General features: G+C 40.2%; 3 protein-coding genes across 8 annotated transcripts; 2 read left to right on the top strand and 1 right to left on the bottom strand.

Annotated features, from left to right (window-relative positions):
* Positions 1–40,943: 40,943 nt before the first annotated feature.
* Positions 40,944–85,452, top strand: VRK2 (VRK serine/threonine kinase 2). Of its 6 annotated transcripts, none has more exons than XM_042827149.1 (14): positions 40,944–41,014; positions 41,235–41,376; positions 50,977–51,032; positions 51,571–51,640; positions 52,449–52,536; positions 52,660–52,768; positions 54,121–54,213; positions 62,974–63,106; positions 72,507–72,627; positions 75,514–75,572; positions 77,771–77,952; positions 81,541–81,714; positions 82,035–82,205; positions 84,928–85,452. In XM_042827149.1, exons 2-14 carry the CDS (start codon positions 41,241–41,243, stop codon positions 85,153–85,155), a joined length of 1,620 nt encoding a protein of 539 aa, XP_042683083.1. In that variant the 5' UTR covers positions 40,944–41,014; positions 41,235–41,240; the 3' UTR covers positions 85,156–85,452. The 6 variants fall into 6 exon arrangements, with proteins under 6 accessions (XP_042683083.1, XP_042683093.1, XP_042683102.1 ...); XM_042827159.1 differs by having other exon boundaries at positions 50,977–51,029; XM_042827168.1 differs by lacking the exon at positions 84,928–85,452 and adding an exon at positions 82,822–83,093.
* FANCL (FA complementation group L) lies at positions 84,599–109,330 on the bottom strand. Its single transcript, XM_042821653.1, has 14 exons — positions 109,257–109,330; positions 108,400–108,460; positions 107,226–107,282; positions 106,117–106,214; positions 100,639–100,735; positions 96,969–97,133; positions 96,077–96,145; positions 89,255–89,405; positions 87,805–87,888; positions 87,152–87,197; positions 86,980–87,061; positions 86,089–86,205; positions 85,705–85,776; positions 84,599–85,250 (listed from the first exon to the last, which is right to left on the bottom strand). The coding sequence occupies exons 1-14, from the start codon at positions 109,328–109,330 to the stop codon at positions 85,215–85,217; spliced, it is 1,209 nt and encodes a 402-aa protein (XP_042677587.1). The 3' UTR covers positions 84,599–85,214.
* A 1,043-nt stretch (positions 109,331–110,373) lies between these two features.
* LOC122161932 (tubulin beta chain-like) lies at positions 110,374–111,492 on the top strand. The gene is given in 4 exon segments (XM_042821767.1): positions 110,374–110,463; positions 110,683–110,894; positions 110,896–111,143; positions 111,146–111,492. Coding segments are annotated over 4 exon segments (897 nt in total).
* The last annotated feature ends 32,687 nt before the right edge of the window (positions 111,493–144,179 follow it).

Here is a 144,179-nt window from a genome sequence, read left to right on the forward strand (position 1 = left end):
AAGCAAAAGGAATGTTATGCTTGCCCTCAGGTGGGCAGTTCAAGTCAAGGAAATGAAAATCTCCCAGTTCCAGTTGAGCAAGTGAGATCTCCCAGTTCCATCTGAGAGCATGCATATCCACCAGGCCTTCAAAACTGGGCCAGTGCCTATCTGGTACACGTTCTGCTTCCTCAGATGGTCTTTGAAAAATCATCCGGTCTTTGAAAGGAACGCAAAACCGAGCATTCTGTAATTTCCTGGGTTTCTATATGACAAAGAGGCTGCTAAAGCAAATTAGGATCACGCTCTCAGTATATCTTTAGAATTATTTTGTTCTCAGCCTGAAAGCAGAATTTGACATTTGATAACCTTTGTAAGTCCAAAGAAGCGCTATTGACTTCACTGCAACTACTATAAATCTACACTCAGTGTGACAGTAGAACTGTGCCTCAGTTTGGTCATTATTCTATGAATTTATATGGTACAGAACAAATCTAGCAATTATTTGTGGTGTTTTTTTGAAATGCCTAGCTTCATGGCACAGTGTAAGTTTCATGAGTGGTCCCTGCCCTTGATCATTTCAAGCAGTGTTTGAAGTATTTGGATCTTAAAAATCTCACTGTCTTCAAGGAATAGAGCCATTCCTATGGCTGGGTGTGAACTTAGAGCTGTGCCATTTAAGAGGGCATTTCAGAAGGAATTCCGGAAACGTGAGCATGAACCTACTGTGTACATAGTGGAGAGGTGAAAACATCACAAAATTAAGGAAAATATAATGCCAGCAGAGCTCTTAGCATTTGGCTGCCTTTACTCTTCTTATTCTACCTATGCATGGTCTCCTTGAAAAAATAACTAGGTATATAGAAAATAAATGAAAGTATATAGAAAATAAATGAAAATACAACATTCATATTCAGGTGTGGCACAAAGACGATTGCATTAAATTTCCCTTTCACCACAGCTTGTTGGCAAGACATTAACCAGCTTGTGGTTATATGGGGCACAGCTCACACCTTGAAAAAAAGCAGTGCCCTGCTGCAACCATGGAATATCTTGGATATAATGTACATTCAGCTCATGTCACTATAATCCTAAAGGCATGCTATGCTCTGCGGATGATTGTTTAGGTCCAAATTGTCCAAAGAAAATTCAAGAGGCAAAGCATTTCTGAGAGAGGGCCAAACATGAACGGACATTTAGCTTCAAGCATCTCCACTGAAGCAGAGTTTAGGACTTTACAGTAGAGTTTTGCAGTGGAGGGGTTCTATTTGCCTCAGTGGAGTTATTCTTGAGTTACACTAGATTAGAATTAGTCCTCACAACAGGAGAAATGTATTCTACCAGGATGGTGATGGAAGCATTGATCCTAAACAAATAAAATGACCTTCTCCTTCAATTACTTTGGGCTTCACTAATTAAAATAATTTTGCTAATGAAAGCTGCAAAAATATTCACACAATTCTCATGCAGTCAGTCTGACCTTCTGCTGACGTTTCCGATGAAGGCAAATACTTTACTCACCAGAAAGTGAGTAGCTGTTCACGCTGCAGAGCCTCTTCTACAATGCAGGAAACCAGAAAACCTGAAATTAATAGTTCATTAGAGTAACTTCAGTATCTGTGGCAGGCACTGAGTTCTGTGCAAACATGCACGGTGACTATAGGGTGCTATCACATCTCCTGATCTCGTGGCTTCATTTTTTCTTACTGACCTATTGACCAAATCCACTGGTGTCATTTACAAACTACACCTGCATAACCTCTTCAAGCAGAGGTTGTTTTTGTTGAAACAGTGTTCCTAAGGATGAAATTCCTGACTTGGGCTGTCAAAACTCGGGCAGAATTCCTTTTGAAAGCAATCAGCGTCTTGAAGAAAGACTGTTGGAGCTGGGCCAGATCATTTTTGAGAGATATGTTAATATAAACACCAAAAAAAGCATGGTTTAATGATAGAAAAAGAGTAGTCGTGAGTCATCTCCCTGACTCTTTTATCAGGAATAGCAGAGACTGCAGTGATATTCTAAACAACAGCAAACGATATGGGGGGTTGACTTGGAAACACAGATGCCCAGCTAGTAGGGGAAGTATACTGATCATTACTAAATTCTCCGATTTTTCATTTCAAAATCAATTTTATACAGATATTTCACCCCAAACCCTGAAGAGGAACTGCCATACTAAAGAAATTACGTTATTTAACCAGCTTCTTCTGATACTCAGTTCCTACCCTGACTTTTCTTCTTTTCTTCTTAGACATGCCAACCTGCCATTTTCAATTGTGGTACAGTCTGAATTCTCAACTTATCCTTGTATTTTTCCAGAACAACAACAACCAGTGCTTAGCAGTGCACACAGTAGTTGTTCCTAGAAGTAAAAATAAGAAAGAGGACAATGCAGAGGAATGGAAATGAGCAAGTCTTTGTCAATACAAAAATAAATTCTGGTATCTGAAACATTTCATATGCTTGAAATGACATTTGAAGTGCTTCAAAAATACAGGCGTAGTTGGGGAAAGGATTGTAGGAAGGATGAGAACTGAATTTAAAATATTCTATCATCTCCTTTCACTTTTGGTTACCTTTCACATTAATCTGTATGTTCCAAACCTGTGGGTAGATTTAGCTGTATATTTATCATTACCAAGAATGAGAAATGTGTGCTAAATACCATGGTCCATTTTGAAAATCTCTCATTTTGTGCAGATTCAGCAGTCACCACATAATATTTTCAGGAATTGCCTCTAGAGAAGTTCAGACTCTTTATCTTGAGATCAGGAGTTAGGCTCATAAAACACAAACAACAAAAAAAAAGACTGAAAATTGTTAGGATTTTTTAAAGAATGTGTATAAATGTCCCTTTTATCAAAATGAAGAAAAAATTTCCAAAACTATCTGTGAGTTACTGGCCAAACTGCAGGACTGGCCAGCTCAGTATCCAGTCAGCTGCTATTGGCTTAGTCGATTACCAATTGCTGCAGGAAGACACTTCACTGTGAGCAGTCAAATGTCTACTAAAGTGTGCACTCGTAGTCACTTCCCAGCTCACATTAGATGATGCCTGGCATATGCTTAGAAGCAGATAGGTTATTTCCCTGCAATGATTTTCACTCCTGTCTTTAAATATTTGACATTAGGAATCTGGAAAGTCTTGTTAAATTTAAAAAATGTCACTCTTTAAGCTTCACTGATATCTTCTGGCAATTAATTATTTATTCTAAGAGTGCATTGTATACTCATTTTTATGAGGACAACCTTTCAATTCCATTATAAGCTCTTTTCGCTCATATTATAAGCACTGTACAGTTGCAAGTCAGAAGGGACAAATCCTCCAAGCTGAAGGACTGCAATATTAACTCGTCATTCCTGAACAAGCATTTTGCTCCGTGCAGTGCTGTGTGTGTTTTAACCTTATTTGTTACCTGCATGGCTGCATTGCGCGGATAACCACGCGACTGTGAACGAGGACTACAGCGTTTGAGGCACTCTGCAGAGCCTGATTCCAACCTGATTCCAACATGAAGACACAGGACCAATAAAGGAGCCTAGATCTACCGCCACTTACTGTTCCCAACTTCCCATGACCTTGTTCTCCCATTGCTGTGTGAATTTATATTGAGTCTCGCATCTCCCTCTGCAGATGCAGAGCACCTTGAGCCAGTGGAGCAGCAGTAACTCAGTCAATGTCCCTACAGGCCGGTGTATAAGGACCGCTGTACAAGGAAGCCTGAGGGCAGAGCACTGTGGGATCAGCGAACACAAAGGCTGTTTTTGTCCTTCCCCGTTCTCAGGAGCTCACTGAAAGCACAAAGGCTGATATTCCTGCTAGGCTGCCAGGCAAAGCAGTGCTGTTGCCTTTTCCTTCATCCTGCATCTCCCACAGGCAGGGCTCTCCTCTCCCGTGGCTAGGTGTGAGTGCTGAGCTGAGAAGGGGGGTTGTACCAGTGTTACTTACCTGTGTTCCATCCAGTGAAGCTTGCACATTGCTACCTACCTCGAAGCAGCTCTGTACAACTGCAGATTTCTGGCTTTCTGGCAGTTACAAAGGATTGTGCCAGGCTGTGTACTCCCTAAGCAAAGCCTTAATCTGTTTTCAGTCAGTTACTTTTTTCCTGGCAGCAGATATAAGGCCGCACAGTCAAATAATGAACTTGTCTTTCATTTGGATATAGTTTATTAATGACAAAAACGCTAATCCATTAATCAATTTAAAACAAGTTGGTAAATGAAAAAAATTCCCAGTCTCCTTTAGTAACAGGACCACATGCATCTTAAAAGGGGGCCATTATCTCCATGGGTTTCTCAGCTGAAGTTAAAAATCTAAAAATGATTTTCATTCATTTCTCATTAATATGCAAAAATATTCAAATTAGATAGTAATTAACCATCTACTCAGTAGAAAACCTTTTCATGATAATTTATGATAAACTCAGTAGCAGCTTTGATTGAGATTGATTTTTGGTGTTGAGAAGCTATCATGAATACAAAAAAGCACCTGAAAAAATATTTTTAAACACCTAACTTACCGCTCAGCTAATTATATGGCAACCATGTTCTCAGATTATTTCAAAGGAAGGCCTATAGGCAAGGCACTAATGCTGAATGAAACGGGCACAACATCCTTTTGAGTTTGTCCTACATTTCATCTTAAAGCTCAGCTTTCTTTACATCTTGCAGCCTAATTCATTTAGAATGTTAAATGTTTAGCGCTGCTTAATTCAGCAAACGGATATATTGGAACTGAGGCTTCGCTTGATAAGGCTTATGGGATTGCTTTCAAGATAAAACTGTTTTGAAAAATCAGAACACATTCAAGATAAACTTGTTTCACAATGCGATGTTCCTGGGAAAATCGCTCTGATTTGTAAACAAACTCCAGACTTATTTTTGTAGATGTCGAGGGGGGCTCGGAGGGTTGCAGGGTTAATATCATGGGCACGCTGCTCTATGGAGAATCCGGTTTTGTTCTTAGCTGCAAAGGCGAGCTTCAGGATTGGGGGACGTTGCAGCCCTAGCCACTTGGGACTGCTGCTCAGAGATGTTACTCTCTGGAGGTGGGAAAACCGGAGGGAAAGAAGCATCGACCTTGTGCTGCCAAAAGAGCTTTAAGGGGAGAAAAAACCCTGCTTGGTACCTCTTGCTACTAGTGGGAATTGCTGCGAGCACCCATGCCAAGGAGGCAGGACCATGGAGGAAAGAAAAAAACTGATACTCTTAAAGGCTTTTTCTCTGAACTGATCACAGGACTAATGCAATCAACAACTGATGATCTGGCAAGAAATAAGCTATACGGTGCTCATTCTGGGGATTTTGTGTTACGTGAAGTAAGGGAGAATAGGAATTTTGAAGCTGAACCTCTCAAATTATGTCATCGATGGGAGGGAGTGAAAGAGAAGGGGGGGAGAGCAGCTGTGGCATTGAACTCTGCTCCAGCTCCGACCCACAGCTGAAAGGCCCATTCACCAGGCTGCAATCAGGGCTAGGCTCAGGCTGTTCCTCACTGCAGGTAAAACTCTTTCAGTCATCAAGCCAAGACTTAAAGTAGGCACACCAACCCCTGGGCCACGTGCAGCCCAGCACAGCGTGCACTGCTGCCATCCCCTGCCACAGCCCCTCAGTGCCAACAGAACATCATGAACCCCACCTGGGCTGCAAGCAGAGCATGGGCACTATCTGACTCAATTGTGTCATTGTTTTTTGGCAGAAGGTACATTTGGGAAGAACTGCTTACAAGGATGAAGTACAGGAAGAGAAAAATGTCATCAGAAAATCCCTGATGAACACCTCGAGGACTTACTAAGAATTGCAGCCACTTCCATTGAAATGGATTGGTGCGTCAGTTTCACAAAAGCAAGTCACATATCCCACTAGTTTTACGCCCTTCTTTCTCTCTTTTGTATATGTTTTAATGAGGAAAAAAAAGCATTAAAAGCTAAAGTAAGCTCTGTTTTTTTATATACGTTAGCTGTATTATATATTTAATGAGAGCTGCTCCAAAAGTAATGCCTGCTGTTTTATTATGTTGGTCCACAGTATCAGAGACTGATGTTGATTGTACAGTTAAACCTTCCCAAAAATATTTCATTACATTTTGGTGCCCTGTGATAGGTGGCAGCAGGACTATGTGACAAATCGACACGAAACATTGACATGAAAGCGCATATAAAACAAAGGTGTGTCACTGAATTCCTCCATACAGAAAAAAATGGCACCCATGACATTCCTTGATGCTTGCTGCATATTTGTAGAGACCAAACAGTGGATGGGAGCTCAGTGAGATGATGGGTGGTGCATTTCAGCAGTGTGACAACAGGAACAGTGGGTCACCCCTACTGGTACAGATTTTTATGAGCAAAGCATGCAGGCTCTTGTCCATCTCTATGGACAAGACATGACTGTGCTGAAAAATATCATTCTGTAGCTGAGAATTTGCTCAATCAGACAGTGTTATTATGTTCTTTGTATCTGTTGCTGTTTCCTTGGAAATAAACAGGATGCATTACTTTTGGAACTATATACGTATATGCAGCCCAAGACAATTCCTCTTCCCTCAGTGTGGCCCAGGCAAACAAAACATTGGACACCCGTGACTTAAGATATGATTACCACAGAAAAATCTGGTTTCCTCAGAGATTTACAGCAGAACTATTAATGCCTCAGGCAAAACTAGGATCATTCTACTAGATTTTAGCCTAGAAAACAATAGAAACCCCACATACATAGCACATATTATTAATGCCTGGTGTTACAATTCATTTATCATTAAGTCACCTTCTAAAAAGGAATGCAGTTCAGTCATAAACATGTATTTGGTGGCATACGGGAAGAGTGTGACAGCCTTGAACAAATCCCCATTCATATTAATACAATTGCATCAACATTCACATACATTGACTCTTGGCTGAGCATTTACTGCCCCACTGCAACTCACAAAGTTTTTTCCTCATCACTGTGCTACGTAAATGTTCGAGTTAGTAAACAATTTCCAACTGTACTCCTTGGCTCTGTGTTAGTTTTCACACTGAAATGTATTCACCATCTATTGACCTAGTACCTATACTAACCAAGCCCTATTGAAGCCGGTTTCATTGTTCCTCATTATTTACCCTGCTCCAATTGCTTCCAGATGGTTCGGCAATACAACGACTCCATTCATTCCTCCCTGGAAGTCCCAGAGGGTGGCAGTGGACAACCTTCCCCAGGAGTCCTCCCTTCTGCAGTCCGAGAAGGGACCTCATTCATCCTGACCACATACATTCACAGCCATGACATGAGAATGTTCTCAAAGGGCAATAAAAAACTTCGCCAAGACATTTCTGATGATACCCAAGTTAGTATTTCTTCTTCAAGGAACATGATGGAAAACATCTCACACGTGATACGGTACGTTCAGGATGGCCAAAGTGATTTCAGTTTGCCCAGGTGTCATGTCATGGTAGGCCACAAAACGAAAGGCCATTTTAGGGAAGAAACATCATATACCTCAGGTGGCTATTGCATCAAAGAGAGGGGAGTCACTCACAAGATAGAGAAGGATTTCAAAAGGACTGATGCAATTGACAGTGTTTTCCGAGACAACAGAGAATAAAACAAGAAATTTGTTCCAAACTTCCACAGCCACTGCTTTTCAGACTATTACTTTTTGAGATTCAAATAAATAGAAGTTAGCTTAGACTCTGACAAAAGCAGAAATAACAACAATGCCCTAGGTACTTATCCATCCTTTATTTTATTCCTTTCATTGGAATATCTCAAAGGAGTTCGTAAGTATAAACTTCTCAAGCAGCCAAGTACCATTCTACTTATTGCACCCATGGGAAAACAGCGAAGGACGGGTTTGGTTGCGTGGCCAATAGATAAGTAGGAAGGTTTTGTCAGAATTAGAAACAGCTACTTACTGTTAACCCGGAGCCCTAAGCATTAGCCACTGGGTTTTCTTCGTGGTTGGGAAGAATAGATGCCAGTGAGAAGTTCGGGCAAGCGAGTCGAGAATCCAGCAGGCTCTGCTATGCGTGTGCTGTTCAGGCAGCTGGTAGGTTACGGTGAACTGCAAGAGCAAATAACATCATGCTTTAATGTAGTGCACTTTTTAATCTGACAGACAAAAGCGTAACAATATCCGATGGCTGGCAGTCGACTCCTGAAGAAGTCCAGCTGGAAATCAAGTGCCATCTCTCTGACCACTTTGCACCACTTGAATGAGAACAAAGCAGCTGGAAAGCTACCTAAGCCATCAAGTTAAAGCCATCACAGCTCTTTTGTTGCAAAAAGAATCCAGCTCAGAAAGGTTTTGCCTCCTCAGGAGTGCCAGAGCAACCCTTTTCAACAAAATGCTACACAGATTCCCGTGCTAAGTTTGCAACTTCAAAGAGGATTCAAAAAGAGGTGGGATAACGCATGGCCCAGCTGTGAAATTGGACAGCAGGGACACCACAGCAACTACACTGGGCACAATTCACCTGTTGTCAGCCTATTTACTTGTTTTCAGTGGGGGGAAAACCATAGCTTTGCCCTTGAGTTTTGTAGGCATAATTTCTTTTTGCTGCTTGGGGAAATGTGAAACTGTTAGCAACATTGCTTAGATAAATATATGATTCTGAGGAAGGAAAAACTGGGGACCTAAGGAACCTGGCTTTTTTTTTTCCTCCCTTATTATAAAGTCATTTTTCAAATCACCTTTCTGACACATTTGTCCATATTGATTAGCTGCTTTTAGAATGACATTGCCTGACCTGTCTAAATCCATCAATTGCTCTCCTGCTGATGTTTAATTCCCAGTCTACTTTCGCTTCTAATGGTATGGTATGAATATTATTCATAAAGCCTTTTTGCTGGAAAGATCAATAATCATGCACGTCTGAAGTTTGCATTCTGCATGGCATTCAAGTAGCCCTTTAACTGGCCACAGACTCTTCCATTTTCCTTTTATCACTGTGGACTGTAAATGTTTCATTAGTAGCATTTAGAGAGTACATACTTGATACTATATCCCCAGGAGTTTCAAGTGAGTTATTAGGAACTTGTTCAGCAGAAGGATTAATGCATATTCCCAGTAGTTTTCATTGCATTTCCATTCCGTGCGCCACAAACTCTACTGTTAAATATGTTTTGTCCACTTAAAAACTGTTTGGTAGGGAAGGCATGCCTTAATTGTTCCCAAGACATTGGGTAATGCTCTACTGATGGGCCTAAGGTTGAACTAATAGGCAAGTAAGATGCAGTTTAGCTTCAGCAGGTTTTAAAGTACTAATGAGGCACAATATACTGAAGTTAAGAACTTGTCAAGATGGGCACTTCAGATAAAAAGTTGAAAGAACCTTTTTTTTTCATTACAAACACACACACACACACAAACAAGCAAGAATTACCCCAGTGCTGAGAGTGATATGTTAAATATTTTCTCCATTAATAGACATTTCCCTCCCAAAACCTGAAGAATTCACATACAACTGCAGTGAAAGAATTCACTGCATTTTAGATAAAGCTGATGTTACTAACAGAATTTTTAGGAAAAACTATTCAAAACCAGAGCCCTGAACCGAGCAAAGCAGAAGATGGATCTGCCTGAACACCTGCAGGTAGCTGTGGTTGTACAATACAGCTTTCAGCCTGCGGGTTGGGAGAGCTGGATAGCCTGGATCCAGCTGTCCATACAGCTGCCTGCCTATATTTAGCGGGCGTTGCAAGATGGGAAATGGCAGAGCTTTAAAAGCACAAATACTGACTAGTCACCATTTTAACTTAACGTTTTCCTGGAAACCCTCTCAAGAGCAAGAAATGCAAGACTCTAGGTAGTTAGAAACTGCAGGATTGACTGGAACTTCATTGAATTTTAACTACTGCGTGCCGGGCTGCTGTGTTCAGTGACATAAAGTACTTTATTTTCACTTTATGACATACAAGTCTGAGCGCCCTGCTGCTGAGATGCATCAATCAAGTCAGAAGTTCAAATATACTATTATTTTGATGCTGGTGCAAGAGTGAAAATGATGCTTTAATTCACAGGCATTTGGTACCAAATGTCTTTGCAGTCATTAACAGACTTCTGCATATATTTTTGCAGAGCCATTGCTCCAGGGTTCACAAAGTAGAATGCAGCATGTCCAACAATGCTGTAGAATTTCTTCATTTTGCTTTATTTAAGGTCATAAAAATGTTTCTTGCATTGAAAAGTCAAACTCACTTTTAGAAAGATCATCTCAAGACAGACGTTTCGAAGAGTTAAAACTCAAGAGTTTTGTGGATGGTGATATTTCACAGGTGTTTGAAGAATGGTTATAAACTACCCAAAGCCATTTTTTATGAAGACCACTGGAGAGCTGCTGCATTGGGTAGAGCTACTGTAGGCTTTTTCTTAATGTGACTGCCTCTCTGGCCGTGGAGCACATGATAACTGTGGATAAAGAGAGTGAAAAGCTCAAACTGTTCCGATGCCAAGGGATGAACAAAGTTAAATTGATTAATAAGCACCTTGCCTTATCTCATGTTTACATCTGGAGTGGACATTTTCTTACACGGCTAACTTAGCTCACCACACGTCCTTGGTGCATGGGCTTTCTTAGCTGTGCTTTACAGATTTCACACAAGCCTGTACCAAGTGGTCTGTGCCAGAAGAATACTTCTCTCGATTCAGGGGAACTGTGGAGTGTAGCTACTTTTATTCCATGAGAGTTGTTCAGTACCATGTTAAATTACATCAGTCAGGCACTCTATTGAAATATTCACAAAGAAATTCCGTAATTGTAGAAGCATATGTACTTTTGGTTGTTTTTTTTTTCTTTTTGCAGTAAAAGAATTAAAATATGACTGAGCTGCTTGAATGTTAAAGAGACAAAATATGACCTGCAGGTAGGTACTCAATTTAGGAAAAAATAAATAAGTTTTAAGCTCCAAAGCTAAACTGTATGCTGGTTTCCAATGACTTGGCATGGAAATGAACATGTACTGAAAAGCCTGGGTCCTCAATACCCAAATCCTTCAGTTCCATGCTGTAACTCAAGTAAATGCTCAATTTCAGAGGAACGCGGGATCTTTCTGAATCTGCTGCTCTCCCATCACAAGAAAGAAGGACTCAGCCTCAGTAGTCTGCATTCCTGAAAAAGAAAATGTAGACTGCTTTGCTCACGGTATGGGAGCACAACAGGGAACAGTTATTCTTTTGCACCTGAAAACCACAGAAAGCATTTCTGCACACACTTTTGATACCTCTCCTGGCACTCTGCCACTCTTCCCTTGGACCAAGTAAGAGCAGCTGAGATTGTTGGAGAGGCACCAGGAGACAAAACCTAACAAGTGAAAAATTGCAGAATTTTGAGGTTATGAACTGGTTCTTACCTTCCTCAAAAGGAAAACTGAATCAGAAGTCTGAAGAAGCACAAATGAAGCTCCAGGATTGGATGCTGAATGTTATGTCTAGAAAGACTTGGTCTTTTACACGTACCACCAACACATCAAACATTTCCCTTCCAAACACAGATACACCTTGTTATTTTGCTTTTGTTGACCCTTCACAAGATGACCTCTTCTACAGCTTCTCATACTCTTAAGGCAGTTTGAAAGCACTGTTGTACTGTGCTTAACCCTGACCCAAAGGACAAAAATCACTATGCTGCAAGGAATGCTGCAGCATTTGTGGTGGTTAACACTTACTCCTTACTGCTAACTTTCTGTTTTCTGCCTATTGCATCATGGGGTTTTCTTGGATTCAGTATGAAGCAGCAAGGAAGAAGGGGCAGGGGAGGGAGAAAAAACAAACAAAATTGTTATGAAGGTTTGCTTCATGATGCTTCCTTAGCAAATGACAACGTAAGGATTCACCTAATGTTAATATAGAGATTTTCAGAGCAATAGACTTTTTTTTTTTTTTTTTATTAAGAAAGATATATCATGTTGCCAAGTAATTACATCAGCAAAGCAAATGTATGGCATTGTGCCCCTACAATTTCTCTTCTGGCTGCCCAGCATGCAGCTCAGCAAGCAAGGATACAGGCCACTGACTGCAGAAGATGTGATTTTATTTATTAATTGCAAAGCTCCAGGTTATAGAAATGCCATTCAGACTTGCTATGATGCTTCCCATATAAATAATTGATCATTTTATAGCTCAACACAGCTACTAGAAGAACATGCAACACACAGAAGATCAGGCATTTATTGATACTTAGTGCAGTATGTAGGGAACCAATAGAAGCCAGAAAAACTGTTCCTATGATTCCTTTCTTCACCCCCTATTTGGTTACACCATAGGCTGAATGTAAGTTAGGAACTGCAGGTTGTGATGAAGGATGCCCACAGAGCACATCATCTCCCATCTCACCCTTTGCAGGATTATCTGCTATTATTTGCTGTACTTTGCTCTTTCACCGCCAACAAATTTCTTGGAAATCTCTGAAAATCATTGTGTCCCTTTGAATGTGAAGCACTTCATTGTCCTCAACATGAATCAGGCACATCTGCAAACCTTAATGCTCCAGGTTTTATCTGATGTCGTTTGGTCAGCCCAAGCCAAGAATTTCCAATATGTCCCATGCTTTGCATCTTCACTGCAGAATCTTGGAGACAGAGAACCTGGCAGAAGAGTCACTGCAATACCCCTTCCTGCGATGAATGGCTCTGCTGCTGTATGTCCAACACAGCCTTAATCTAACTTCTATTGCTAGAACAGTGCCCCTCAGAGTGAGAAGATGTGATCTCTTTTTGAGAATGCTCCATCTAAACCAAGCAGATTGCTGCCAAACGTGCCAACAATCCTTCTTGCACCTAAAAAGCATGGGCATGTGCGTGCAGATGCTATGGAAGAGACTGACAACGTACTGACCTGAGCATGATAAACAGAGCTTCAAAGACTACAAGCATCATCAGCATCATAGTTGTCTGCCCTGTATTACACAGGGAATTTCAGCAGCTGCTGCAGTGAATTTCTCTCTTAATGTCTCTCTAATGTTCTATTGCATCTGAACACATCCAGTCCAAGACATAAGGCAAGTTCCCAAAACTGAAGAGAAGATGCTAACACTTAAAAAGCCAACATTACATTTTCTCCTAAATCGATGGCTGTGATCTAATAACATGGAATAACAATAAAAGTTAACTCTGGAAGTGTGAGCCATTTCCTGCTCATGTTCATGCTTTAGGGAAAGGCATAGAAACTTTTCACAAAGACTTCACCAGTATATGAAATGTGGAAATTTTCTTTTTGTGTATACAGGCAGTTGAAGGATTTTTTTTTCCAACTATGGCTGTACATGTTCCCAGTTTTCCCACAAAAACAGCATGAGTAGAACGAAGCTCTGGTAAAAATAGATAAACATTACTCTTATCTGCACCATGGATCAAATTTTACTTTTTCTCTTACATGTGAAGCTAGCTTGATGGCACTAAACTTTGCACCCCACTTCGGGTCCCTGCAAGGCACACCTGTATAGTAAACAGAACAACATGTTATGTCTGCCCACTGCTCTACTGCAGCATTTCAAGCTTCCTTTGGAAAAACAGCTTCAAAGCATTCCAATACAAATCTCTTCTAATGCCCATTCCATACTCGGTCTATCTGCTCACACTACTAACCAGAGTGCCAATTAGTGTCAGTTGCAATGGTGGATTCTGTACTACAGGCATTCTTTAGCAGGGAATTGGGCTAAAAGACAGTTGTCTCATTTCACACTGGAAATCAAAAGAGTCATCACGCAGTAATAACTTTTGGTCACTGCTAACCCAGACCTCATCAAACCAGTGACCTTGAAACAAGAAAGTCTGCGTCCCACTTCCCTTCCTTCCATTTCTCTAGACCGGCAATGCCAAGAGTTTTTAGGACTGGAAGGAATCCAAAAGTAATGGGTTTGTCATTGAACCCTGAGCCCTAAACTGGAAGCCAATGAGATCTATTATCGAAAAAATATCTATGTATTAAAAGCATTCAATTTTCAGCAACAGGCTATGAGCAGTGCAGTACCTACAAAACCCATAATCGCTGACCTCAGGACATCTCTCACCACTGGCTGAAAGCCATCCAAAATTTTCTTATGGCAACAGTCTTTGATGCGGTTCAATTTATATGCAGAACACTGAATATTTGGACTCGGTCCACTCTAACTGACCACTTAAGCTACTGGGTCCTTATTTATTTGAATTATTAGTTCAGATTAATTGAAGAGGTTTTATTACTGAGCCAGTGCTGCTCTACTACTCCCTTCACAATTTGAATAAAGTAGGGAGATTATTTGGAATAATGGAGATCAAATTTTGGTCTTTTATTTCTATTTTTAAATAGTTACATGTACTACAGTAACTGGATTATAATTTACCTGCTGATCTCCGATTTCCATTCTTATGTGATTTCTTTGGGAACAGCAGTTGCTCTCTTTTCATTTTCAGAAAACAAAGACTCAGAATTTAAAGTGAGATCTGTGTATAACAATATATACATATCTGTATGTGCTATAAAAACTACAGCACAAATATCTACATATGCTGTCAGTTTTAAACAAATTAATCCAAGACTCTGAAAATACCTAATATGTGAGCATCCTACATTTGGCCCAAGATATTTAAAATTACTAAGGCCGGCTTTTGCGTTACACATGAGAGGTTCTTCTGTTAAAAAAAAAAAAACAAATAGTAAATCTTTTTTTCTCGTGCCCAAAAAGTCCTATAAGAGACTTGTAAGGAAATGCAGTGTGGATTGCCGTGAACGGAGTAATAATCGTAAAATTAGAAACAAAAGAATGAGACAAAACAAAGCTCTTTTTTTTCTTTCTTTCTTTCTTGCTTGCTTGTTTTTTTTTTTATCGTTTTTTTTTTTTTTTTTAAGATTCTAAATCACACACAAAACATTTGTTCTGCTCCAGCTCTTTGTGAACTAATTGGCTCTCCTGGAGGGACAGGTAATTGTACTTGACTACACAAGCTGTCCTGAAGCTCCCTTGGAAAGCTCCAGTAAGCTTCCAGTGTTAGCAGCCATCAAGGATTTCACAGGTCAGGCATCGGATCGATACAGCTAAAAGCAGCAGGGACTGTAATGTCGACAGCAGGTTTCAGAAAACGCTGCAAGTGCCAGTTTGTTCCCCTTCATGCAGAAGCTCAAGACAGCTTAATTAACCCTTGGAAAATACAATTTATCCAGAGGCTCTGCGGGTCTGTGCTAGGCCTTATTGGTGAACTGATAGCAGAGATACTGTAGCTGGCAGCTCTGAATTCCCATTTCCCCCCTTAATGCCGTTTCAGTTAGGATGCAAACAAAACACGGTTTTAGGTGGCTGCGTTCTCCTTGTCCTGAAGAGCGTGCTACGGGAGGCCAGGGAGAGGCTGTTTTGTTAGAACTCACTGGCTATTTCAGCAGGAGCCGGGCCCAGCAGGTGCATTGATCACTCACGTCTCTGGCTGTGAGTGTGTGCATGCCCGAGAGTGTGCGGCGGAAAGAAAGAGAGAGCGAGCGAGAGTCAGCTCCCACAGGTCTAAATGCTTCTTTGCCCTCTTGTAAAGATGTTCCCTTGTTAGTTGTCTATTTTTACTATCTTTTAATACCGCGTGGCCACGAAAAGTACAGACAAGGTAATTTTCCACATCCCAAAGCATCCACATCTTAGAAGACAAAGAACTTGCCAGGAGTGACAGAGCAGGAAGAAGTTAGCTTGTCTGACGTGATATTCAAATGTGTGTCTCTGGTGTCAGGCCAGCCGGCTGAAGGGTTTTTCCTTCCACAGCTCTTTTCAAGCTCAGGAAATCTTCCAAGTAGACACGCACTGAGCAACCGAGGAAAAAATGTCCCTGCTACTGAGGCTTCACAATTCTACCACTTAAATATGCCTGGGATTTCAATATTTCAAATGTTACCTCCACTTATACTTCCATTAGTTGTGTCTTTAATTTGTATAATTTCAATTAATTCATGTAAACTCGTGTTCTTCACTTTATGTTTACTTTCATTAGTGAATGAAAACATAGCGTTTGTTCCAGAACAGTGAGCCTTCCTGGAGTAAGCAAGATAAGCACTGCTTTCTTTCCACAGGTTCATTACTTCTTCTGATAGTAAAAGCCACGCAGCAACCAGAATGAAGTAGAGGAAATCAGATTAGAAGGACTTCTATACACACACACACACAAACCATAATAAACACTTCCACACTTTCACACAAAGATTTGTGACATTTACACGACTTTGAATCCACATTTTCGACTTCAGTAACCATTAAAGGCTTAGGAACTTACGATGGAACAGAAAAAATGCTAAGCAAAAAGCAACCAGGAACCTAAATGAAAAGAAACAAACAAAAAAGACAAAGCCACAAAATGGGTTGGGTAATATCTGCGACTTTGGATTTAACAAGCTCACAAAAACAGCTCAGAAAAAGTTCTTGATAGGATTATTTCATACATCTGTGTCGTAGACCTCCTACCCAAGCAGTAGATATTAATTTGTCAAAAGAGCTAGCAGGAGATAGTCTGCCAGAGGTAGTGAAAGGATGCTGTGAAAGGACTGCAAGCAAAGGGTAATGCTAGATACTTGACACGTTTCAACCTGGTATATTGCTACCTAGTGGGGAGCCTGTGCTCTTTTGACGTTTGTATTAATGATGGGCAAGAAAAATAAAACAGTGCTTGAATGACAAATGCAGAAGCAGAAAGGGCTGGACTGTGCCCAACACATATGTGCAAATACAGAAGATACATTGCAATGAAGAAATTGCACTTACTGTACATGTAGAAGGCTAGTTTCACGCCAGAAAAACCACCAGTGGTATGAGATACACCACTGCACACTCTGCCAGGAGAAGACTTTGCAGATGAATGAAGACTCAATAAGGCAATAACAAGTAAAGTTTTATGACTGCTTACATCAGTGCTAAGTCAGCCTGCAGAATACGAGAAAGGGCCAAGAAAAGAACTGCTTCTGTCATGGTTTGTGAGCAGCTAGAAGGTAGGAATGCCACACGTAGCACTGCTGTACATCCGATTTGTATTATTAAACAAACCCTCCTATTTTAGAGAAACCTTTGCTTAACAGTTCAGACTACAACCAAAACATGCTTAAGATGATAGAACTTCATTAGTTATCCAGGATTTGTGAGATCAAGAGCAAGAAAAAAGCAGTGCTAAGCACATTGCCCCTATTCTTAAGAAAGGCCAGTGCAGAACTGAAGAATGGGCAAGATACCAGATGATGCCAAGGGCAAGATTTATTATTAGTGCTAGAATATCAATTACATAAATGAACGTTTTTGACACTGGAGTGTACGTGCATGCCCACAGACAGGCAATGAGGTATGCAGGTATGAAAAAAAGAGCTGAATTTTCCTCTTATCTGCCATAGGTCTCGTTACTCTCTCTTTTTCCTGTTACTGTCTTTTTCTGTACCTTTTGTTACATTTATTTAACTGTGGTGGGTTTTCTTTCCCCTCTCCATTATTTACCCTCGTAAGGACTCAAATTCTGTCAGAACCAAGCATAACCTGACCAGCTGGTATGCATGTGGGGACAACTGTAAAATTTGTAGCTAAAGCCAGAACGTGCTGTTTTTCTGAACAAATTAAATATTGCAACACAGAACATTAGAAGAAGCATACACATCGAGACCATTTTCTTCAGGAAATGCAAATGGTTTTGGAGGACATGCAGTGAAGTGCTGTTAATGACAGATTCAGAATACAGTGGGTAAAGATCTTTTAGAAGAGCTTGCTCTGACATGTTCTAAGCAACACTATACTGCTGTAAGAGCCAAATAAATGTAAGTCTGATTTAGCTTGATGATTCCATTTTAATAATATCAACGAAGAGCTTTTACATGCCTCAGAGTATGAGATCATCCTCTTAATTATTGGGGAGAGCAGGCTCACCAAGGTTGTGTGCCTATTTCTGTTCAAAGGTTGGCACTTTAAGTGCTTTAAAATCTGCATGCTTGCTAAAATTGCCTCCATATTTGGTGTGCCCTGCGAGGATCCGAGGTAAGGTTAGCGTCATAAGCTCAAATTCATGTCTGCCTGTGCTTTTCAAGATAGGGCCTGAAAAAAAACAACTTTTCCTAAGTGAACAAATTCTGATAAACTTTGTTTTTCTGTTCTTGCACACCCATAGCTGATCAAACTATACTTTTGACAGTGCATGAGGTTGTTAGCATTCAACATTTGGCACACCAAATAGGTAAATGCAGAAATTTCTGATCCTAAGAGATTATAGAACATACCAGGAATCAGAAAGAAGAATGCCTTCCCACTTATTAGCCAACTTTGATGTCAGGTAGTACTTGGTAGTTCCAGAGGATACATAATAATAACTTCCTCTACCTTATGCCCAGTGGAATTTTCAATTGACCCTCAAAAAACCAAACCAAACCAAAACAAAACAATCTGAATACCAAATAGTTTTTGTTAAATCTCCCCTAGAAGTGCTGCAGTAGATTGCTGAACACACCTCCTGGCACTGTACCTAACTGTTGGACTCAAAGGCAGCATGTTAAGGTTTCCTGGGAGTCCATAGCCTGAAACTTTTCAGTCATGAGAAGCAAAAGGAAGAAACGTAGTTACAGCATATCAAAGTCTCCAGTAAGGGACTCCAATCTCCTGCTTCCGTTCAGAATGTGCCTAATATATTCTGAAGAGTATATTATCCACTTTTGATCACATTACAAGGAAGCTGGATGCTATTTTCCTTAGAGTCCTCAAGGTAGTTTAGCATACCCATGCTTGCTACAGGTTCAGGATTTGACTCTGCAGATCTGTACAACTCATTTTACTCTAGAGCAGTGCAAAAGTCTATGGAAAGCCAGGACACAACACTGCAGAAGCCTGTCTTGCAAACACGAGCAGAAGTCATGCTCCTGTATCAGCAGACAGCTGAAACTGCAGATGTCCAAAGGATGTTGCTAAGAGTAAGCTGGAGGTCAGAACTGTTGCTCCAGGCTGATGCAGAGGGAGTGAGAAGGGGAAGCAGGTGGTGTAAAGGCAGTCCCTACAGACCCAAGGAACTGACAGAGGCAGAAGTACACTTGACACTAAGCAGTGAGCAGCATGCTGCCTGGCACCAAGAAGTTCTTAGTTTCCTTCACTTATATATGTTTAATGTAGCATTTACCTTACCAAGAGGTATGAATAGGTAGAACCAATAGGTATGTTTGCTCCAAGCCCAAACAGATCAATCTGACAGTTTCTCTGTCAGATTCAACAAGATTGCTCAGTGACCAGGGTAAAAATTGGGATACCAGGTGTCATCCGAAAAAGATCACCACAGTTGTGAATACCAGCTGTAACTGTTCCAAAGATGAGCTCATGCAGCAGCGAGGAGAGAGACGGGGCTAGGACAGAATGAGGATGAGATCAGGAGATTCAACCTAGTGCTCCAACTGGTGCTAGAAAGATGGAGAAAGAAACCTTGCTACCTCTGGAAAGAACAAGTACCTCCTGCAGCAGTTTAACACACTTAGGCTGAACACTCCAGACTTAATTTGCTTTTAAAATCTGGCCGATGTATACTCATGGTCAACCACATTCCCAAAAAATGTAATGGGCATTGATTTTAAAGATAACAAAGTGATTTTCACGCAGTAAACATAGCAGAACACAGTAACATAGTAGAAGAGGACTGGATGCAGAAACTTCAAAAATTGCACTGCTTAAATGCATAAGATTGGTACAGTAAAACAAAAGAACTTTGCCTTTCTCCTAGCGACACTGCTCTTAAAAGCAAGATGTAAACAGTGAGAATGCAGAAGAGGCATGTCATTGATGTTCCACTGTACTGGCATTCCACACCTTTCTATCACCATGGATGTGATACATAAACATTACTTAAATATGAAAAGTACTGAGCACTACTTTCTGTTAAGATACAGAAGCTCTCGCCAGGCACCACTTCAGTGCAACTGAATGGCTCAGGGAATCTCTGTCAGAAGGGTGAAGGAAGGAAGAATGATGACAACGGGATGAATGATGGTCAACACCTGTGTGATGACTAGAGAACCAAGGGACACCAAGACATTACCAGATAGATACAATAGCTCACAAAGGCAGAAGCTAGCTAGAGAATCATGTTGCTCTGTGCAGCTACATACAGGTGAAGTTAGTCCCAGTTTTCTCTTTAGTGGCATAGTTACTCCATTTTCTGAGATTTTTGTGGGCCACCCCTCAGAAAGCAGTGCTGGGAAACAAGCACATATACATATTCAAGAGGCTTTTGCTTTGATAGGAAGAACATAAGGACCGCAGAGTTAAAAGTGGACAGGCTTCAGTTTCTCTGTCAGCATGAGGACTGTGCTCACTACAGTACTGAATAAAGCTTCTTAGAACTGTGGGAGAAATATTTAGAGTACACTATTCACTGTGGCTCTCTACATATGCTGGGTGAGTATCCTGTGAAACAGCATGACTCTCCCTGCAGTTACAAAAACCGTAAAGCAACCCTCAACAACTGTTTAGACGAACCTGTTTTACATCCTGAAAGCCTGGAATCACTCCATTTAGTCAGCAGTGGGGTAAAAGATGAATTAGAAATAGCTTCCTGGTGTGTCTGGAAACACATCTGTATTTCATCACATAATGGAATAAACATGGCATAGTTCAAATTCAGGCATCTGTTATATAGATGATGTGTTCATTACAGGTACAAATTAGGAAGCTCTTTTGGGAAGATCAGCCTATTCTGAAGGTCACTGTCAGGTTAGATTTTACTCCAGTTTCTTTTTACAGAGCCTGTAACTAACACATCTCTACTCCATGATCAGCTTTTCTTCAGCTGAGTTTTTACTCATGTTTTGCCTTTTAATTCAAGATAAGCCCCAAACTTAGGCGTACTCATTGCTGTCCTTACAGCACTTAAAGCCTTGACAGTGTAACGTCATACCCAGCGAGAGCTGACACTTGCCCCTGCTGTCACTGCTTCTGCTGCAGAGGGGAGGCTCTGAATCCTGTGCTGCACATGGTGAGTCCCACTTCCCCTGCTGCTCTGCTTCAGCAACAGGAGGCTGCACTCTGCATTTCTGAGCAGCACCACAGCTGTCTTCAGTTGGCTCTGACATGGCAATAAATTGGCATTGCAACTGTACAGAACTGATGCTCAGCATGAGGAGGATCTGAGAACTTGTTCTGTTAAGAAGTGAAAGAGAAAGGAGTGTGGAGTGGACTAGAAAGGTAGAACTGAGGGGTAAGGTGCAGCTTTTGCAAGAAGAGGGGAGCGCAATGGGAAAGGAAAAGCAAGGGAAAAGCAAAGGGATCAATAGGAAGACCAGTAAAAATGCCAGAAGAAAAACTGAGATGAGCAGAAGAAAAGGAGATAGTGCTAAACAGATAAAACGGATTAATGAAAATCAACATGTAGATACAGGTGAGTTGGTTTGGTTCTCTGTGGCACCTCACGCTTCTGCCAAGTATCCGTTAGTTATTACATGAGACCAATTGCTGCATTCCACCAAAGCAGAGTAGAGATGTATTTGGATGCCATTAAAACCCCAGGAGCAACTTTGGTGCTGTGATCACATCAGTAAAAGCATGTGCTTGTACTCTCCTTTTAATGGCTTCCATTTTCAAAGCAGTAGAAGTTCTTAAACAGTTTTTTTTCCTTTGCTTTTTATGATAGTCCATAGTCTTAAGCTTGATACACACAAAAGACTCGCTGCTGTAAGTTAGTATTTGATGAATAAACTACAAAGAATTCGCTCTCTTTAGAAAACAGCAAAGTGACCTCATATGTGAGCATCATGATGTCACTTGGGACAGTCCATCACATGCTAACTTGTCGTGTATGGTAAGGTGGTAGGGTTTGGGTTTTTTTGTTGGCTTTTTTTGTTTTTAGGAAAAAAGAAAACAACTTGAAAGCATGCTGCATGCCAAGATGGTAACCAGCAGAACAGGAGAGTAACACACTGAACTCTGGGACTTTTCAACACTGTGTTTATTTTATCTGTTTGCGTTTCATGGCTCATTCAAATGTCAGCATGAAAATCACACATATAAACAAACCCCTCAAAGCATTTATGTTTTTTACTGTGCATTTTGAACAAGGTTTTTGATATTTTCATTTTACAATCAATTAATGAAAAACCACTCTGAGCCATAAAGAGAAGATAATGTCAGGTTGTGACAGATGTTTTGTATGCGTGGTGCATTTATTGCAGTGCATTCACTGAAAACCTGGAACGAGAAGCTTCAAATAATATTATTTTGTTTGTCCAGCATACCTTAAAAATATATTTGGGAGAAAAAACCGTTAGGAAAACCAAAGAAAAGTCATTCCAGTGGTTAAAAATCCACTGGATTTTTGTGTTATGTGTTTTTGTGTTACTCTGAAGTAACACAAGCCTCCAACATTCTTGTCCAAAAGAGTAGAAAGCCAGGCTCTTTCCTCATTTCTCTTCTTGTTCTCTTTTACAGTCTGCTCAAATCTGGAATGCAAGATACCTATTGCCATTTTTCCACTTAAGATACTTGGACTTTCTTGTCACCTGCTGTCTGGATTTCACTGTACATATGGGCTTTGCTGCAGTAAAAAGTTCATCATCTCAAAGCTGACAAAAGGCCTCATTTTTTTTTACCACCCGATCTGCTTTCCCATGAGAGGAAATGCGTGTGGGCATGTTTGGATGCATTCTCCAAGCTGCAAGCCTTTGGATGTGTAGAGAAGATCGTTGACGGACAGAGCTTCTTCTCCTTTAATTTATGTCTGCCAATGGCTAGAGAACTTAGAGTCAACCAACACCAACAACTGGCAACAAATTCAGATTTTAAACCGCCTCTGAGTCATAATCACAATAGGGAGCAGTGATTGCTGTGGCAGAACATGCTTCTATATCATAGCATGGATGTTCTAGGGCATTATTTACTTGGATACAGAAGAACTTAAGGTGCTTCTTGTGAACTGAACCTGAGGTGACAACAAAGTCAGGAAAAGCAAATTCTAAAAATGATATCTTTATTAATGAGCACTGTGACAGTGGTCAGGCCAGCTAGGTGACAGGTTGCATTACTATTTGCATCAGAACATCTACTGTACGTGCTAGAACTCCAGAAGTGGTTGAAACCTGATGCTAGGCATTGTTGCTAAACAGGAGTAGTTATACCTGGTGTATGTGGAAGCACCATATCAGCTTCTGTGTCCATATTTGCTGAAGAAACTCAACTTGGAATTAGCTGCATACTCCAATGACCACCTCAACACCAACATCAGGCTTAAATACAAAAAGCCACAGAGTCATATTTCATTTTGTTCTGTCCAGGTTCCCTTCGCAGGAAAGGAAGTCCAGTGAATTGAAGCAACCACAAAAGATAACCATAATCTGTTTTTCCTTAAACACCATCATGTCATTTATTGCTAGAAAAGCCACACAGAGCAAACATGCTTTCCTATGTCAGGTGATTCTCACAGTTCTGACAGAAGCCAAATAAGTATCACTAAAGAAAGCCATTACGCAGAGGCTAAGCTTTTACTTTACTTTTACTTTTACTAAGCTTTTACTTTAACAGAGTAACTATTGTTTGTGATATTGTCCCATAAAACTGTTTTATCCTTGACTGCAGGGTTTAATGGGGAAATGGATTTTGTACTTGTTAAAAATGACATCTGCCTAGTCCATAATGTTCCTTCTTCCTTCCTTAAATATATTTTTTAAAAGCTGTTTTATGCCAGCAAGTTTTCCTAACAGGATACACATGCTCCTCTTGCTCTAAGAAGAAAAATTTCAAAATCAAGTTACCCTTGAACTTTACCAAATGGCCCTACACAAAACATCTCAGACTAGCTGATGAAAAGAACGTAAATCTTTTAACATTTAGACACCTGCTTGAGTTCTGCCTTTTCTAACTGAAAATTATAATGACTTTTTCATCAGCTTGCCTCACACTTGCATTACAGCAACATTCAGCGTCAGCAACACAGTGTCACCTAGGGCAGCGTGGCTCTGAGAAGCAGAGAGATCAACTGAAAAATCAAATTCCTCTGAGGGTTGCAGTGCAGTCCCTCATGAAACTCATCAGGAATCACAAACAGCTGCATTAAGGCTGTCTGCACTAAGAGGTAAGCTCTTTCTGACAGCGAGTGCTCACTAAGGAAGAGTGAAAACAAGGGAGCAGGAGAGTTTCAGCAGGGCAAGGTAACTCTTCAGCCATGGACTCAAAGTGAAACTGAGCTTATGCACAGTCTTCCTGAGGCGTTCTATGGAGGTCATCATCAAAGCACATTAGAGGTGATCTGGGCAGTTACCAACTGTGCACTCTTATTTCAATCAGCAAGCTTGCATAAGAACTTCAATGAAATAAAAGCCTTGCAACAGGCAAATACAAAAACATCAGAGTGTCAGGGAATACTGCCCTGAGCGTGTCTGGAATTGTCTTAGTCTTCCTTGTGCCATAAAATGAGCCTGTAATAAAGCAGAACTGGAGACAAGAAGTGGTTCCCGATAAACAAAAAAAACGAACTTCACTCCTTTCTGCATTTAATTAAGAAAAAAAAAGAAAAAAAAAAACAAACAGAGATTTAAAAGTCTCCTTGAAACTGTACTGTAGAGCCAAGGAACAAAGTGCATCAGAGTGAGAGAATGACAAGATCACTGATAGCTTGAGGGAAAATTCGCAAACTCAGAAACAAAATATTGTGAAAATTAAGCAATTTAATTAATCTAAGTCTAGGGCACAAATACTTTCTGCAGGGCAGTGAAACTGCCTGAATTGATTTCTGTTTGGTTTACAAAGTTATATTGAACTACTGAGCACAACTGCTATGAAACCAGGAACAGTGCAAATATGCGTACCAGTAAGTTAGGACTAACACACTTGGGTCACTGAATGATGGCACCTACTTGCAAGTTCAGAATAGGATAAATTGTACAGAGTTGAGGAACAACTTCCATTTATTGGAACAGAAGCGTCAACCAGGAACACAAATATCATGTGGGCCACAAATATCGTGCAGACTGTCCCTTGACTAACAGAAAATACAGCTGAAAAGTGCAGAAACTTCAGAAAGGTGAAGGCTGTGAGAGCCACTGCGATCATCCGGTCAAATAATCCCAGGCTGTAACATTTTAATATGTAATTTCTACATCCAATCAAGTAAAGACCAAACCTGTGACCAGTCATATCTTGGTAGGATGGAAGAGCTAATGGCAATATACTCGTGAAAGAAAGATTACTTTCAAGCCTATAAGAAATTGACTGATTCAGTGGGAAGCCATTCATCTCATTTTGCCTTGAAACCAATGGTTTGAAGGAGGCTTAGAAGCATTGCCAAGATTCTGATGCCCAGAAATGTGTTGGATTTAAGCTGGTGGCAAAAATTGCCTGAAGGCCACCATCTTTGGGTTGTGGTGCCCCTTGCAGACATTCTGTGTTGCTCACTACATTCAGTCCTTCTATACCTTTATTACAGGGTAGACTCATCTTCTGTACGGGTAACATTCACCTTGGATGCATTATTGCTTTTTCACACATCTTGTGACAAATTTACAAAGAGCTTCTTTATAGATTTTCTGCCACATATTAGAATAGGGAATGTAACTCTATTTTCTTTATGCATATTGTCTCTCATTTGGATTCAGATGCCCTTCACTCCGTAAGCGGAGGGTCAGCTCTTTCACAGGGAAAAAGTGCAAGACTGTTCTTCCCAATCTGAATGGGATGTTATTTATATGGTGATACTGCTGCCAGTTGGCTCTTCTAGCATTTACGGTGCTTTCATAAAAGTGCAAATATAGTTCAATATGACTTTATAAAGCCATGTTGCATACAATTGTCATCCAGTGAAAGACACTACCTTTTCCCTATGATGCTCCATTCCTAGGATGTCAGCTTCAGTTACTAGCACCCTTCCTAGCGTTAACTCCATGATGTGCTGAACTGATCCACATTGATGGAAAGGATAAATAGAATATTTACTGATTCACCATGTGTGCACACCAGCAGTGGTGTAATGGGAAGGAAAGGGAAAATATTTTTTTCCTTGCTCCAGCTCCACGGAGAAAACGACAGGAAAGACTGAGACAGAACACTAGAGCTTAATTATCTCTTGATTAACTTATTGTTGCCATCTAGTCATAGGTGGCAGCAGAATAATGAAGTAAAAAAAAAAACAGTTGCCACATGCCCCTCAGTGGTCATGTAAAACAATTGTTTCATTATTTATGTCAAAAGAGTAGCATATGAAAACTAGGATTCTTTGAAACAATTTCTCTTTTGCTTTTCTTTTCCTGAAGACATCTCCGAATTTCTGCGAGTGATTGCCTGATCAATCTAGAGGCCTTCTATGATGGAGTGACAGCATCAGTGGACAAATAGAAGGCAACTGATGCAATCTATCTGGAATTCTGCAAGGCCTTTGACACGATCCCTCTCCACAATCTTATCTCAAAATTGGAAGGATATGGATTTGAAGGGTAGATAAGAAATTGGTTGGAATGTCGCAGCCAGAGGATCGCGGTCAATGGCTCTGTGTCCAGGTGGAAACCAGTAACTAGTGGTGTTCCCTGTGAGTCCATCTTGGGACTGCTACTCTTCAACATCTTTATCAGTGGCATAGATGATGGGATCGAGTGCACCCTCAGTGATTTTTCTGATGACAACGAGCTGAATGGTGCAGTTGATATGGCAGAAGGAAAGGATGCAACACAGAGGGATCTTGGTAAACTCAAAAGGTGGGCCCACATGAACTTAATGAGGTTCAACAAAGCAAAGTGCAGAGTTTTGCACTCGTGTTGGGGTAATCCCAGGTATGCATACAGACTGGGAGAGGAAATCCTTAAGATAGCCCTGCTGAGAAGGACTTGGGGATCCTGGTAGATGAAAAACTGAATATGAGTCATATATGTCCTCTAGCAGCCCAGAAGGCCAGTGGTATCCTGGGCTGAATTAGAAGAGGGGTGGCCAGCAGTGTGAGAGGGATGATTGCCCTCTACTTTGTCCTTGTGAGGCCTCATCTGGAGTACCGAGTCCAGGACTGTGGAGCTTTTGGGGAGTATCCATAGAAGGGCCACAGAGATGATCTGAGGGCTAGAGCACCTCTCCTAAGAAGACAGGCTGAAGGAGCTTGTTCAATCTAGAGATGAAAAGGCTCCAAGGAGACCTCATTATGGCCTCCCAGTATTTGAAGGGAGATTAAGGGAGAAAAACAAAACAAAACAAAACACCAAATTTTTACACAGATAATGATAGGACAAGGAAGAATGGTATTAAACTACAGGAATGAAGATTTAGATTAGATAACAGGGGAGGTTTTTCACCAAGAGGGCAGTGAGGTGAGAGGTTGTGGATGTCCCATCCCTGGAGGTGTTCAAGGCCAGGCTGAATGGGGCTCTGGGCAACCTGACATAGTGCTTGATCTAGCAGTTTGTTGGCAGCAGGGGTGGCTGGAACTTGTTGATCCTTGAGTCGTTTCCTGCCCAAGCCATTCTATTATTCTTTGATCTCTTAAGGGGTTTCATCAAATCTTCTCCCACTCCGATTTCTTTTCCAAAAGACCTGAATCTGATGAATCTCTCAATGAGAGTAGGCCATTGTAGTGACACAGACACTTATACACAGCAGTATGAAAGTTTTATCTAAAGAAACAGAAAAACTGTAGTGATCTCAAAAAATTTCTAGCTACTTCAATTTTAGTGCTTTGTTCTGGTGTTGTTTTGATTCTCTTGATACAATTTTCCTGGTCAAGCTTGACATGGCAAACGCTACAGACAAAAAGGCACAATCTGCACCATTGGTAGTTCTGCTGGAAAGCATTCTGCTTAACTAAATGGTCTGAACTACCATTGCTTCCCAAACCTGCCCCAAATTTCAGCAGTAGCCTCTATACTTCCCAAGCTACATCAACCACAGGCTACTTCTAAAAGTTGGCTGTGAAGTGGGCAAAAAAGCCTTGAATGTTTGCTCTCCTGATCTCATGCCTCAGCCAAAAAGAGATTCTCACATTCTATATACTACTCAATCTCTTGTGATTAGCCACTGTACTTCTCACAGTATTATATGTGTCCTTTCTGCCAACCTCTCCCATTCACCAGTCAATCCAGCCTCAGGTTTTTGCCAGTTGAACTTCAATTCAGCAGTATGCTCACTTTTGAATACTCATTGCTCTAGTCCCTTTGGTCATCTGTAGCCTCACATTTGCAACAAGTCTGTTATGTTTCAGCATTGCAGAAGATACAGGAAGCAAAGGATTGTGCAGAGCTTCTACTGCAAAATGAAATTGATCCTTAAAATATGTGACAAAATCTAAGGAAACATTCAGACTTTCTACTACTAAGCAATTCAATGACAAAGTGTCTTCAGAGTTAAGAACTACTTTACCTTTCTATGTGAGCAAAATTCATAAGCACACACACAAAAAAAGAAAAGACTGTCAGATAAACAGACCCTCACACACTTATTGCCTCTGGCATAGAATTCTGTAGTCCATTCATCAGCTGTCTCTGGGTCACTGTAACAGCAAAGAGCTTTTAATGCCCTGGGCCCATCTTCCTCAGTAATGCTAAAACTCAGACGTTGTAGATGTAGGTTAAAATATATTTTTAGAAGCTGTATGTATCTCAATATCAAGTTATATGAACTACTACTGAAATGTAAATAAATTTCACATTATTTAAATCTTAGCATACATCAAACTGATGCGTACTGAGCATACAGTAATATATGCACTGTTAGGCTACCATGTACAGACTGCAGTAAGTATTTCCACATGTTTTTTGAATGTAGCTTGCAAGAGTCTGTTGGTTTTGAAGGGACGACACGCCAAGTGTTCCAGTGTGAGAGATTTGGTTGGCATTGAGAATGTTTATCCCATGTATTCTTACCATTCATATAACCCACAGATGAGCCCAAGGCACAAATCCAGACTAACGTGCTGTACAGAAAGCAAAAGAAATCTTGTTTCACCAGAGAAAATCTGTATCTTGTTATCAGAAGCTACATTTCAGAGAGTGGCCACTTCTCTATTTTTAAACCTGTTTTGTATGGGAAAGTTCCAGTCCTAAAACAGACCTGTGGATGTCAGTGTAATGTATGCCTATTATCACTGTAGATGAAAGCCATCAGAAAAAAATGTAAATCGTAATAAAATTGCCAGGTATTCAATAACAAACTGTTACAGCTTTCAAATGACAGGAAAGTTCTGGCCCAGAGCAATCTGATGTAGCTTCAGTGTTGGTCCTGGTCTGTGCACTAGCATTGAAACAGATGACCTCAAGAGGTCCATCTTGGCCTCAGTTTTATTATTTCAAAAAATTATAATTACCAAAGTGAAATATAAACCATCTTGAAAGTTTATGGAACACTAACTTATACCTTCAAATTTCAACTAATATGCATGAGGAGGCAGGTCTTCAAACTGGAGATGAGAACTTCAGACAGCTGGGCAATCACAAACCATGTGAAGTTTAACAAGAGCAAATGCCAGAGTCTTTACCTAGGAAGGAGCAACCCTGGCTTATATAGACTGGAGGATGAAAAGATGGAGAGCAGCCCTGCTGAAAGGAATTTGAGGGTCTTGGTCTACAGTGTGCCTGGGCAGCCACAAAGGCCAACCACATCCTGGGGCGCATCAAGCACAGCACTGTTAGCTGGTCAACGAAAGGGGTTGTCCCACTCTACACAGCACTGTTGTGGCCTCACCTCAAACGCCGTGTGCAGTGTACAGAAAGGACATAAAACCATTAGAGAGTTTCCAAAGGAGGGCTAATCATGACGGTGAAGGATGTAGAGCAGAAAACATATAAGGAACAGCTGATGCCCTTAGGTTTGTTCAACCCAGAGAAGAGAAGACTGAGGGGAGACCTCATCTTCCTCACAAGGGGGAGCAGAGGGGCAGGCACTGGTCTAACCTCTCTGACAACAGCAGCAGGACCCAAGGGAATGTATGAAGATGCAACAGAGGAGGATCGTGGTGGATATCTGGAAAAGGCTCTTCACCAAGAGGGTGCTGGGGCACTGGAGCAGGCTCCCCAAGACAGTGGGCATGGCACCGAGCTTGCCACAGTTCAAGAAGCATCTGAACGATACTCTCAGGCATGTTGTCTAATTTTTGGGTGGTCCTACGTGGAGCTGAGAGTTGGACTTGGTAATACTTATGGGCTCCTTCAACTCTATGATTCTACAATGGAAGTAAATTGCAAAGTTTCCACTGATTTCAGTGGAACGCACTGTCAGTCTGAGAGGTCTTCCACCACACGAATATACAGTGGTAAAAATACTGCATGTGATGATAGCTAGAAAGACGTGTCTGAGTGACCTCTAGGGTACTGAAGCTGTTCAAACGAAGATGTCTTTTTCAACCCTGAACACTGAGCATTAATAAAAACTAACCCTTTGGCATACCTAAAGGGTGGGTAAATATGATCTATGTATTACTGATGATAGGAAGAGAGGCTGAACATAATGATTTACCCAGTTAAAAACACAGCACTAGCCGTGTTATTGAAAGACAGCAGTACTGACTTCACGCTCCCTTCCTTTCTTCAGCACTGGGATGAAGGTGAAATGTCAGTAAACGAGAACTACTGCAAGCTACTGCTCAGCAGGCCAGAAGTCCTTTTAATGCCCCAGCATGGAAGGAGCAGTTTATAGCTTTCATACAACCTTTGACGCCCTATTTGCAACTTTGAGAGATGGCTGCTGTAATTTGTCCTAATGCCCATTCCCTGGCTTGCTCACGAATTCAGTTTCACTGCAGTGTCTATATAATACCTTAAATGCTGGCAATATAGTCTCCATTCAGCAGTTAAAGCAAGTATGGAGTGTACTGTAGTAAAACAAACAGCTGTACCCTACACAGAATAGTTCAAACCTCCAAATGAAATACTGAAATGAATCTCTACAGTGCGTCTAGCTTTATTGCACAGAGAGATGAGTCCATGAAGACCATATACACAGAAGCATTATTTTTTGATGGAAGCGTATTACTTCGCTGTTAGAAAAGCAGTTTTGACTGGTTTTCCTGTGCTCTTCTTGTAAGCACCATGTACCCAGCTGTCCCTTTTATACAGCTTTATGTATCATTCTATGTATTATTTATCCTTCGATAAGACAGAGGCACACAGGAGTCAGAACTCGTTTACATATCAGTTATGTAGTAAGTTACTGCTGCTATTGTGCAAAAGGTACTTTTGTTCACTCAGCAGTCCTATAATCTGATGATAAAAAGTCTCGATTAAGAGACAGTTGTAATATTTCCCCCTAAATATATTATAGTACTATATTGATTTAATGGCCTGTTAATTTTAAAGTGTCTATTTTGAAAATGGTTGCACGTAGTTGCCTTTATTATTAAAACAAAGTATGGAATTGGAGTATTTACGTTAAAGAAAACTAAGGCAGAATGTCCATCTTCTCAACTCTAATAGACGCTCGTTCTTCATCTTTTTCTTTTCAAACACAAGAAAGCTCAAAATACTTAAACCAGGTTTAGTTGAATAAGAGAAATAAGAGGACTGCCACGCAGAAAATGACTAAATTATGCTCAGTTTAGGGGTTCCACTTTTCTCTTTTGCCTCAGGCTTTTGGGACATTAAGACCACGTTATAAATCCTGGTCAGTGCTTTCTTCTAAAGAGCAGAAATGAGAGTTTATTAGCATCACAGCAGTTGCCTCAATAATGACAAAACAGTTGCTCATTACTGCTCATTAGATTCATATTAGATTCATTTGCAATAGCAATACATCTTCTATTCATATTCAATTGCAAAACAACAGATATGATTTGACACCTGCTGTAGTACAGAATTCATTAGGAAGTAATAATACAAATAGGAATTCAACGGATGGACTGATGGGTCTAAAATTTGTCATTTAATGTAGAATTTATATAGGATAAATACCACAGCAGGCAATCAGCTTTTTCAAATCGTATGTGCTGCAAGAAAATAATTACACACACAGAAGCATGTATGTATGCCTGCTCTTTGCATATAAACATACATACAAAAAGAAAATCAGCAGTACCATATGCAGTATGCTACGTACACTATAAAATAAATGAGCTCTTCCTGGCAGAATCCCTAAAATACAGATTAATGTAGTTATTAATTTCTAGAACTAAGGAAATATAAGAAGTTTCAATTTCCTCAAAGCATTAAGTAAATAAGTAAACAGGCCAGACGTTCCCTTGAAAATATCTGGGCCAAGCAGAGCACAGGATCTTACTGAAACAGTGCTTAAATGCCAGTGCCTGAATTTACTTGACTCCTGACTAGTGCACAGCCACTGTATCACTGTATATAGCAGTGCTTAACTGGGCTGTAATCCCTCCTTTCTCTAGCAAATCTTGCCAGCCAAAATAAAATTACCTCAAAACTCAGTTCTTGCCTTCCTTTCTGTGCAGGGGATGAGACTATACCCAAGCAACAGGCCTTCCTGTCATGGAGAAGTAGAAGCGTGTGCTGATTTCAAAACCTAACCCTGCCTCCCCTAAAATAATTCATCTTTCATGATATTTCTGATGTTATTCCTTAACGTACACAACAAGCACCTCCTTGCTATCCTGCTTATCAAATTAATTAATCCCCTATTGCTCAAGCAAAGGATTTTCTGTTCGTTCTTACCCTACAACACTCCTACTGACTTGTCTCAGTCTGAAAAAATGCAGAATTTTGTTTACTTTACCTCTGGAAATAACTTTCTTCTGAACGCCTTTTCATACCTATCTTTTACAGAGACTTTCTTTCAGCAGAAGAGATCCTCCTCCAACACAATATACTGTTCATCTAGTTCTGTTTTCCACAAACAAACAACAAAAACCCATAACAACAACAACAGCAAAACCAACACAGCAAACTCACACCACAAATACAAGCATTGCTCTCCCTGAATCATTTTAGAGATACTGCTCACAATTTGACTTTTTCACAATTTGACTTACAATTTATCTTCCTGATAAACTTTCATATCATTTTTCTGAACTGCAGAAGATAATAAAGACGAATTCTCAATAAAAACTATCAAATACATATTCTAAACTTCACAATGAAAGTACAGCTAAGGATAGAAAGACCTGCAGAGATACTAAACTGGTAAACCATGCTGCATGGGAACTGCTGAGTTACAGCCTGAACCACTGATTGATCACCTGGAGAAAAGCCCCAGTCAGCCCTGGAAGCATAGGTGAAGCTCTACCCCTCTTAGACCTCATTGAAGGGCTGACTGGCACTGGGGAAGAATCTCTTGGTAGAGATCCTTTCTTTGTGGAGTTTTTCCTGTGAGCCTAGATCTTTGCAGATGGGTGAGCATTCTTCTTTTGTAACATCTTCTCATGGTGCTGGTCCTGCTGCCATCACACATGCTACAATCCCATCAGCTACAGCCCTTTAGACTGGCTGAAAGGCAGCGCATGACATTATTGACTTTCTTTGCTCTTGCTGGAAGAACACTTACTGCAAAGACCACATTACTGGGCAGTCTCCAGTTTGAGGACTGTTGCATGTGATTCAGTTTAATTTCAATCCTCCACATTAGACCTAAATGCCAACATTGCCCAAGATCTGAAGCCACATTTGGTCTTAAATGCTGTGGCCAGTTTTCTGTCAAAATACTTTTTTCATCATAGTCTGCCTTAAAGCCCTTCTGCTTTACTTCCCTGGAAAGAAAGACACCTGCTGGAAGACTATGCAGATCTACATTTGTTTGGTGTTAGAAACTTCACACAAACATGGCCAGTGTGCATTCATTCAGCTTAAGATGAGAGGGCAAAAGTTATTTATCTTCCTGATAAACTTTCATATCATTTTTCTGCATAGAATTTCTATGTATTCTCTGAGAGCAATCATATCTCCTGATTGTCAAGCTTATCTAGCCTCATAAACTTAAGATTCCGTCCAATATACTATTTTTTGAGTTGTTTTGTAGGAACAGCTTTCCTTGCACAGAACCAATGTCTCTGCACTTAGGCAAAAATCAGGAAATTTTGTTCTGCATTCTTGTATCAAGACTCCAATGGCTCACATCTTTATATTCACCCGAAAACTGTATGAGGAGATTTCTGCCTTGTTGCTGTTGCTTGGCAAATTAGCGTCACTGAATTAAGGAGAACCACGAGTAGATTCTTAGCAAATATGAGGGGTTAAAAAAGAAATAAAAACAGTGTATTTTTCATTATCTCCACAATCTCCCTTTTCCTGCCCATTTCTGCACCCCTTTGCACTTCTCGTGCTTATCTGCACACTGTCCAGATTAATTAATCATTTCCCGTGAGGTTCTGTACTAAATGCCTTGCTGAAGTCCTGTTGAATCAGAAATCCCTATGAATTGGATGTACCGTACTTCTCTTGCCTAGCACATTTGTTATCTTAGCAAAGAAACAGATCAAGGTAGCTGCATTTTTTCCTGTTTTCCATTTATCCTCACAAACCTTTGTTACTCTTTCTTTCACAGTTTTCTGCAAAGCTGCAGGCTGTTTAAGTCGCACTGCCAAATTTTCAGTTGCTCAAACTACTTTCTCTCCTTTCTTAACTTATTTTCTGTATCGTAATATGTCATTCTAGACATTTATTTTCTTTGCTGTCTGTGAACTGTGGAATGGAAGTTGTAATCTTCCTTCTTGACTTATATCACCTGACACGAAATATTCAAAACATGCATTAAACTGAAAGACCGCTCATAAAAGCAGTGTTTATAAAAGACATACAAGTATTCCTCCTCTATGTAAGTGGGCACCGTTTTCTCAGGACCTCTGGAAACTATGCAGCATTATTTAAAGGTTATTTCAACTTCCACCCTCCTATCCCTCCCTGTCATAAAATCATATATGCTTACTCTGCGGGAAACATTTAAAAACAACAGGGCTTTTCCGTTTCAGCCAAGCATTAGAGCAGCATTTCTGCACCTACATTTACAAGATTGCTATAAACACAAATAAATAAAAATACCCCACGCTCTAAGCAAAGGCTAAATAGAATAAGCTAACTGCTTTCAAAGTCAGCTGCAAAGGAAACCATTGCAGAAAGCAGAGGACAATAGTGCAGCTATTAACCAAAGCTGCCAAATTAGCCTATCTGTCTCCTTTCCCAACTATGATTCTCTGCATGGAACTGACTGCATGGCAGTGGATGGTGGAGCATTATCAGGTAAGGACTAACCATTCCATTCCAGCATTCTGGGCATGCTGGAAAAGGGATGCATCACTATGTTGGGTTTATTATGCAGTCCGTTCGCCACTTCACCACTATTTAATTATTATTATTATTTTTTTAACCAAATTGAAAGCAGTCAGAACAGTCATTAAAATGCAACAGCTTCCTAATTTCTCCTGGGGAAGAAGGTATCGGCACCCTGCCTTTTTCATTTGGGATGTGATCTGAGAAATAACAATGCAAATATATTAATATTGCATGGTCAGGGCTATTTTCTATTAATATGCCATTAATATAATGACCTTTGCACTACGTTTTCAGATTATGAGGATCAATATTTATTCTTAGGTCAGGGGAAAAAAATAATAAAAAAAATCAATCTTGCAGTAAAATGAGTCGTATTTAATATATCACATCATAATAATTAAGCTTATATATATAAAGTAGCACTGATAGGTGAATAATGGGTGCTGTGATGGATGAGTTTCCTTTCCCAAACAGCTTTAGGTAGATAAAGCTCAGAAATTGAAAGACCAGATTAGTGCATGCACCTTTCTTCCTAAGTGCATTGCCAAGCTCCTAGTGCTACTATTCCTGCAATTCCTTCATTTTCATCTCTAAATAGACACCAGATCTTTTCAAAGGATAAGTAACAGAGATCACAGGAATTAAACAGCCTTTCTTGCTGTTTGTGCCAGTCTTTGTGCCTTGGACAAGATGTACAAGAGTGGCAGTGGATAAGAACATACTTATTTCCTGTGATCACTAGCTTTGTGCGTTTTTTGTGTGTTCCACCTGCACCTGTTGTTGGAGGGGAAACAACAAGAGAAAGAAGAACATATATCTGAGCTGCCCATGTTGGAAAACCGATTCTAATACATCATGCAAATCATGATAATGCAGGGAAAATGTTTCCCATCATAGCAGCAGTAGCAATAGTATGAACATAGTAACTCTTAAAACAAGCCAACTGGATTGCTTCACCATGGAAAAAGTGAGACAGGTATGAAATTATGCCTTTAACATCAGCAGCAGAGCCAGGATTAGGATTACTAGAATTACTCCCATAAGGAAAATCATTTCTGATCTCCTTTACTTTAGCCACTTGGTATTTTGCTGTCTTCTGAAAATACAATCCAGCCCCACAACAATAAGAAACAATAAGAAACATTAAGTCCTAGCATATTTTTGAAGTAAATAAGTGTGGCTAAAGACCATTTCTTTTCAATGCTTGTAAGTAATTTCCTTCTAAAGGTATGAGAAGTAAAATTCCTGACGTACAAGAAGAGATAGGATATGCACCCATGTTCTACGTATCTTTTTAGTTAAAGCAGTAGGAACTGGCAGATAAGTTATAGGGGCTAAAACAACCCCTCTAGGACTATCTTTGCTGGCCTGGCAAAGGGCAGTGTAGGAGTCAGTCAGTCATTCATTTAGGCTACTTGGCATTAAAGCAAATGTCATGTATTGCCGTTGACATCTCCTGTATTTTAATAGAGCATTTCAAATAATTTGTTTGTAGATTTACTTTTAAGATAAATGTTTTAAGATCTCCATTTTTTTTTTTTTTTTTTTTTTTGCATTTTCTTTAGAGAGAGGCCTAATTTCTTGCCTGTTTTATAAAGGTCTCACCTCTTTCTTCTGCTCTGTTTAACACATAAAAGCTTTAATACCTTGAACTTATCGCGAGATACAAAATACAAGAATTGTCTACATACAAAACCTTAATCGGTCAGGAAGTTGGTAAATTATGTCTTCATGCCATCCATACTGAGCGTCCATTACTCCTGGACATAGCACATTAACTGACTCATTAGCTATTTCAAACCATATGGACTTAGGTTTTGGGTGGGCTGCTCTGATAATATCCTGAGGTGAGCTTCCTAATTATTGTAATTATGTGATCTCAATCATGGGGCCAGTCACACAAAATAGTGTCAAGAGTCTTTAAAATGGGAGTCGGTGCACCCAGACAGTGACTGAGTTGAGCAACATGCCCCCTAGATGTTGGAGATCCCCTGATACCGCAGAAAGTAATTACTCTAAAAGTTCTAAGAAATAGGAAGCAAGAACAATAACAATTGAATTAGCACAGGTACACAGAAATCTGTGCTGATGCACAAACAAGTGGATTTCTCTGTAGTAATTGGGAAAAGTGATTTCTTGTTTACGGTTTTAATACAGAGATGTTACATCTCTACTGTAAATTTAGGCATGATACATTAAACAACAAAGGCATCTGGATTGGAGGGGGACAATTAACAGTGGAAATACTAAAATGGCAGTGTTAAGTACCACAGAAGTGTCACAGTGCAACAGTGAGAGAAGTTAGAAATTGCTCACCTAACTCAACAAATCTAAGATTTGTGTATGTGAGGCTGCAAGATCCTGTGTAACTGAAGTTATAATATTAAAGTTTAGATATGAGAAAATAATGCTAAAACATAGGTATACTTTAAAACAAAGATAGAAACAGACAGTCTTCAAACATGGATAAAAAGTTTGTTGTACAGTTAAATGCCTGAAGAAAGCTCTGGCTCTCTGATAATTTCAGTGCATTTTTAACACTTATATTAACAGCACAATGCTTTTTATCAACTTCTGAAACTTTGTCAAGAGAGTTAGGAGTAGAGCAATGCTTCAGAGACAAAGAGCAGGATAAAACTTGTGGCTTAACCAGGCAGGTGCTGAGCACCACACAACTGTTTGCTCGCTCCCCTCTTCTCAGTGGGATGGGGGAGATAATTGGGGTTGGGGGGGAGTAGAATTTGTGAATGGATTGAGATAAAACTATGTTCTAAGATAGAGGAAAAGATAATAACTATAATAAATATACATAAATATATGCATGTAACAAGTGATGCACGAGGAATTGCTCACCACCCCTGACCCATGCCCAGGTAGTCCTAATTCTGTTCCCTCCCAGCTCCTTGGGCCCTTTGCTGCAAATAGCCTTTGCTCTGTACAGTGCTATTTAGCAGAAACTATAAACATTAATATGTTATCAACTTTCTTCTCCTACAACCAAAACATAGCATCCTACCAGACACTCTGAAGAAAATAATCCAATTCTAGATGAAACTAAGACAAAACTCAAGTTTGTACCTTCCACTTTCCAGAGCAGCTCCTAGGCACCAACAAATTCAAGAAGCCAGATCCTTAATAGCACAGTGCATCCGAATATACAGCTAGATAGTGAAGCCAGGTACTCAAGAGTTAATTAGGGAACTAACCTTGTTTCACAAACTGAAAGGACTTCTGCTGGTAACTAGATGCCTACAGTCAAATTACGGATGAGCCATCTTAGGCAACATAGCACCACTGTTTTCTTTTTCAAGAGAACAGTGGTAATCATAGCTGCATTGATTCTGCAGAGAAGCTAGGATTTGCTCATATTTCACATAGCAAGAGAGATATTGCAAGAAATACAAATTCAAAAAAAAAAGCCTGTCAATATTGGAGCCATTTATACCAACGTGCAAATAGCCTGTTGCACCAATTGTAAAACACTGCTCAGAGTTTGCACACACCAAGCTGCATAAAGGATTGATTCCTAATGAGAAGGCCCCGTGGCTCTCAGCTGTTGGCAGTAATGTGCCACTAATAAGTAAAATAACAATAATTTGATTTTCAGTGCCTACGTCTTGAGTCTCAGAAGCTGACATCTTTAGGGAGCATGTGTTCATTAGAACAATAGTATAATAAGCACTATTTGCAGTAGTAAAATACTCACTAGGAGGAAAAGGTGTGCTTATCCCTTACCCTTAACGCAGACTACATACATCACTACATCTCGATCAGTAAGTCTTATAGTTCTCCTTTCACCCAGCTAAAAAAATTAAAAAAAACAATAACCCAGAAAACTACTCAGTGGAAAAAAACCTGTTTCTGTCTAGGCATAAGGTATGCAACTAAGGTCATGCTCAGTTGTGTGCTGGCAGGATTTGTATATTTTTATTCTTATTAGCGTACGTATTTTTCTCCTGTAAGGATTCCTGAACTTAGCAGTAATGTTGGCTGTCTTACCTTGAAGGGAAATAGCTTCCATCATAATCGGTGTTTCTGCAAGAAATAAAAGAACAAAAAATGAATGATCAAAAACAAAAACAAAAAAAATGACAAACCACCACACCAGAGAAAACACAAATAAATAAATATTTTAGGCATTTATATCCTCTTCCATCACAGTTCTCAAACTGCTAATTTGAAGCTACTGTGAAAGGGAAATTGAGGCTTTAACCTGACTAACGAGCTCATGTTTCTTGAGAGGCTTGCTGGCTGATAATAAGTGAGGTTTTCTCAGTCCTTCCCACAAAACACAGCAATGCTCTATTTTTAGGGTGAAGATGACCTACTGTTTCTTCCTAATCTGCTCTTTTTTTTTCCTCAAGTAAATTTAGTGAAGTTTGTTGCTTTTTAATTGGTTATATACATATGCTTATTTCTGGAGCAGGCAATTTACCGGCAAAATTGGTGTCGGCTTTTTTTATTTTCTATTTGCTGTGGTTCTTTATTAATAAGCACCTTGATTTAGATAACAAACACTCCTCAGAAGTAGCTTGAGCTACTCAAGAACTTTTTGCAGTAAATCCTTATGATAACCGTAATTTCTATTGTATTTCCATGCATTTATTTCTGAAGGTTTTTAACTCTCCAAACGATGATGAAAGCTGAAATGTTTAAGTCTTGTGTGTTTTTGTTCTGTTTTGTTTTTTTAGCCTTATCTAGGCTGAATAAGCCCAACTCCTTCAACCTTTCTTCATAGGAGAGGTGCTGTAAACCTTTGATCGCTTTATGGCCCTCCTCTGGACCTGCTCTGACAGCTCCACATCCTTCTTGTGCTGGGGGATGTAGTACTGCAGATGGACCCCACAAGGGCAGAGTTGATGCAAAAACAAATGCTTCTTGTTTCTGGGATCTCTCTCCTCTGACTTGTAGAGAATATACTTTATTCATACCATGTTGAATTTTACAGCTTGTAAAACAATCAGTAAAGACGGGAAAGATTTCAGATAGTCTTGCCTCTGGATGAAAACCTAGATGGTTGTCAACCTAGAACTTCTTTTTAGTGCAAGACAACTTTTTTACAGCTGTGTGGGGTCTAAGTCTACCACCTATGCTGCATTTCTGCTGCATGAGTCACTTGGTTGTTACATATATAATCTAAGTCTTCAAAAACATTAATGTGGTACACGCTACCAGCAATGAAAAAAGCCCTTTTTGCTGTAAGGTCCTTACTATGTTTATTTTAAAAGTCCTTACTTTTATCTTCTCCTCTACTGATGCTGATTGATGCTGATGCATGCTTTGCAGTCATGATCTGTTACTTGCGAAGTGTAGACACAGAAGACGATCTGGATTTTGCTTATTCTCTTGGAATCATCCCCCCGCCCCAGCAGGGCCTTGATCTGTTGGTAAAACGCTTTAGCAATTGCATGGAGATTGTGAAGGTCCATCCAGGGAGAAGAGCAGCTGAACAGCAGCAGTGAAGTGATTAGTGCCCTTTTTTTTTCTAAAACAGTCTGAAGATGAGATCTAAGGTATGCCTGGGCGTATAGATTAGTGATAAAATGCAAAGACTGAGATTGGATGTCAGGGGGAAGTTTGCTATGAGAGCGGTGAGGTGCTGGAACAGCTGCCCAGAGAGGCTGTGGATGCCCCGTCCCCATCCCTGGAGGTGTTCAAGGCCAGGTTGGATGGCGCCCTGAGCAGGTATGAAATGTGGAGGTTGGTGGCCCTGCATGTCGCAGGGGGTTGGAGCTTCGTGATCCTTGAGCTCCCTTCCAACCCCCGCCATTCTGCGGTTCTGTGGCTCTGTGGGAGCGGCACGACGCGCGCTGAGCGCAGAGCCCAGGGCGGGAACGGCGGCCATAGGGCGGGAACGGCGGGAAGAGAAGCAGCGGGCGGGCAGAGCGCGCGGCCCGGCCGTGGTTGTCCCGCCCCGTCCCCGCCCCGGGGTTTCCCCCAGGAAAGCGGTGTGCCGCCTGAGAGAGGCCTGCGGGAAGTTCCTTGTCGGGAAGTTGGTGAGCGGAGGGGGGGGAGGCCGCGGGCGCTCAGGGGGCTGGGGGGTGTCGGCGGCGAGGACGTTGGCGGCCCGCTGAGGGTGGGTGTGCGGCCGGCGGGGCTCGGAGCCTCCCCGACGGCCGCGGAGTGCTGGGCGCCTTCCTCGGGCCCGGCCGGCAAAGGATCTCGCTTTTTTCGGAGGAAAGTCAACTTTTTTTTTCTTTCCTTTCATCCCCTCAGGGTGCGATGCCGCCCAAGGAGCGCGGCAGGGGCAAGCTGCCTGTTCCTCTGCCGAGAGACATGATCCTGAAGGACACCGAGGGAAAAACGTGGAGGCTGGGCAATCAGATCGGCCAGGGCGGGTTTGGCCTGATCTACTTAGGTAAAATGCGGTGTATTGAGGTAAAACCCACAGTAATGATAAGGGCGACGTGTGAGTTTCGTCTTGATGTTCTCACATGAATCAGAGGCATAAACCGCAGGAGGTGTAATTGCCAGTCTTCATTTGTTTCTGTATTTATTCTGTACTTATTATGTTTCTGTACTTTCTTCAGAAGAAACTTTCACTTGGTGTGAGTGTGGCAAGGAATGAGTCGTTGTGAGGCACTTTGTAAAGCATTCTGAGTCACTGCGCATATGCAGGCAGCTATTGCTGATCTGTAGGAAAGAACAAATCCCGTTTTCAAAGGCTGCATTATAAGTTTTGTTTTTTTCTTCTTCTTTCTACTGCATGTGTGCAGTTCCGGTCACTCATCTTCTGAAGTAAAGCAAAAGATGCTTTTTTTTTTGTTTCTTTCTTTAGTAAAGCAAAAGATGTTCTGCACAGAGGCTCTTCTTCACCTCTGTGAAACCACACTGAGTCTAGCAGTGCCCTGCAGACCCAAAAGGAGTTGTCCATCAGTGTCAGACTGTAGGATCAGGCACCTACTGCATAAAGAGGTGGATTTTCTTTATAAGGACTAGTGTGTTTCCTCTTGTTGTGTTTGCAGTCATAAATGAGGAACTTGCATGTCACTATTCTTTCAGTAGCAGACTTACTATGATTTTTGTTGTGACTGGTTAACTCATTGTGCTTGTCTGTTTCCAACTGTTTGGGAACACTTGCTCCAAACTGCTCTTCCTTTCCTTCTTTTCTTTTTTTCCTCCTCTTGTTCTTTTTTTTTTTCTCCTCTTGTCTGTTATGGCTAATCTCAGCAGAATGTCAACTAAAGGCCCATCTTTTGTTCCATGATGTGATGATTCCATATGTGGTCAGGTGTTGTTTGCCTGTAGTTATACTTCCAGCTAGTAATGTGTGGCTGTAAATTGAAGGGGAGTGGACAGTTTTTCTTGCACATCTGGACTTCAGGTTTGTGTGGAAATTTATTTATTTTTATATTTATTTGTTTATTGGAGAGAGGATGGGACTGAAGCCATGTATAGGCACTGAGATTTCAGTGTAAATAAAAAAAAAATTAAGAAAAAAGGAAAAAAGCCACTGCTTCCGCTTTCCAACAAAGTAAACACAGTCACTGGAAAAACTTTGATAAAATTAGAAAATTAAGGCTGTGTTTGTTCAGCGGTGGTTTGTTGTAACAATTATATGAGTAACTGGCAATAGCTGCTGGCCGTGGCCTACATCTGCCCTATATTTAAGGGTTTTTTTGTTTTTTGTTTTTTTTTCTTTTTTTGGACTAGTTTTGGTGTGCTCTGCTGCGCAGAATTTCCTAAGTTTGTGATTTGAGGAAGAAACTGTTGTGAATCCTTATGTTCGTGTTAAGAGTTTGAGTATATCTGATGGGCTTCTATAGTTTCATTTCTTCTGGAATTGATGCAGTTCACATGTACCTAATGGCTCTGCAAACTGAACCAGTGGGGACGATAAGAGTTTCAGCTATCTGCAGTTAGAGGAGTCAAAGGCCAGCATGCTAAGAATATTTACATTCTTTTTCTTCTGATGTGTATGATAGCTTTTTATGACCTTCTTTATACTGCTGGTTGTTCACATTTGAGAGTTGCTGTACCTAGAGAAAATATGAAAAATGTTACCATAAGAAAACAGAGCTTGGTGGGAGCTAAGAAGTAAAATTACGTTACTTCTGGATGTTGCCATTCAAGGATGAATCGTGGGAGAGGGTACAGGGATGTCAAGTGGGGGTCAGGATCCAAAGGAATGGCAGACAGAAGCTTTTAGAAGGCTCTCACAGAGGAGGGTCTGCAGATGCAGTGCAGAAAGTAAGGCTGTAGCTGTGGGTGTAATTCAGGCCAGACAGAAAACGTTCCTGAGTCAAAATGTAGCTGCCATTTACAGTCAAATTGCAGGGGACCTTGTGTGTGGTATAGCACATGGAATTCAGTTGGTATCTTATAGATTTTATCAGTTATTTGCCTGATTGTTCAGACTGCTGAGATGATTTCATGTCTTGTGGTGTTGCAGTTTGAGTCCCACTGGACTGGAACAGGAAGCAGTCAGTGGATTTGCTGAGGATGAGAATACAGCCTGGAACCCTTGGTATTGCAATTAGATGTCTTGTCATAAGTGACACCATAGCTGAAGAATTACAGCTGTCACTTGTAATGGTGTTTGTGTTTGTTTAATTTTTTCTTTTAGGATGACAGTGAATGTTACATGTAGGACTGAACTGAAGGCTTTGTTCCCCTTATACCTTATCTTACAATTAAAAGAGGTAATGGGCAAAATGTATCCTCGTATTGACACTGAGTGAAACTTTCTTGTTTGTCCACATCCTTATCTTAGATGCATGTTCATATTTAGTAACGTGTACCATATCCCTACGGAAGAGAGTCTGAATGGCAAGGAGAGTGATGATGATACACAGATTCTTGGTGCTGAGCCAACTTCTTTCTCTGTGCTTTTCAGCCTAGTTTCTAATATGTATGCAGCAAAATGTGAGAGTGGCCACTAAAATTTCAGTGAGAAGCTAATGCAGAAAGAACTGTGGAGAGGTGGGTAAGACAGGAAAGTGGAGACGGATTCGATTCCCTGCCAGATATGAGCAGCACGGCCCTTTTATAAAAGTAAAGGTTAACTTTTCTGGCTGTATCTTCTAACAAGTATTTTTACTGTAGTGGTGTAAAGATTTTGATGTGCGTTGTTATAGCTTAATTTGCCATTAAGGGTACTCCATACTCCATTAATCTACACCAATGTACTTGAGATATTTTACACGATCTCTGCAAAACGTGTTTACTGGAGATGCATTCCTTGGAAGGTTCACTGAATCAAAGCTGCTGAAAGCCATTCACTAACCTGGAGCCCTACAATGCTGGGAGTCTCTTTAGGAGCAGGGCTTCTAATTATGTCGGTGACAGTTACCAGTAGCTACAAGTTTTGTTCTGCATTGTGAACATTTTCACTGTTTTTTCTAGTTGCTCTTTCCTGTCTGTGCGCCATCTTGTCTGTTTCTCTGTTGACTTGTTCCTTCCCTTGGATTTCTTTTGCATTTTTATTTTAACCAGGATAAATAGGAGGAGGCTGGCAAATACTGATTCCTCCTAATGCTCCCAAGGAGCTGCCTTTCCTCTGCTGCCAGAAGCACTAGGAACTGTCTAGAGATATTCTTTCAAACATTGCTTTTGTCCCAGCAAAAGCAGTATGGATCATACACTGGACCTACCTATGCTCTGACATGCTGGTTTTTGTTCCTGGTGCTGATTTGCCATCCGATACCTCAGACAGAACCATTACCCCTTTGATAAGGCAGGAACAGAATGGAGAGTAACCAGGGGAGGACATGACATATTGTTGGTCTCACAAATAGGTTGTAGCCCTGTGGAGCACCATGGCAGAACATACAAAAATGAAGCTAGAGTTGAGGAGGGTGCTACTGAGAGCCTTGCATCCTCTCATTTATCTTACTGATTGCAGTCAGTAATTAACAGCGGTCTTTATATAAATCATTCTGTAGTCCTGCTGCAAGGACTCTATTAATGCACAATTTGGATGGAAAATTTGAATTCAGAAAGGTCACACAGTGTTTTGCTAAGACTCCATTGTTGCAGTAAAACCTGGTGTACACAGCATTACCTGCTTTCAGACTTCTTTCTGACAAAAGCAGGTAGTTCTTAATACATGTACTTATATTTTGTTAGATTGTGTATTTTACTTGCTATGTGGTAAATGTGATCTAACTGTATTATAGCTGTATATTGCAATAGAACTTTATAAATGATAGGTAAAAAAGTTTTGAAACCATTTTTCATGACTGGCTTTGTAGCAGGTGTTTGTATATTGCTGTTTGACTGCTATATTTGCAGGTGTTGTTAGGATATAAGAAGCTCAGGAAAGTGATAATGCAGCAGTCAGTGATGCTCTTGTCCTCCTTGGAGATCTGTCACTTGCCTAGCTATTTTTTCTTCTCCATTTTTTTCTTCTTTTTTCTCTCCATTTTCCAAGAGGAGGCAAAAAAAAAAACCTAACCAACCAACCAAAAAAACCTGCCTGTGTACTAAACAGTGGTTGAACGGATGAATGTAATTTAGTACCAATGTCAGAGAGAGCTGTAGTCAATGTGGCCTCTTCTGACTTTGAGTTTGGACCATGGTTTGCTCTGCTGTTGACACTTTGAGACCTGGTGTTCTGAGAAATAGACTGAATGGGCTGAAATAAAGGTTTCTTCTATTTCAGAAAAAGAAATTTCCATGGCTAATTTGTACACCCTTGCTAGGGGGTATAATGTGCCAGGGACCAGAAGCATTGATTGCCATTATCCATATTCTATCGCGTTCTTAGTGTTCATTCCTTGGCTTGAGTTAGGAAGCAGACTTCAGTGATTGGTTCTAGAGAGATGAGGTACATAATTGCTTAAATTAACTTCTCCAAAATTATTTACTGTACTGCAGCAAATAAATTAACAATGCAGTAGCAATAATATCTAACTGTATGTTCAGGATTATCTTTTTTCAATTCAATGGAAAGAAGAATATTAATAGCAAAAAAAGCTGTAATTAAAAGCACTAGCAGGCGACTGACTAGGGATGGATCTTTCTCAAACTTCAGGTGTGAAAGTGCTTTTCAGCAAAGCACTCGTTGTACCTGCAGGTGTGAACCTTAGTGTTAAAAAGTCATTGCCAGATAAATGCCACCTCAGGAAAGTATTGTTGTCTAGTCAGTAATATTATCTTTATGCAATCTACTTGCTGTATGTACATTGATAGCTTTTCGCCCTGTAGGCAAGTTAGAACATACAGTTGGCTTCTTTCTGTTACTTAGCAGTTACCTAGAGCTGGTACTTGTTACAAGCTCAGATTGCTCCATCTGTTAGAGGAAATTTTCTTGCTTCTCCAAGTTCTTGCTGGTGCTGCAAGAGCTCACTACTATTGCTTTAATGTTCTGACACTTTTGTTTCCTTGTTTGTCCATATGCATGGCGATTTGGGAGCTGTTGTTTTGCTCTTTATTTGTCCACTTTGCAGGAGTTCTGATCAGAGACCAAGACCCTGACATGCTAAGTAAAACTAAAAGAGAAGAAGGCAGGTTTATTAATATTTCTTTTCCCAGTGAAGGAGGTATTTCGGAATAGGATTATATGTAAAAAGGAAAAACTGTGGTTGAAACATGTGGCACTTGTTGCCTTATGGAGGGCACTCTCTACAGCTGTTGTTGGCACCTGTAACCTACTGAAACTGGCATCATACCTTCTTAGTGGGCTCTACATCAAAATGGCAGATGGGCTAGAGCAGAATCTTGCCAGAAAACAGTTTGTGCACCACGTTTAGAATATTAGAGGCCTGAGCTCCTGTTTGAGAGTGCTGTAAGAGCAGACCATGTGTAGCTTTTCTGCCTAGGGTTAAAGGATGTATCATGCCTCTTCCAGCTCAGAGTAATTAACTTTGAAAGGCAAACGGGAGCTTCTGTTGCTGTGGAATGCAAAACTTTAGCTTTGGTGAATCACAAAGGTTTCACAGAGAGGTGTGTAAGCAATACAGTGAAATTTCCTGCCAGCACTGAGTGTCCTTCACTTGGAGGCATTCACAGGTGTCAGCAAAACGCTCTGACAGTTAAGCACAATTTTCTTTCAGAAAGCAGTTTACTTGTGTCCTGTGGAAGATGATTTCACAGGCCAGGCAGATGGACGTGTATGTGTAATTCATGTAATAAAGCTACATTTGTAAGTCTACCTAGAAGAGGAATGTAGGAAAAAATATTCATAAACATTGCTTGGAAAAGAGGAAGTGATGGTGCATCATCAGACACTTAAAGCACCGAATGTTTCAGTTCCTGGGGAAACACTGAATGGAAGGAAGTGCTGGGGAGGGAGGCTAAGAAGCCATGTTTTTTGCTTGCCTTTAAATATTTGCATTAATATTCTCCATATGTAGGATATATGTGTAATTGTGTACTAAACAGCAGATGCTATTTCTTGTTTATTTGTTTACATTCTGGTTTTAGTAACTGTAAAGCAGCAACTTGGATTATTCTCAGTTGTTAGATGCTCTGAGCGATGCATTTGTCAGCCATTGGATTTAACAGCTGTTGGCTGACCTCAGCAGGGTCAGAGTTTTTTCAGGTTTTTTTATTGGTAGCTTGTAACATCGGGTTGTGGTATTTCTGATTAGGTACCCACTGAAACAAAGCAAAAGCATAATGCTACCAACCCAAGAACTTCTGATATACTTTTTTCACGTTGCCAAAACAAATATATCCTCAAAATATGCAGCAGTGGCAAAGACACCAGCTGTGGACAGGAGCAGGGATATTTTGCTAACTACCAAATCAGTGCTGTTTTCTTTTCCACCGTGTAAACTTTGTCAATAAAACTGGTTCTGTGAGAGCTATTGAAAATATTTCACCGTATTCCACATGTGACTGCCACAAATTAACTGCTAAATCTGTAACAAGCACATTTGAACTGGCAAGTAGAATTGACACCTTTCTTTGTCTGACTGCATGCAATTGTGCTTGTGGTTGTAGGAAAGCACAGTTTCTGTTCTAACAGCTCTTTCTGTTATCATGCCGTATTAACATTTATAAAGCTACGTTGGTTGAGGTTGTGGCACTCAGCAACAAATTGGATGAAATCTGTGATTCAGGTGGATGATAAGACTAAAACTGCTGTGCCTAGATGAAATTAGGAAATTCTGGACAACATGAGGTAAGTTATTTGCGGTGTTCTGTAGGCACTATAGTCACAAGTAATGACCAACACTGTGTATCCCACCACACTGCTTTGTTTCAGTATTTCTGTACTTTGCAGTGGCATGAGAGCTGTGATTGTAAAATGAAGGAGAGGAAAGAAAAATCGAGCTGTGCCCTTTGCAAATGTTTTGTGGGACTCTTCTTGGCTTGAGGTGGAAACAGCAGCAGCCCCTGCACGGATTCATCTTGTACCAGTGTTCCCAGTTAACAGTGGTTTAGTGCACAGTGGTTTTAATTGTGTGCATACATGAACACTCTTCCCCCCCGACGTAAGGAAACTGCATCTGTATTTCATATGAGCAGCACAGTGTAAAGTGGGAACTCTCACATTTGTTGTGCTATTTTAAGATACCCTTTGCAAACATAATCTCACCATATAGTGCTTCTGGTACTCTGTGTGTACTTATACACCATCAGAGACCTCCTGCATATCAGCACTGCCCTCCTGCAGGGTCTCTGCTTACTGTCCTGCAGTCTAGCATTTAACTGATTGTAATATTATAAATAGCCATGTGCTACCACACAGAACGAGGCTAGCACATGGCTAATTACGAGTATACAGTAATTAACTATGAGCTAAACTCGCAGGAGAGTCTGTGGTGGTGGTCTATGAGGTATGTAATCAGACTGTTTGTTAAACCTTGGGAGCCTTTCCAGTCTGTTAAGTAACTATACATAGTAATGAGACCATTTTTTAAAAACCATTTATGTATATTTATGGACAAAAAATAGTCTGTTTTATTTCTGCGCCATGGGTAAATGCTGCTGCCTGATATTTGAATAGTTAATTAAAATATACAATAAAAGGTACTTAGGCAACTTCTAGCTATCTGTAAGTATGTGATTATCTGAGCTTTATGTGCATAAGAGGTGTAGGATATTATCCGTTCTGTATGTTCTGCCTTATTTCATGTACGTGAGGTAAGGATGATCATTCAGTTTTTCCTTTTGTATATTTGAAAGTCATTTTCTAGAGCATCTGTTTCTCTGTCTTCTTGAGCTTTGTCTAAAAGTCTCTTCTTTTTCACATTGTGACAGATTGCAGTTAGGTTTGGTTTTATTTTTCTTCAGGATATGCATTCAGCATTACTCCAAAAAGCATCCGCACAGTTACAATGTGAGAACCATGAGGGTTAGGCCCTTTTGCTGGGCTATCTCCTGTTAATTGCTCTTCTTCGTTACCCTGACAGCTGTTACTGTCTGTTCCAGATTACATGAATGAGGCCTCTCTTTATAAAATGTCAAGATGTCTACAGGGAAGTTAGATCAGTCTTTGAAATACATTTGTTACTCCTCTGTACCTATCAAGCCTCAGTTAAGTAATTTGGTATTGAAATAATTTTTTTTATACACAGGTTGTTTTCTGATCTGTGTCAGTAAGAGAGTGCATCTAATTCTGCTTGAGTAGTGTGACATTACTGAATACAATGAGAACACATGGGATGTGTTCTTTTAAGCTAGTATCTTCAGCCGTTAGCACCTAGCCCACGTGTGACAAAGAAAGATAAAAGCCTCAGCACCTGTGCCTTAATTCCCAGTTTAGTACAAGAAAATGGTAAGAACAGAGTTTACCGAAATTTCCTTGCTGTTGCTAAGAATAGTTTTGAATTGTGTACTGAACAGGACTGGTACCCACCCGAGTCCATGGATAGTTCATGCATTCCAGGGCTACTGTTTTGGAATACGTTCATTTTATCTTCATGTGCCGTTAACAGAAACATTCACGGCGAGGTGGTCAAGCTGACAACAGCGTGAAGGACAGCTGTGGGGGTTGGGGTGCAATGCTGCCACGTTGAACCCAGAGCCTGAGTAAAGTTGAAGGAAGGTGATGACATCTGAAGAAATCTGTATTTTCTGACCCTAAAAAAATATAAGCTTGGCTGGTTTGATCAAGTTTACTTATTTTTATTATTTTTATTGTGTGGATAAAAGTGGTCTATTTTTGGTGTGTGCTGACAGTTGAAGTGTTTCTCACCTGGACTGTTGTTGGTATTTGATCATTGCAAGAAGTTTGAAAGGAACACTTATTTCCTAGGAACTGTATTCTTTCTACTTTTTTTTTTTTTTTTTTTTTTTTTTTCCAATGATGATTCTAAAAGATGATTTAGTCTCATTAAATTTTAATCCCAGTATAGCTCTCTGTAGCTTCAGTACTATCAGAGAGAGCTGATAGTTCTCTCAGGGTCAGAATTAAATAGAATCACATTGTCTGTGCAGAAAGGTTCTGTCTCCTGGGCTGTAATTGGCACATGTGGTCAATTATTGTTTTGAAATTTCTGATTGTACTGAGGCACAATCCCTCATCTCCACTTTTAGACAGGTGATGGCTGTGCTATCGCTAACTTAGGCCAGTGTCTAAATAATGTCAGAATAGAAATCGAGGTTCTGAGGCCGGAGTAATTTGGGTTAGAGGAAAGCCGACAATCTTGTCTAGAGGCATAATGTAGGTCATAACTTCTGAGTGGTGTCTTTGTCACGACAGTGGATTGACAGGAACCAAATACAGAGGTTATCCAATTGACTGGTAGTCTGTTATAATGGAATACCTCATTGTGGTGAAAACGTGCAGTGGGGACGTCCTGCTTACTCCTTAGTTAGCACTGAAGGAGGCAGCTCTGAAAACGTGGGTTAAAATTGCTTCTATGCTTGTTGATTAAACTTTTACACTACTTTGTTGATTTGTTGTTTATTTTTAAATTTGCAAATCTTTGACCTTTAAAAGTAGGAATTCAGATAGAATGTTGGATACCTTTGTCATGTGTTTTTCTGATCACCTTAGTTAATCTTAGCTTGCTCTTTGCCGCTTTATTTCACGCAGCTTGATCCTTTCTTTCTCATTTTGCAGCTTCCCCTCATATTCATGTTCCAGTAGAAGATGATGCAACGCATGTAATTAAAGTGGTAATATTTAGATCTCATTTCTAAGTTGTTAACTTGTATGCAGAGCTTTCTCTTAATTATCTATCCTTATTGTCAGCATTCAGTGCATGTTGCATGCTTGTGGTGATGTTTTTTAGTTTTATATGTCGTTGTTTGTTTGGTTTTTTTTTTTAACATCTTGATGTACTTTCCCTGCTAAAGGATGTACTTGGTGTTCCCACAACACATGGTATTTCCTTGGCTTGATTCTTTCTTGATTGCTGCCCTGAATAGTTAGGTAAGGAAAATCAAGCTATGAATTAAAACGTGTCCGATCGATAGGATTTCTTAAAATAATATCTTAATTCCTGAAAGAATCTGTGTTGTGTGAAAGTGCATTGCCAAATAACTACTTATTAAGCCTGCATGTCAGATAGCATGCTATGTGGGAGGTGGAAAAAGTGATTTTAAATCTCTGAATTTCTCTAGGACCTTTGATTACAATCTGGTGTCTTTCTGAGGTATTTTATTATACTGTTTATTATTATGGTGTTTTATTATACTGTTTATTTCTAAATAGGAGTATCTTGAAAATGGCCCCTTATTTTCTGAACTGAAATTTTACCAACGGGCTGCAAAACAAGAGCAAAGTAAGTAATAGTTCAACAAATTAAGAAAACGACAAGCATTGAATTCTGATTCAGTTGAAGAATAATTTTGTTTTCATTTGTCTGATAAGAACTGATGCTTTGGAGCATGACAGTCAATTCACTTCACATACACTGAACTGATTTTGCCTGCTGCAGTGATAATTTTATTTTGCTGTAAGTTTCTTTATTTCAGTGTTATCTTTGTTCTTTCTGATTTGAAGAGAAAACAGAAGTATGACAAATATGTTAGAAAGTGCACAACAGTGTATGGCCCCAGGGAGCTGTCAGCCTTAGAACAGCAGTACTTCACTGACCCATTTGCAGCTGTAATTCTGCTAGTTACTATTCCCATGTACAAAGTTAGGAACTTGTGTAATCATCACAGGCTTTAGTAGAAATCAAGGCACTTGATTCCACAGACACTTTGGCATGGGATGTATTTGTGGGAACTGTCCTAAAGACTTCCGATGAGTGAAACCACTGATAGGCATAAGCACTTGTTAAAGCACTGCATGAAGTGAAGTAGTGCTTCCAAAAGACTTCGACTGCTACTGGTCATTGTTTGTCTGCCTTTGAAGGGAACAAATTACCATGTTGCTACAAAAACAAATACTTCCTGTCTTGGAGAATGCAGAGAATTTCAGGATAAAGCTGTGATCTCTTGTTTGCTACAGTAACTGCAAAATAAGTCATACTTGTTTCATTGTTTATTCTCAGTTTTGGCTCCATAGCCAAAAAAGAAATGAAACTCTGAATATTCTCTAGTTACCTTTAACCCAATTTTATATTTTCTTTATTTCTATTTCAGTAAGAAAATGGATGAATCTCAAAAAAATAAGATGCTTAGGAATCCCAGTGTTTTGGGGATCAGGCTTGGCTGAGCACAAGGGAAAAAGGTAATAAGATGAATTGAAATTGAGCCTGAAATTGACTGAAGATCACTTTTCAACAAAGTGGAGCTGTCACAGATGCGCCGTCTTGTCTCTAAGGTATTCTCCCTTTTGTGGATTTCTGCACAGCTATAGATTCATGGTCATGGAGAGACTGGGGGAAGACCTTCAAAGAATCTTTCAAGACTGTGGAAGCAGATTTAAGAAGGAGACTGTTCTGCAACTTGGGGCACGAATGGTATGTATACAGGGAAGGGAAATTACTGTGCCTCAAATTGCTGAATCCAACTAATAAAATCATCTTCCTGAAATGATGAAGTTAATGTAGGTAGCTGTTGAGTTTAGAAATTAAATGTATGTAAGTGGTGTGCATTTCCTTAATTTTTTCATTCTTTTAAAAATACAGTTAGCATGGAGTGTAAGATCTGGGGATTGAATGTTGGGAATCTCAAACCAAACCTTTTCTAATAGGTGAAAACAGACCATATGCTTCAAAAAGTGTGTCTAGACTGAGCTGTGTAAGCCCATTCTCGTGCTTTAACATGTATTGATTTTTTTTTTTTCTTTCAGAGTTTGAAGGGTTTTGTATTAGACATCCGTATTTGTCAATGTTCACAATTGCATGCCTGAATGCAAAAATTTGTGTTTGCTGAACTGCACGACTCCACTGGTAGTACAGGCAGGATAAGGCTGGTGTGCAAACACCAGTTCCAAAGACCAGTTCAAAACTGGTATGTTCTAACAGAACGTTGTTTATGTGCTCTTTTGTGCTTTAACTTGTTAATGACTGCTATTACTGCATGGAAGTGCACAGCAAGTGGAGCAGAGGCAATGGTTGTAACTTGAAAGAAGAGGAATTCTAATTGAATCTTAAGGAAAAGTTTTTGCAGAAAGAATAGCATTGCTCTAGAGCATGTATCCCAGAGGTTGGACAACACCCATCATGGGAGACTTCTAAAACTTGACGGTACAACCTGGCCTAACTTACATTGCCACTGCTTGAAGCAGGGCTTTAGACTGGACGCCTGCAAAGTTTACTTCTAACCTAAAATAAAAATTACATGAGGTGAAGGGCTCTTATAGTCGTATCATTGACAAACTTTGAACACTCTTTGGCTATTTTTACACTCCTTAACAGCCAAGATTGCCCTCTTATGATTTGCCAAGTGCATGTGCACATGTTTTTTAAGTATCAGTTAGAGCTGTTGCATCTCAGTAAAGAGCTGAAGAAAGATGACAGTGAGGAGGGGATGGTGATTTGAGATGCAAGCCATGTAATAATTGTCATAATCAAACATATTACAAACTTTCAGGTCTGACTGTGTGCTCTCCTGATGTTCTTCCAGAGTTTATTAAGTGCTTTTTCTTTTTGCTTTGTGACCTGGTATTCTCATGGCAGTTACACAGGGATACTCATGGCAAGGTAGGACCTTTGGACCCTGTGGACACAGTGAGCAGTCCTCTAACTAAAAATGGTCACCTCAGTCTGTGTAGCCCTTGGCTTCACTGTTTATGTGTGACATATTTGCTGGTAGAGTTGAGGGTGGAGTGGAGATGATGCTTTCTTTTTTGTTTTAAATCCCTTCATAGCTGGATACTTTGGAATATATACATGAAAATGAGTATGTTCACGCTGACATTAAAGCAGCAAATCTGCTGTTGGGCTACACCAATTCACGTGAGGTAAGAATGTTTACTTATCTACACTGTTATACTGAAGTTTAAGTGTTCAGTAGCTTGCTAAGTATATTCTTTGTTAACAGCCCACGTATTAGGAGAAGTTGGGGCATGAATATTCACATCCTCTCATGACAAATCCAGCAGTGACTCTAGAGCTTTAGGTTTGAGAAAGAGAGCAGTGAGTTTTGCTCAGATTCTTGGTGCTCTGCTGGCTGGGATAGTGGTAAGGGGCAGGTAAATTGATCAACTGAGTAAGTTAGAGGAGCTGACTGTGGTTCTAGGTTATGCTGGTTTAAGTGTAGTAGTAGGATTTAAGGATATGGCCCAACTCGTGGGATGTTCTAGCTTTCTAGTATTCTTGTGAATGGCCATTCTATGCCTCTGAATCTTGTTCCACTTGTAGTGGATATGGCAGGTGGGTAGGGTTAAAGTCTCTAAATAAGTCTGTAATACCCTCAAGTTAGCCTTGACATTGAAGTGTTTTGATAAAACATTGTGAAACAAAACTTTTGATCCTGTCACATTCTTTATGATCTTACCATGTCTTTTTTTCTTAATACAATTAGAGTATTCTTTTTGTACTGAACATGGGGAAAACAATCTCTAACTTCACTGAAGTATAGTTAACTGTAAGCAATAGTTGTTCTTTTTTTTTTTCTTTCCCTAACGCAGTGATGAAGAAACAGATATTGTGAAACAGCTCATTGCCATTAAAGGTTGAGCCATTAAATTGTATCTGCTTTCTTACAAATTTCAAGTTAAATGATAGATTCAAAATTATCTTTTCAGCTTTCTAGAATACATAGTATAAGAAGTATGAAGACTTATGAAGCAGCCACGTTTTTAGGCACTGGTAGCAGCCAGTGCATAATCTCAGTTTATGACATTTACCAGCCTGCTGAATCTGGGAAGAAGGCTATTTAGAAACAGAACGATCTGCTACCCAATTCCATTAACATAACTCAAATGACTTTTTTTTGTCCTGACTGTTGTGTATTTTTATGACAACAAAATGCTGCTGTTTTTCACATTGAAATCATTTTGGAAGTGTCCGTTGACAGTAATCGTAAAATTTTAAGGCGTGTGGCTGACTGTGATCTGGTGCTGTTGACTTAGAAGATCACCCCACAATAAAGCTTTATTTTTCAGGTTGTCTGCATGAAGATTATGTTACTAGTATTTAGTTTTTGTGAGTAGTGCGTTCACTGACGGATTGAAAATAATTTTGAGTGAAAAGATAGTTTACTAAATACAGAAAATAGATATTTCAGCTGAAGTAGCTCCTAGCTCAAAGTGTACAGTGTAAGCTGCTGCAAAGATATCGTTTCAGATTTTGTTTTGGTAAAATGTGTTTTCCACTGGAATGATTCTGCAAAACAAATAAATCACAAAGTTAGGAGGAAAGGATTTCTAATACTTGTTTGCCTTGGTAAGATGTGAATTGTGTTTCTATTTGCTTCAGAAAACTCAGAGCTGTTCAGATACTGCTAAATAAGAGTGAGGTTAAACTTAAACTCCCTAGTCAAAGGTCCCCACAGTTCTGCAAGTGCCATGGGCCTACAGGTTTCACTGAAACCATGATAACTGCTCCATGCTGGACTTGGAATCACATTAACAGAGCCTGAAATTGTAACGTGGATGTGTGTGTACATGTGGTGATCATTAGAGATGTATTTTAAGGTAACATTTACTATATTTAACTTACACAGGGCACTTGTCTCAATTAAGGCAGATTTTGGTCAAACAAAACCAGATTTCCCAGATGTGCTTGCCTGTATCTTAAAACGTGTATGCTCTGTGGCTTGTTGGAATAATCTTAGCAACGTTACAGCTGAAGTTTTAGCATTAGAAGATGTCATGAAATTCAGTGCACCTTCCCCTGAGACTGGTTATTTTGCTGTGCTGTCTGCCTTCTGTACTTCATTAGTTTTTCTTGGCACTCTACATGTAGGCAGGCTCAGTACTGGACAGTATCTTCACGCAGACTTGAGCATTCAGAATGATGCATGTATACTTGCACACATGATATTGCATTTGTTACCTCTTGGCCATGTTCACATACCTATAATTCAGATGTAATTTCAGTATGAAAGTTGCTTCTTCCAGTGTTCAGATGTCCTGTTCCTATTGTGAGGTTCATGATGTTTGGACAATCTTTACAACACGCTGCTGGGCTGATGAATATCTTATGGTTTTATTGCAGCAGTATTTTGCAAGCTCTGTGAGGCCCCACCACTGACTCAGTGTGACAGCAGTGTGGAATAATCTGTCCCGTGTCCTCCAGATGGTTGTCAGAGATGCTGTATTTTAATTTGGCGATCTTGCATCAACCTTACACACTTCAGTTCCTCAAACACTTTTATTACCACAGAATGTCTGTGGAGTGTGTTTTGCTCTATCTGCTTCCTCTGTTAAAGTGGTGGGTGGCTAGATTGCCTTGTTGTGTTTATTAAAGCAATGGAATTGAGAGTTAGAGTGGTCAAGATAGTTTCACATTTAGGGAACAGGAGCATCTAGCCAATGGCAGAATCAAACTCAGGAGCAGATAAGCTGGGAGAGCTCTGGCTCCAGGGAGTAGCATGACAAAGCTGACTGACTTCACAGTTTATGTGGTGAGTTTTTGCTATGTATTCTATGTTAGAGAGTTATTACTCCCTAGGATTTAGGATTTTAATAGAAAAGAAAATTGAAGTGTAATTTTAATTATAGAAGCTCTAGTTTTTAACTGGGATCCATAAATCTTTATATAGAAATACTTTTCAGATTTTTTTTATATTGTTTTGGTGAAGAGGCAGATCTCTACGCAAAAAAAGCATATGTATATTTATACTGAGCTTTGCATTGTTTGTTATTTTGTGGTTGTTGATGTGTACTGTTGTGTCCAAAGTTGCCACTGATGTCCTGCAGTTCCAGAAAAGATCATTTCTCTGTGTTGAACTTTCTGCTCGTATGCTGTCTCGTCTATAAATTAACCTAGTAGGCTTACACTGCTGCCAATAAATATCAGTCCCTTCTTGAAATAACGTGAAATCTATACTGCTATCCTTTACCTTCCGTGGCAAGACAGAGAAACAAATAAAGTAAAGGTCCTGTCACTCTATGACCTCCAAATGATGTTTAGGTATGGTTAGAAGATCAGAAATCAACTGACCTCAAAGAGCAGCTAGCTGCAGATCTATTCAGTAAAAGGGAGCGAGGCCATTCAGTGAGTTACAGGTCAAAAGATCAATTCTCTAGTCAATATGTTTCTGAACATGGACCCAGCACGATGACTGACAGAACAGCAGTGATGTACTGAGGGAAGTACACAGCCCATGAATCAGAGAGGCCTGAAAGCAAACTTGAAGTGATCAGACCTGTAAATTAGACAAGTGAAGCACTGTCTCAGTATTGTGGGGAGTGTCACAATTGTCTTGAAGGGTAGTAACTGTATGATAAAACAGTAAGTGTTACTGATGTAGACCCTAGAAGAGGAATTTGAATCCACTGAACTCATTTAAACAGTAATGCTGTTAAAAGAGAGAAATGGGTGCCAGAGAAAAGCTCAACAGTGGAGTTTGTATGAGTGAAATGAGGTTTGGTGGACTCTCTCTTCAAAAGGTTTCTTGTAGCATTTTTTTTTCCATGCAGTGTATGGGCAGACATGCTGCACTGTTGCAGACTCTCAAGGCTGTACCAGAAGCCACGTGTTTGGATTTTTAAGCTGCAGGCTTTAAAATTGGATTTGCATCTATTTTGACTTAGGTTTTAAGTTTTTCGTAGGCATCATAGTTAAAGAATAAAATTTGGACATGAATCATCAATGGTCTGAATTGAAAATGAAAAAGGAGAATGAAGAAGCATTTGAGAATATTAACTTTAAGACCAGCTTTCAGTAGAAAAGTACAAAGATGTAAAGCGCGTGCATTGGTCATATGGGAAAACATGCATGAAAATGATTCCAGCTTTAAGCTGTTTTTCACTGTGTGATGAATCACTGACTTCTGCACTGCAGACCTGCTTGACAGATTTGCTTAAGAGCAGGTGAATGGAGAAAAATGAAATTCTTCTCTGTTCTCCTTCGTGTGTTTTAGGAAGGATACGGCACACAGAGATGTCATACAGAAAATGTCTTTAACACATGGATGCTGGCTAAGATGCATGCTCACATTGGTTCAATTTACTTTTGTAGTTATGGCCAATGTCTTGGACTTCAGTTGATTCCAGCACTAGGATTTGTTCCTGTTCCTCCTCTTGGCTATAAAAACCAAACAAAAGCAAACAAAGCAAGAAAGAACAAAAGCACACTATTACAGAAGAAAAGGAGAGCAAAGAAGCTAGACTAGGACCCCAGAAATGGCTTAAGATTTGGCCTGCAAATCTCATTGAATGTCATTGATTCTTTCTGTAGCCGAATGAGTCTGCAAAGGGGGCTGGTTTCTTCAGTAGTGTTTGAGAAGTGAAGTAAAAGCAAGGATTGGTTTAAGCACAATGTCAGCATTGTGATGAGCTTGATGCTCTCTGAGTGTGAGATATATTTCAAACATATTTAGAAAGGTAGGGGAACTGTTGACACTTATTCTCAGTGTTCAGAAGGAATGTATACAGTCAAGTAGCGTTTTATCGTACAGTTGTTTATGCTTTAGCTTCTACAAAACTTGTGATATAACTGTTCTTTTCTTTGGGTTTTCTACTTTGGTGTTATTTCCCTCTAATAGACTCAGTCCTCTTAGTCTACTTGATGCTTGCCTTTTTCTTCCTTGTGTATAAAGCTTGTAATAAATGCAGTTCCAGCCAATATGTTCTTTCATCTTTACCTGCGACAGTTTGGCAAAATTCAGGCATTTAATAAAGCATTAAAACTTTGCGATGCAGCATTTCATTTATGTTTTAACAATAGTGTTACTACTTTGCCAATACGGTTACTCCTAATTTCTTAAGTGTACATTTCTCTAGCATCCCATCTTGTCCTTCATTTTTTTTCTGGCGCCTCATTCCATTCTGTATATATGAGCAATGAGCCTGTCTCTCACTGCAAACTGTCCTCTTCATGTGGATGAGCCTTTTAGATGCTGAATGTAGAAATTTGATGCTGAAACATGTTGGAAGTGTCCTGAAATCCCTCCTGCAGATGATTTCTTTCCCTCTCTTCTTTATTTATTCCTCTTTTTGCCTTTATTGGCTTTTGTTTTGTAAAAGATGCTGTTTCTGTACTAATCACTGTACTTAAAACTTATCCCAAGATGGGCTCTGGTCCCAAGATCTATTTTAGCCTGTCTTTTCTAGTATACTGTCCAAAGGAAGCTGACAGCTCTATTTCCATTGGCAACCTGCCTCATATTAGTAGATGTTTGCTTAATTATTTATAGTGCCTCACATAAACTTAGTGGAACCACTGAAAATGAATTGGAAAGGGAAAATCTCTATGTTGTGATCTGTTCAGTGATGAAGTTCCTGTTCTATGTGCTTCAGGAGAGAGAATATACCCGAGGAATCCAAGGTGTCACACTTACAGCTTCCCCAGCCAGTGCAGCTATATGATATAACATGTACAAGTTGTAAGAATTTTATGCTTAGTAGCTATTTAGCACTTTACATTTTAATTACAATTTTAAAAACAAACAAACAAGAACCCCGAGAAGAATCAGCGGGGTTAAAATAAGTGTGGGGGAAGGAGGAATATATAGCATAATGCAGCTAAACCAGCTGTTGTAGGCTTACAGCACTTGCACCTTCATCATCCTTGATATTTCTTGCTTGCAGTGCCTTACATATCTTATTCTGCACGTTTTCTTATTCTTTTTTTGCTTGCTGTCCCTGTAGTTTGCAGATTAAATATGTTTGATTTTTGGAAAACATGCTAACACTGACTTAATATTTCTCAATATTCTGTAACACTCATCTTCCTTTCCCCCTTCCTGTACTCTTTTTAAAATAATAAAACAAAGCAAATAAACCCCTACGAATTACTTAGCTATCCTTACCCACCATGTTCTGAGCAAAGTTAGAAGGGTGTGCAGTGGTACATTATCAAAAAGTGAAAAGCAGCTATAAAGAACTATATATCTTTTTAATGATGAAGGGGCTGTAATGAGAATTGATGAAATGAAATTAATGGTAATTTAAAATAATGTAGACATTCTAATAATAGTTGTGACAAGGTTGTAACAGTGCCTTGCTGGTGCTAAGGGGACTCAGTTTGCAGGTGGCCGAAAGGCTTTCTGTTGAGAAGCTGCCATCAGCTCTGTGATTATGGAAAAGATGTGGTGTGAGAGCTGTAGAAGTGGTAAATGGCTCTGCCAGAAGAAATGGGCTGAGCAGTGACAGATGTGGCCAACTTTGGAGCTAAGTGGTGTGCTCACAACCATTGCATCTGAGTGGCCTTAAGAAGTCGTTGCTTCTGGGTTTCATTTCTTCTGGGTTTCTGTGTGTTGCCTCCTTCAGTCAAGTTAGGGTAACCTAAAGCTACTCCTTAGTTGTTGGTTTGTTTTTTTTCTGCTGTAACTTTAAAATTGTTTTACTGATAGTAATACTGATGGTATTTTAAGCAACTTAAAATGTTGCAAGCAATACTTAATACTAGATCAGAGAATATGTAGTTATTGTGGATGAGAGGCAGCAACTTCTTTACAGAGTTCAAGTTTGACTGGTAAGAACTGGTGGCTGCCCTTACGGATGTCCTGCTGTTAAGATATCTGAAAGTCCAAGGCTGGGCTGCCATCTTCAAAAGGTCTAGCATGTTGTTGATCAGTCCCAACTCAAGTAGAAGCAAAGAGCTGTTGGAGATGCTTGTCCTTGATTGTTTTCTTCTAATGGCTAAAATCTCATTTGAATTTAAGATATAGTCTGATTTTTTTTTTTTTAAAGGTTCAGGTCCCCTTTGGATTTCTTCTTACTGTACTTGGTTCAGCTGTATAGGCAGTCTGTAATCAAGCCAAATCCAAAACCTTCCACTTATCTGGGGAAGCATATACCTTCTAGCCTGCTTTCCTTCCCAGCCCACCAAGGATGCAGAAGACTCTCAAAACTTGGTATTACAGAACTTTGAATTAGTTCTCTCATATGGACTGTGAGCTCAATTAAGTACCAGAGCATCAGGAGAATGAACGTAGGAGAAAATCAAATCAGTGAACCCAGCAAAGTTTATGCCTCGTCCCAGATTTTCTGAACGTGCCTACAGTCTTTAATCTTGTATCACAGTTTGTGTAGTCTGTCAGGTGAAAAACATCATCGGTAATCTTGAAAGCCATCACCCTGCAGGAAGCCAGTGCTGCATCCCAGCTTACACGCTCCAAATAAGCACAGATCCTGCAGCAGAAACACTAAAACCAAGAGACCAGCCATCCCAGGATTTGAAGCCGCCTGGAGCACAAACAGGAATCAGTAATTCAACAGCATGCGCTGCAAAATGATGCGCAAAGTTTTCTTGAGGGTTTTTTGTTTGTTTGTTTTTCCTCTACCAGAAGTGATGTAATTAAATTAAAAGTGAGTTCTGGAAGAGTTTATTTTAGACTGTTTTTTTTTTTTTAGCTGAAGAGGAAACAAAACTAAGGTTACAGTAAGAAAAAGGTTTTCTTTGTAATATAATTTAGCAAAAATGCTGCTAGATGATTCAGCTTCAGCACCACAGTTTAGTTCCACTGGCAGTATAATGGCAACCTGTAGCTTTGTTCTACTTTATTTTTTGTGAAAGTACTGTCCTTAGATACTTGTTTTAAAAAAAAACAAATAAAAGCAGTTCTCTAATGTGACAACAGGTCAGTGTGAGAGAGGAAAGTGCCAGGTGAGCATGTGCAGATGACAAAGTGAGAAAATAATCTTTGAGATATTATGGGGTGGATGTGTTGTGATTAAGGTCAAGCTGCTTTTTCGCTGTGTTGTGGTAATTGACCACATGCATGTATTAAATCCTCCATTGTTGGAGGGTAGAAAGTGTTAAAGTGAAATTCATGGAGTGAACTTGTCCTCTGTGTAAGTGGCAGAAGTGACATGGATGCAGTACTCCATGCACTGTGCTTAGAGAGAAATGGTACCAGGCGATGTGTTGGGGGCTGTCTTGACAGGCAGCACAGGAGCATTGATTTCACTCCATGGATTTACTTCAGAGTAACTTAGAGTGAAATTTGTGTCTTTTTAAACATTAGTTTGAACTCAGGAATGATTTACGAAGTTGGCTTTCTGGGATGTGGGGGATACTGTTTTGTTTTGCTTTGTTTTATTGTACACGTTCTGTTCAAATAACCATTGAGATCATTAAGTTGCTGGCAGTGGCATCCAAGAAGATGAGCCTGTGGTGAGGTGCCCTGCACTCCATCAGCTGTGGCCCCTGCTGACACTGGAGTTCAGTGTGCTGGGGGAGCTGCTGCCACTTGGCACGTGATGAAGCTGTGCAGTCTCAGCTGATGGAGAGTTTGAACAGGGGAGTGTTGTAAGTAAGGGGAGAAAAGGGTCCCACGAGCAACGTGAGGATGCGTAAAAGACATATTGCAGTTTCTGGGGTCTGGATGCCCACCTGGAGAGGAGAGAGCTTAGGAACAAGATAAAAAGACTGAAATTCTGCTTGACTCCGGTATAAGATAAAGACTGTAGCAGTAGAAGGATTTAAATGGGATGGGCAGCTGTTATAGCCCCCAGTTGTACATATTTTATCCTGAGGCACCATTTGGTTTAATAAAATTTAGATCTAAGGCTGTCCTTAATCTATCAGTTTCTTAAGACTTAATTATAAAGGTTATACTTTCAAAGGACAAAAGCATTATTCATTTGTCTGTTCATGTCTTCCAGGTTTATCTTGCAGATTATGGACTTTCCTACAGATATTGTCCCAATGGGAACCACAAACAGTATCAGGAAAATCCTAGGAAGGGCCATAATGGGACAATAGAGTTTACCAGCATAGATGCCCACAAGGGAGTAGGTAGGTTTCTTTTTTGTATTTCAGGGAAGTGATTACAGAATGAGTAATCAGGCTGTGAGAGCCGATGTATACAATCCCAGTGGTCGTGGGGATTGCTTGGGGTTGATCAGACCCTTGTGTGGTGACCTCTTGCACCTGCAAGCACTTCTTCAGAGCTGGTGGGGAGGGGGCAGCACAGTTTAAACTGAAAGGCTGCTGCACGTGTGGTACAGGAAGGGGGACTGAGGCGCCCTAAGAAAAGCCCGCCATTAAGCTTAATTAGTTCGTGTTGGGAGTGCTGGTTTGTATTGCTGTGCTCTGTAGAGACAGAGGCAGTGTTTGTTAATGTTGCGTTGTCAAGGAAAAATGTTTCAAGTTTGCGCTGTCCTTTAGGGAGAGCTGTGGCTGAGTGTCACCATCTGTGTTGTAAGAGGGTATTTCAAGATATTTCTCCTTCTGCAAGGAGAAAAACCTTTTCTGAAGCCATAAAGTGTTAACTTTTTGAAATCTTTTTCCAGTAGCCTTTCATATATCTTACTTATTTAAACTCACTTTGATGGTATTGGAAACACATTTGCAGGTAAATTACATACATAGTCCTTTTATTGGATATTGATTGTACTGCCTTGCATTCCAAGGCAGACTTAATTCAACAATTCCCTAATTAGTTAAAGTCATAACCTATGTCTTGTATTCATTTACCATTAATTAAACCTTAGCTGTTTATTACACCGCAGTCCAAATCCAATAGCAGACCCATAGAGCCATGGAAAAGGGAATGGGAGGTCAATATTGAAAATATATGGTGCAGAGTCCCTCTGATGGCTGCGTTGTTCACAATCAATATGGTCAATGCAACACAACTTTCTTAGTTGCTATGTCAGCAAGACAAAAAGTCAATTCTAATGTTATGCTAGTGAAAAAATGGTGATTATTGAAAAACTTTGACTCTTGCTACAAAACAGCGTGTTTGTTAAACTTTTCTTCCTTTACTCCCCCTTTGCACTCCCAAGGTCTTCTAAGACAATAGGAATGGTTTTCTGTTGTCAGTTTTGCTCCAGTCATAACGTCACAAGTGGTAACTGCTGAAATTCCTGCTCGTTAATAGCTGCTGGACTGTTACCTTAAACTAATACTTTCTAACGAGTTTTAGTTGGCACAAACAACAGTGTATTATTGCTTTTTCTATTAAAAGGGCCATTGACCATGTAATGTAGAGGGTCTTGATAATTTGCCGGCACTGTTAAAGCCTGCAATCGTTTAACTCTGGTCATTAGGAAAAATGAAATAAGACTGTCAAGCATTTGCCGCTAAAGGGATGGCACAATTTCACCTTCTAAAAAGTATTTGGTGAGGAAGAGGACCAGCTGTTTCAGCCTCTTCTAACTTGCCCAGTGCATTTTCTGGAGGTTTGACTCTGACTTGTTCCTGATCCTGGGAGGTATGTCTGTGTACTTGTATTTTATGTGGGCACTGTGAGTATGTGGGGCTCAGTTGAGTAGTTGTAGCGGCTACCTGGTCTGGTAGAGCAGTGCCTGTCGTTGATTGCTTGATTAGAAGATCGGTAATTGCCTTTATTTGAAAGGAAAAGGGAATTTTAATGGAAATGTGTGGCAAAGCGTGTCCGCATTCAACTGCAAGTTCTTGTGTTTAGCAAGCTTGTGGGTTAGATTGCTTTCTCAAGTAGCTGAAGCCACGCTGGAACTGGTGAAAGCTGGCAGACTCTAGAGAACAGAATATTCAGAAAGGTGGATTGAAGGGCTGCTTCCCCTATCTTACACTTAAAAAATTTATACTTCATAATAGCTGTGAACAGAAAGTCTGCAGTTTTTTCAGTTGCTTCTGCTAGAAAAGCCTGCAGAACATGATATCTGGTGTGCTGCAAAGAATCCAAACTGTTCATTCCGAATGTCTCAGCTCTGACTTTGTAACAGCCTGAATCCATTAAGGTCGAGTCACCAGTTACTTGAATGCAGCAGGTCTCTCAGCATCCCAGGGAAAACAGGCGTCTGCAGCGACTTCTGCCAAAGATTCCACCGATCCAGATGGCAGAATACAATGACTGGTTTCGCTCATCTCGTATCTTGTTGTGAGCTTCAGATTTGCAGAGATCTTTTGAGAAGCTAAAGGCCTCCAACAGCTTTGCAAAGGGCTTTTCTCAGCAATCTCCTTTATTCCTGACATATGATTGAGTCTCTCAAGCGCAGTCTTAAGCACCAAGTGAGAGGGGGTGCTCTTCCGAAAACTGTTTAAAGTACTGTTGCCAAATTACAGCTGCATACACAGCCTTAGTTCTGGTCTTACCCAAATTTTCAGCATGGAATGTTTTACCTGAATGCTCTCAGAATGTAGTTCATTTTTAAAAATGTTATTTTATATAAATGAGATCTTTTCCAGAGGGCATTTTCTGATAAAAGTATTTTCAAACCTTAAACCCTCTAAATAAGTACCAGTTGCTGTATTGAGGTATGCAAATGAGAACATTTTGACTTGCTCTGGTTTTATTCATAAAGTAGCTACCTGAATATATGCAGTGATTCGAGTTGCATGCTGAAACTTAAAACAAAATTATGAATTTGTTGCTTTCAGAAGTAATGCTTGAAGCTGATAACCTTCTTGCATAAAGTCAATCAAATGCATCCACTTCCTACTAATTTAAATCAAAACTGGTGTTTCCCTAGCTGAATTGAGAGATTAACCCAGCTTGCTTGCCTATTTATTCCCCAGGCTTGTTGTGGAGCTCATCACTGGTGGAAGTTATGCAGTCCATCAAGCTCCAGAAAGTTTCACTTTTGAGCAGCACTATTGGTCCATGTTTGTCCGGTAGCCTCTGGTAAGGGTGGAGTTGGATGTGCCATTCTAGGAGCAGATGTGAATTGCACCTTCAAGCAAGCTGACTTAGCGTGTGCCAGCATGAGCTGTTAGTGGCTTCGTGCTGGAACACGAGGGGAATTCTTGTGAGCTGGGAATGGCAGGGAGGAGCTGCCCTGCTTGTTTCTTGGCTATTCATGCTGGTTTTAATTTTTGGGAGAATTACACAGTTCAGATGTTCACTGTCCACTGTGTGGATGCCAACCTGTGCAACCTGGTCTAGGGAGCCTGCTTTGGCAGAGGGTTGGACTTGATGATGTCTAGAGGTCCCCTCCAGTCCCTGCAGTTCTGTGATTGTGGCCCTGCAGACTGGCTCTCCTGTGCCCTCTGAGGTTTCTGAACTTGTTGGATGTTTGCAGGTATTCACCACAGCTGCAGCTGTGTTTTTCCTGGAGTTCATCCTCAGTCAATCCAGGGCCACTGCTGTGGCTTTTTGCCACAGAATCCTACCCACAAGACCAGCTCTCTGAAGTTGGTGTCTGGATCTCTTTGCAAATGGTGTATGGCCAATAAGCAGTGCTGGACGTGGCACTGTTGTACTGGGTTTGTTAAATGAACCTCCTTTTTACTGTGATGCAAATTCCATATTGCACAACTGCACTGTTAATTTTAGCATAGCACTCGAGTGTGCATTGTATTCATTTTTAATGACCATTCTATATAAACTGTATTACATTGTTGATTGATAATTAAAGAGAATTATATCTGTACCCAATGTACATTTTAAAAACTGTTATATAGTGTTAAAATGTAATATTTAGATCAATGCCTCTTATGGATTTTTGTAGATTTTCTACTCACTGAGGCATGCAGTCAATACCTAATTTCTCTGGAGATATACTGCGCTTAACATATTGAGTTTTTTTTAAACACTCCAGTCCTGTGCATTGAGTGCATAAGACCAGTTTTAATTTGCTGTCGTTGATGAGCACAAGACTCTGAACCATCTCTGCTGAATTTCCTCCAGCTTGTGTTTTTTGCCATGGATTTCGAGGTAACTCTCCCTTTTAACAAATGTAGCATGGTGGTTTTGCCATCTCATTGAGCAGTGACTACCAGCACCCCTGCAGGACTGATCCCTGCACCTGAAAGACAGCAGTAAGGCTAAGCAGAGCATCTGATGGAGTTTGCCTCAGTAAGGGCTGCTTTGTTAGTCCTGTGCTGGGCTCCCCTTGGTGCCACGTTTTAGCCACCTCTTTTTACCCTTCCCACTGGGTTACTGCAGCCTGGCTCCTCACAGTCCATCCTGATGTTCACATGCAGTGTTTGTACAGGGCACGCAGCGTTGGGCTGATTGTAGAGACAGCTCTGCAGTTCTTGTTCTTGTTTTCCCCGTGGATCTGACAGAGCTGTTGCTGTTTGATATTAAAAACATAGCTTGGTGCTTGTCCATTTTCCCTTTTCTGTTACATGCAAGGGTTGACTTGAATATCTGCAGGGTTCATTTTGTGAGGAGGGATGTGCAGGAATATAAACACCTGCGCCTGGAAAAAAATTCCTTCTGAGCCTGCATGGCTTCTAGAGAACTTCAGCTCTAAATGGCTTTGGATCAAGAGGTTTATCTGGCATCTGTCCATGTATAGTAAGGAGTCAGAGGGACTGCATTTTTTGTCAGTCACATGAATTATTGATTTGCTGCACTTTGGTGCATGCCTCCCAAAGACTGTGCAGGACAGACTGTAAATCTAAGAATGAAAAGAAAATATAACTGATAAAAAATGGGTGGAACTTTGCAGTGTGAAATAAATAAAATGATGTTTTAGTTTCTGAATATTGGATTGGAAATGTGTCCACAGTAGAAGAGGGAGCAGAAGGTCACGGTAAGCACAGGCACAGTCAGGCTTTAGAAGGAGAAGAAGGAAGATTGAATAGGTTTTTAAAACCACCTCCATGAGCTTATTCTGTCCTGCCAGAACTGTCAGAAGTGGCAGAAAGAAGATGTTGAACATCACCACTTTCCAGCACAGCTGATGAGTGTGGCTTGGAATTAGAGGTTTTCTTTAATTTTGATTTCTCATGCTTTACACCAGGAATTTAAACAGCTAGTGACTCTCACAACTGCTCGTCAGCCCTTTGTCTATGTGGTTTTTTAATTTATTTTTACAGAGGAGTAAAGCTGCTTGTTTCCATGTGTTCTGCTTGCTGCAATCCAAGACCTTTCACTTCCAACCTGGCACCTGCATCTCTTGCCACCACCGTTTTATCTCCCACTCAGAGCTCATTGTGAACTTCCCTTGCTTTATCTTCTGCTCCCTCTTCTGCTGCAGACATATTTGCAATGCAGTCTCCCTACCTTCCCGCTACTTAAATTTCCCCCCCCACCAAATCAGGACACTTCAGCGCATCCCATCTCACCAATCCTGGTTTGTATTCCCTCCCTGTCTACGAGGATCACAGTTTGGGAATATCTGGCCCGCAGGACCTGCTAGCTGGCAGTGTACTCAGGCGTGGCAGGACAGAACAGCAGTGTCGCTGCTTTTGTGGCTCCTGAGGTGAGTGATGTGGCCTCTGTGCAGAGGTTGCATCCAGTGGCTTGTGGAGGCAGCTGGCCAGCTGTGGCCTTGCCTTTGGGAGGATGTGAGCCCTCAGCACTGGGGCTGATGTTGCCACTTCACCCACCTGTGGTGAGCTGAGTGCTGGGAGTCCCTGCCGCGCCTGCGTTCCGTGCCTCTCAGCCCTGCAACTGCATAGCCGTGGGATTCGAGTTTGGAGACCAGAGCTGGCATAGGATGAGTTGCTTATTGCCATTGCCCAGGTTGAGTCATCTGGAAGAGGTTCCAATTGTAGCAACACAGTGTTTGCACTGGATCTGTTTTGCTTTGTGGTAATTATCAGCGACTGTTTCTGCAAAGCACCAAATTAACTGTGCAGAACCACGCACGTGGGAAGCAGAGACTGCCCCGGCCCCTGCTGGCAGCTGTCCTGCCCGAGGCTGGCTAACTCTGTAGATGGCCTGCAAGCATTGCAATTCATTTCACTTTTTGGCTTAGGTGTTTACCTATCCTGTTTCCTGTAGCCATCCGTTTGATTTTTCGCTCAACTTAAAAAACAGAACAAAACAAAAAAAGCCCACTTTTATTTCTATTAAAATACAGTAATTATACATTTCTACCATAATCATATTTCTCCATAGTCGTGTTAACTCTCCTTTTCTTTATGGGCTTTGGGATTAATGGCTGTGGTATGAGTTATATTTGTTTGGGATTTAATATGAATCTGTGCGCTGTGATGCCAATGAGAATGGGAGGTTCCAGTTCACGTAGGCACAGGATGAGCAGCTAAAATGATCTTTGTTATGAAAAGCTTCCAATTTAAAGAAAAGCTAGTGGCAAAATTGTAATGCAACAGTGCTAATTAAAAATAATAGAACAACATTTCATTTATTGCTCATTAGCCTCCCGGATTCTTACCAACGGCCTGAGAAAGTTAGCTGAATAAGGGCCATAGAGGAAAACTCCCGTTTTCACATGGTTTGAAGATGAGTTTCTCAGAAGTAGTGTGGCATCGAGAGCTCAGTGTGGTATCATTTATGTTCTATTTTCAAATAGATATCTGAATTTATACTAGGGCTCAGCTGCCAAATCCAGTATACAAAGATGCATGGTATATTTCCTTCTCAGGGTGAATTGCTTCAGTTACTTTATTCTGAGTTATTGTTCAACCCTATGGCTGCAAGTTGAGTATATGTTTGTAGTGCATATAAAACTTCTTGTGGCCTGACTCTGATTTCACTGACATGGCTGTTAATTCACTAACTTCAGTGGAGTTAGTCCTGATTTATTTGGCAGAAGTGAGGACAGAATCGGGCCTTAAATCTTCAAATAAAAAAGCTAAACTATAAAAATACGGTGAAATAAAATACTGCCAACACATTCTCATTAGATAGCATTTCACATGAGACTAAAATAATAAGAGAAAATCCTGGTTAATAGAAGAAAAAGAAATCAAATATCTATTCAGAAAGGAGAAAGAATTATGAATTTGTAGTCTACAGAAAAATAAGAGAATTCAATGTAAGTATTGCTTTGAATATATACATCTGCAACAGTGACAACTTATCAAGCAGAATTGTTGTGTTTCTGCCTGGCAATCACATTTAAAATGAAGCCGGATTGACTTCTGAGCTGATGTTTGTCAAGAATTTGTTTAATCCCCAGTTCGGTAGCAAATTTACTTTTCAAGTAAGCTTGTAGTTAATATTTATTTATTAGTGCTTTATTTGGGTGAAAATCTAATTATTCCATTGGTCGTAGATCATCATAACTCATTTCAGATTAGTTATTTGAATATGTTTTTTACTGGGATCAAAACTATGTCAAATTTGAGGAAGTTGGCATCTCTGGTGCTGAGCTGAGAAGGGAGCAGAGAGAAAGAACAAGCTGACCAGGCAACTAGTCACATGTTGACATTTTCATGTGGATCTATGAAAAACACGTGTAGAAGTCCCAGTGACCTGGGAGATAAAGTGATGTGGGAATTTACCATCTCCCTGTCAAACATTTCCCCTTCTACTTCTAGTGATGTGCGGCTCAGTTACGTGGGCCTGTTTTCCTTTCCAGCTGTCTGCTGTGGCTTTAGGAATGCATGAAGGTCTTCCCTGTGCCCATCTCCTGTCCGTGCTGGCTTTGCTGTAGTGCCAGTCTGGGAAAGGCTGAAAGATCCAAGTGTGAGCAGCAGGTAGCTGAGCACAGCAAGCTACGTTCACCAGGGAGCGTTTAGTCAGAAGACCACTAATCTTAGGTTAGCTCCTGAAATCTCACTGACTTAGCATTGTTTACAGATTGGTATCAATTAGTTCCTCATGTGGAAAAAAGTGTCCTGTTGTAATTCTGACTTTTTTTTCACTAAAGGCCACTTTACATCGCCTGTGTTACACGAGCAGGGGCCAGAGAAGCGTTGTGTGAAGACTAGAGGATCTGCAGTGGGAAGCTGGTTTATATGGTTATAATCTGGAATTGCCATAATGGAAAAAGGAGTTGTGAACACATGTGTATGAATGGAATTGTTCCACGGTTAACAGGAGATTTATGGCAGAAGAAATCACTACAGAACAGCAAGTGGTAGAGATTGTGTTTTTATTTTAATACGAGAGCCAAGTCTTGCATTAGGACACTGTTGAATTTAGTGTAGAAAATAAACGACCCCCGAGGGACAGCGTAGTGTTGTGTCAGATTGAAGAGCCTTTAATAACCCATAGTCTAATAGCAGTTAAGATAGAGAACACATAAGAAGTTATCTTCTGCTTTTACAATAATGTGAGCACGGTAACAAGAAACAGTTATGATGTGTTGGCATCGTAGCTTTTAGCAGATGACTTTTTAAATTAAAAGATAAGTTTGCAGAGTGACTTTCTGGAATTTAATGAAGGCCCATAAAATATGACATCTGTTTACAACAGGATTAGCAGCACCGTGCTCAACTTCCACTCTGTACTCCAGACAAGATGCATCAAACAAATCTGAAATCTTCTTTCATTCATGCTAAGTTCAAACTCATTTTGGAAAAGCATAAATTGAACTTCTGCATCTGTCTTTAATCTTGATTAACAGGTTTTGCAGGTTCCACGTTGTCTTGTCTTGGCAAACTATAGGCTGTAAATGTGCACAAATACATAGAGCAACAATTCCTGCTTGTTCAGTTTTCTTGAACTTAGTTTTCTTTGGCTAGCAATAAGCAACAGCAAATGGGTTATGCTGCAATTTCCCCTCGGAAAAGTCGATCTATTGATTACCTTCAGTTACCTGTTTTTCTGCATGGGAGATACCTGGGGACAGGTTTAGTTTTGGACTGAATTGTATCTACTGTATTTACATTCTGTAGTTAGTAGATCCGTTTGGGTTGTGCAGGATGAGAGTAAATTCTTCCTGAAATAATTTCCTTTGTGGAAACAGTAGTGGGAAATTTACACAGGACTTGATAAGCAGCAAGTAGTGTGTTAGCCTGAGCCATGGCTCTCCTCTACACGAACTGTTGATGGCACTTGCAGACCACTTGGGTGTGCAAATGTACACTAGATGGCAGTTTTGCCATATCTTCCGAGCACCAGTAGCTCTGTAGGAGAACAGGAAAGGCCATCAGTGTTTAGTCTGCGCTCACAGGGTCCCTGCATGACCAATGTGGACCCCATGGACTTCCTGCAACATGTGTTAGCAATTTAGCAGCAGACATTTATTTCTTTGTTTTACTGCTTGGCTCTTTGAGAAAGTGTTGGTACTCGGTTATGGGCTGTCTGGATCATGTCAGAGGCCATGGGGATCAAGTCCATGTGACAGGCCAGACTGAGGAAGGATGAAGTTGGAGGAGGTGAGGAAAGTGACCCTTACTTCAGCAGTAACAAGTCACTGCCTGTCTGTGGACTGTGGCCAAAAGCCTGGGTGTTTTAGGTCTAATGCAGCTGAACAAACAAAACACTTTGCCCATTTGGCTTTTTCATATTTCATCTACAGTACTTCGCTCAAAGTCTTCTCTATTTCTAAGAAGAGGTTCTTATTCTTTATCTTTTTTCTCCTTCACCTTTTTTTCTTCCCCCCCCCCCCACATTCTGTTTTAGCCCCGTCCAGACGAGGTGACCTTGAAATCCTTGGCTACTGCATGCTGCAATGGTTATGTGGGAAACTGCCGTGGGAGCACAACCTGAAGGACCCCGTAGCTGTCCAGGCTGCAAAGACAAAGTAAAAACAAAACAATACGCACATACACACGTCAACATCCTTATCACTTAGCAAAGTCAGTCTGCAAGGACAGCCACACATCCTGTAGGGAATCACCTTACCAGAAAGCAAGACCGATTTTCCTTAATAGAGAGATGCTAGAAGCAGTTAATGACGTGAACTTTCCCTAATTGTTATGGATGTGTGACTGTGGAGATGCCATAAACTCAGCTGCACAGTCTGGTCGTTTTGTCTGCTATGTATTTTTTCAGTACTCCTTCCAAAGCAAACACTTGTGCACAAGCACGTGCCTTAGTGCACGTGTAGAAGGATGTTAAAGATTTCCACTATGGTTCGTGGGGGCTTTGTAGAGACGATGGTACAAAAGTCTCTTGGAAGTTGTCTTTCACATTTGCATTCCAGGTATTTAACTTTCCATTTGATACCTATTTTTTTAGCTGTTTGATGTAGGTTTTTAAATTTATACAAGCCTACTGCTGGTACGTTTAAATAGCAGCATACTAAGTAACTTGTGTAAAATCTTTTCTTTTTCCCGGCATGACTCATTAGAGCTTACTAAAGCAACAGAGTGCATTAGTGTTTTCTTTCACTGTTTTCACAGTTGGGACTTTAGAGAGTTAATTGCATGTGGTACAGCGTTGCCTGCAGAAGGCTGTACAGAAGAGCGTTTATCCATAAATGTAACATCACAATTGGAGGAGGCAGCAAACTTTTAAGTAGGGCAAGTCACAACAGAGGTACACAATGGGGATAGCTGATCCACAGAAATCAATCTGCAAATTCAGTGTGGCATCGGCTCTCAGCAGAGAAAAAGGTTAGCCTGCAGACTGTGGATAATACAGATTGCATCTGTAAATGTTGACATCGTATGTTATGTTTAATATTTCTCCTTTAGAACCTCTGATCATTACACAACCCCCTGCAAGGTAACGCTTACACAATTCAATGTTAAATCAATTTAATCAATCAAGTTGCTTCGCTAATTCTTCCCTTGCGATTAACCCTTAATTCTTCCCTTGCAACTGCTAGGATTTTCAGGATGCCAAGCAAACAGATGCTTAGGAGGAAACGCACAGAAAATGATAGATTAGATTAGCAGCGATATCCTCCCAGCCTAATTAATTAAGCACCTTGCTATCAAGTAATGTTCCCCTTTAACGTACCTTGTTTTTCAGTGCCTGAACTATTTTCAAAGGCCAGAAACAGTCATCAGCATACGTGTGTGCACTCAGTAGCAGATCTGTCACTAAGTACATTAGCAGCCCAGGCAGATTGCTTCTGGGCGCACCAGTCTCTTGCTGTGAGGAAAAAGGGCCAGGCCTGCAAGGTGGGATGCAGCTGAGAAGCAGGAGTCAGAGCAGGACTCAGTTCTGTTGTTCGTGGATGGTATCAGCCTTCCCTTCCAGGTTCTTAAGCCTCTTCTACCAGAGATGCTGGGTCAGTGAAGTCACTGTGCCAAACCTGTGGGCTTTGCTAAGGGCTGCTGGTATACTTGAGCTCAGAAATCTTCGTGCTATCATTGGAGTGGAGTCCCTGTCTGAATCGGAATTTAAGTTAAACTGAAGGAAAATAAACACATTTAAATGTTTCGTTCCTCCAAAACAGTACCTTTTGATATTAGAGAACAGCTCCTGGTGAGACCAAGGGTCCATCTGGCCTTGTATCCTGTTTTGGAGGACGGTCAGGAGAAAGAAGTATTAAGAAGAATAAAAAAGGGATTAAAATACTCTTTTATTTACTGCATTATTTTTTGAACATTACAGATTACCTGTATTTATTAACTAGGGAAATGAGGTGACTGTAGCATGGAGATGTGCATTGCAAGTAGCTATATGTTAAATAGCCCTCCTCCACTTTCTGTTACAGAATGCAAAGCCCACATAGATAGCTTTGCAGGGATAGATAGTTTCACAAGCCTGAACTTCAAGGTATCCCTATTACCACAAAGCTGAGGGCTTAGAGCAAAGCACGCTTGGTCATCACATTTCTCCTGCTGGCAGAACTTGCCTGAAGCTAGGGTCTCAGTGAAGCTGCTGCATACCAAACTGATTCTAAGTGACTGGGTAACTAGATTGTGGCATTGGAGGATATTTTCTAAGCACCCCAATTCTACCCATTTGAGAACATATCTCGTTCCTGGTCGGTGGACCTTTGTGACTCCTTTAAACAAAACAAAGGATCCTTTGACAGCGTTAACAACACAGCTAAAGTTCACTCAGGAAAGGGGAGCTGGTGCATCTGCAGGCTCCTGCAAGTGCCAAGCAATGGGGTTTCCTGCCTGCTTAGAGATGAGAGCTGGTGATGCGTCACCCCATTCTAAGGTTTGTTCTGAACTCTGGTTCTCTTGGTTACTTCTGGTGTTGGATAGACAGAAAGTACATCTGTGCCCTTGCCCTTTTTTTATTTTTTACCTGCACAGGACTCAGTGCTGCTCCACCTCCCTCCCTGTCATCTCTGCCACGCCTGCTTGTAATTTTGACAGCCATCACGCAGCTGTCTGTGAGCTGTATGGCAGAAAGAACCGGATGTTAAAGGCAAATAAGGGCTGCAAATTTTCCAAACACAAATATTAATCACTAAGCTGAAATCAGAACGAGTTCAAAGGATTTTTTTTCTCTTTCTAGAAAGCTTAAAATACATGCAAAGAAAAACTTAGAAGTACAGTCTTAGCTGTAAACCTGGTCCTGCTGAAATCAGCAGCCTCCAAAGAGTTAAAAATACAGCTGGAAAGTGGAGATCTTGTTTTAAAAGCAGTGCTGTGAATCATAAGCTATCCTGGAGGTCCACTCCCTTTGGAATTGAGACTTGCTGTCTACCTAAAATACCAAATGAAGAATCACCTGCTCCAAAACTGCATTAAATTGTTGTGCTCTCATGTTGTTTCAGACTTATGGATGAGCTCCCACATTCGGTGATGGAATGGAATTCTTCTGGAAGCAGCTGTAGTAAGTGTGCTCACAGTGTGTACCACGTAGCTCTTCGGTCTGTTACAGAAACGATGTCTTACTTTATTTGGGGAAGCAGGAGAAAAAGAAAAATGATACAAATGTAGGCAACTCTTCAATTTAAAATATTCAGGTTAATTGCCAAACGTTGACACCTTCAGGCAGATGCAGTCGTGAGGCCTGAGTCCATGCAGTTACCAGTCTTAGGACAAGCCAAGAATATCCGAGTCAGTGCCACCTGAACTTTCCCGACATCCCTCACAACTGCATCCCGTCTAGAAATCAGACCGGGCTCTCATTCCTCCCTTCCTTTTTTGTCCCCATGCTTCTCTGATATCCCGTCCACATCCTCGTTGTCTTCCCTAAACTTCCCTCGCTGTTCTGTCTCCCTCGCTACTTGCTGAGTTACGTTCTGAGAAGATGGCTGCGACTTCTTTGCTGCACGTGGAACGGATCAGGGGGGAGGTTTCCATTGTCGGCAGCTTTTTATAAGGTTTGGCTCTTTCTGCTGCCAGATGTAGGAGCACAGGTTTGGTGGTGGTAATGTGCAGTAAAAGCTGAGGGACAGGGGATTAATAAAGAAATCTCTACAGTGCTCAGAGATACGCTCTGTATTAAATAGGGTATTAAGATAGCAAATAGTAGAAAATATATGTAATTCAGGAATGGATGCATTCAGGGCAGTTTCCCTTTATCCTATTTGTGTAAAATTTGGCACTGGTGGAACCTCTCTGAATGCGTATCTGTCCAGCATAATAATTCACCCTGCAATATCTGTGTTTAGCTGATAACAGGGTAGTTACATAATACTCATTGTGAGATTATATGTCAGACTCATTAATTTAGGGTGTAATTTAATTTAACTAATATTTCTGACTTCAGTGGAATTGGATCATGCCCTTCATGTACAAGCTTAAGCTTAAAGCATTTTTATCTTGAAGGCTTGTTTACTGCAAGGGCAGAAACTAATTTCTGGATGCTGTTGGATGCTGGTCACTCTGCAGTGCACAGCTCCTGATGCTTCATGATACTCAGCGATTAGGAATACCTAGTGCTTTTATTGCAGGAGCTTCTGATGCTGCTTTTCTGCCTTGTGCCATGAGCAAGCACTAAGTGGGCAATGCAGGCGTGGAGGGCTACAGTTTGAACCCCCGCGAGCGGTAGAACAAAGATCTGAATCTCATCTGTGATGCATGATACAGCGGCGCAAGGGATTTCACCATAGGCAATCCAGGCTGTTCAGGAAGGAGTGACTATCTTAGGAATAGGATAACTGCCACAAGAGGTTTATAGCTCAGCATTTGGGGTTTGAAAAGCAAATGAAGGCACAGTTCATCCTGTCCTCTCCCTCCTTCGCTGAAATACAGAGGTAGCGCAGGGAAAACGTCGCGCTTCCTACGAAAGGCAGCTTCTGTTTTTATTTATTCCTTTGTTTTCATAATATCTGCATCTGAATGATTGGGATGCAGGACATGTTACATAAAGTGCATTCACAATCTACGTACAGGTTTAGTAAGTTTTTGCTTCTGGGATTTCACTGGCTGCTAATGTCTGGAGTGGCACTTCAGTTTTAGGATGCACTTGGGCTGCCAACTGAAAGAAGAGTTCGATCCACCCCTGTCTGTTTGCCCTAAGAGCATTATTTTTGCCCGTTCACTGGTTTTCTTGTTTTTAGAACCACTTGAAAGTGACTGCAAAATAATGCTGCTGTTAGACTGTATTATGTGTAATCCCAAAGTCAACGTTTGTCAAAGTATTAGAAAACAAAATTTTGTCATTCACCTCAGCATTCTAAGGATATCTCTATAGATTAAAATAGAACTGTTGAGAGTAGTTAATATTTAAAGTCATATTATGGTCCTTCAAATATAAAATACTTCTGTTCTATGGAGAAGTATCCAAGATTTGTCAGTAGAGTTGATTAATTATTGTACTTGGCTAACTGACAGTACCACAAATTACTGCATCTGCAGAACAAGACGCAGTGCTTAAGGGTGAGCTTGTTTATCCAAGTCTATCTTTTCCTTCCTCATCTCCAAAGGACAAGATACTGTCAGCTCTGTTTTGAGCGTTGTCTTCAGCTGAAATTTTGTCATCTTGTTTGGCACTATTGGGTTGGCACCCACTTTGGAATTAAACGCTTTCTGAAGATCTAGGGCTACACCAAGTGAAATTTGCATTTGAAATATATTCCACAGGTGAACTGTCCAAGTTTTTGGTGTGTGTTTATGGCTTAGCTTACGATGAAAAGCCAAAGTACCAAGAGCTTAAGAAAATCTTGCTGGATGGACTGAAGATGAGCGGAATTCCCTATGATGGCCCTCTGGAATTTTCCACTGCAGGATGCACACAAAATCACTGTGCTGCTAAAACATCAAAAGTAAGTAAGAGTTTGGGAATTCTTTCTGAAATCTCCTGCTTAATTGTTGCCTTTTGTTTTGTAAAAGAGGAAGTAGTTTAAGATGGCAAAATGGGACTGACACAGCAGTTCTTTTAGCCTTAAATACACCGTGTTTGTTAATTCCTGTTTCCCCTGGCTTTGCTAAAAAGTGGGATGTCAACCCTGAAGGAGGAAGAACTGTCATGAGTCCTTTTGACCTACAGCCTCTCACTTCAAAGCAGTAGGTCTGCAGAGAACGATTTACTTTCAGGGTAGTGGGGAAGTCGAGGACTTTGTTCACCAACATCTTGAAGACAAGCCTGGATGCCAGGTTTTTCCTTCTTTCCAGATTAAAAGCATAGCTACCTTTATCAGTGAAAGCATTTAATTCATTTTCTTGCTTTCCAATCGCTCTTTGTCATTTGCCTTTATACTCCTGCAGCCACTAATGTGGAGGAGGTATGATTCTGGGATTTAACTGTTATTGGTATGCAGTGATGCACTGACACCGAGTTGAGAAACTGACAGCTAATGGTGTTACGTTTGCCTTTTGTACTGGTAAGTCTGAAACGATACGGTTAATAAAACCTTGTTTTAATAAGTGGAAATTGAGGTAATTAGCGGTCTTACTGGACGTGCTGTGAAATGTCACTCCCAGCATACCTCTGCCTTGAAACTACCCGTATGCAGAAGCCCTGTTTCTGCCTGTGATGTGTGTGCAATAAGGCAGGGTCAGGGTACCATTCATTTTTAATATTTCTGGTGAACTTTGGACCAGCACAAGCGTACGTGAGCCAAGAATGCAGGATGCAAACTAATGTGACTGATAGGCTGCTAGATGAATGGTGATTCAAGTATCAGTGCACAGATGGTTCTGATTTGCTGAGTTTTGTAGCTGCTGCAACTGAAGACATAAAATATCCTTCTAGTCATAAATTAGCTCTTTGGAAGCAAAACCTTGGCACCAGAGCTTTACAACCTTCAATTAGTTGGGAAAGAAGTATTTGAATGACTGTGGTATTGACATCTGTAGGCCTGCATAGTAATCATTCCTAATAGAAGAGAATATCTGTTTGAGGGGGTTTTGCATGGCTAATTAACCACCAGTGAGAATATGTAATTTTTTCATGATCTCCTGATTGTCACCTTTCTCTCATGATACAATTACATTTTATTGTAGCTAGTGCCTCACAAACCAATTGTCAGCACTATTTACGTGTTACGGAAGGCAGGACGAAAGTTCATGTTTAATAAAAAGGCACTGAGTTTTGATCCTGGTAATTACACATACTTATTTTAGCAGTTTTATTGACTTTTCTGGTTTTAGCACTTTTAACAAAACCAAAAGCTGTGTCAGTGACAGAGTTTTCCTTGCTGACTGTGACTGCATTGTCCTCACAAACTCGAGTCCACTTTTCTCCTCCAGTCTGTAGCATTCTCTGAACTTCACAGCTACCTGGCAGCTCTCTTAACTGATCTCCAGCTGATCCGGTTGGGTCTCTGGTTCTCACATCTTACATTTCTTAGAGCAGGACACCAAACAGCTGATCTGTGTCTGGTTGCCTGGCCTAAGACTTGCGCAATGCAGTGTCAGAAAAGGTAAAAATTCTGGACTGTGGAAGTCACTGCAGCACCTGCTGTTTGCAAATGCTTCAGGGCCACGTGATTACGAGTGGAGAGGGCAGGCAATGGAACCTTCTCTGGTTTTACTGCTGTTCTTAGACATTGCAGTGTTCAGGCTGAGGGCCCGCTGCACGTTGGTGCTGGAGCCCCGGCAGCACGGTGGCAGGCAGGCACTCACTTCCCCTTTGCAGCTCCTCATGCTCACTCTGACTCCCTTCATTCACACCTCTGCGTTCTCTTCCTACCTTCCCTTTTTTCTCCATCTACTTCTCCCATTAAACATGCAATCTAAAGATAGAGGGATCCTCTACAAACAGGTCTGATTCCTCACTTCTGGGAAGCGGAAACTGAATCCAGCTGCTCTGTCTGCATCTACCTGCAGTAGTTTTGTACAGGAAAGAGGTGAACTTGGGTTAATTCCCATCTGAAGGCCAGTAAACACCCAGCACTGCCACCGAGGTCTTGTAACAAGAGCTGCCCTCGAAGACGATGTGAAAAGGAATTCCTGTAGAATTTGAATTTTAAGGTTCAGCTCCCTGTATTGCACATTAATTCAGTCTTGAGATGACACTAAAAGTGTAACAGTGGTTACACCCACGTTCTTTGTTTCAGTTGCACATTGAACAGATGATATAACATTAATTAGGTTAATTCTCAAATTTGTTTACAACAGTTTTTGGCACTGGATAAATATTCTCAGCTTTCTCACCTCCACTGAAAATGCTAGAATTAGGGCCAAATGAAGTATGTAAGGCCAGCTGACTACTTGCTAGATGTTGTAAGCTTCATGTTGGAAAATGATTTCATTAATACCAACTTGTCATGTCATTGGTACAGAATATTGTAATTTTCAGGCATGCAACAACTATTTCCCTGAGTGCTGTAAGTCCTGTATTGAACGTGATTTGGTTTGAAGTACGTGTGCGTTGTGAAGGCAGCAGACGTAGCTGTCAGCAGGATTAGCAGCTCCTGCATGATGCACTGTGGTGCTGTGATGCAGAGAAAACAGCTTGGACCTCCAAACTGAGAGAAGTGTCAGGGTGGCACTGAGCCTTGCTTATATAATGAGGTTTCTCAAGGCTATTGACAGCATTACGTCCTGAGGTAGAGTGCTTGAAACTGGCTTCACTTATTCAGGACAAACCTTTATGTTTCTAAGCCATGATTTTCTCAGATCTGTAGATCTGTTCTTTAAAGGTGTTCTGGATTAAACTATAGGAAGTGCTTACTGGCACTTCCAACAGTGTTTAGCTTGTGCAGTTCCTATCTCCTACATGTATTCAGTTTGCAGCATGCAAAAGAAGCATATTACTGCTTTTCTAGCTTCTATATTGAGACACAGCTGCTGCACATAGGACCATATGCAAACATTGCAGTTACAGAGTTATTAGGGTGCCAGAAGTACCAAAGGCATGTGGCATACAGCCTGTGTTTTGGCTACGTTTGTCTTCCAAGTTAAAAAAGCCAAAAGCAGACATCATTTGATACATAGTGCTTAGATTAGCACTAGGAAAAACTTGTATTAACTCAGTGCAGCTATTCACCACATCATCCCAATGACATTCCTCTAAAAGACTTCACTTTTTAAATTCCATTGCCTGAGTTGGAAGGGTTCCTATCTTTCAGTTGTCCATCTCACTCACTGCATCGGTATGAAATGCTCTCAGCTCTACTTAACGATACAGACAGTGACTTAGTGGCCTTATTCCCAATAAAGGTGATTAATAAATGTCTTGAAAGGTGTAACTCAGGTATAGTTTGTAGCATACTTCCCAAATACAGCATAGCTCTAACTTTATACTGCTTGAAAATGGCGTTTATTGGTAATTAAACTGCTGAAAAGAATTATTTGGAAGGACTAAAGCTCACTCTCATTCTGTTTTCTCAACACTGAAGCTAAATTTTTTTCTTTTTAAAATACTGAGACATTTTTCCTATACAAAACTGCTGACTGTTCATCAACAGGCTCGCTTACCAAAGCCTATGCCAAAGCCAGCTCAACAGAAGCAAGAAAAGATGGAAAGTGAGGAAAACATCTGTGAAAACAAGGCCAGGACGCGAGCAAGAGGCAGACTGCTCCAAGATGAAGAGAAGCCAAGTAACTTGCACCGGACGCTTCCCCAAACAGAGCCTCAGCAGGTGAGGATTTTGGCACTGCAGTAATGCATGGTGTCTCTTGGGAGGTCACTCTCTTAGCTTGCTGGTCAGCTTTTGGGAAGGGCCAAGAGAAGAAGTGCGCTTGAAAAAAGTGAAGCACTGAGTCATGAGCACCGAAGCGGGCAGACGCTTATTGGCTTGGTTATGGGAAGCTTGCGGCTTTGTATGTTGTGCCCAGGTAAGAAGAGCAAAGTTGGCACGCTGCCTGTCTCAAACCTGGCAGGTACAGTTCTGGAATAGCACCTCTAATTGGGAAGCCTGCTGGTTTTTCTTCAGCATTCAGAATTACTGTACGTCAACAGGTTCACTTACCAAAGCCTTCAGCAAACCCAGTGAGACAGAGGCAGAAGGTGAAAGAGGATGCCTCTAAGTACCCAAGCAGGCCCCAGGCTCAGATAACGCACAGGAAATGCCATGCTGAAGAGAAGCCAATGACACTGAACAGCACCATGCAGGAGACTGACCCACAGAAGGTGAGGAGTTTGCTGTTAACTTAGAGCAGGCATGGCACGCAGGGAAAGAAGGATGAGCTTTGCAAAAAATGAGTGGCAGAAAAACTAACAGCAGTACAAAAACTCAAACCTAACACAATCACTGGAAGCTTTGCATATGGTTTCATACAGCTCCAAATTAACATTTGTTGTATATAGTTTGGTAGTAAAGCAGCATCCCAGTGTGCTCCCCAACAGATACAAGTGCTGAGAAAAAAACCAGTCATCTCCTGTGGCCCTTATTGGTATTTTTTGGTAGAAGCTAACAGCACTCTTTATAGAGTTCTTAAATTCCGACTCCTTAATCTGAGGATTTGAGAAACTAAACTAAACTAACTAATTAATCTCACTTACTGGTAACTACTACATAAAAGGGTTGAATGAGTGTGTTCTGTCTTACTCTTCCACCATCCATTTCTACAGAAAGAAGAAAGCAGATTGAGGTTTTACTAACATTCCAACTTAGTAAATATCCTCTGTCCTTGAACAAATTCAGCCCTGTTTATCTCCTTCACATAGAAGAGCAACATGAGGACACTTTTGAATAAGCACGAAAATGCAGCTTTATTATTAATCCAAAATTATTTGCTTCTGGCAGTCTGCTGATCACTGCCTGGAGACTCCAGTACAAGCTAGGAGAGAGAAGCAGAAAAAGCACAGCGGTACCTGAGAGCATCAGGCAGGAAAGTGGTGAGCAGAACAATGCTTGGAGACCTCTTGGCTGGTAGCAAAGTAGTCAGACTCTGGAGGGTCTCTGGATTTCTGACACAGTGAAACTTTTTTCTCTGAAGACATGGGGTGAGACTTCATAATCCTCAGATGGACAAGTTAAAAAATACTAGCAAATAAAAACAAGTAGTGCCCACCTAATCTCTGTTCCTCCTGTGTGTTTTGTATGAAGGCAGCAACTTTCACTTGTTAAAAAAGCAGCAGATACGGAAGGAGAGACACTCAGTTTTCCATCATGGCAGGGGGAGGGGGTAAAAGAAACCACTGGTATCCTCATAACATCCCCTGCTCACCTACACAACTGGACTGTGGATCTTCACATGGGAGATTTGCGTTTCCCTCCTCTTTGAGGAAAGAAAGGAGAAGTACATTTTAAATATCTGGAACAGCACCAGTCTGATATTTGGATTGTGTGTTCGTTTTGATGTAACCACTCTAAAAGAGAAGCCACTGTTGCAATATTATAGTGCTGCATCTATATGGAATGGTTTTGTAGCTCTCACTGAACTTAGTGCACTAAAGTTAAAACGCATGTCAGATAACAACTTGAATATTCAAGGGAGGAACTGGAAACGGGGGAAAAAAGGCAGGATGGCCTTAGTTTTGTATTGCAGACTTCCTTTCAATTTCTTCCCTGTAATTGAGGAGGTTGGTGCAAAAAGCTGCGTTTCATAGCAGTGAGGTTACGAAACTTCCGAAGGATGGTTCATGTACCAGGCTGGGGGAGGGGGAAAGCCGTGGCTAATTCAGGAACCAGAGTGATGAGAGTCTGTCTGTCAAGGGTTCTCCAGAGAGCAATTCCAAACCCTTCAGTCAGGCAGCTGCCTGGAGCAGCTAACTGCAGGCACCCCACTCCTACTGCAGCGCTCAGAGAGCCGGCCTGCTGCTGCTGTTCATAGGCTGAGATGATGCAGTTAAAGGCCTGAGTACGGAGCTCGGAGGAGAAGTTCTGTCTCCATGGTTTATCTTCTAAGAGAAGTACGTTCAGAAAAACATCATATGGCTGGGACAGTGACAAAGGGAGAAAAAAGAAGTGGGTCTGCTTTGTGTGATACTGCTAGGAGCTGTTAGATACAAACAAAAAGGAGAAACAGTTCTGTGTCACAAGGGGAGCGCTGGAGTGAGAGGAGGACAAAAAGAGTAGGACGGTTGTGAGAGACAGGACATGTGGCAAACAGAGAGGGTGGAAGGCAGAAATAACGCCTAGAAAAGAATATGGAAGTGATGAAATAGAGAATGAAAAGGAGCTACCTTTCTGTTGGACATCATAGTTACCTTTCTATCAGATGGGGCCCAGCTTTTCTTTAAAGGTAAAAACAGACATGTCTGTCATTGCGAGGAATAAGGCAGCTGATAACAAAGACAGGATTTCTACTAAAACTACTTATTGTGAATGTATGTAAATTTTTCTAAGGGGTGATGAAAAATACATTTTGCATGAACAAAAGGATAGTGTCTGGGGGAGTCAGAGCAGAGATGAAGAGTATGCTCCATTGCTGCTGGAGACCTAAAGAACCAGCTGCCCTGTCCAGCTAGGAGGAGGAACACGATGCATATTTGTGCTGCCTGTGATGAACCAGAAGGCAGAAAGTTACACAAGTTGAAGCGACACATCAAACTGCAGATTATTTTCTAGGTTTCCAGGCTTTATTCACAAGAATACTGTAAAGACTTAAATATTTTAACATTCTGCAAAGAGAGTTAAAGATAGACAAGAATTGCAGCTGCTCAGGAATAGACAACATCTTTCAAGGGTGTTTAATCAAACCTGTAGTTATGCACTTAATACACATCTGCAAATTCAAGAGTTAAGATTTGGTCAGAATTGTGCTGCTTTCTCTTGGGTAGCTTAAATACCTGGATGTTATCTTTCTCTGCTTGATGGCTTGATTTTTATTTTTAGTGCTTCAAATCTCACTCATGTAAATACTAAGGTTGTTATTACTGTTTGGGTTTTTTTTTTTGTCCCCTGCAGAAAGACACAGGAAGAGAATTACCACCACTCAACCCCCAAGCATCATTCTTTGAGTCCAAAAGGAAACTAGAGCAGCTCTTAACTACAGCTCATCCACTGTCTTTGCAAGAACCTGGTCTTTCTGTACCCACAATATTTAGGCTCGCGTTTACTGAAGAAAGATACCACTACAGTATAGCTATACTTGTACTTTTGTTTCTGATATTACTGTCCTTGTATTTTCTTTGATGCCACTGTTTCACTGCCTTCGGTGCAAGTGCGCCGACGTCCCCCTCATGGTGCTTTTCTCAAGGTTTCTTCACGGAAGATTTCAGTGTCAGGGGCTGAGAAAATAATTTTGTAAAATAAAGCTGTAAATGCACACCCTTTAAAAGCAGGTTCTTTTATACCTTCACAGTCTGCACCAAAAAGTTGTGTATGTACTCGAGTACTGCTGGGGGTTGTTCTGTACTACGAATTTGGGGATTTTTCAGAAATGAGTTCTTTGTTACAGACAAATTTAAAAAAAAATCATGAAAGATTGCAGCATGGTATTTAGTTATTTTCAACACCAGTATGTTGACATACGAGTTATAACAACATCTTTAAGGATTTTCTCAACAGCATAGGTAAATACTGATGCATTAAATGCAAACTTTTCCTCTCTTTGTCCTGCTGGGTAAAGGGGAGAGAAAAGCTGCAACTGCTGTTCAACAGAAGACTGAGATAAAGGCAAAAACCTGTAACGAAGTAACCACACTACTTTGTTCCAGCTCCATTTCCATCATACTTCCTTACCTTGTTACAATATGGACATTCACCAAAGATGACATTAAAGCTCTGTCTGCTGGAAGGAAGACCTTGTAGCCACTGCAACACAAATAACATGAAACAAACGTAGATTTTAATTAAGTTTAAAACACACCCCTTATCAGAGTTTTGCAAGCTTAGTTCATCTGGGATGCACCTGACACAGTGCAGGTCAGGTCAGTCTGTACAGCCACACAGTGAGGAAGGTTCACTTCCACACTGAGCTTGTTTTACTCCAGGCTGTTCCAATCACAGTGGCTTTTCTAGCAACCCGTATAGGAATTTGCTTCATTTGAAGCTGTAGGTGCACAATGCTGATTTTCTACCACTTGCCAGTCAGTTAAGCCAAGTCTGTCCCATTAATTCCTGTACCTCATACAGGCAAGCCTGATGAAAAGGTTGTCCGCATCGGGGCTCGTCGCACACTTGATCTGGCACGGCGCCGTGGAGGCGGTAGGCATAGCAGATTCCACAGTCCTTGGTGAAATCCTGAAAGCACACCAGCTGAGGTTTGAAAGGAAGAAGGGCTGAGACAGAGAAACATTTCCATCTATGTTTTTTGTTTTGCACCTTATTTGGAATCACTAAACATTGCTGCCTTCGACATCCATTTTTTTGCTTTATGGTATTAACAGTGAGAGCAGTTGCCAGATGTACAGGACTGCTGGGTTGCATTTTATCCCCTCACTGCATTACAGCTGGTTTGACAAGCATTTTCATACTTGGGCCCCACGGTTTCTTTTTCAAACACAATGATTTGTCGTTACATTGAGATATCAGAAACAAGACCTTGCAGTCAGATATTAATTTACAGATTTCACGAGTGAAAGCCAAGCTGGGAATCCAGTGTTACAGCATTGTCAAAAATTAATTCCGAGTTTATTTGAAATGCACCCGTATTTGGATGGCCTCTTGTCCCCTGTAAGCAGCTCTACCTAATTAGAACGTAAGTCATCAACATCCATAACAGAATGTTTGGATTTTCCACATCTCATTAGCTCCTCTGGAACTTCCTCTTTCCCTTTTAATAGTGAAACCTATTATTAATCGTCCTGCTGCTATGAGGGCCACAGGAAAGCGTGCACCTCAAATCAAAGGTTAACAAGTACTGACAATTGTTGCTTGAAGTTCAGAAGTCCTTATGACAATATATTACTCCAATTACCACTCTAAGTCTCTGACTTTCCCTGGCAGTTATAAAATGACCGTTTAGATTTTACTTACTCAGAAATAACGACTGGTCATTAACAAAAAACAACTTACACTTTTTTCTAACACGGCACGAGATGGAAAATCAATTTCTAAGAGGTCTTTCAAGTTTTGTAGTAAACTAATTTCTGGATCCCTGCAAGCGGGGAAAAAGGGAGAAAAAAGTAAATGGTAAGAACAGCAAATACCATTCTGTTTTCACACCTGTATCACTAAGGATGCTTACCACAAGTGCATGTTGTTGTTCAGCTTAGTTCTCAAAGGGTTAACCACTGCAAACAATACACACACATGGTTATATATCCTTATGATCCCCTTCTGTCACTTGCCCGATTCTACCCCTTCTACTTCAGCAATAAAGGGCGAGTCGTATTTGTTGGTGATCATTTTTTGGGTGGTATTCTCTTTTTTAATGACTTAAGGCAGCTAACTCAAGGATTGCCCTCAGTTTTAGAAACTGATCGTGCTGGCATTTAAAACACCAGACTGATGAATTTATTTCCCTTAAGAAGTTGGCAAAAAAGCTGTGCAAAGCAGAGTGCAAGGCTTAAATACTTCCAAACACCACTAGGACACATGCAGTAGATTATTAACTTATAAAAAGAAAATGGTAGTAAAATATAAATAGAACTGCATAATCATCAACAGGACATAAACCGTGCTAGGAAAGCACTAGGAAAAAATGGCATTCAGCAAACATCAGGCTGCAGATTTATGCTGTTAAAAAACAGTGACTGTGTCAAACCCTCCTGTACGCACAGCCTTGTTCCTGGCTCCACTTCATGCTTACCCAGGAGCCTGACACAGCTTTCTCTGGTGCCTGCTCACCAGAGAGCAGATTCTAGAAGAGAAACAAACGTTGCCTGTCTGCTGCCTTACCATGATCTGCTCCAAGGAAGTAACACTCAGGGAGCATCTTTGGATGCCTGGGATCCACCTCTACGTTCACAGAAACATTGCTCCCTACAGGAAGGAAGTCAGACATAAGCGGAGCTTTTCTTTGCAATCAACTGCTTGAAAACAGAAACATTAGCTTAGAAAACATTTATAAATTAATGAATTCAGACTGCCTTTAATTGCTGCAGATAATTGGAAAGTTGGTACAGTTCAGTTCAGTTTCAAACAGCAAATATTCCCCGTTATGTGATACCCTAAGAGCCCCAAAGGATTTGCTCAAAAATGTTCTGGATCCAGGTTAAAAGCCTTGCAGCACATTCTCTAACAGACAAACAAGTGAAATCCAACTTCTTTTTTTCCTAATTAACAGCTGCGTTAGGCTTGACCTTCTTGAATAAATTGGAAGGAATTAAATCGAAATCTAGCCTTCACTGAAGATCGTCTGTGACTGAAAACAAAGGCCTCAAAGCCTTTCACTGCCCTCCACTGACCTGAACTTTTTGAGGCTTTCCCTTCCTTCTCATTGGTCTTTATCAGTACGGTGGTGCCAAGACAAAGCCAGCCTGAACCAGAAATGTATTATCTGATCCACTGTGCTCCAACCAGCTGCTGACCTCAGTCCCCCCCGTTTCTCCCGTCACCCCAATGAAGGAGCTGCCTCAGCACCACCAGCAGCATTCCTGCCCCACTCCGCAGCTTTCAGGGACAACTTAGATCTGCTTTGGTCCATTGTACCTTCTCAGATTTCTACAATACGCAGTTGGCATTTTGGATTTAAGCTGAGAATCAGAAATCTTTTCAAAGATAACATTTTCACCTGTACTCCTAACCTAAGACTTTGCTAAGTTTCTCCTTTGCAAGTACAGGACTCCTTACTCTATATACACCAAGACCTTGAAGTGCCACGTGTCAGCATATGAATTAAGGAACTTCCTCAGATTGTTAACATCGTATGCCTCCAATTTCCTCTCCTTTCTCTGTCCTTTCCACCTGCCTCTTTGTCCTCTCTTTCCCCCTTTGGACTGCACTAATTCTCCTTTCACTCTACCAAGACAGGGACAATCTAAAACAACAATCTACTGAAAAACTGGAATTTGTGAACGAGATCAGGGATTCTTCTAAGCTCTGTTCTACAAACACTGATTTTCTAGAGCTGTCATGCCAGTTCTCTTTGTTCTTAAGAGTTACGTGCAGTAACATGGAGATGAAACTTGCATTTTGTATTTAACATAGAGAACTGCTAACAATTCCATAAACAGGCGCAGTGTTCAGTGGAAGTTTGTCTTTAATACAAAGTAAGAGTTGTGTTTTACTGTTTTTAAGCCTTCTTCTTCCTGACTGAAAAAGCCACCACCTGGTTAGATAAGCAGAGGAAAAAAAGCATGCTGAGTTTACTTCTAAAACTCATGCATTCCTTCCAGTCTGTGTGTACCTATGGCGATCCTCCTTGCTGTAGCACCCCTGGCTGGATTTTCTGGCTCCAGTACCCACGTCTTCCCATCAATTTCATCCATGGTGTCCCAGAATTCTTTCAGCGATTCCAGAGCTGCCAGGAACTGATTGTGGATGGTTACTAAGGAGTCCTGCGAAAAAAAGAAATTTAAAGATTTTACGTGGTTTATACCTATGGCAATACAGAATATTAAAAAACAACTGCTGTCATTTAAGCAGCATTAAAATCTAGCACGCCTCCACTTAGAGTATGGTAGACAAAAAAATGCTGGACCTTATATAACAGCACTTTTTAATCGAAGCAACATAAAGTAGACAACTGTCTTCAGCACAATTTCTCCACTCTTGGTACTTCCAGCACGTTGTGATAAGCATACATCAAAACTGATTGGAAAACTGGTGACAATTACAAGGTAGATTTAAAAAAAAAAAAAAAGCTATGATACGTAGCTAAGCAATGTTATAAGAGTCCCAAAATTAAGCAGCATAAAACCTGGGACATAACATCATGTTTCAAACCGTGCAAATGCTGCAAGAGAAAGAGAAACCATGCAATATGCAGAGGATTACACTCAAAGGATTTCAATATGGAGAGTGGAATAGGCAGAATAAAAAAACCCCAGTCATTATACAGGACAATACAGAGAACAGCAATGCAAAAGAAGTCTTTTAAACATTGCTGAGCAAAACAGATTAATTCTTCTAGAGGAAGTTTTCAAAATAGAGGAAATACTTAGGAGTCCAGCTTTCAAAACGCAGATGCCAAAGGGTGCAAAATACAAAGAAGAATTCAGGGAGCCAAAAAAAAGAGGTGAAGAATGCAATAGAAAGCAGGAGTAATGCTCCATCCATGCTTTGATCCAAAGTAAACCTGTGTCTGGTATAAGATGGAATGAGCAGAGAAGCTTGGAGTGCCATGAACAGAGCCCAGAGAACAGCAAGCACTCCACACACAGCTTCACGTGGACACGCGAGGCTGGGATTTGGGAGTGCTGAATTTGGGAGTACTGGAAATGACTCACACAAAACACAACTGAAAAATCAGATGCATGAGTAAAAACAAGGAATGACAGAACACTGACACAGGCTTCTTCAGCTACAATAAAGAGATGGGAAATTAAGAAGATGTGACAAGGGTCACATTTTAGAGATGCTTTGGCCCAGGAGCCAGACAAGTTCTGGGTGTGAAAAAGAAAAAGCAAATTAAATACTGCGCTCTAAAGAGGTATTTTTCTACAAATAGCACGAAGCTTGCATGCACCACTCTCCTTTAATCTTTTAGTAATTATGCTCTTTCACCAGAACAAAAAGTAGAAATCATACATATATATATATGAGATGAAAAAAATGTTGGTTTTTTTAATATACCAAGTTCTCATATTTTAAGCACACATATTCCAGAGAGAAACAGAGCAGCTTAGAAATAAAACGCTACGTTTTTCCCTGCTGTTATTAAATTAAAGGAGGAAAGCACTTAAGCAGAAAAGTGTGAATACTGCCAATCTCGAGACGTAACGCTTATTATCTTTAAAAGCATTTTGTTACTTTTATAATACCTGAAGTGATATAATAGTGTCAGTCACTTAACCACATCTTAGAGTATAATATCTTCATCTTAAGTACTATTATTTCCAGTATTTTAATAATTTTCACACAGTCCTGAAATGTGATCTTTTGTGCTCTGATGACACTTAAATTAATAGCATAATTTTCTGGTACTTGCAACAGTTGCTTTCCATTTTGATTTTTTACATTTTTCTGTATCACATCCAGATAAATCCTCTAATAATCATTTTTATCTTTATCTTCTGGGAATTCAAAGGGTTTCACTAGAAAAAAGAAACATCAAGGGATTATAACCCACAGATAAGTTTTAAAATCCAATTAATTTTAATACTAATTGTAATTTTTCAATGGTGTTCCTTAAAAAGGTAGTTAAATCTTTTCTTAAACGCACTGTTCATTTGATCTTATTTGCATGCTTCATTGATGCTGCCAGCTGTCTCCTGCTATATACAGAAGTGCATCTATAGGTATTTAAATCCATCACACGCTTGTCATGCAAACCATGAGAACTGTAGCACTCCTTTTTAGTTGATGAACCAACTGGCTTCAGAAAAGCGCCGGGCAATAACCAAGAAGACCATCGTGCTTTTTTTTTTGTCTGTACTACACCAAGATGGCTGCTAACAGCACCACAAAGTGCAAACTCTGTTTCTCAGTAACCTCTTCACAAGCACACTACAATTTTAATGAAAGAAGTCAAATATTCTTTAAAAAAAAAAAAAAAAAAAAACCAACAAGACACCATTCACAAAATCACTGTTGGCTGCCCACCTGACTCTAAAAACCACCAACAAAACCAATCTGGTTTCACTCCACCCTCTGTAATTATTAGGTTTCCCTGCCCATCAGGCAAAGCATACAGTATAAAAACATAAAGAATCTTTCACAACAGCTTAAAACAAAACAAAGATAATTTTATGTTTAGAATAGACCCTGCCTATTATTTATAAGTACAGAGGCCACTGAGCCTATGGCTAGAACGGGGCTAATTCACAGCTAACAGAGGCTCAGAAATCCTGCTGCGAAGCCTCGATGCAGTTTGTTGTACCAGTGGGTGTGAGAGTCTTCTCTACCTGGGTCACATGCTATTTCTTCTCCTCCAGTCAGCATCTCTCAGGTTTTTCATAGTTCAGATTGTGAGTGCAGAAAGCAAAGGATACAGTTAGTACAATTAGTACAATTAGTGATGACAGCCAGCTCTCCCTCAACGAAGCACATATCCAGCCTCACCACACCAGCCCTCCCAGGCTCTGTCAGACAGAAGTCTGAGAGGTGTTCATGTCACACATGCTGCACAGCCCTCAGGACTGAACGGTTCCTGGTTTGGAAGTATGTGATTCTGTGATCTGAACTTCTGAAAACAAGTATTACAGAGACTGGGTTATTTTACAAGACAACAGATGGAGGCGTATCACCTTCACATCACTGACACAGAACTCCCCATCAGTCTTAGAGATCTGATCCCATTTTCAGCTTTTGTGATATCAGCATCCTCCATTCATTGCAGCCACTGACAGGAGATGAATCACTTATTCTGATCAGTGAAAATCCGGACCTATCAGATATGCCAGTGATACTCTGGACCTACCTGGAGAAGAACACATTCTACTGCTGCTCCTGTTACTCCTAAGCTTTGAGTTTCCTGCCTCTCCCCCCACCAGCCTCACCCTAACAAATAGTCTTCTACCTAGGAAGAGTCTCAAGTAGTTCTGCAAAATTTGATCCTATTCTACTCTCTGCTCTCCCATCTCCATCCCATCACCAGTCCTCATGCTAATTCGTCATTCCAACTCAAAACACTTCCTCCCCAGTCACTTCAATTAAATGAATAAGAAGGAATAGGGGGAAACAAGTCACTCTACTCCTGGTTCTTAGTTATGGAGCTAGAAACTTGAAGGAAGTGCTACATGATACATGACAACATTCCTGACAGATCTCAAATGCCTCTTCCAACTCCTGGATGGACTAAATACAGTGAGAAGGCTCAAATTAAACACAGTGCATTTGACTAAAATTTATAAAATCAAGAATAAAGCCTGGTGGGGTTTCTCTCTTTTGTTCTGTTGAGTACTTTTGTTGTTGATGCTGGGGTTTTTCCTAATTCTTCCTAACATAACATTTGCTGACCCTTAGAAATACAGTAAAATTAGAAGAACCACAAAGCCCTCTGAACTGAAAAGGTAAAGTAGACTGAGCTATGAATGCTGCCATCTGCCTCCTGTGTACTCCCAGATAAAGAACCATTTAATAAAGGAGCAGTTGCTGGCTGGCAGTGGATCACCTGTATTACCTCAGTAATTTACCACTCTTTAGATTCCTTGGGGCTGCTCTTTATTTCACACAAACCAAACTTGAACAATTTTCTTCCTCCTTAGCACAAACTAAAGTCAGACACAACACTCTTTACATCTTTACAAAGCGTCAGCCGTTACTGTTTTTTGTATTGATAGATACACAGAAAGCAGATCTGTGAAGCTCCTTTGCTAAAAAAAAAAAAAAAAAAAAAACAACCAAAATTATGCCATGTTTTACTGCGTTTACATTAAAATAAGCAAATAATCTCATTCATATCACTATACTTTCTGAATTTTGTATTACTGCATCGTTGGCTGGCTGTGTGACCTCATTAGTCATTAATTTCCACTCTCCTGACCTTCATGTAGCAAACCAGGTGGGCAATGGTCAGTATAGAAACAATATCCTGATGTGAGGGCAGCAGAATACAAGTGTGCTGAAATGCAGAACCACGCTGACAGTTCATACCGAAATCTGTAGACAGAACATTTATTGGGTAATTTAGAAAAAGAATATAAGTGAAATAAGTAGATGCTCTTGCACTTGTCATTGAGAAGCACTCTGCATTTATTTGGCACTGGGAACAGTAGCGGCAGCAGCAGCATTGCCCTTGGTGCTGATTTCTTACTACTCTAAAATGTCTCCTCTGAGCCAGAATGCACTGGCTGTTGCTGATCATGCTGTGAGACACCTGCACTGGCTACTAGGCTTGTCATGACGCACAAAACCCTACCATCTTCAGCTTGACATTGTGCAAGTTATAATTATTCATCCAAATGAATATGTCAGAGCAGCAGCAGCAGACCTCTCATCAGAGCAAAAGAAAAATACATCAAAACATTATCAACCCAGCAGGAAGACAGGGACCATAAGGAAAATTACCCATTTTTAATATGGATGCCATAAAGCCATGTCTATTATTATACCAAATAAAAAAAAAAACAACCAACAAACCAGCCACCCAACAACCCCTCAAGTTTAAAGTCCACAAGCACTGAAAAGAACCCCAAACAGGCAACAGCAAGGGGAAAAAGTTCAGCAAAATCTATTACCAGAAACCTAATTATATTTTCTTCCACAAGAGTTTACATTACAACAGCACAATTGCATATTTGTCAGTTAAGCCTTGTCAGTTTTTACATCAAAGATGACCAAGAAATATTGAAGTTCCATTAAAACTTCATAATATTTTACTGGTAGATAAGTACAGCGTGCTCTCTTTCCTTTTAGGTACCAAAATTTTTAACCACTTGAGAACCTGCTAAAATCAGCTACTGCTGTTGTTTCATCTTTATTTAAGTTTAACCCTTACCCTCCCACGATGCTCACTTTAAGAGTTTCAATGCACTTTGAAAATAAGCACAAATTTAAATAGTGTGAGGAACACAACATTTAGGACAAACATTCTTTTTCCCCAGAAGTCACACTCAGAAGATCAGCTTTGACAGCAGACTGCACACCTCTCCCATCAGAAAGCACAGGCTGTTGCTATTTGCCTCCACGGCACAGCAGACTGTCTGCAGCTGAAAGCAGCCTCTTATGATTTCAGAACAGTCCTGAGTGACGTACATACATCTATCACTTGTGTTTCCAACCACCCCAGAGGTAATTCTAACTGAGTGTCATATTTGTTAAGATCACATTTTTTATTTTCCTGTAGAGTCATATTAATATATTTGCTCGCATCTTTTAACTGGTCAAAGCAGGTTGCTTTTGTTATGTTATTCAAGTACATCACATTAAAACCTAACGTAAAGCTGGTAGCTTTGTAGTAACTAAGAGTACACCCAGAGCAACACCTGTCAAGGATATTTGAAATGCTTTTAATTTGAGGTAACATACACTGCAATGACATAAAAATTAAGAAAACGATATTAGAACTGCAGGTAACTCCAGAGGTAAGAAACAGCATTTGAAATCCTGCCTGTAATATTAGGAAAACATATTAGTGCCACATATCAGTAAAATTTAAGGAGAAAAACAGCACCTATTCAGATTGTTCAAAACTGCACCAGGGAATCAAAAACTAAAATAAACACAGCTTTTATTTGCAGTGGTTCATTCTTGAAGTTACTTCCTCAGGCTCCCAAAGTGGATCTGAGGTGATGCACAGAACCTCGAGCTCTGCATCTCATCTGAAAATCATTCTGATGCAATCACTGGGTCACGTCCCCCACACAAACTTAGCAGTGTCAACATGAGCTTTACTGATGGGCAGAAATCATCGCAGGAGTTAGAATTATGAAATGCTATCCGTCACTTGAGCAAAATCTGTTTTTCTGAATTAAATGACATCAAATCTCAACCACTTCCTAGAGATAATTCACATGAACTTGCTTCTAAAGTGGTCACTTCTAGATCCATTTCATCAAGGACGCACACTCCATTAAGGGAGAGTGAGAAATGAAATAAAGCAGGAGACAAAAAGACAACAGCTTACACTGACAACTGTTAAATTACAAAATTTGAATTCTCTTGAGTATTTTCTTGGTCTTTCGGTTACAAATGAAGTTTTCTTATGTCGTGGAAATCATTCAGGATAACAAACTGAGGGAGCTGTGGTTTTTTGGTTGGTTGTTGTAGTTTTTGGTACAGCAGCCACCTTTGGGTGGTGCTTCTCTGCATAAAAAGCTTACTGTGCACAGCATTTCCTAATATTTCTGAAGGCTTGAAGTTCCAGCTGTACATACAGCTCGAGAGAAAAGCAGTACGAGTGCAAAGCAATCAACACACAAAGTACACATACATGAAAAATGCCTTAAAAGCAACCTCATAAGGAATACAAAGTTCAATTTTACATTCACAGAAGCAGGCCTGTAAGTAAAAAGCACACAGTTTTAAAACTGAGTTAAAAATGAAGTCCAGTGCATCATTACCACCTACCTTCATATGTCTCAGTTATTGAAAATAAAGGAGAACAATAACAGCTACGTGGGTTTACCTGTGGCATCCAGGAAATGGCAAACTGAACAGGAAAATCCACAATGCAGTCTGGTGGCTCAGTAGGATACTGAGGGAGAGAAAAAAATATATACAGTTCTGGTTTTGGTAGTTGTTTTGTGTTTTTTTTTTCAAATATGATTAAAGTCAGACTGCTACTCAGCTGCCAAATTCAATAATGAAGTTTAAGCACTTGATACATCTTGAGAACTTGGCTCCCAAAGGAAAAATATGGAAGGCATTTTCAGAAATACTTATAAATGTTAATTCTCTTTTAAAGAAGAAATCTACACGTAAAGAGTTCTTGTGTATCGGGCTTTGAAGGAGGCAGGAGGATCACAGCTTCCTCTTCACGTCTTTACGTAGGCAAATTAAAAAAGAACTTCAAAAACAGATCACAGAAAGAAAAATAGAAAATATTTCTTGGCAACTTGATGGCATGTGCTGAACAGAAGCGTCCCCCTTGCTCCTCAATTGCCTGTAGTGGATACAAAAGTTTAAAACAAAACCAACAAAACAGAAGAAATTCCCCGAGGCAAGGATTAATTGTCAACTGAACCAGAACATTTGCTGAGATTGGAAGTGCTTTTTGTTTTGAAACTTAATCAAAGCAATCATGAAGACAAAGTTAAAACTAACAGCTATTCTCTCCACCTGACCCCCAGATTAAAAGGTATCAATTAGGAAGAAAAAATACATTTAAACAATTGACTGTTTTTTAATAACTAAAGGCTAACCCCAATCACTGATCATTCATTACACTTGTAAAAATACTGCAGCTCAGCTTGCCACTCTGAGATCTGTGGAGAAAAATGTATCCTCTGAAAAATAAAGCAGGGAAAGAAAAAAGCCCACTTTGTTACAGATAAACACCTATCCAAAATTTTATTCACCTGAGAAGTTGCCTCCTTTAGTCCTATGCAACATTTCCAATGCAGGCAGTGACACACCAGGAGGTATTGCAGAAGTTGTGCTGCTATTGCATAAACTGCTAACACCAGAAAACAGTTCAGAAAACCTTGCTTGAGCAGACATACAAAAAGGTCCCAACTTCCTCCCTGAATTAAAGGCACATGAAGCTTAACTATGCTGCTTCCCATAACCATCCTGCACTCACAATAAACCTCCACACACAGATATCATCATCTACCAGACATCCAGCAATCAATGTAATTTCTTTTTTAAAGTGCCCTTACATCATATACAGTGTCATTCTACAGGAACTGGTTCCCAGTTGTTCTTTACAAAAGAGCAAAAAAAAAGTATATCTTTCCTAGAGCATCCATTCTGCCCTGCCTTGATGTTAACAATGAAGTGGATTCATGCATTTCACAGAAATCTGTTTAACTTGCACTTTTTAGTACGCCTTCACTTGTAGCTTTCTGTCAGATATCTGCTTTCTGAAGACGACTCCTGCAACTTGAGCACTGTGTGATTTGCTATTTTATCAAACTGGAGGCAGACAAGCTAAAAAAACAGCAAGAGAGCAAGAGAACTAACAACTAATTTGGACAGGAGGCAGTTACAGTTTAGGAAAGTGTACCCACAAAAGCTGTCACAGTTTCTTTTACTGTAGCGTTCGCGTTATTTTTCATGAAATGCTTTAATGCTTGCATAAAAATAAACTTGTTTTCAATGTAAAAAACTTTGCCTAAAACAAACAGATCAGTTTCTGCATGGGATTCATTTTAGGACTGCCCTAGTTAAATATCAGCAGCATTAACCAATTAGGTGCTTATTTTCTTGGTAAGTAAATTCACTTTGTGCATTCTTTTGTATGCTGCCTTTGAACAAGTGGTTGCAAACAGATCCTACAAACATTATTAAAAAAAAAAAAAAAAATTACCTTATCTCTTTAATGCTTTTCTACCTTGCAGTGTGAAATCCTGTATAAAGTAACATGATGATTCTGCAGGAGACAGTATTTTACAGCACTATCCCACAGTGTATCAGCAGCACCATACACACAGATTGGTATGGTAGAAATCCTACTTTTCAGAAGAATTTAAGCAATTGCTAGAGCAAAGATTTATATACTGTATTTTGAGCATGCAGCTGATGTTATCTAGAAAAAACATTTTCAATAACCCTCGCCAAATCATTCACTTAATTACTGTCAAAGCATCTTGTTTACTACACGGCATGCAAATTATTGCAGTAGCTATTAGAGTTCTGAAATGGCAAGCACCCAACCCACTTCCAAGAACTAAAATATATGAGTTCCTCATGTAACACAACATGAAATCTGAAAAATAAAACCTGATGTATTTGGTTTTGTACCTTGCAAAGACACATATTTGGCTTTCAGAAACCTTCTAGCTTGCTTATTACATTGCAAGTGGAAGAAATTTTCTGCATCAGGCGTTCTCAGGCAAACTGAACTGAAAACTATTTCACAAAATGTAACCTGAGCATTAAACAATGCATCCTCTTATGAGGACAGTCCCAATAATTTACACAAGTCGACGCTGCGTAGCACTGGATCGCACAGACAGCGATGACACGATGCTCTCCATCCTTCCAGACTGAATTTGATTGCCCCACGTTTCCCATGTACTTTATAAATGCAGGTTATAGAGAGCAACCATTTTTAAAAGAGCAGTTCCTGATACAAAGAACACTGAGCCAAGGATAAGTGAAAACCTTTGACAAACTGAAAAGTCCTCCAAGTACATCCAAGCCATTAGGGATGGTAGGCACATTCAGAGGATTATCTGAATACACATTATAACATCATGAAGAATGATTTTCTAAACCACTTGTAGAAGTTTTCCATCCCGAAATCATTGTCGGGGTGCTTATTAACTCATCTCAGTGCATGGCATCTGCAAGGACAAGGCTGAAGCAACCACTCTGCCAGCAACGTGTGCTCAGGGGAGAGTTTAACTCTCAAACTAACCAAAGAAATAGCATAACAAAAATAAGCATGATTGAATTAAAGCATGCTACCAAAAGAAATCTCTTAAAAAGCACAGTCTTCTCAAACACATGAGATATGTATATAAAGGAAAAATCAAACCCTTGTGTCAGCAACATTTCACATATAAATTCTCTCCTCTGGCAAGTTTAAATGCCAGACAGTTTCAAAAGGACAAACAATTGATCCTTTCATCACAAAAATCACTTGAAAAGAAAAATTTGATGATTACTTTTCACAGCAGACAATTTAGATAATCTAGTCTTTTTATTACACCGCATCTTTAGTTGATAGAAGGTGCTTTCTTCTGCTATTAGGAGCCTCAGCCACACACATTTCATTACTATAAAGAAAAGCACAAGTTTTTAGAAGGACAGAAAATGGGTGAGCTTGATTCCCACCATGGTACAGCGATAAGTTAAACAGAACCAGCCAATGCAGAAGTGTAACATTGTTTGACTGGTTTTATCAGGTGCTTGAGCTTTACAGTTAAAAGTGCTTTACTTCAATCTCCATAAGCTGAAGAAAAAGCTTAGGGGCAACAGGCTGCATGCATTTCATTTCTAATGCCATACTAAGTACATGGATAGCAGCTCCCTTATAAACAATGCCAGTACAGCCAGGTTCTTGCACACTAAATAGCCCATAATTTTACCTCTTTTTTTCCCCCCCCATGAGTGTATTTAACAACCAAGTGACAAATTAATTATTTGTTCATTCCTGCGTGCATAAACACATGCATGTATATTTAGAGCACTTTTATTAGTTTTTGAAAACCTATGTTGATAACCAGCATTCCCTGGCAATTCTCTGTTGTGTCCTGTAAGGTAATAATTTGTCTTACATAAAACTAAAAAAACTGCTGCATTTCTATTTCTTCAAGAATACAGGAAGTTTCTGATGATGAAATTTAGTTTGACGTACAGTGTCCAGTTCTTATTCCTTCAAGATTATTATTCCAGATGATGGACCGATAGTTTCCAAATCGTATTTTACCCCTAAGCTGATTTTCTGAAGGTAGCAGCAATGACCATACAATTGCCATCACATAGCCCAGATCTTCATAGATTCTGGTAGGAGATTCTTGTCTTAAAACAAGAAATTCTACAAAAAGTATTACAGTTTGAGTGCAGTTCTAAGTGTTAGGAAGAATTAAAACTTTGCTGCTTCCATACATGCCACGGTTTGTTTTTTTGTTGTTGTTGTTGTTTTGCTTGTTAAATGCTTAAGAATGTCAATTCTGCAGTCAATCTGTCATAAATCTTTACAGCTCAAACAGTAAGACTTGCCACAGAAGCTACATAACATCCTCCAGTTCCTCTTATATGTTTAGTCTCTGGACTGAGTGATAATGTATGAAAGTCTCTAAAATAGCTTTATTAATTGCAGCATCACAAAGTGTTTCTCATGTGATGTGCAGCCTCTTGTAAGACCTTCAGACAACAATAACATATTAGGAATTTTCATTGAAGTTCAAGTCTGAAAATTCTGCATTTTACAAAACAATTTGTAAAAAGCCAACCACCAAAAACCAGATTATTTTGCACGACAGACATGCTATCAGACCAACTCTCTGAAATCCTTACAAATTAGAAAATTCATCTTTTCATGGAAATCTTGAAGTATTTTAACCCATATACATTCACCTTTGCGTTTAACCTCAGAGTGACCAGGTGCTGTCGACCACGAGAGTCCTCAGCCTTCAGCTTGATTGTGGTGAGCCCAGCATCCACATACGCGACTCTGAAAGAGAAAAGCAAGCTCTGACGGGATTTCAAGAACTCCAGTTTGAAAGATCTGTAACACTCTTATTAGTCTGATTCAAATATTCATCAGGGCAAGTCTGATATGCCGAGCATTTCGGCTGTTCTGGATTTACTGCTGTTAATACACCACTGCTTAATGCAGTCATACATCTTGGGGTTATTTACAGTGTGTGTCACGGCTCACGCTGTGGTCAGCGAGCGCTATGTTTCAGTTTTCCATCACTGGAACCTTTGACACACACAGCATGTTCCTGTCAGCCTCTACTTATGTACACATTAAACTTCCTGTCAAATCTTTGATCCATTTCTGCGGTTTCTTACACCGTGAGACTTTCATGCTCTCGATTTGCTTTTGTCTTCAATGAAGCTCTCTTTTGTTATCAATAATAGTATTTTTGAGAATTCGGTGGCTACCGGTTCACATTCTGAAATTGATTTTTCACAAAAAGCAGTTCTAGAACAGGTACAAAATGAGTTGTTTGCAGTGATTCACCTTTGTTTCATGACAGTTTCAAGCAGTATAAATGCACTCAAGCAAGTAGAAAGTACGTACAAAACATAAATAAGTTTTAATACAAAACCTTTTTGTTTAAGACGTTACTGATACGTACTTCCCTAAACAATGAAGATGATGGAAATTATGAAATACACTCTTCCACCAAAGTATGTTTTGCTGAGAGGCTTCAACAGCTGCCAAAAAGGTTGAGACTTATCCCTATACTGAACAGAGAGCTGAGTATGTGGGCGTTTTGACATTGTTACGGCACCATTCGCGGGTGATGATAAACAAGCAGTCTACAGTTGTTACACAAACTTATCACCTAGACTGAATTTCCAGAGCTCAAAGCAAGTATCTGCTAGCTAACCTAAGTAACGTTTTTCTAAATTAACACACACTAGCCCAGTCACTTCAACCAGCACACTGGAAAAAATGTTTCTCTTTCAAGAGCAAATACATACACAGTTGTAGAAGTCTACATAGGAAAAAGTAGAGCTACACATTCCTAGCAGGAGGTGAAAGGAACAAAGTGATCTCCGTAATCACACATGAAAAATAAGGTTGGAAAAAAGTACTAGTGCTACTGAGTGCTGAAAAAGACATTATTTCACATTTAATGCTGGATAATTTAAAGCAATATTACACTGGCCTACAAATTTCTGGGAATATTTTGCCACTCCTCCTGAACAGTTTAAAGAAACAGAAGTCTTGATCAAAATGTAGTCAATTAAATTCAGTTTACCTAGAGAACATTACAGCATTTCTCCTCCAATAGGAACAATCACTGCTCACACCTCATTCTAACTTTACCTCAAAATTATATTACACATTTTTATAAAGATAAGAAATTACTTACAACCCAGGCTTCCATCTACTGTTGCAGATGGAGTTGAAAAATGCCCGGAATGAAAATTCACTGCTGGTTTTCCTTTTTCTCAACAGAATGTAAAAAGCAATAAACTGCCTCCAGGGGATGAAGGAGGATTCAATTTTCCATTTAAGATAAAAGAAAAGAACTCAGTAGCTTACTGGCTACTCATTCTGTAACATCATTCTACCAGTCCCTGGATAAAAAAAAATAAAAATGAAGAAGCAAGTTCTGTACAACCAGGGGAAGCTGGATAACTCTGTAAAAGCCATATGAACTTCTTCATACGACCTCAGAATAGAAGAAGGGAGCTTAGAGGTCATCAAGCTCAACCTCCCTGCTAAAGCAGGTTCCTTACTGCAGGTCTCACAGGTAGGTGTCCAGATGTTCCTGAACATCTCCATAGAAAGATTCCACAACCTCCCCGGGCAGCCTGTTCCAGTGCTTCATCACCCTTACTGTAAGTAATTTCTTACTCATATTCATGTAGAACTTCCTGTGTTCCAGTTTTGGGCCATTACTCCTTGTCCTATAACTACACACCACTGAAAAGGAGTCTGGTCTTGTTAAATTGCCTCCTACACTTTAGATATTTATAAGCATTGATCAGATCCCCTCCCAGCCTTTTCTTCTCCAGGCTGAACAGCTGCTTTCTCAGCCTTTCCTCACATGGGAGACGTTCCAGGCTTTTTATCATCATTGTCACCCTGTGCTGGACTCTCTCTACAAGATCCCTGTCTTCTTTGAACCGGGGAAACAAGAACTGAACACAGTATTCCAGATGTGGCCTCACCAGGGCAGAGCAGAGAAGGAAGATCACCTTCCTCACCCTGCTGGCCACGCTATTTTTTATGTGCCCCAGAATATAATTGCCCTTCTTGGCCACAGGAGCACACTGCTGGCTCATGGCCAACCTGTTATTCATCAGGATCCCCAGGTCCTTCTCTGCAGAGCTCTTCTCCAGCAAGCCATCCCCTATCCTGTACTCATGCATGTTGTTATTCCTCCACAGGTGCAGGACTCTACACTTATTTCTTTGAATTTTCCTTTCCATCCAAACCTCCAGCCTGCTCAGGTCCCACTGAATGGCAGCACAGCCTTCTGGCACGTGAATCACTTCTCCCAGCTTCATACATCAGCAAACTTGCTGAGGGTAGACTCTGCCTTGTCATTCAGGTCACCAACAAAGACACTGAATCAGACCAGACCTGCTCCGACCATGGGGGGAACACAGGCTTCTTAGCATCCATCTAGACACTGCGCCACTGCTCACAACCCTCTGAGCTCCGCCAGTCAGCCAGTTCTCAACCCACCTCACTGCCCACTCATCTTTCTAAGCTTCTTTACAAGGACATTGTGGGAGACAGCATTAAACACCTCGCTGTGGTCAAGGTACACAACACGCACTGCTCTCCCCCCATCCACCCAGTGATGACAACGTAGAAGGCAATCACTCCAGTCAAGCACAATTTGGAGATGTCATCCACACGAGGGTGACAAATCTTACAGAGGTTTAATGCCAATAAGCTACCTACCTGAAGCACTTTCACTACCTCAACTAGTCAGATTATAACACCAGAAGAACCTTTTATTTATTTTACTACTATAAGGATTCACAAGCAAACTTCCCCATCTCAGCAAACTATTTTGTGCCAGTTTCTTCATCTTCTTAAAGTTATATGAGTAACTTCTTTTGAACACTCCAGCTTCAAGAAGGACAGCAGTTACTATAGGAAATTCAGTTAAACCGTAGAACCTATTCAAATGTGACCTTTGTGAACAAGTATTTGACTATGAAAGAATGTGTACTGCACACTAAAATTAGGTCAAAAAATAAAGCCTCCATTATAACAGAGAAAGCGATTATATCTAACAATGGCAGCCTGCCCACTTACAATATTCATTACTGGTTTTACTCTCAGCGGTTGAAGAGGAAAGAGGCATAAGATCACTTCAAGTAACGTCTACAATTTGTTTTTGAGAAACTCCACGTATTCCTTAGATAAGTTATTTGAATACACTTCTGCCATCCCTAAAAGCTTCTTAGCTCACGTTAGAGATAAGGGACTATTACCCTATTGTTTAGATTCTCTTTCAAATAAGAAAATCTTTCAGTTGGATTTGGATGCATTCAGAGATGGATTGGCTGGAGCACAGCCCAAAAATCTTACTGAGAAAAAGTCCACAACAAGCCAGTTTTTGTCTTTTTTTTTTTTCTTCCTCAAAGACTAAAGCTGATAAATAAAGCCAGATGTGTCACAAGGTGTGAGCATTTAATTGAAGAGTGTACTATGCTCAGTGATATGCAACTTACAAATACATATTCTCAGACCTGCTTGAAGAATATGCCATCAGCTGTACCCACCAGCTACATCCTCAATAATGGAAATTACTGTAGCTGATTTAAGAAGGACATTTTAAAGAGGAGGTCTTCAAAACAAATTCCCACTTAATGTTACTTACATATTACTTATTCATACGCAAAAGTGAGAAAACTTAGGACTATTCCTCAACATAAGGCTCTAGAAAAAAAAAAAAAATTACTTCATGTGGTGAAATAAACATGTTAAATACCAGCCAAGATTAAGAAAAAAAAAAGTAGATTTGTCATTCTGAAAGTTCCAACTGCAGACCTCCTGTTTCAAACTTTTGTTTTAGAGAACCTAAAATACAGCTTCTCATTCAAAACTCTTCAATCTTTCATCTTTGCCCCTTGAAAGAAGGCACTCAAATTAATTGCATGCTATCAGTAAAATTAAACACAGTCTACAAATTTATTTTCTCTGTGCCTACACAGAAATAACTGCCTTCAACTCCATAAAGGTTACGTAGATATAAGTCATTCCAAACTCTCTGCTGGAGGATTAAGTTGTTTGATATCAGAGAACTTGCTAGTAGTGACACGTGATGGCAGGTAAAGCCTTCCCAGAAGTCTGCAAATCGGGAAGCATTGCAGATTCCTGAAACATTTCTGCACAGACATTATTTGATCACAACCCCAGCTGCTTTATTTTTATAAGAGGAGATCCATGTCTTCCTTTGAAGAACATTAATTCGACACTCCTACAATCAGCTCATCTGAGGGCCTACCAGATTGTGAATAAATATCATCTGTTTGAACACATGCAATAGCCTAACAAGTTCCCAGATGCAGCTATGTGTACTTTTCTTTCCTCAACAAAGATAAGCATCTTTTGTGATTCACTACTATTTTACTTCCCTGAGAAGACCACCTGAATTTCATTCCCTATTTCATAGATACTCATTTTATACAACAGCATGGTACCCCTCCTGTGAAATCCTGCACTCAGGTGCACTAAGCCAACCTGACCAGGTAACACAGCTTACTCTCTCCTTGTGCAGTAACCAATTCCTTCAAAAGCAACATGGTCCCTGTTTGGGGAGACCCAAACATGGTCTACCTGCACAGCTGAGTCAAGAAAACCCACCAGATGCCTTTCATAGGCCCTCATCTTTGTTTGAACCACCTGGGTAGCCAGAAACAATCAATTTCTCTAGTTTCTCAAGGGCTGATTGTTCTGCAGTTCTGGAATAACAAATTCCCAAAGTCTCTTCTATGCTTTTTTAGTTTTGTGAAGAACCACCATCATGAAGTCAGTTATAATTATATAACTCACTGCATGACTGAAATAGTCAAAAAAAAAAAAAAAAAAAAGCCTATCAATATAGTATTGCTCACTATGTCAATAGTTTGTAGGTCAAGAATCGATTGGTTAGTAGTACAGTCTCAAACCCCAGCTCAGTTATCCAATACTGAAAAATGTGTCATCAGCTGGAGCAGGGTTTTGATTTATTTTTTTCATCCCTTTTTTTTTTTTTTTTTTTTTATTATTTACTTTTTTAAATAAAAAAAAAGCAGCAGGCTGTTTTAAAACTTTTTCTGAACAGGATAAATTAACAAGTTATATGTGAAACCAACACCTAACACATATGTAGGAGGGTATTTGACTAGGTAACAAAATAAACATACTTATTCCAACCCAGTATTTCTAGATCTCTGACAAGACAGGAGTAGTATTCTGGTGGCCTCGGTACATGCAGCTCTTGTGTATTCTTCAAAGCAATTTCCTGTTTAAAAGAATGTTAAAAACATCATTAAGGAAGATTTCAATATTTTTGCATCTACTTAGTTATGTGATTTTTGCGATTCATTCAAAATATTAAACTTATGTAAAATTAACTGTACACTGCATTTGTTTTGTTATAGCCTCCAGCTAAAGCAGACAAAAGCTGTTTGGTAAATTACTTCAGATACTGCTAATGAAAACATCCGCAATTTAAAAAAAAACACAGATGTTGACAACAGTCTTCAGATGCAAATATCAAATGTGCCTCTTTTTCATCTAATAAATTGGAAGCCAAGCATCTTGTCTGAAAGAACATTTCGAAAGAAGGTTCTGTGAAGCCCACAGCTGCCTCCTGAGCATCGCAGCCACATAAGAAAACATGGAATCCCTCATATACAGCCACACACTATCAGTCAAAAAGTTATCAGTGTCTCTGTTTTAATACAATAGGATCCCAGAGTTTGTGTACAGGCATTCATTAGGCAGGTGCCTCCAAAGTTCTATGAAAAACTTCATACCAAGTTACAGAGGAAAAACAACAGAAAAACAAACAAACACAAAGCCACTTGTTGCCCACCTTAGTGTTGCACTACTTGGACTTGAAAAGCATACTTAAAATTTTGCTCACAGATCATATAAAGTGAGATCTGTTTCCAAAACTACAGTAACGAGGAAGGATTACTTTCAAGAGCTGCTGTCAACGTCACTCAGCCTCAGAGCTTTGTACCTGACAGATGTGGAAGACACTACTGAAGCAGCATCAGGAGCAAGGATTTTTTCATTATTATTAAACTTAATTCTACCCTGAGATGCACAATGAAAGTGGATAGTCAAACTGAAAAAAAACAGTGTTCCAACAGGATACAGTGAAAAAGCAAAAACAGCTTGAGCAACCCACTGATATTGTGTAATACTTTTCTTGCATGTTAAAAAAACATTAAAAAAAACCAACACCACAACAACAAAAGAGAAAAAGCACAAGCATCGATATTCTGGATATTCTGCCACTTACCAAGATAGTTTTCAGCTCCACCACAAAACTGACAAGATCTGGACAACTGTGCAACCTCTGGAAGGAACAGAGCATCGTTTTCATATCATAACATCTAGTGGTAAATAATTCCAGTCTAAATATCTACTCTTCTGGTGTTATCAAGCCACTAACAAGGAAAAAAAAAAAAAATAATAATCTCAACCACATAAAATTTTAAATACCTCAATTAAAAAACAAGCCTCCAGTTCAGGGAACCTCAGTGAAAATTAACTACCATCTTTGTCAAATATCATCACGTAACACCTTTGTTACATGACTTGTGAAGACTTCATACTTCATGCATTTATCTGCATTTAGGAAGACTTTTATGGACACTTCAGTTTCTACCAGAAAGAAGAGATGCTTCTGAATTACTCAAAACATTTTCAGTTCAATTTTCTTTAAGAACTCTCAAGAACCACCTACTTCCAGATACTGCACATTCTAAAGGATCCTTGCTTGTCATCAGATGCAGCACATATTTACGCTCCTGTTTCTGTAGCTCTGTAACTTAAGATACTCCAAAGCTGCAACTCTTGTCCTACAAAGCAGCACAAAGTCTGAGAGATGCCATCTGCACATTTGGCAGATGTCTCCTTACATATATCCTGTAATATATCCTGTGATATATCCATAATATCCTCCATGGCTGGAGGGCAGTTATATCCTTGCTCTAAAAGTTTCTTCAGGACAGAGAGGTTTAACTTAGATTCCTTGACTGCCCACAACACAGAATGAGCTACATAAATCAACAACAACTGTGATTTTTTTCCTTTATGCATTATGAACAATTTATTATATATACGGAGAGAGAAATTAAGGAAAGTGTAAGATGTCAGCTGTAATTTATTATGAGTTCTACCTCAACCTTCAAAAATGAACAAAAGGAAAACAAACAAACAGAAAGCCTCACTCCAAACCTTGAATAAAAAGCGACTATTTTCTAATTCCAATCCATCTCACCTCACAGCAGTCTGCAAATACTCAAGCATTTCAAAATAGCACACCTTGCCTACAAGGTGAAATTAGAATTCTTTAACACTTTCAGAATGAACGTGAGTAAAAGCTTCACAAATCATACACACACACACACACACTTAAGAGAATCATCATAGATAGACATCTAACAGAAATGGTTTTAAAAGTAGCATACCTGTTTCAAAATATGCCGATATCCATGAAGGATCTTCTTCAGCTGCCAGCCACACTCTATCCTGGACAAACAGTACTTTGTATTCATTTTAAATTCATACTACATGATTTTGAGAAAGGATCACAAAGTTTGGTGCCAACAACATAGAAGGAATTAAACAATACTTCAAATTTCTTTGAGATTTCATATTCAAATACATTTCAACTTTTCAAATGTCACTATCCACAGCCCATTAGAAATTAAGCCTCTTTTTTTGCTGAAAGCAACATAATTCTTTCAAGCCAATATGACTTCATAAAAAAATACCAGTATTTTAAAACTCAAGCCTGAAAATGTCAGTTACTTATAATGGCATTCTGGCTAGCTGACCTAGAATGTAAAATCTACCTAATATCACTTGTTCACTGTTCACAGCAGGTAGAAGCATAGAGTGGAATGCCAAGAACGAATGCATACATGCATACATACAGTGCACATCCCTAAATACCACTGTGACAAACAACTGCACCAATAAGAGCAGGGCTTTTAAAGAGAAGCTCAGTAATAGCATAGCATTTTAACATCAGCATGTAACTCCTTTAATTTACAACTCTGCATTTTCTGTTTTCCAAATGGTGACGTATAAATAGTTTGATCTAAATAAACATTTTCTCAAGTACACTGACTTATATAAAAATAGCCAATTAATTAAAAACAAAATATTTTGATACAGTTGATATTTATTATCACTGTTTATTAGCATTTATTAACATTCATACTGGAAAAAGGTACCAATTAATACACATATTCATCATTGCTTTTATCAAATATGCTTGCTTACATACACTCACACATCTTTTTCCATATGACTATCTTACCTTGCATTTTTCAGTTGAGAATCTGTTGGTAAAAGTATCCGGATGTGGAAGTCTCTACCCTTGAAAATAAGCATTTAGTTAGTAGGAAGGCCAGCAAAGAAAAATTGTTTGATACTGTGGGCAATACTTCCTGAAAGTATTGACTGCTAAGCAAGAAAATTTCTCTTCTGTGACTTTCAGGAATATTACGCAGAATTTATTCATTTAGAAAAAAAAAAAAGCAGTATGAGTAACAGGTAGGAATAATCCTGGTTTTAATTCTCAACTTGAAATATTCTTGATCTCTGTAACTCACAGTATTCAATAAGAATGTTTTCAGTAGATCATATTTTATAAAGAAAAATAATACATTTCAAAAAGAAAAAAAGCATTACTCAGACCTGGACAGGCCATAATCCAAGTCATGCTGAAGTCTGTAAGAACATCTTTTCAACTCAAGGAAGAGAGTAGACTTTTATAATAAAGTACTATGCTAAAAAGGAACTTGGGCACTGACGCACAGAAGACTTTCAGCATCTTAGAAGCCATAAACTCAAATAGCCTCAACCACATTAACATACTTCTTGCCCCCACTGGTGCAGTCTTTATGAAGCAGCTCCTAAACACCATTCACTTCTATTTTCATTAACTGCTCCTATTCATGATCTTGCCCCGACATTCTCAAAGGATTATGAAAACAGAATTGAAATAAAGGTTTGTAAGACACCTCCCAGAAGTGGACAATTAACTTATCTCAAAACTTCAGATTCTCTTCCATCTCAGCACACCTTGAACTACTACCACAGATTCTGACATTTCTTCAGAAGAAAGGTAAGAACAACAGCAAATATATTCTAATTTTGTTTTGCCTTGACCCCAGCAAGGCTTTCAATACCTTTTTCCACAAGAGGCTCTCAGTGAGGTGGACTGAAAGCTGTTAAAGGTGCCAGGCTCTAAAGGTTGTGCTCAGCATGACAATGTCCAGATGGAAGCCACTGACTAAAAACACACACCAGGGGTCAACACTACTAAACCCTAGTTATTGACCCAGATGAGGGGACACTGCAGTCTCAGCAAGTATGCAGAGGACAGAAGACTGGAGGAAGCAGCTGATATGACATGAACTTGTAATAATACCATGCACCAAAGTACTAAGCAAGTAGAGGGCAGCTCTGCAGAAAAGGCCCTGTCTGATCCCAGTGGACACAGAGCTGACCTTGAGCCAGCAGTACGCCCTTGCACCAAGGGAGGTGAAGTGCCTCTAACGCTACATTAGGCAGAGCTGCCAGCAGGCCCAGGGGCAATGTTTCCTCTCTGCTCAGGGGTGGTAAGGCATTCCTGGGATGCAGTGGGACAGAGACACACTGAAGTTAGACCATGGAGAGCCACGAGGGTGATTTAAGCGTCTGAAGTACCCTTAAAGCCTGTGTGTACAAATTACACACAGCTGGGGGGAAGAGCAGCATCAGACGCTGTAGTATAGCCCTACAACGCCACACTGTTGGTGCACCAGCTCGGGGAGAACACAGATGAAACCTACTGCATTGATAACGAAGCTCTCTATGACATATGATTCAGAACACTGAAGTTAACTACGCCAACATACAGTGATCTGAACCATTTAGTGTCAGCCACCATGAGCAGTGTCACCACCTGCCTGCTTGCTTAATGCCGACCTGCGGAAGCAGGCGGTGAATATGGTTCCCTTCCACCTGCACTTTTTCATGCCTGGCTTTGCCCCTCTCACAAGCCATGGCAGCCAGCAGTACCGTGCTCTGACCGTCCCAGAGCTCATGCAGCAAATGTTTGATGCCAAAAACATGATGGCTGCGCGTGACCCACGGCACAGCCGCTACCTGACCGTAGCTGCTGTTTTCAGAGGCCATATGTCCATGAAAGAGGTAGATGAGCAAATGTCCAGAACAAAAATAGCAGTTACTTTGTTGAATGGATTTCTAATAACATTAAAACAGCGTTCTGTGACATTCCACCTCATGGCCTGAAAATGTCTGCCACGTTCATTGGTAACAGCACAGCCATCCAGGAGCTGTTCAGATGCATTTCAGAGCAGTTCACAGCCATGTTCCACCGAAAGGTTTTCCTGCACTGGTACACGGGGGATGGCATGGACAAGATGGAATTCACAGAGGCTGAGAGCAACATGAACGACATGGTGTCTGAGTATCAGCAGTACCAGGATGCTACTGCTGAGGAGGAAGGCGAGTTTGAGGAAGAGGCTGAGGAGGAGGCAGAGTAAGAGCTATGCTGATGACACCTGCAAGTTTTGTTTAAAGCTGTATGAACTGTCATTCAAAACTTCTGTGTTGTGTTCCTTCTCTTGTCTTCAAGTCACTTCCAATGCTGTATAGGCACCATTAAAGCATTTCTCATAGTGCAAAAAAAAGTTAAAAAAATAAAAAATTCCTGACAAAGAGAAAAGAACACACGGTCAGACTCAATGGAGTGACACACACCTAAGGGACAAGAGGCAGTGGGTATAAGTTTAAATATTGGAAGCTTCACTTAAATGCAGTGAGGTTGGGGGAGAACAGCAACAACAAAAAAAAAAAAAACAACACAAGAGAAACACTTGTTGGTAGTGTAGGTGGTCAAAGACTGGGTCTGCTTGCCTGAGAGGTCCTGGGGCTTCCATTCCTGGAGTTACCCAAAACCTGAATGCACACAACCTGCCCTAAGTCGCTGCCAAGGGACTCCAGAGAGTCCTACCACGTCTGCGATCCCCATCAGCAAAAACAAAGCGCCTGCCCCAGAGCGGAACACAGCCCACTGGAGCACCAACTGCTTCCAAACTCCTCCGAAGGCTGGAGCCTTTCAATAAGATCGTCAGTAACTTCAGACCCTCGCTACACCGCAGCCCCAGCCTCGATCCCACAGCCGCATCAGAGAGCAGCCGCTCACGCTAGCGCCTTGTTTGTCACGGCAGAGCCGGGCTGCGACCACACACGCTACAGAGCCGCGGCCGCAGCGCGGCACCCCCTCGCCTCACACGGAGCCGGGCGCCTCCGGGCAGCGCGGCGGCCCCGCTGCGCCGGGCTCCGTTCAGAGCCCCTCACACAGCCATCGAGCAGCGCGATGCGAGCGGAGCCGGTACCTGCACGCTGACGAAGCCCTCGTAGGCAGTCCCCTCGCCGTTCTGAGGCAGCAGCAGCGGGCACTGGCGGAACAGAGATCCCCGAGCCGCCATGCCGCCGCGCATCCGCGGCCCGCCACCATTCGAACCGCGCCGAGGCCCCGCCCATCAGGCGGCGCATGCGCGCGAGGCGCAGGGGCGTTCCGTGTGTTGGCGCCGGGCTGCGCTGCCTCTCCCGCCCGTCTGTCAGGCGGCCGCTGTGTGAGGCGCGCGCTCCTTCCCGCTTCGGGACGTCCTGAGGAAACGGGACTGAAGGAAGCCCTCGAATGGGGATCGTGATCTACAGCCAGCCATACGGCGATTAGCAGTTCGCGGTCACTGTGCTTGGGGAAGTCCGGAAAATGAGTTTTAAACAAGCCTCGGAGGGTTATTATATGCAGGTTGCTCTGAAAGTAATGCCTCCCGTTTATTAACACGGAAATTACAGCAAAGCGCACAATAACGCTGTCAAAACACAGATCTCTCCGCTACAAGGCACTCTTTTTCGACGGTCGCCATCGGTAGAGATGTATTTTCTCCGGCAATAAGCAAGAGCTCTTCGTTTTGTGGTGCGACAGCTGGGCATGGCTGCCTGCAACATGGCCACTGCAGCATCCCCACCTCACTGTGCTCACACCCGCTGTCTGATCTCCATCCTTGTTCAGCAAGTGTCAGTGAATATCAGCGGTGCTGTTTTTTCTTCCTGGAGGAATTCAGTGATGCTCTTTTTCTTCTTAAGCACTTCCACGTCGGATGCCGTCCTGTCACTGTGCCCCTGTGTCTCACGGCGACAAAATGTAATGGAATATTGGCAGGAAGGTTCAACCTGTACTGCCACACAGACAACATCTACCTCTGATGTCGTGGGCCATCGTAATAAATAAGGCATTACTTTTGGAGCAGTCCTCATACATGTTTCAAGAGGCCCTACAAACTTGCCTATAACTCAGGCTGTCGTATACCTTTAAAACAGTGCATCTCAACCTGCAAAAAAGTGCAGATTTCCAGCAAATTTTCAGTGTTGCTGAGAAAAACACGTTCAGTTCCTTGTTAGAACCAAAGCTTGTCATCCTGATGTTGCTTTAGAATGCCCCCTCCAAAGCAAGATTCAAACCAAGAAAAGTTTTCAAGTACATGCACTAACAGGTTTTAAATGCCATTATGTTTTACCTATGCTCATAGTTTCCTCCATAAAGCTGTTCATCACAGAGAGATGAGGTTTGACGGGAGTACTTCATAAGGCAAAGGAGTCCTGATTTGATTTTTCAGCCACAGGTCACCTTTATTAGTCTGATTACAATCATTGCTTGCCAGAAGAATCACAAGACATGTTATTAATTGTTTGTCCATTCAAATATGATTTTCAGATAGTTAAGAAGTCAGAAAATAAAATCATGAATAGATGTCAAGATCCCCAGTATGGAGACTGGACTCTTGAAAGCAGTAATTTCTGAATATTCAATAAGCTAGATTTTGTTACTAAAGTTATTCCATGAAGTCAGAGACAGCAACTGCATTCACCAAAAAAAAAAAAAAAAAAAAGCAATTCATATGAAACCACTTAGTAACTTAAGAAAGTGACATTGTTTCCATGAATTATTTTTAAGCTTGATTTTTTATATATGTGCCTACTGTGAAATGCATCCTTAGAAAGTTTGTAGATGACACCCAGTTGGATGGAGGTGTCAATATGCCTGAGGGTAGGAAGGCCCTGCAGAGCGATCTGGAAAGGCTGGATTGCTGGGCTGAGGCCAATGGGACAAAGTTCAACAAGTCCAAGTGCCAGGTCCTGCACTTTGGCCACAGCAGCTCCTGGCACTGCTACAGGCTTGGGCAGAGTGGCTGGGAGACTGCATAGAGGAAATGGACCTGGGGGTACTGATCAGTGCTTGGCTGAACATGAACCAGCAGTGTGCCCAGGTGGCCAAGAAGGCCAATGGCATCCTGGCTTGTATCAGAAATAGTGTTGCCAGCAGGAGCAGGGCAGTGATCATCCCTCTGGACTCAGCTCTGGTGAGGCTGCATCTCAAGTGCTGCGTTCAGTTTTGGGCCCCTCACTGCAAGAAGGATTCAGGCACTGGAGCATGTCCAGAGAAGGGCAATGAAGTGCCTGAGGAAGCCGGCATTTTTCAGTCTGGAGAAGAGGAGTCTCAAGGGTGACCTTATCACTCTCTACACCAACCTGAAGGGAGGTTGTGGTGAGGTGGGTGTCGGCCTCTTCTCCTGTGTAACTGGTGATAGGACTGGAAGGAATGGCCTCAAGTTGCTCCAGGGCAGATTCGGGTAGGATGTTAGGAAATACTTCTCCAAGAGAGTGGTCAGGTGCTGGAACAGGCTGCCCAAGGAGGTGGTGGAGTCACTGACCCTGGAGATGTTCAAGAAATGTTTGAATGTTGTACTGAGGGACGTGGTTTAGTGGGAAATATTGGTGATAGGTGGACAGTTGGACTGAATGGTCTTGGAGGCCTTTTCCAACCTTGGTGATTCTTTGATTCTAAGAAAATAAGGGTGCATTATTCTTCACATTAGTCTCCCCAACATAAAACAATCAATTTAGAAATATGTAAAATTGCTAGTACTGTCCTTCATCATAGCTCACTGTCATTTCATTCATCTTGCCCCTAAGAAATGACCTTTTCTGTGCATATTCCCACCTTTTTCCACAAGTCTCCGGAGTGACAGAATCTCATCCTAATCCCATTTCCATTTAGATGTTACAGAAAAGCATTGTAGACCTCAGATGGAATAAGTAATCATAATGGAAAGATAATAATATGTTTATGAAATCTGGATTTTATAATAGCAAATTGAAAAATTACAATAGTATTTCAAGCCACTGAAGGTCAATGTTACTAAGTGTGCAAGGCTGCCAATCAAATGTTTTCAAACATTATATTTTAATACATAATGTAACTATTTCACAGAGCACCTCTTTTCTGAAACACCTCCTCTTCTGCAGAGTAATCATAAATCTGGTGGCCAAAGCAGTAGTTGCTTGTAAGGAAAAGCCACAGTAAAAAATATTTAGTGTATTTTATCTGTCTTTTAAGCAGAACTAAAATCACAGAACTTCACAGGCCTCTACAAACTGCACAATAGGCCACAGTGTAAGAATTCCAGTCCTAACAAATGCTTAAAAATGATATAGAGAAAGACTTCAATGAACAAAAGAATGCTTTGAATAGTATATAATGGTTTCTATTTTCACTGAAGTCAAATCAACTTGCTTATTCTTAAAAGCTACACCAGAAGTGTCATATCTTTATCTGATCAGAACACACTGATAAACAGTGAAACTGTTTGCCCTAGACAAAAACTAACGTTTAAACCCTATTCTCAGCTAATTAAGGAGCATCACCCCCCCCCTCCTCCTTCCCCCCACACATCAGAGCTTCAGTTTTCCACTGCTTGAAAGCCCAACTCCACAACTCAGCTGCACTAGCAGCCCTTGGCAGTACACAGACCTTTCTGTGATTAAACCACTGGGCTACGGTTGTCTGAAAGAAGTTTTCTGGTACAACTGCTCCACCTGAATGTCTGGCTCACTACTGCAAAAGACAGTTAGTTATGTTCTTCCCTTCACCCAGCTCCCAGCCACGCAGCCCCTCCTCACTTCTGCACTCTCTGGTTCCTGATCGATGTCCTTGTAAACTAGATCCATTTGTTTGTTGATCAAAAACTGATTGCTTTTTTCATGAATTCATTTTAGGCAAACATGCCTTGCTGAAGCTGTGATGCAAGCACTAGCGCTGACATGAAGAAAGCAGCCATAACCCAAGCTACTACCTTTGGAAACAGTGAGATGTTAGATCAGTTACTAAGAAAAAGACAGTTGAGAACCACCGTGCTTCCATTCTACCACAGTCCTCCCAGTCCACAGCCTATTTTGGGCAGCTTATGCTTATCCCCTCATCTTACCCACACAGTTTTTGCTATAAAATATTTCTAGTGATTATTATGAAGTTGTCTTCCATTGCAATTTATTTCTGGCTATTTAAAACCATTTTGCAAGGTTAGGTAAACACTGGATATTTTAAAAGGTTTCAGGTCTAGAGGGCTATCAAAACTCACATTTGTGTTTGTACACATATACAATATCGTGGCACTCTGTTTGGCAAATGGCCTTGTGAAATGACTGATGTATCAGCGTTAATGCACACAAATTAATTTCCACACATAAAGTTTAAAACTTCAAGCCCAATTGCATCTTCCCAAATGTTGGGAATACTTCCTTTGCAATCAGTGGTATCAGTGGAAGATGAAACCAATCCGTATTTTATACGAATTCTAAACACACAAAAATATGCACTTTATCTCTTTCAAACCTTGCAGAGCTCAAACTCTTGGAGATCTTCCAAGCAGCCAGATGAAAGTTGCCTTTCAGAACCAGGGAACACATACTGTTAGAAATTCCAAAAGATGCTGGGCCAAAATCTGGCCTTGCTTTTGCCACTGTCAAATGAGGATATTTCAATGGAGATGTGTATGTATGCACGTCCGTGTCAACATAATAATGATAAATATGTTGCAAGAGAGGGTATAATGTTGACATTCTCTTTCCTTCAAGCAGAATTCCTAAGAAAATCAAGTTGAAGCACTGTCTTGTTCCAGCCAGAAGTTTAATAACCTCCCCAGACATTTGGCAGACACTTCAGGATAGATTTGATCAAGATCAGAATCCTCAGATTTCGTTGTAGCTGAATCAAAGCAAAACTGAGGTTGAAATGAACTATGTTACTATCATTGTGTTCCTTTGTGTTACGATACACTGTTATGACTGGCTATGGCTTAGCCCTAGTATCCAATTTAAATCAGTATTTTCTATTGAAATGAGATATGATCCAAAATGAGGGAAGTGATGAAGACAAATCGCAGATAATAATTTGTCCTGTATTTTCAAGGCTTCCTCGCACTCAGTTTAGAAAGCTTCAAAATAATTTTTTTGCCGCGAAACTGAAGTTTTTTCATACATTTCATGGATGCAAAAACAAAGGCTCTAAATTTGTATCCATTTTTTGGCAGTTATTTTGCATTCCCATATTATTGGAAAGTGCAAAATACACGGACAATGAACACTAATTTTTAGGATGCTGGGGTCAGAAAGATGAGTCATTGTTGCTTAGTGTGTTACAAACATCTTTTATTCCTTTTGCTTCTTGAACCTTTAGAAAGAGCTCCCTGAAAACTCACAGAAAATCGAGCCATTTTCTATGGACAGTAGTCTATAAATCCAGGCAAATCCGTTCTTTTTCATAGGAAGAAAGTTGAATGCTTACTGTTCTGTCTAAACTTAAAGTTGTATGTGATCAGCAGCTTAGAAACTCATTGTATCTGCATATGTACCTCACAAAGAAAGGTAATGTTTGTCTAGATTACTTTGCAAGCCAGCAGATGCAACCCTAGTGATTTTATGCTAGGCAAAAAGTTTTCATTATCCGCTTTATTGCATCCAACTTTATAATAGTTTAAGTAAATGCATAAGAGCACAGACTATAAAGTGCAGAGAATACTGTGCAGAAATTAAAAAGAAAAAAGAAAAATACATAATGTATGATGTAAAAAGCAACAGATAAAGAAAATTAAAAGGATTTTACTAGAGAAAAACAATTTCATTTTATTGTAAAGCTCTAAATGAATAAAATAAAGTCTTTGAATGTGAAGATGATTAAAAAGACAAAATCATTAGCTAGAGATATTTACAAGTTTAGACTTTCATTTTGATTGTAATTTTAATTAGCTGGACACTGAGGGGGGATGAAAATGAAAGCCTACATCATCTACTTACTCTTTAAATTGCATTCCACCTTAATTTTCTGCTCTTCAGTTCTTAATTTTCTCTATTTTTGTTCTAAGTAATCCAGTTATCGGAATAAAGTGATTTTCTCTCAGCCAGGTTTAACATTCAGTGTTTGAATCTGTGAACCAAAAGTTCACCCCTCTGCTTCAATTTTCATTCTTTCAATAGGAGAAAACTCTACAGGAAACTTTTCCACTCTTTTGTCTGTGCAGCAGGGTTCTTTATGTACACACGACAGCTACGTAGCTAATAACAAAGGATTCTATTCTAAAAATAATTACATTCCACTTACAGTTTCCCATGGAATTTACTCATAAAATGCAGGATGCACCAGAAGATTAAATGCCATTTTCCTGTTCATTAAAGCCATTTTTCTAAATGTAACTGAGTTATTTGCCTCTTTGTCTTGAAAGAACCACATACCCAAGAAGTGGTTAGAGTCAGTTTATTCTTAAACAAAAGAGCTAATTGCATTTAAGCTATGTCTGCAGCGTACAGTTAACTTACACATTTGTTCCTTGGTTTCAGGCCATGCCTAGATTCTTCTTTCTGAAACAGCTGTACTGGATGCTGAGAAAAATGTTGACCCCTGACTTTCTCTTTCGTGCCAAAAAATGCTTCCCCAGCTGATTTGTGTAGGTGAAGATACACAGTGGATCCTCCTGCTTGCAGCAAAGCTGTTCAGGTTGATTTAAATATCTCATGCAGCTGCTTAAAGAAGATCATGGTACCTTTACCAGAAAAACTCTGGATGCAGAAATCCAGAGCTGAGACAGGTGCTGCAGATGCATAAGTGAGACAGTGTAGACCATGTGAGAACAGCCTCACCATCAAGCCTTACCGCAGAGTCACAGAACGTCCTGACTTGGAAGGGGCCCACAAGGATCACCAGAGAGCAGTGCTGCCCATGCACACCCTGTGTGCCACCATGAGGAGCTGTGGAGTGCCATGAGGTCTTTCAGATCTTTATTAGAAGAATCACTGAAAACAAATTAAAGAGAACCTTTCTGGGGGAGGATGAATCCTCCTCCACCAAAGCAGCTTAGGCTTCAGGGGAGCAGCAGAGAACCTGAACCAATGGAAACTGACCCACCTGAAGATGATGTCAAGCCTGTGGAGGTGGATCTACCTCCAGAGGAAGGACCAGTGGAGGTGGATCCATCTCCACCAGGCCTGGGCAAGCACTGTAACATCATGTTTGCCCGGTGACATCACCATATCTGTTGGCAGTGCAGCAGGGGCTCTCAATTTCCATCTCGGTGTTGAAATGTCATCATCTGCCAGAGAGCTCCTGTGCCAGCTGCTGCTCCCTAGCTGCCTTCCTTCTCATCTCCCATTCTTGCCATTCCTCAACACCTCTCCCCTTTTCTTTCCTGCTTTGGCAGGACTCGATGATCTCTGGAGGTCCCTTCCAACCCCTACAATTCCGTGATTCTGTGATTCTGTGATTCCCAAGTTCTGAGGAGAAGGGAAGGGATAGGACTGGGACTGGTGTCCACAAAACTGATGTGCTGGGACAACAGGAGCAGATCAGCAGACAGCCTCAAGCTACCTGCCACCTCAAGGTGAGCCCTGAGGAAGAGGGCAGGACTGGGACTGGTGTTATCTGAGCTGCTGTGTGGACAGCCCTGAGCTCCCTGCAGCCTCCCAGTGGTGTCAGAGAAGCTACAGATGCAACTGTTCCTTCGGAGAAGAAGAAGAATTCAGTTTGGTCAGGAAGAAGGGCTGAAGTTCAGCATGAAAGTCCATTCCAGTTGCTCCTTAGGACTCTCTTTCAAGCCAAATAAACAGTGTAAAAGGACAATACAATTTAAAAGGACGATAACAAAAACAATAAAAAAGTAAAGCCAGTAAGTGCCTCTCTGTCTTTGGTATTTCAGGGTCTGCCCTGGGACTGCTGTGTGCCATCCCACTGTGTCCAGTGGGAACAGCTTTGCCCCAGGAGGTGAATCTCAGACGAGGTCTGCACTCACTGCTGCCTCCTGCAGCTGCCAGCCCTGTCCACCCCTGACAGGCAGTGCCTGAGCAGGTCTTTCCTCAGCACTGCTACGCTTGCTCCAAAGCTTGTTTGCATGATAGCAGTGTGGGGTATACCAAATCAAGTTATTTTCATACATAGCTCCTCAAGGCTTTCTTCTTGCTCTTTCAAAATGATTTCACCTCTAGCAGCAAATTTAAAGAAAACAATCATAGACTTCTTACAGCAAAAGTTCTCTTTTCACAGCCAGGAATGGCTGGTGGATGCCAAATGATAAAGAGCATCATCCCCTCACATCTTCACAGAAGGGAAGAGCTATGACACCCCAAAAAAAGAAAAAAAAAACCCCAGCACCTTCAGACAGAAATACAGTAGAGGCCCAAGCCTCCTAAGCCTTCTGACTCCAATACCACAACTATTACTGAGTTTTTCAAAGGTTTTGTGTTTCTTGACATCGTTTATATCTATGTTTCATGTGCCATTGATTCCTGAAAGAAATTAAAATAATCCACAATGATTCTTGCCAGACCAAAATTACACAAACACTGAAATTAAGGCCAGTTTCTCATTAACAGATCTGTCAATTTAACTTTTTCATTACCCAAGTCAGTAGCATAAATTACGAAAAGGAAGCAGAAGGATAACGTCTTACAGGTAAGACGAAAAGCAGAGTATGTATGAGTACAATTCCAGTGCCTGTAACTACTAGGATAGAAACTATGTATAAGAAGAATCATCATATTCATCAGAATTCATCAATAGAGAAAACTCTATTCCTGGAGCTTGCAATCACAGGCATACCTTCATACCAAGGCCCAGCAGACTTTCCTAGTCAGTACATATGTCTGACCCCAAACCACCAAGACCATAAGCAGAAAGTATCATGACTGGTCAGCTAATCTTCTCAACTGCCTCCAAAGCAAGTTCAATTGATTCCACTGCAAAGATTATCTACATGAAGGATTCCTCAGAATTTCTGAGCCTTCCCCTTAACTTGTCCTGTTGAGATTCTTCTGCAAAGTTGACTTGTAGGACAACTTGTTGGCCCACAAGGGAGAGCTGGAGAAATGCTATAAAGGGACTATCAACTCATTAGGTCTTTCATCTGCACTGAAAATAGATTTTACATAGGGGGGAGCAAACTTGTATTTCTGTCAGATTAGCTGATTTGGGCTATCTGCACTGCAAAATGGGTTCTTTCAAAGCTCAGCTGAAGAGTTCATGTTTTTTTCAGTATGTACTTTCTCCTTTGAAATAATTTCCCTTAGAAACAATTTAGTTCTGAAAGATGTTATGTATCCTTATCATAAGACATGATTATTTTTAGCTGCTAAAAGCCAGCAAGCTTAGTTTTGGTCTTGACAAGATCATTGTGGAAAATACTGTGATGCACCCTAGCTGCAAATGGGCAGTCATTTGAACATGACTAAGATAGACTAATGCTAAGAAGGGAGGAAGGGAGAGAGGGAGGAATGGAGGCAGAGAGGCAGGACGGCAGGCAGGCAGGCAGGCAGGCAGGAAGGAAGGAAGGAAGGAAGGAAAGAAGGGAGGGGGGAGGGGGGGAGGAGAAAAGAAATTACAGACATCACACCCTCACTACCACCTGTTTTGTTTTAAGCTACCACACTAAGCACTGCAAATACAAATGTTAAGTTAAAGGAACATCGACTTCAAAATCAGCACTGTATTTTCAGTTTTACTCATCTTCATTTTACTGAATTGGATATTTGTCATGTAGTCACCCTCTCCCAGCTTGTTCTAATAGGCTCTGAATGCTGTCGAGATGCAGTTGTCTATTCCCTTGACAGAACGATCAATTGCAAATATTATATTTAAAACTAAAGGTCCAATTACGGGATCAATTTATGATCTCACTTGAGGTAATATAATTCTGATATAGTTCATTGACTTTTAACATGAACGCAATAGCGTTATTCCAGATTTGCTCATGTGTAATAACACTGAGTTCAGTCGGTGATTCAGTGTCATTACTTTAAAAAAAATAACTAGTGGTCTAAGTTGCAACACTGGGTCCTTCCACGTTTGAAATCACACTTCATAATTACCACTTGTGGGTCAAAAGTTAGTTTAGTCCAATGGTTCTTCAAGGGATGACACGCTGTAAGGATTTTGCTTAAGAAAGTGAGAGATGAACGCAGGAAGACTGTAACATTAAACATGTAGTAGAAATTTGTATAATGGTTCTTTTTTTTTAAAACACACTGAAATAAAATCCAGTCTCATTATTGTGTAGTCTTCAAAATATGGTTCAAAAACCCATGTGAATTCCATGGCATGCATAGTCACTGAATAAGCAAGCATCAATACTATACAGTCATTCTTCAAAAAGAACGATGTATTTTTTTCAAGTTTTAAAGAAAGAGTTCTCATAAAGTATTTAGCATCTGTACAATGTTGCTGTTGGGTGATTTTTTTTTTTTTTTTTTTTTTTTTTTTTATTGTTATTTTATCAAGATCCTTATTGTTCTAGAACATTCTGAATAACACAATTTTTGTATTACTATTACTATTTCAGAAGTGAGTGTCAGTATCATTTTCAGTTATTTTCCCCTCTACTTGGCCTTTTCCTAGCAGAAATCTGTCAGAAGGAAAATATGGCAGTGGAATTCTCTTCTGAGCTTTCTCAATGATCCTATACCCCTGCTTCTCTGATAACATTACAGAGCTGGAAAAGAAAGGAACACACTTGCATGAGAAACTTGTTTATGTGTAGAGGCATACTGGCCTTTTATGATGGTGTAACCGCATCAGTGAAAAAGGGAAGAGCTGCTGATGTCATCTATCTGGACTTCAGTAAGGTTTTGACACAGTGCTCCATAATATCTTTTCTCCGTATTGGAAAGAGAGGGGATCTGGTGGATGGACTGTTCAACACATGAGGATTGGGTTGAGAGATCACACCCGCAGGGTGGTGGTCAGATGGAGATCAGTAATGAGTGGAGTCCCTCAGAAATCACTACTGGTACCCGTGCTCTTCAACATCACTGACATCTATAGTGGCATCAAGTGCATCCTTAGCAAGCCTGTGGATGACACCAAGCTGTGTGGAGCAGCCGACAGGCCTGAGGGACGGGATGGCATCCAGGGAGACCCACGCTGGCTCCAGCAATAGAGCCGGGCAAACCACGTGAGGTTCAACAAATCCAAGAGCAAGGTCGTGCACCTGCGTGACAGCAAACCCCACTCTCAGTACAAACTGAGGAGGTAAGGATGGAGCAGCACTGCCAAAAAGGACTTGGGCTTACTGGTGGATGGCAAACTGGACATGAGCCAACAGTGTGCCCTCACAGCCCAGAGAGCCAAGCGTGTCCTGGGCTGCCTCGCAAGAAATGTGGACAGCAGGACAAAGGAAGTGATCCTGCCCCTCTGCTCCGTGCTGTGAGACCTCACCTGGAGCACCGTGTCCAGATGTGGAGTCCTCGGTACTGGGGAGATGTGGACGAGTTAACACGTGTCCAGAGGAGGGCCACAGAAACGATCCCAGGGATGGAACAGCTCTCCTGCAAGGACAGGCTGAGAGAGCTGGGGCTGTTGAGCCTGGGGAAGAGAAGGCTCTGGGAAGACCTGATGGCAGCTCTTCATATCTGAAGGAGAGTTGTGACAAAAAAAGGGACAGACTCTTTTGCTTGCGATAGGACAAGGGGAAATGATTTCCTATGAAAAGAGGGGAGATGTAGATTGGACACAAGGAAGGAGATTTTTACAATAATGGTGATGAGGCACTGGAACAGGTTGCCCAGAGGGGTGGTGGGTGCTCTGTGCTCAGAAATATTTAAGATTAGGCTCTGATCAAGCTGTGGGTGCTCCTGTATATTGCAGAGGAGCTGGACTATGTGACCTTTAAGTGTCCCTTCCAACTCAAATGATTCTATGATTCTGACAGTCTAGCAGAAGTGTGTTTAGTCATCCCCCATACTTAAGAGAGTGTCCCTCAGGAAGGCCTTTAAGTAAACATTTAGTTTAGGTATTTATTTCAGAGTTCTCATGATCATGTATGGTTTTATGTGGGTGATATCCTCAGAGCAGTTCTGACCTAGAATTCCTTAACGTTTATAAAGAATATATTTTACTGTATGGGGTTTTATTTTTGTCATATTAACTAGAAAGAAGTAGGTGAATAAACACTACTGAACTTGCTGCAAAATAGCTACAGATAACTGAAATTAGAACGGAAATCACTGTGTCTGTGTTTAACTTCACTGGAACAAATGACTAACTTCAGACAGAAACAGCTACATTTAATAAAGCATGTGAGGACTGAAAACATGATTAAAATAGAATTCAGGCACCTAGACTCACACTAATATGACATCAACTACAAAGTACAGAACACATAAATATGCTTCAGTTGAAGGTGAAATTCTTATGTTTCAATTAAAAGTAGGATCTTTCATACTGACAAAGATTTTCTTGCCTTGGAATCAGACTCTTCTACTGTGCAATCTCATATAGTACTCCCAGATTCTGAATTTATGCTAGCTAGGGGTTTATCTTTGCATGTTTGAATGCTTGGAATTAGTTTCAGGTATAGAAGTTACAGTAAGAAAACACTTGGAGAGCTGCAACTTTTTAGAGAAACAACAAAACTAAAACAGGTTTAGAGAATTATCCATCAAACTACATTTTTATGACTGGCTATTAAAATATTGATGAAAGAATATAAGATGATGAGTCAAGGATGCTTAAAGACTGAATGTATGGGTTCCTCAAGATTTACACTGAGTATTAGAATTTCACTTTATAACCTAATGTGATTAAATGGATTACTGCTGAAAATGCAGATGTTATACTACTGTCATTTAAAAAAAAAATAAAAAAAGGCATTTAAAGTTGTTTCCAATTAAGTCATGAAAAATCGCAAGGAAAAAGGGGAGAGGCTTTGCTAAGAGTGCAGCCATGTGGAAGGTCCTGGTTTTGAGACTTCGAAGTATCAGACCATGGCCTTGAAGACACTGCAAGCTGGAAAGACCTTACTGAAACTGGATAATGTTAGAGTACTCCTGTACTACTCAGCAGTATGTGTGAGCTGCTTGAAAGAAAGGATTATTATTAAAGAAAATGTGCTTTTAGATTGACCTTGCACTCGTATTTCCAATGTAGCTAAAGATAAAGCATTCATAGAAGTGTAGAAATTTCTTGCCAGCCATGTAACATCTCAGTTAAGCATGTTTTAAAATGGTAGTGATGGTGATCGATAGGAAAAGTCAAATATTCCACCTTCCTTCTCAAAAGAGAGGTTTTAATATAAAATAAAGCATCACCAAGGACAGCAGGTTTTATGAAGGCAATCACTTTTTAATAATAATCCTGACTTCTAGGCATTGAGCAAGAAGCTGTATCTGAGCTAAAGTTAAGAGTGAGCTTTCTGTTATTGTTTTACATTGTTTTATATGGTCTATTTGAAGTTCATGCTAGTAAATATTAAAATAGTCCATAACACGTTAGATCATAGATCTTGCTTGATTAAAAAAAAGAAATAATAAAATCAGTAAAGATACCTCTGTAATAGAGTCTTCTGTATTCCAAAGGCTTTTCTTCTGCCAGTCAACTCACAGACATTACTTTTTTGTCTGAAGAATGCACTTGACCATAAAAAATTACGGCAAATACCTTCAAGTATGGGAACAAGCTCATGAATCTTTTCCAGGTCTCCTTGTTCTGAAGTACTCCACTAATATATGCAAATCCATTTTTAAAATCTCAAGTCTCGGTATTTATTTTCTTCTACATAACTAGATTGTGGAATCACAGAACCAGAGAATTGGTTGGGACTTCTAGAGATCATTGAGTCCAACCCCCCTGCTAAACCGTGCTCCATACAGCCAGTTCCCTGCAGCAGGTGAATTCTTCAAGGCTAAACAAGAAGTATTTTTTCTGTTTAGTCTAATGTTCTTTCTCCCTTATAGAAATCAAGCCTTCTTCTTTTGGAGCTGATCACTACTTGACTACTACCTGATGGCACTCAGTCTACATCCTCTAAGATATGAGGCAAAACACTCCTAAAAATCTGATGCTGCTGGAACTGTGAAATATAGTTATTCTTATCATCATCATGTACATGTCTCTTTTGAACAAAGAACTGAAGGAAAAAATTCTTCATACAGCAGGACGTGCTGGGCTTATTGGCTCATATTCCAAACTAAAAGCTTTCTTGCATTTTCTAATACTGTGGCCTCTTCACCTAGTAGTTTGGGGAACTACTTTAGGTAGACTGTTATTTGTCTTTTCTATCTGTAACATTCTTGTACCTTTATTTTCTTCTCATACAGTGGCCATAACTCAGTCAGTAGTGCCCAAATTCACTCAAAATGATTCAGCCATCTGATGAAGTTCGACTTGTATTCTGTCATTGAGACTTACCTGAGTTTTACATGGCACATCTACTTCAGAAAACGTATCAGTACCTATAGGAGTATAAGATATTCTATATTTAATGCACCCCAATCCATTAAAAATCTCACAAATTTCATTAGCTGCAGCTTGTACATCCATTTCAATTTGTTTGATCATATGCATTTGTAGTTAGCTGACTTATCTAAACACATTTCCTCTTCCATTCCTTATAACTAGCCAGGGGCATCCCCTCTATAGACAGACCACTTTGGCTTCGTCTCTTGAATATTTCATTTGCTCACTGATGTATCATGCTTACTACTTCAGTGTTTGGGCATGGGTGGCTATTGATTGGTACACATGTGATCACCATTACTACATGGCAGACACCACTCAAAACCACTGCATGTTCCCTTATTCCACAAACTGTTATTTAAAGAGCAAGTTCTGAATGTTTGTATAAGAACAGAATTAACTCAGTTTCTTCATAGCCATACAAACTATGCTCTCCTGAGTGCATACTCAGGCATGTCATTCTTTTTTGTGAAGTTTAATTTTTTGTTGGGCAAAAAAAACAATTTTGCAGAATCAATGCCTTCATGGTTTGCCTAGCACACAGCCAAAGTTGTGAATAAGATATTTTTCATTTTTTACAAGATTAAAAAAAAAATCTAGATAGCCTTTAGTTATCAGAAATGTTGTAACAGTTTGTTTTGTTTTCCTCTACTTAACGTTTCTCATTAAGCGAAAAATATCAGCGATCATCCTCATGAGCCTCTAGATTTTTTGATGAAGATAGAGTGACCATTTTATTGGAAAATAAAAGATTGGAAAAAGATACATTTTTTCTCGTAATACTTTTAAACAGCAACTTAAAAGAAAAACTACGTTAAATTGCTGTGATCCAGTCCTTTGAAAGGTCTGTGTGTTGGCTGTTCAGATGTAAAATATTCTGTGCTATCATGTGCACGTGCAAAATACCACCTAGTGTTCTTCCCATGCTAGTATGTTCGAAAAGGAAACATTTCTGTACCAATATACTTCCTGGGCAGATCAATAATTGTTTGATTATTTTTAATTATTCATTCAGAATTACCATGACGTTTCTTTTCGCATGGAAATACAGAACAGGTCTTGAAAACTCTGGCACTATGACTTGTAACATTAAGGGTCATTTCTCTCATTTCTGTCTTTGTTCTACAGCACTTCTTCCAGGAAAAGGAGTGAGATGCTTCAATTGCTCCTGGGGTTGCGAAGTTTCTTCCAGGATGAAGAACGGTAGTAAATGCAATTACTTTACTTTTTCAACATTACATTTATTTCTGACACTGCGTAATTAGAACAAGTCTTGGTTAGAAACTGTCCCCAAAACTCTCCCACTCTCATTCAAAAATACAGATTGAGGTCATAGCAGGCACTGCTACTCTTGGCTCTCAGCATGCACAGAGCATGACAGATCCCGGGCAAAATTATAGAGGTGCTAAGTTAGAATAGGCTTTTCTCCTAGAACTGTATGAGTGCTCCTCTTTTACAATTCAAAATAAAACAGAAATTCCAATCATTTAAACAGAAATTCAGTGAAAAAAAATATATATCCACCATATGGCATCTTAAAACATTTGATATTTTAAATCTATGGTATATGTCAAGAGTATTTTTATTGTCTTTTATGTATTACCTCACTTGGACCATTTGTCTTCCAAAGTATTAGTGAACCTTAATTTGCTTTAACAGCTTTGAATGGATTTTTATTCTTTCTTACCACAGTCTTTCAACTCTTGCAATTTGAAAACTAAACATGAACTGCAAAACTCAATAAATCCTGTAGTATTCCTCTATTACCAATTTTTATATAATTAACCCCCAAAATGTCTTCAATTACTGACAATTATTCTCATGCACTTCGAGGGACAACACTAATTTCACACTTAGGAGCATTTTAAAAGAAAGGTGATTCAGACTCTATAGAAAAAAGTTCATCTCTCCAGAGATTCACAGCATTATTACAGGCTGTACAAGTGAAATACAACTCTATTCCAGTGCAATACAGATTTCACAGATTTTACAGATTTGATGCCGATTTTTGGAAGAAAAATCCTGTGTATTTTTACAATGCTAAGGAGGTCTATTATAAGCTTGGTTGTGTACTTTATACACCAATAAAACTGTGGGAAATTCCACAGAATTGATAGGCCAGATGATGTCTAATGATTAAAGGATAGAATCAGAATCTCTTACTTCCAGAGTCCTTACTTTCAAGCCTCCATTTTAGCATTTCAGGAAGTTAAACCAAAATCATTTACTGCATCACATGAACTCTTTCCTCATCACTGAAAAGACACAGCAGTCTGACTTACAGCACAGGTGTCTTTTGTTTCACTTGAATGTGACTGGAAGTGTGAGCAGTAATGAAAAAAATGTAGAAGCAAGAGGGTAAATGCCACATGCATATTTCCCCACGGTAGGTATGTAACACACTGAATAGAAGTTTGATTTTTGTTAGGGACATCTAATAGAAGACTTTTCAGAAGTAACAGACTCTGAATTGTGACATAATCAAGATAATCCCGTGTTGCTGACAAATCTGTGCTGCTTATGGGTGCAAGCTGCTAGGGAGTCCTCAGAAAGATGTGTTTTGAAACCACTGGAAAAAAAAAATAAGTGCAGAAAACATGAGGTTGTAATAATCCCATGACCAGGCCATTTACATTTCCTGAAGTTTATCTTGTGCTGTTTCTGAAGAGGAATTAAAGCTGTGCTGAAAAGGAAATGTGTGGTAAGAATTTGGGCCTGTAGGAGAGCAGTAGCAACTGCAAAGAGGAGCTAGTGGGCAATGCACCCCTGTGCTACTTCCAGTATTACCATATTTGCAGGATGAATGAATGAACTGTGTTCTCCTGAAATTTTCCTACCTATCTGGCCTCCAAATAAATGTGTAAAGCAGGAACCAGACAAGCAGCTGATAAAAAATCTGCCTCAGCAATCAAACGTGTATATTTTTTCTAATATACTTTCATATCAAACTCTGGTAATTCTGAGCTGTTTCAAGATGTTTTCCCTTACTTTATGAAATCATACAGTTTTTCATCTTCTGCTGGTTCTTTCTCTCTGTCCCATAAGAAAATGAGTGGAAAGGATTGATGATGTCATCATGGAAGTAGGGTAACGATTTACAGCTTCTGTTTCAGAGAGATCAGTTGCTTTGTAGGGGCAAAATACTTTTGTTATAACTATGTTGTTGGGCTCTTTGTTGGATCTTGTGGCAATTGGCCATTTATGTGCATATTTTTAAAAGGTTGTCAGTAGAGTCCCAAGCACTGACTGGGTACTCTTACTATAGAGTAGTAAGAATCCAAATAAAGGAATAAGACAAAGGACACCTTCTTCAAATGAGAGATACAAAATGGAACTAGCAGATACTGATAAGTAGCAGTCTTCAAAATATCTGGTAAATTATCTAGTATGTGCTGTGCTGTTTAAGCACAGAAGACATGGAAACAGAAGAGTTATTTTCAAAATAGCATGCAGACACTTAACAGCAAAAATAACAACCTTTTCTTGGTAAATGACAGCCAGTCTTAGCTCTAGTATATAGCAATGATATGAAGGAATGCTGTAGAGTTAATTAAATGATTATTAATGACACATTGCAACTTCCAAGATACTATATGAATAGCTGCAGAATAAAGACCAGCAACTAAACATCAAAAAGGATAGACAGAAAATTATTTTGTTTCAAATATAAACATCAAATACAAACACCATTAGGTGTAGTGTTATTATTAAGATTTCAGTTTTTATATCAGGCTCCAATTTCAAGTGAAATGCTGATCTAAATTTCTACTGTCATGATGCTAATGCAGAAATAATACTAAGTGTGTTAACCAGATACAGGTTTTGTAGTATCTTGAGGCGAGTTGGTTGACATTTTCTTTCAGAAAGCTAAGCTACATCTTCTGTCTCTTTCACGGCATACCATAAAAGTTCTATTATATGTCACTAGGAAGGAAGTCAGAACTTTCTTTAAGTCAGCTGGATCACTCTAGTAACTCAGGCAACATGAGTGACAACATGAGAATGCAATAAAAGGAAGCTCAAAATCATGCTCAATCAGCGGGTCTGTAAGAAAACAGTGCCTAGCCTAAGGATAAAGAATGCACCTCGAGGACATAAATAAATTATGACACAGAGGCTAGGTTAGATCTGTCTTTGGGGAAAAGGAAGAGCCATGCAGGTATAAACTCTCTCTTTGAGAAGTGTATTAAAATGCAGCCTAATCATAGAATCATTGAATCATTGAACGGTTTGAGTTGGAAGGGAGCTTTACGATCACCTGGATCCAACCCCCTCCTGCTGTAGGCAGGGACACCTCCCTCTAGACCAGGTTGCTCACAGCCCATCCAGCCTGGCCTCGAATGCTTCCAGGGAGGGAGCATCCACAGCGTCACTGGACCACCTGGTCAGTATCTCACCACCATCACATTAAGGAATTTCTACCCTCTCTCTGTTTAAAGCCATTTCCCTTCATCCTGCCACTACGTGCCCTTACAAAAAGCTCCTCCACAGCTTTCCTATAGGCCCCTTCGGGTACTGGAAGGCCACTAGAAGGTGTCTTTGGAGCCTTTTCCAGGCTGAAAAGCCACAGCTCTCAGCCTGTCTTCACAGCGGAGCTACTCCAGCCCTCTGATAATCTTTGTGGCCCTCCTCTGGACCTGCTCCACCAGGTTGATGTCCTTTTTTTGTTGGGTGCCCCAGAAATAGACACAGTACTCCAGGTGGGGTTTCATGAAAGCAGACAAGAGGGGCAGAATCACCTCCCTCACCCCTCTGATCACAGTTCTCTTGATTCAACCCAGGATACAGTTGGCCTTCTGGACTGCAAGTGCACTTTATCAGCTCATGTTAAATCTTTGGTCAACCAACACGCCCAAATCCTCCTTAGGGCTGTTCTCAAGCCATTCTCTTCCCAATCTATGTCCGTGTCTGTGCTTGGGGATTGCAAAGCCCACTGAAGATGATAATTTTTTTTTGGTACTGACCTGGTACTGTCTTTGGATAATTTTCCTGCAAGTGATGCAGTCAACATCAGAAGGTTTTGCAGAGTGTAGAAAGGTATAATTTCTACAGTATTCCACAGTACTTAAATATACAATACTTAAAACAATCTCAGTGCTGTTAGTAACAGCTTTCCAGCTGTTGTCCTCCTCTCTGGAGTCAATAATGTCTATAAGAATTAGGGGAAAGAGTTTAACACATACTGAAATGATTCTTACAAGAGATTTTACAGTTTAGCTAGTATGTAATATGCAATTTAAAATTACATCTCTCTAGTCTAGCTAATTACAGTACTTTTTAGTATGAAAGATCAAGCCAAGCTATAATATGAACAATATCTATATTTTTAAAGTTAGCTAAACATTTAGTGTATTTGCACAAAAAATGTCTGGATATTTTTTACTGGCATAGCCCCAGCTATATTTTGAAGTTGAAAAACGGACATAGCAAAAGATAAAACTGAGAGAACATAATAAGGTCTGAATAAAATTGCCAGAGCATGATATCTCATCGTGAAGACTCATGGAGTGTTGTGAACTCACCTGTTTTTGTTTACCTATTGCAGTGGTCCTGGTATACATAAAAACAATGTGTACAGCAATACCTAGGTACAGCATAGTGAGTTAATAACGGCGCTTCAGCCTTAGCTGTGAGTTCCCTTGCATTAGTTGGTATATTGCTGATATGGACGGTGCTTTGTGGTTGAAAACACAGCAGCACATAGAGTGTCAGCTGGAAATCCATTTCACAGTTGTGGTACAATATATAGAATACAATAAACCCATTCCCACCTTCCCATTCCTTTCTTACAGTAGGAAGCCAACATTTAAAAACCCATAGCAAACAAACACCTGCTAAGCATAAATCACAAGCATGAACACTGCACTGGACAAGTTCAGAGAGATGTGATGGGATAAAAATCTGTAAAAAACCTTAATATTCATTGGAAAAACCTAACATTTATTTCACAAACTGACAGGTGGCCAGTGAGTCGACTTCAGAACAGTCATAAAGAGAGTGTTAGCTATTATGCTAGTAGAACTTAAACAGCAGAGATTTTTAATAAGCTTCTCTCTGTTAGGAGTACACTGAGGGAGCCCAAGCAGCAAAAGGCAATGATCACATCTAGCAATAACAAGATCAACTAATATCCATCACATTTTCCCCTGTTTTGCTTCTCCCTATTAGTATGACAAATAGTAGAAGTGGAAGCAGCCTAACAAGATGCTAAGCAAAACAGGTGCAGAAACAAAGCCATCTTCCACTTGAAGAGTCAACGTTTTTCTTCAGAAAAAAAGTATCTGTGCTGTGCAGGTTGGAGCCTAGGTTGCCCATTGTTGTCACCCGTTGTGTGATGTGTGCATTATTTTATCTCCTCCTGCAGAGTTTGGTTGTGACATATGTAACACATGTGCCCGTAAAGTTACACAGAAATGCACTGAAAGGATTCAATATATGTCATTGCAAGCATATTTCTTTGTTAATTCCATAAAGACAGTCTGCAGAAGCCAAGTCTCCTACAATTTTTGTGTCCACAGTGGGAGAAAGCGGCACATTGCATGCCATCATTATCACAGAATTGCAGTGTGCTCTGTAATACTACGACTCTTGCCAGAGAATGACAGTGGAAATGGCAATGCTCCATTACTAATACGTAATGAATGACCAATCAGAAGCTGAAAGTCTTATGACCAGTGGCAGCTTATGCTATCACATCAGTTAGTAAATTGGATGCACTTTGTCAGATGGACACAATATCCCTCCACTGTAGGTGGTCTCTGTTTCATTAGGTTTCAGATTGATGGGAGTGAACAATAATCCAAAAATGTGCAATAGGTACATCAAACTCATTTTTCATTAACAGCGCTTCCCAAACACATTGGAAGCAGGTACAAAACATAGATTTTGTTTGGCTTACTCTGATCCGTGAAGAGACTATTGGGTATCTGACTTCGCTGCAGGAGGCTTATGGTTTCAGTTAGCAGAACCTGGTACAGCAACTGGATGAGGTGTTTTTTGTATAATATTGTCATTTAGGTGTGATGCAGAAATAGTGGGTGGCAAAGCTGCTAATTCCTTTCTTATGAAGTAACAAGTAACCAGCATTCTATTTACATACAAAGCGTTGGAATTACTAGAACATCTCTGTAAATTACATGGTGGATACAGGAATGGTAGTGAATTTTTTGGTATTTCCCAAGAGATTAAGAGATACATTGCTGCTTTTTGCTGATTCCAAAAGAAACTAAAAAACTGTAAGTCTTCACCAGCTACACTGAAATGATACATTTAACAGTTACGGGAGTATCTTACATATACTTGACTTATAAGAATGTCTTTATTCAGAGTAAAACAAATTAAAGCAATACATTATATGCTCAGATTTTGGTAAATTGGAATAAAGGCATTTTTAAGGTAGGGACTCTGGATCGATGAAAAAAAATATAATAAGGATTTTAGACACTACATGAGATAAATAGGAACTGCTATCGTAGAATCATTTGAGTTGGAGGGGACACTTAAAAGTCACATAGTCCAGCTCCTCTGCAATATACAGGAGCACCCACAGCTTGATCAGAGCCTAATCTTAAATATTTCTGAGCACAGAGCATCCACCACCCATTTGGGCAACCTGTTCCAGTGCCTCATCACCATTATTGTAAAAAACTCCTTCCTTGTGTCCAATCTACATCTCCCCTCTTTTCATGGGAAATCATTTCCCCTTGTCCTGTCGCAAGCAAAAGAGTCTGTCCCTTTTTTTGTCACAACTCCCCTTCAGATATGAAGAGCTGCCATCAGGTCTTCCCAGAGCCTTCTCTTCCCCAGGCTCAACAGCCCCAGCTCTCTCAGCCTGTCCTTGCAGGAGAGCTGTTCCATCCCTGGGATCGTTTCTGTGGCCCTCCTCTGGACACGTGTTAACTCGTCCACATCTCCCCAGTACCGAGGACTCCACATCTGGACACGGTGCTCCAGGTGAGGTCTCACAGCACGGAGCAGAGGGGCAGGATCACTTCCTTTGTCCTGCTGTCCACATTTCTTTGGAGGCAGCCCAGGACACGCTTGGCTCTCTGGGCTGTGAGGGCACACTGTTGGCTCATGTCCAGTTTGCCATCCACCAGTAAGCCCAAGTCCTTTTTGGCAGTGCTGCTCCATCCTTACCTCCTCAGTTTGTACTGAGAGTGGGGTTTGCTGTCACGCAGGTGCATGACCTTGCTCTTGGATTTGTTGAACCTCACGTGGTTTGCCCGGCTCCGTTGCTGGAGCCAGCCTGGGTCTCTCTGGATGCCATCCCGTCCCTCAGGCCTGTCGGCTGCTCCACACAGCTTGGTGTCATCCACAGGCTTGCTAAGGATGCACTTGGTGCCACTGTAGATGTCAGTGACGTTGAAGAGCACGGGTGCCAGTAGTGATTTCTGAGGGACTCCACTCATTACTGATCTCCATCTGACCACCACCCTGCGGGTGTGATCTCTTAACCAGATCCTTGTGTGTTGAACAGTCCATCCACCAGATCCCCTCTCTTTCCAATACGGAGAAAAGATATTATGGAGCACCGTGTCAAAACCTTACTGAAGTCCAGATAGATGACATCAGCAGCTCTTCCCTTTTCCACTGATGCAGTTACACCATCATAAAAATCAACAAGGTTGTCAGGAAGTATCTTCTCTTGCTGATGCTACATTGTTCGTCCCATATCATCTCCCTCTGTTCCATGTGCCTTATCATAGCTTCCAGTAGGATCTACTCCATGATCTTCCTTGACACTAAGGTGACAGGCTAACAGGTTGATAGTTCCCTGGATCATTCTTTCTACCATTTTAAAAAATGGGTGCTATATTGCCTTTTTTCCAGTCACTGGGGACTTCACCTGATTGCCACATCTTTTCAAACGTTGTCAGAAGTGAACACTACCGTCTACTTTCACTATCTTTGGTTGATACTATTTTCCTTCTGATTTTTATATTAAAAAAGTACATACAAACGTTGAAATAATTAGATTTAAAAAGAAAATTGGAGCGCTGAATACAATGCTGTGAAGCAAATATCCATCTGTTTGATCTTGTTTAGATTAGTTTTTAATGTTATCATGAACTAGTCTTATTTTGAACAAGTATGTATACTGTTAGTCATGCAACAGTGCTACATATACAGTGAAGATAGGCAGCATGTCTTGCCCTTTAGATGCATCTTATCTCAATTTCATGATTAATTTCCACTTACGATATTTCATTGTCTCACTGAGAAATGTACAAGATACTAAAGATTTAAAGATAGCTCTCCACTTGAACAGCATGAACATGAGCACTATTCTGTATAGGGCTGAGGGAGGCAGATGTCTGCATGTGCATGTGTTTAGCATGAATTTCTACGAAATATATTGACGCAGAGTCTCACATCATATTAATTTTTTCAACTGCATTCCTTACCATTGCTTAAGAATATCTTTTTGCTTTTATGCTTTTCTGTAGTTACCTAACATAACTGGGCAACTTTTCTTCTGAAGTTCTAAAATGTGGCCGTTGCCCTGGTTTTCAGCCTTGAGCATATCTCTTTAACAGATCACTTTCAAGATGATGATACATTGATATTCTGCTTTAATTAGTGTCATGAAAGAGAAAAAGCCCTTCAAATGTCAATGGTTTGCAAAAGTTGTTGGAGCATCTTCTTAAAGCAAATCTGAAGGACTGGCCCTCACAATTTTTTTTTTACTCTCACATGATCCTATTACAGGAGTTTTTTTGTAAACTCATGTTATAAACGATTATTTTTAGTTAAGAGAAGCACCAGGAAAGATTAAAAAATGGATATAAAGACAGTTTGGTTCTTGATCTTCTTTCTTCTCATCTCAACCTTTAGAAAGTCTTGCTGGAAGAACACAAGGAACAGCAGGAAGGTTTCTAACGGATCTTTGAGACCTCCTTGCAGTCAGATCCCAGGGGAGCTAGAACAGTATACCTCTGTGGTTCAAAAACTCTTTGGGCCAGAAAAAGAGGCCTTTATCTGCTGACATTTCAAACATATTCAATCAAATATTGATCTAGAAAATCAGCCACTTTTTCTCTAGCAAAGAAATTAAATTAGTGCTACCTACTGAAGATCTACAAATGGTTCTCCTGAAGATAATGATAGTACCCTAGGCTATTTGTAGGATCAAAAAGTTTTTATGGACACCAGACTGATTTAATATTTCCTGTAATGCATGGAGAAAAAAGGGTGAAAGATCTGCTTGCCAATAGTAATGTGCTGGAGATTATCTCATGTGGCGAATCCTTGCATCAAGGAGCCAGGTAGGTTTTTCAAATCTATCTCATCTTTGGATTCAAAGGAACAGAATGTAGCCCATTTCGCCTTACAGAAAGATTTTCATCACCAGAAACATGTGTATCTCTTATTTGACTCTGGTGGCACATGCTCCTCTAACTCATAAACACTCTGTCTCTTTGTGTTCTGCTTTCAAGATGTCCCTTAAGTTGCTTTGAAAGAAGTGAGAAGTCTCTTCTTCATACTTTGAACACTAACACATCATAAAACTCGTCTTGTGTAATAGTGGGAGAAACATCCTTTCAAAAACAATTTTAAACACTATTCTTAAAACATATTCATCATTTTTGTTATGAAAACAGTTATCTTTACGAAAGATCTTAAAGTTTTAATAATTCAATTAGAAATTTATTCTATGAATTGACTTGAAAAAATAATAAGGCATTAATTTTCATTAAAGTGTTTCCCACACATAAAATCATGTCATAACTGATTTTTTTCTGGCTAATTCAGTAAAGGATGGATTTATCACTTCTCTCACTTCTTCACAAAAGCAAGATATATAGAGTTGATTATTTGAAATGTTAGCAGGTTAAATTCATTACCAGATCTGTATAACCAGACTAAATCTATGCACCAAGAAGAGGCATTAGGTGTGCTTTTTGTAAATGTATGGAAACATCTCAGAAATGTTGGAGAACTGACTAAAAGATTTATTCAAGCAGTTTGGAAGTTTCAGACTTCATCAGACTGAACTACTTTCACATGTTGTTGAGTCTGGCTGGCTTTGGTTTCTGTCTAACATGCTAACTAGTTCCTGTCCTATCAGTAAGCATAGCTATCATAAAATCATTCAAATAATAATCATTAAATATTCTGTATTCATTTGCACAGAATCAGAAAATTGTTTAGGTTGGAATAGGCCTCTTGAAATCATCAGGTTGAGCTATCCTGGCTCAAGCAGGCTGCCCTTAGACCTTCAAGTTTTGAGTACCACCACAGATGGACTCCATTATCTCTCCAGGCAGCCCACAGTAGTATTTGACCACCCTCACATCACAAAATATTTTCTTGTGTTCAGATTAAATTCCATGCTTTTCAGCGTGTGCACATTGCCCTTTGTCCTATCAGTGGGCACTGCTGAGAAGAGTCTGGCTCCTCGTTCTTCATTTGCTCCCATCAGGAATATGGATAAGATCCCTCATGAGCCCTCTTCTATTTATATAACTTAGAGGGTGGGTTTCCAGTTTTAGGGAATCAGTGAAACTTCTATAGCTTCCAGTTGCCTCCCTTCACTAAATCTTTTGCAAACTCAATAAACTTTCCCAGGCTGTACTAAAATACAGTCAGCAAGTGCATTAAGTAATTCCTTCTATTCTCCATTACTCATTCCCTTTTCTGTCTTCCAAAATATCTTTGGGCTTCAGAAAACTCATCTTGTTTCAGACAGTGGAAGGCTCCACTATTGCTATTAATTTCACTTTCATCTTCAGGCAGAGAAGGACACCAGCAGAGCAGGGTCTCATCTTTCAGAGGGAAGACAGGTAGCTCTGACATACCTGCCTACAGTCTGGTTACATTCCGAGTAGTATTATGGCCCATTCTTTGGCCTTCATTCAACTGATAACTTGCTCTCAAGGGGCAGAGAACCCAGAAAATCTGCTAGTTAGAAATACAGAGAATTTTTATGTTTGAACTAACAACTACAAATCCTTCTTTATAGGAACGAGAAACTTAGCCTCCCAGTACTGGTAATGATTTTGCTTGCCAGGCTATCCTAGGGAGCAATTACGTGTCAGGTGGGGAAACAGGTTGCTCGTTTGCTTCTAAAAATGAAACCTTGCAGGGCTCAAAGATGCTCCAAGCGTACTGAATGTCCCCCTAAACAAATGACAAATATGAGAGCAACACGAGGAGAGAATTCAATTAACCCTTTTATATAAACATTGTAAGTAAGGACCCGCAGTGACATGCTCAAAGTTCTCAGTATGTACACACTAGAATCATTATAACATAAACCCTACTCTTAAATGAACCAGATAGGTAAGCAGGGAGTTTTTCTAATTTTCTGTGTACAACAGGAGATTCCCATACCAATTTATCTGTGAGAACTCATTGACTATGCCATAAAAATATGGACAAACTAAGCTGTGTAATCACCTGAGACCAGGGGGGGGAGGGAGGGAGGGAAAAAAGAAATTGAGCTGCCACAAAACTGAAGACATAAATAGAAATTCCTATGACTTGCAGTCAAAAGAGATCTCAGTTTTTTATTATGGATCAACCTGAGTAGGAGACATAAAAAGGAGGAAGAACTGAATTCTCTGTTTATACAGTGGTAGAATTTGACATCCAAGTGCCATGATATTCTGCAGTAGGAGTGGCATAATTTAATATATTTATTAATGAACTGGAAAAAGGGATGAGCACTGAAGTGATAAAATTTGCAGGTGACACAAAATTATTCAGGTTAATCAAGTCCAGAGAGGGTAATAAGAAGCTTCAGAAGAAAATAAACAAGTTAGGTGAATGATCGACTTGATGGCAGATTAAATTCAGTGTTGATATATGCAAATTAATGTACTTTGCAAGGATTTTTTTATCTATTTTTACACCTTACTGAGTTCTAAATTAATTGTATCAAAGGCAAAGGACCTAAATAGCGTTGTCAAGAGTGCAATGAAGTCTTCCACTTGGCATCTAGCTGCAGTAAAACAATTTGATACAGGAAGGAAGAATAGTTTGAACAACTCTGCAGTGTCATTAAAGCAGTTGTCCTCCACATCGAACACACCATGTACAGTGATGGTTACCAACTGCAAACAGAAGATTTGCAAAATTAGAAGAGGTTCAGTTATATCTGGCAAAAATTAGAGAATAATGAGAAAATACTGGAACAACTGGTGTCACCAGCACTGCAGAAATGTGTTGCGTGATAGATATGAGGAAAAGCTATGAAATAATGTTTTGAGTCATGTATGATAAGAACACTGAGTGAAATTTCAAGCAAACGACACACTTCTCAAACAGTGTGGAGCTTGTTGCTACAAGACAAGTCAGAGAGAGATTGGACGTTTATATGAACGCAGCCATCTTAAGCTACACCTTGTTGGGTTTTTATTCATTTGTTTTTGGTGTAGCAAAGATAATGCTTCAGAAATTATTTATATCTACTATCTATAGACTGTTTAATCATACTTTTCCTCAAATTATTTCTTCAGGATGATAATCCCCCACCAAAAACATCTGTAGTAAGAGAAATGAGAAAAAAAAACGAGAAATAAATTGAGAAAGAGGATAAGAACATATATACAGACACTACACATAGGTAATGGACATTTACTATGGGTCAGCTGTGCTTTAACTGTCAGCTACATTTAGTTGAAGGAGTAGACTGCAAACAGGAAATGCAGAGCGCCGCAGAGGTGGCCCTGAGTTCACGTGGCAGTATTTTTTAAGGAGGGTTTTCACTGTTGTGTTTAAGGTTGATTGCTATTAACAGTAAGGAGTGCTTTACGACAGCCAGTGAGGGAACCATATACTGTACACCGCGGTGAACGTGAAATTTAATACATAGAAATTCTAAGGGATTTTCACAGGTTTAGTGGAGTGGTGACATATGTTATCATCTTGCTCACCACTGACTGGAAAACGTTTTTACACTGTCACGTCACATCGGCCCACGAAAACCAGAAGTCATTTATTTCCTAAGAAAATGAGCAACTAGATATGACAACTTGTGTTGCCTCATGGTGGGGTGGTGGTAGTATTTACTGATGATGTGAAACATGACTTTCTTTCTTTTTTTTTCCCCCCAGCAGAAATTCAGATCAATAGTAAGGTATAAAGAACAGTACAGCTCTTTCCTTCTTTCCTTTTTGGTTAGTGCGATAATAAGAACTTCTGTCACTTGCATAAATCTTAGATTAAAATGATGTAGAGATTCTCAAATTAGTAATTAATATATCTACAAGGGACAATAAATAATTAGACTGCTTTGTAATTATAAAATTCCTCATTATTTAAGCCCCATTTTTTTGGCAGAGGCATGGAGAGAAGTATCTATCTGTCCAAACATCTATCTGCCTATCTTCTGGGTCTCTTCTGCTTTTATTTTTCTGTCCAGTAAATATTTGTTGTGCATTTACACTCTGGAATCTAAAACGAGACTTCCATTACACAAAGAATGCATACTTATCATGCTGTTTTTATTTTCCTCAGAAAACATAAATAATTAAGCTTGACTTCAAATAAAAAGATGAGATTAGCCTTTCTCCCCCTGCACTACAATCTTTTTTCTTTACGATTTTCCAGCAGAATGGTAATCCTGTACTCTTGCTAAGAAACAATGCTAGGAATTATCACATAAGAGCTCTCTTCATTTCAGTCCTTTTGCAAGATGGATGCTGTGGATGTATACAAAGAAATTTAAAAGGCTTTTCATCAGGTTTCATCCTCTATTTCTACTGTAAATTCAACAAGCTACAGTAGTTTAATGCAGAAGCATAGACATACATAAAAAGCTGGAGGGAACGGTGTATGTTATAATGCTGTTATAAACCTGTCTGCAATATTAACACACACTGTATTTTAAATACACAAAACTGTTACAATAACTTGAAGGTTGAGACAAACTCGTGAAAACAAATAAATTCTTCAGGACACCAGGCAAAAGGTTGTTCTTGGCAGGAAGATTTAAATACAGTTATTCAGCAGTCCAAATTAACTCCCCCAAATAAAAAGCATTCTCCCACTAGTCATGTTGAGTAAATCCATGCACAAAATTCTCCAGGGAGTTTTTTCATCTTATATACGTTTAGGATCAAAATTTATGCTGTGGGGAAGGCATTCTCCCTGCATATAAGGAAGAGTTCCATAGAGCAGTTCAACTAAAGCCTAATCTAAGTACTCTCTGAGGCTCTGTGGAGGAGCCTTTCTCTCTCTCACTGATTACATAGAGAGCCTTTGGAGATTAATGGCCTCAAGTTGTGCCAGGGGAAATTCAGGTTGGGCATTAGGAAATATTTCTTCTTCTAAAGAGTGGTCAAGTGATGAAATGGGCTGCCCAGGGAGGTGGTGGAGTCACCGACCCTGGAGGGACTCAAGGAACTTTTAGAGGTTGTGTTGAGTGACATGGTCTAATAAGTACTATTGGTGATAGGTGGGCAGTTGGACTGGATGATCTCAGTGGTCTTCTCCAACCTTGGTGATTCTGTGATTCTGCGGTTAACCTGCAAGAACTATTATGAGTGAAGTGCCTCAGGACAAACAGAATAGTTGTTCTGCTAAGCTGGCAAGAGTTTGCAACGCTTGCAAATGTTCGTGTTTCATTTGGTTTTTATTTAAGCACAAAAAAAACTTGTTAGTGGGTTGGGAGTTTTTTTTTTGTTTGTTTGTTTGCTTCGTTATGTATCACAAAGAGCTCAAGAAGGAAAGAAATTCCAGTTAAATCTGCAAGAAACATAAACATTACCTTTAACTGTATTGATAAAATGCATTAAAAACACCACCATCCACTAAATGATACATTTGGAGATCCAGAATTTAAGGAGTATTGGCAATTCAAGGTTGTTTTTTTTTTTAATTCTCACTTTTGACTGAAATTTCTGAGCAACAGTAATGAGAGGAAACATGAAATTCAGAAACTAAATCCAGTGAAGGTATTTGTCTCAGAAGTATTATACATCTGCAGTGAAATGCCCATCACACAGAAGGCTGCTTTTTACATCAACAGAGCAAAATAGCCACTGAATTAATTTAGAATCTAAGGGGAAAGATGCCACCCTGGGCTCCTTTGCCTACACCTGGAATAAGTATACTAAGAGAGTATAGATGATGTCAGAGCTCTTCTTAGTCACATCAAGCTCACCCTCAAATCTACAAAATGAGCATCACAAGAAATAAATAAACAGTTAGGAAATGCAACCCTTCCAAACATTCTCAATCTCCAGAAGCCACTACAGATTTATACCAGTATAAGCAATGTAAAAATACTTACATTTTCTACATATTTTGTTCAATTAGGAAAAAACAAAACAAAACAAGAGCATTAGCTGTGCTCTGCCAATTGGTAATTTCATTCACCGTAGATAAGAATGTCATATTTCAGCCACTCACAATGACTCTTTAATGTGTAGCAGAGACACATATATTCAGAATACTTAGTTCACTCAAACTTCATTTTCTAAATTATACATACATACATACATATGTGTATATTCCCTCCCCCTCAATTTATGCTATTATCAGCTGAGTGTAGGACTATTTTACATGGCAGGGTCCCTCCTTTCTGGCCTATCATAGTACCTGCCTTTTAAAATGACCCCTTAAACACGCTCAACACTCATCTTTTTTTTCTTTGTTTTTTTTTCCTGTCTCTAGCAACATTAACAGAGTAAAACTACTGATGTGCTTAGGAACAGTTGCACTGAATTAAAGGTGGCTACCATTTCAGATATCCTGGAGCCATATGCAAAATATGAAAATTTGAGGTCTTTACTGTTGGTCAGAACCTGAGTATGTTCCATGACCCTACACTACACTCAACCTATGAAATGAGAGAAGCCTAATAAATCTCTCTGTAATAGGTAATACACATTATGACAAGGAAAACTTAGATCAAGCTTTCCCTTTGAAGTTTTAATGGACGCTCCAGTTTGACGACAGCAACTCACCTATGCTTGCAATAAGTTTGCAAAGCCTGAAGCAGCTCCAGTCACCCTGGAGTAGAGCTTTGGATGACAAAAAAACTCAGGCAACAGTAAGCTTCAAAGGGCTTATTCAAATATTCCAGCTCTATTCTTACCGGGCATTGCAGGCAAACTTTTGAATACATTTCTCTGTATCAAAGAGTATTTCTAGCTTGAGCTGTTCATAATAATATTGTTCATAAGAAAATTGCAAGGCCTTCCAGACTGAAAATGAATAATCAGATATGCCTCTCTGCTCCACCCTTCTGCAAACAAGAAGAGAGAAAGAAAGAGCATAGCAGGGCAAAGAGAAAGGAAAACTGCCTCTTGGATCTGTATGCTGCTCACTGCTCTGTGTAACTACTTCAGGTCCCACCTGGGAAGTCCACCAGACCAAAGGTAAAAAGAATATAGTCATAGAGCATGACAGCAACAAATAGGCGAAGAGTTGCTGTAAGCAACACATTCCCTTCTGTGCACTTACTGTGTCTGTTAGTGCCTAACGTTTCAACTAATCCTGCATGTTCTGTGACAAGGGAGAAAGCATTTGGCTGCCAGATGCTTGCAATGAGACAGAGAGCTGACATTTCAGGCTGATGCAGAAGGGCATCAGGACAATGTGTAGAAGGAGAATGTTTACCTGTTTCTGTTAGGGGGAAAGGAAAGGGATTTAATGCAT

The sequence above is a fragment of the Centrocercus urophasianus genome, unplaced genomic scaffold (assembly GCF_019232065.1).
Source record: "Centrocercus urophasianus isolate 14NV4802_14NV808 unplaced genomic scaffold, USGS_Curo_1.0 seq_10, whole genome shotgun sequence".
Taxonomy (NCBI): domain Eukaryota; kingdom Metazoa; phylum Chordata; class Aves; order Galliformes; family Phasianidae; genus Centrocercus; species Centrocercus urophasianus.

Excerpts from the sequence above, each read along its gene's own strand:
- FANCL (XM_042821653.1), bottom strand. The coding sequence starts at position 109,330 with ATGCTTATTTTCAAGGGTAGAGACTTCCACATCCGGATACTTTTACCA. Across the intron at positions 100,736-106,116 it reads GAAATACTGGGTTGGAATAA|AGTCGCGTATGTGGATGCTG; the intron begins GTATGTTTATTT and ends TTTCTCTTTCAG. Across the intron at positions 87,889-89,254 it reads AGCAAGGAGGATCGCCATAG|GGAGCAATGTTTCTGTGAAC; the intron begins GTACACACAGAC and ends TCCTTCCTGTAG.
- VRK2 (XM_042827149.1), top strand. The coding sequence starts at position 41,241 with ATGCCGCCCAAGGAGCGCGGCAGGGGCAAGCTGCCTGTTCCTCTGCCG. Across the intron at positions 51,033-51,570 it reads CAACGCATGTAATTAAAGTG|GAGTATCTTGAAAATGGCCC; the intron begins GTAATATTTAGA and ends ATTTCTAAATAG. Across the intron at positions 63,107-72,506 it reads AGATGCCCACAAGGGAGTAG|CCCCGTCCAGACGAGGTGAC; the intron begins GTAGGTTTCTTT and ends ATTCTGTTTTAG.